General features: G+C 41.5%; 1 protein-coding gene across 1 annotated transcript; it reads right to left on the minus strand.

Annotated features, from left to right (window-relative positions):
* Positions 1 to 24,290: 24,290 nt before the first annotated feature.
* On the minus strand, positions 24,291 to 106,593 carry Arhgap20 (Rho GTPase activating protein 20). The gene is made up of 15 exons (XM_052188346.1): positions 106,346 to 106,593; positions 88,942 to 89,024; positions 56,786 to 56,950; positions 53,786 to 53,935; positions 50,403 to 50,444; positions 49,498 to 49,582; positions 48,561 to 48,638; positions 46,136 to 46,202; positions 43,059 to 43,247; positions 37,327 to 37,505; positions 36,123 to 36,284; positions 32,887 to 32,996; positions 30,434 to 30,623; positions 29,257 to 29,368; positions 24,291 to 27,978 (listed from the first exon to the last, which is right to left on the minus strand). The coding sequence occupies exons 1-15, from the start codon at positions 106,448 to 106,450 to the stop codon at positions 26,162 to 26,164; spliced, it is 3,534 nt and encodes a 1,177-aa protein (XP_052044306.1). The 5' UTR covers positions 106,451 to 106,593; the 3' UTR covers positions 24,291 to 26,161.
* Between the last annotated feature and the right edge of the window lie 37,586 nt (positions 106,594 to 144,179).

Consider the following 144,179-nt stretch of genomic DNA (forward strand, 5'->3'; position numbering starts at 1 on the left):
TTGATGAACATGGACTGCACCTCTGAACCTGTAAAACATCCCCAATTAAATATTTTCTTTATAAAAGTTGCCATGGTCATGGTAGTTGTTCACAGCAGTAAAATCCTAGGACAAGCAGCCTTAGGGGACTCTGCAAGGTATGAATTTATTCTTCAGTTTGGATGGAGAGCAGCTAGCCCTGGCCATGCCAGTGAAAGCCAGTTTCACACTGTCCTATCTAAATATGGTTCACGTTGACCTGTGCTTGTTCTTTTAGAAGGAAGGAAGTCACCATGAGTGTTGGCTTTTCACCCCAGCCATTCCGGAGCCTAATGAAAACAGTAGTACTTCTCATGCCCCTAGCCGTGTCTCTGTAGTTCAGCCTCTGCAAGCTTCTCATCCAACTTCTTCCTGGTCCCTGCTGCTTGGTTCTCTAGGTGCCTGTGGAGTCCATCCTGGCTCTGCAGCCTCCTGGCCACTCTGACCTCAGCATCCCAACACACTCCCTTTTGTGTTTCAGTCAGTAAGTTTCTGCTGCTCACAACCATAGAGCTCTGGCTAGTCGAAGCGAAGTTCTGTGTATCAAAAATAAACATAGGCCTCCTGTTCTCGGCTTGTCCGTTCCAACCCATCTCGCCTCATTCCACCTGACATCTTTATATTAAGACTATTTCTAAACATGCCTCTCTAGTTTGTGTGTATAAAAATCACATTTAACCTTTAATGTATCTCTAGTAAATTTGACTTTCTTTGGAATGGTACATTTCTGTTGAGGTTATTGTAATCTGGACATCCGTTTCCACAGATCTTGCCCCTTTCTAAGTATTAATTTAAGCCACTGACAATGGCAGGCAAAACATCATAACCCTTCAGCTCAAAATGATGTTTTGATTAAAAATATTTCAGAGGTGTAGAGAACCAATGCCACATCACACGCATGTGTCTCCATCCAGAGTAAACAGCTGCTAGTCCACCTCCCCATTTAGGAGGGAGAAATAGCAGGATCAGGAGTTTAAAGGCTGCCTCAGCTATGAAATAATTTTCAAAGCCAGCCATAAGATACTGTTTCAAAAAACCAAAACCGAACCAAATAATAATAAAAAAACCCCCCAGGAAACAAAACAACAATAATAAAACCCCAAACACTGAGAAGTTCCATTTTTAAGTCTGTATCTTCAAGTATTTTGCATGACACATATACCAAATACTAGAATATATATTGGAAGAACAAGGTGCTAGAAAAGACCAAGACATCCACCCATGCAATGTTTTCCTTAAAAAAGATTTCCAAAATAAGTTAATTATTAGATACATTTGTTATTATTACAGTAAGTGAATTTTAGAAACTGTAACTTTGTGTTGATAGAAGGTTAAGTAGAAGAGCACACACCAGTTTTGGGTAGAGATGGAGGGAAGCAGGGGTTTCTGCTGGTTCTCTAGCGATGGAAATGGAGCTAGTTTTAGTAAATGAACACCTTCGTATATCTTTAGGGTTATAAAAGCACTTGGGGAGAGAGAGTTAGTGGCTCTGTGACCGGGGCAGTACACAGCAACTGTTGGCAGGGAGTAAGACAGCTGAGCGTCTTCATGGAGCACTAGCCCGTGCTTGTGAGAGGATTGGACAACAAGGGCTCCCTTCCCCGGGGCCCGAATTAGAGCCCTTATAAAAGAGCTGAAGAGCTCGCCTCCTCATTTCTTTTGCCTTTGTGCGATTTGAGCATGCAGCGAGGACGCTCCCCAGGGCCAGTGCCCCACTTGGACTTCTAGACTCTGTAAATCACCAGTCTACTCAGCTGTCACGGCACACACGGAGCAGGTACAAGTCGTGGCAACTGGCTGTCGCTGTAAGCCCACAGATACATATCCTGTAATGGCGTGAATGCAGGCTTTCAGAAAGGCCAGGCGTTGCTCCGGGAAGAGCGGTGGCTGTTCCAGGTGACTCATCACCACCTTATCCTGAACTCCACACTTATTCTTGCCTTTCCTGGTTCTCATCCTTCCTTATTCCAGCGGCTTCATTTTAAGTTTCTTATAGGATTCATTTTTTCCCTCGTTTCTCTTCTGAAAAATAAAAAAAAGTAGTAACTCCTTTCTGTCCTTAGGTAAAAAAGCTTTTAAGAAACTGCCATAATCCCGCCCGAATCCAGCTTTCTAGTCTTTCCAATTTACCTTTTCTTATTACGCTCGGCCTCAGCGGGTCCCAGCATTGCTGTGCTCACTCCCACATACCTGTTTTTTTCCCCCTTTCAACACACTGTCCTCTCCACCCTCCCAAATCCCATGTGTCTAATTTCCCCATCCTTAGTGGTTTACCTCAAATGCCATTTACTTTCTAGAACCTTCCTCGATCTACATTCCTTTCTCCCCAAGCTGAACATGAGCAATTAATTTATGAGCTTGGTAGGCGTGAGGGAACCAAGAAGGAATAACACATCGTCCCTCTGCTCTGTCAGCGCCTGTCCAGTCAGGAAGGCAAGACATAAACCAGAAACCTTAATGGTGGGGGCGAGGGAGAACAAGGCCACGTGGAGACTCTTTAGAACCCCTGGCATCTCTGGACTCTAGCCCACACAACCCCCACTTGTGCTTAGCACTGCAGCAGTGTGTTTTTTTCTCTTAGTCGGCTCTCCTGATCAAACCCCGCCCCCCCCTGCAACCCTCCCCCCCCCCCCCCCCCCGTGGCTACATCCAAGCCTCATTGGATGAGGCTTCCGGATACCCAGAGCCCTTTGCAACTGTCTCCTGCCCACCTTTCTGATTTTCTGTCCTTTTATTAACTCTTCCTCCTCCTTTGACTCACGACACTAGCCTTTCTACTCCTTATCGAGGTCAAACATTTCCCTTCTTAAGACTTGAACCCACTTCCTCCTTTAAGTCTGGTGTTCTTTCTTGTCATCTAGGTATGAGTTTAGAGAACACCAGCTGAAGGGCTGCCTGCTTGGCCCACTAGCCTAATCCACTCACTTGGAACCACACCCTTAAATCTCCTCCTCCTCCGTGTTTTCCTGTTTGGATTCAGATCACCTCTCTCACTGATGTGAGACTCCTGGGGCAGAGCTCCTTGCTTTGAGGTCACAGCTGTAGCTCCAGTGCAGCTGCAGCAGGGCACAGGCAAGTGCTTGGGGGAAGTTTGTTTATGATTGAATGATGTGACAGCATGGGAGAGTGGTGGATCACAGTGCAGGGAAGTGCATATTGCTTAGCTGGCTCTTTCAAATTTCAGGTGGGGTGGGGTGGGTGGGTGGCAAGCACCTTACCTGTTTTGCTTAGCGCTGCATTTCTAGTGTTTTGATCCATTGTGGGTTCTCAATACCATCTAAAGCATGAATGTCAGGTCTAAGGATGATGAACTGGACACAGACTTCAAAGGCTCATCATGTAGGGCCTTGAGTGTGTATCAAATAAATCGGTATTTTTGTCTTTTGGAAAGTGGAGATTCATTGAAGGCTTTTCTTGCTATGTGTTTATTTTTCAAAAGCATATATATCTATTTTGGGTTTTCATTTTGATTTGAAGTATAGATCTCCTGGGAAGGAGTTGAGAGGAAAGGTTCAGTGACCCCCACCCCAGCACTATTTCCAGACTTGTAATGCTTGTGTTTTATGTGGGCACAATGTTAAGAGCAAGACATGGACAGTGACATAATTCACAGAACTGACCAGATCCCACCAATTTACATGCTCTGGTCTCTGTGTGCATGCTGTGTGCTCTGTGTGCAGCTTTGTCACATGCAAATAACATCTGCGTCATCAGCATCTCAAGACGTTTCATTCTCACCAGAAGATGAAGTCTCCAGAATACATGCTGTATTTAGATTTAAGAAGTAGTAACAGAGAGGCAAGCATAGAACTCAGGACGTATCTTAGGAATACCAATACTTAAGGCCATCAAGTACAAGAAAGCTATTTTATGGGCAAACAGGTAAATACTCAGCTGAAGCGTGGCATGTGGTGAGGAGGGTGGGGTGATGGGGGAAAGGGCATATAAGCAAGTACTTATTGGCTTTAAGCTGTCTGGGGACAAAATTAAGCACTTGCAGTGGGTGGCATGGGTTTGCCTTAAGACTTAAGAACCTCCAATGGTCCATTTTTACTTGTCAGTTTGATTGGGTTAAGAAGTACCTAAAGCATTTTTTGGTGAACGTCTGTGAGGTTGTTTTCAGAGATCATTGACCTGGGGGGTGGGGAGGACTTTTGAACGTGGTGGTTTGCCATTCCACAGGCTGGGCTCCTGAGCTAAGTGAATTTGGACAGTGGACACAGCTAGCTGAGTGCCTGAGTCCCTCTTCTCTACCTTTGGTCCATTGATATTTGAGTTCCAATCTGCTAAAAGCCATTCCTGCTGGCACGGTGGACTGTCCCTTCAAATCTGTCCTTATGTTGCTTCTTATCAGCATTTGTTACAAAGAAGTAATTGATGTAGTTCCATACTGTATGGTAGTTCTGTGGTCACGGGAACATGGTTATTCTATCATGCTGTTTCTGTGACTCCATACTTGGTAACTGGATGAATCCAGATGAGATCTTGCCTAATACCTGCTGGGGACTAGCCAAGGAGCTTTAGAACTGTGAGAAAGTAAAAAAAAAAATCTGTGAACAGAGTGAAAGTTACTGAGTGATGGGCACAATGGTGGGGAGAAGAGGGGCCTTCGTGACTGATGAAGCAAGGTCCCAGAGGGGCAGTGGGGAGTTCAACTAACTTGGGCCAGGATGGGGAGACATGGCAGTGGTAGGTAAGTATGGCTGCTGGCTGCTGAGGACTCAGTTTCCCAGTGAAGTGGGGACCGCTGCAGCTGAGGGGAATGGTCTACTGTGTTGTCCAAAGATGACTAAAGAATTCAGAGTCATCATCAGAGGTACCAGTCACCACCTGGCACCACACTTGCACCTTGTATTTTAAAATTAGGATATACTGATGTAGACAATTTATTGGGATGATATTTGTCCACTGTTACTCTTTATTTCTCTTCTCTGAATCTTCTGATTCCAACAAATGTAATTAAATTTACTTAAAGAGGACGGACGATCTACACCACTGAAGAAAATGTCTATCTCTTCTTCAGCAACCACTAATTGCCTATAGGTCATGCCTCATGACCCCTTTCCACTCTCCACCCCCAGCAGCAGTGCACTGCCTTTACATTCTTGGGAGCGTGTGGTGCGTGTGCATGTGGAGTGTCACGAGCCTCTCCCTTCTCCTTAAGGGAATGTTGGTGGGCCTGATCTTGTGCAGTTAATTGCAGCTGCTGAGAGTTCACGATTGTAGTGCCTATGTCATACCTATAAAACAGTGTTTCACAACAATGTACTTTTGTTTTTTCTCATCAGGATATGACAAATGATCTCATTCAGTTATATCACCAGCATTGATGACAGTGCCCAGCACATAATAGGGCTCAGTGAATTTTTTTTTTTTTTTGAGCATTAGACCACAAGAATGAGAAGATACAAAATGACTAGTGAGAGTTCTGTATAGCCCAGCTGCAGTTTGAAACCAATCCCTCTCTCCTCTGGCTTGGCCCTACCACCTATGCCTGCTGCTTGCTGTCTCTGTCTTAAATGACTTGCACTCACATCTATGGTCTCACACGGAGCACTTTTCAGGGCTAAGTCTGCAGGTGATTTGTCCTATCATGTAAACTACACAATAGGTGTTCAGGGATTATTAACTGGCTGAATGAGAATGGAGCACTCCAGAGACAGAAAGAATCATTTTACATTGCATTAAAATCCAGCATCTTGTGACTTGTCTTGGTCAGTGTTCTATTGCTGTGAAGACAAACCACAACCAAGGCAACTCTTATAAAGGAAAGCATTTAATTGGGACTGGCACACAGTTTCAGAGGTTTAGACCATTGTCATCATGGTGGGCATAACACCATATAGTCAGACATGGTGCTGGAGAGGCAGCTGAGACATCTACACCAGAATGGGCAGGCAACAGGAAGAGACAGTAAGACACTGGACCTGGATTAGGTATTTGAATCCCTAAAACCTAACCCCTAGTGATATACTTCCTCCAACAAGGCCATGCCTCCTAATGATAATCCACAAGTATTCAACTATGAGCCTGTAGCCTGTGGGGGCTATTCTTATTCAGATCACACCAGTTGTGTACAGCAGTTGGCATACAGCTGTTTGGAAGAATCAGATTCTGTTTCTTCAACCTTTAGGCAGCCTTTCAGCTCCTTGAATGGTGTGATATGGTATTTCTATCATACTTTCCACCTGGTAAAAATTTTATGAGACTATTCCACATACATTTGCTGTTCCTCCCCAAAGTCCTACCTGCTTTAGGATAAGAATTCCCTGCACCCCTGACCCCCAGGTTTAGACACTGTTATAGATTAGAATTTTCTGATCTTGAGCTTCACATAAATGGAATAACAGAGCACGGTGAGTTATAGCCCCTACAGGATCATATAGTTAAATGTGTGGTCCTCAGCTGCTGCAACTGTTTGGGAAGGATTAGGGGGTGTGGCCTTGTTAGAATAAGAATGGTCTTGTTGAACAAAGTGTGCCACTGGGGTTGGGCTTTGAAGTTTCAAAAGCCCATGACAAGGTAGTGCTCTCTCTCCTCATCTCTTCTTCCACCCCTGTCCCTGCCTCCTACCCCCTGCCTCGTTTCCCTTGGCCTGCCCCTTGGAGATCAGATACTCTCAGCTCCATTGCCATGCCTGTCTAACTGCCGCAGAGCTCTCTGCCATGGACTGTGAGCAAGCCCCAGTTAGATCTTTCTTCCTTTAAGTTGCCTGGTCATGGTACTTTGTCATAGCAATAGGCCACTAAGTCAGTACCAGGGACTGGGGTATTTTGTGACAGGCTTCACTGTGCTGCTTGTTGGTGGAGTGTGGACTTTTGACTTTGGATTAGGAAAGTGGTTAAATGTTGTAAGTGGGGCTTAATGGGCCATCCTAGTCAGAGCATGGAAAACAGTGGTGCCAAGAGTGAGCAATTTGGTTTGTGGAAGCCCAGGTCAAGGGCATTCAGAGGGGAACAATATTAACAGTTGGGCTACAGACCATTCCTGTGATGTTTTGGCAAAGAATGTGTTTTGCTCTTGTCTGTAGAAACGGCTCAAGGCTAAATTGAAGAGTTTTTGAAATAAAATCATTGTCAGAAGAATTTCAAGACAGCCTAGTATTGACTATGTCACATTATTAGTGAGCAAATAAATCTACAATGCTAGAGAGCAATCTGAGGCAAAGAGAAATATAAAAAGGACAGTTTGAGGAGAAAAGGAACGTCAGGAATTGTAATGTTGGAGCCAAATCTTGTGCTCTAGGAGATGAAAAATGTTAAAGCAATGCCTCATGGTCAATGGAGTAAAGGGAGTGGAAACCTCAGGGCAAGACCCCATCCAGCTAATCCTGCAACCACTCCAGCGAAGCCTCCCTACCCCAAGGGAAAGGTCTGAGGGTTTCCATAGGCCTGAAGAACCATGGAAAGTGTATGCAAATGTAATTCAGGAAGAGGCCAGGTTCCTGCCCTAGCAAGCAGAAGAACTTGGATAGGTCCAGTCATGTGGTTCTGGATAGGGTGTCAAGGATACAGGAAAGTAGTTCTGGAATCTTCCTCTGTAGTTAGGAAAAGGTGCTAAGGCTGGGCTTGTGGCAGGGGCGTCCCTGTATGGAGGCTGTGAAGGTGAAACCTGGGTTGTGTTGGAGACCCCAAGATGTTGGAGATGCCAGAGTCATGGGATTATTTGCTGAGGAAAGCTGCTAACGGAGTAGAACCAGCCCAAGAGAGAGATTCCTGTTGTGGCCAACAAACCTGGAAGGAGTTGGAGATCTGAAGAGCATTTGATAACAGACATGGAGATGTAGCATTTGGAGATTGTCCTGCTGGGTTTCCATCTTGTTTTGGTCCAATAATCTCCCACTGTGCTCCTCTTTCTTCCTTTTGGAATTGGAATGTACGTTCTGCTATTGTATGTTGAAATTATGTGATTTGCTTTCTGATTTTAATTTTATAGAGGATTACAGTTAAGAGATTGCCCCAAGTCTCAGAAGAGACTTGAAAACAGTGTTGAGACTATGGAAGACTTTGGAATTGGACTGAGTGCATTGTACATTATATTATGGCTACAGGTTCATATGGATTGGACAGTAGAATGTAGTGATTTGAAAGAAAATGGTCCCCATAGGTGCATATGTTTGAATTCTTGGTCCTCAGAAGAGCTGTTTGGAAGGATTAGAAGGCGTGGTTTGTTGGAGTAAATGTGTTACTAGTGGGTAGGCCTCAAGTTTTCAAAAACTCAGGCCCAGCAGTAGTGTCTGTCTCTCTGTCTCTGTCTCTGCCTTTCTCTGTCTCTGTCTCTTGGCCTGCATTCATAAGTTTTGGATTCTTATGAATGAGAGCAGCGATGAATCTTTCTGCACAAGTATTTGTATGGATAGATATTCATTCCTATGAGATAAGTCTATAACTATAGTTCCTTTATAAAAAATGGCCACTTTCCCAAAGTATCTGTTTCCTGATTTCATACACCAGTGTCTAAGTTCTAGTTGCTCCCTATCTATTAATGATGTCATTCATATTTTAGCCCTTTCAGTAGGATGGAGTGCTCTCATTGTGGATTTTCATTTGTGTTTTCTTTTATAAATTAGTAATTCTAGAAATTCTTGATAATTACATACATGTATACAATGTATCTCGATCATATCTACCCCCAACTCCTTCCTGCCTCTCCTTCTGGATCCTACTCCTCAATAAGTCCTCCCCTTATCCTCACGTTCTCTTCTTTGTAAAAATGAACCAGAGTCCAATTAGTGCTTCCTTGAATACTTGTGGGTATGAGGCCATGTGCACAAGTATGGAGAGTCGACCAAAAAGTTTTTCCACACACAAAACCACTCTCCTTCTCCCAGCAGCCAACATGCCAGTAGCTCCCCATCTAGAGGGAGTGCCTCATGAGTCCCCTTTCCTGTCTACACTGGAATGCTGACTGGCAAGATCTCTGGTCTTACACAAGTGCCCTCAGCTGCTCTGAGGTCAGGAGGCCAAAGGCCATGTCAAGCCCAGGTATCAGCATTTCCGCATTCTTTCCCCATCCCTTGGTTAGTCTACCCTCACCTCCAAGAACTGTTTCCTGAGCCTCGAGGGGCCTGATTTAGACATTCCATCCTGGGTTGAGCACCCAATAGCTACTCATTCTCAGAAATTTGACCTGCTATCAGTCCCTGCATTAGTCACTGTCCACTGTAAAAAGAAGCTTCTCTGCCTAAGGCCGAGAGCAGTATTAATCTATATTAAGCTATGAGTATAAACAAATACTTAGAAAGCAGTTTGACAACATATCCATTTAGCAAACCATAGTTGTATCCCCTTCTACCCCATCCCCAGACTGTGACCTGTCATTGGCTTTTGACCAGGCTTATAGTGCTAGACACGGCTTCTTCCTGTGGAGTAGGCCTCAAATGCAATCAGAAAGTGGTTGGTTGCCTCCACAACAGCCAGGCCAGTGTGACTGTGACTGTGCCAACAGGCATATCTTGAGTGGTATTAAATAGGGTAGCCTGCAGGATTCACTGCTGAGTATGATCATTGATGGCTCCCCTCCCCCCACCTCTGGGAGCTTATATCTTTTGGCACATTGAAAGCTGACCAGTGGGGAGGAAGTTTTCAGGTCAGTTCCAGGCATTTAACTTTGTGATGGCTTGTCTTACCATCAAGTTATGGTGAGCAACCAAAAGTAATGTTAATTGCCTATGTTGTTCAGGGGGTCTCTGGGGCCTTCTGACCAATAGCTTGTTGTAGGTGGATAGCCAATGCTCTGGCACTGAGATTTTCATTTAGAAACCCATGTCTTCTGGGAGAATCGTTGTTCACCCACATTTTCATTTTCTTATGGCTAATTATGTTGGACATCTCACAAGTGCTTTTTGGACATTCGGTTAATCCCTTTGGTGAAGTACCTTTTCAGATCTTTTGCCAACATTATAAGTTGGATTGTGTCTATGCTTGGTGTGTAGTATTTCTTTTCTTTAAATTTGTTAGATATGCTTTATGTAAAACTCACACCTCCAAGTCTGGCAGTCTGGTGCAGATCTGTCCATCAGCTTTTATTTTGGCAAGATATAGGGTATCATATATAGTTCAGGCTGGTTTCAGAATGATGAGATTTGTCTTGACTCTCCTGCTATAGGTTCCTGAGTACTGGGGTGACAGGATGTACCACCATCCCGCTCATATCATTATGCTATCATTTGATGAAGAAACATATTTAATTTTGATGACTGGTTCTTTTCCTTGGTGAGTTGTCTAATTTTCAACTGAGAGGCCCTTTTCAGCCCTCCAGTACAATAGAGCAGGATCTAACGGCATGGGATAGGATGGTGGAGCCTTCACTTCATAACAGCCCAGGAGTGTGGCCCTGACAAGGCACAAGCTTAGGCAGTGATCCTGAACCCCACAACAGCTCATTATCCTGCTCACACTTCCTGATCTTTCTCCATCCTATGCAATTGCTGTGCAACTCTTGCTCAAAAAAATCCTTTCTCTCTCTATCTCCCTGAAGGGCTGTGGAAAGGCAGAAGATAGGGAAACTAAAATCTGACTCTCAATATGTATTTGTATGTTTAGAAAAATATCCTGAGGCATGTTAGTCCACAGAACAGAATTCCCAGTGGAGCTCTGTGCAGGTAGGAGGGCTACATGAGAGCCAGAAGGTGACAACCAAGTGGACCCAACAGGAACTCCTAGGAAGCTACCAAAGGCTTCTCATCCTTTCACCTTTAATGGCTACTTTAAACGGTCCTGCCAATCTCATTTTAAAACACACACCTAGAAAATTCTGAAAGAACAAGTAAAAATATTACAAAAATACTAAGACATGTTTTCCACAAACCATCTTGCTTCTATGATTTGAGTGGTTTATTTTCTCAGAAGGAAACACAGATCAAAATCAAGGGCATCAACATTGCCAATAGACTGTACAGTTTTATAATTAATTTTTTTCTGAAAAATTTATGGGGGCCTATTTTTCCGACTTTGAGGGATCCCAGCAAGCTATAACCAGGTATATTGGCTGGTTTTGTGTGTCAACTTGACACTGGTTGAAGTTATCACAGAGAAAGATGCTTCAGTTGGGGAAGTGCCTCTATGAGATCCAGCTGGGGGACATTTTCTCAATTAGTGATCAAGTTGAGCGGGCCCATTGTGGGTTGTGCCATCCTTGGGCTGGTATTCTTGGGTTCTATAAGAGAGCAGGCTGAGCAAGCCAGGGGAAGCAAGCCAGTAAGGAACATCCCTCCATGGCCTCTGCATCAGCTCCTGCTTCCTGACCTGCTTGAGTTCCAGTCCTGACTTCCTTTGGTGATCAGTAGCAATGTTTCCACAGTATAAGCTGAATAAACCCTTTTCTCCCCGACTTGCTTCTTGGTCATGATGTTTGTACAGAATAGAAACCCTGACTAAGACACCTGGAGAGTTCTGCTCTTTGCAGAAATGCCTTTGAGAAAATACCTAGACTGGTAGAAATTGGGAAATTTTTCTTTCCCCTTGTTTCAAATTATCTACCTTCCCTCTCAGAGACAACAAAGGTAGCAGACAAGAGAACCCTGTGTGAAGTACAGTGCCATTTTTTGATGGGAGTAACCTGTTTCCCTGGGTTGGGATACTATACCATCCCACCCACCTGCCGAGCTTGAGACCTAGGGCTATCAAGCTGGGGCAGACTACCACCACTAGGACCCCCAGATGGGGGACTTTCTGTGTATGCTTCAGCATATATAGAAAATGCCATTTCTTCTGGATTGAGGTGGAAGAGCCCAGTGCTCCCCTGTGGAAGAGACTTAAAAAGAGACACTACAAGCTAAGAAAAGTCTTGTTTTTAATTTTGTCTGAGTTGATCTAACCACTGGAAAAATGTCTGTTCATATATTCAAATGTGAACTCTGTAGCACCCCAACTGGGCCTTCAGAGCCTATGAACCTGGAGGCCTGACTGCCTAGTCACCTCTTAGAGGAGGAAATAAAGGTAGGCTAAAGACATGGGAGGAGGGGTGGGCAGCTTAAAGGTATTTCTTTCTGACTAGTGAGTTCAGCAAACTGGGTGCTGAGGGAAAAGGGCCAATCCAGAGGGCTTCAAAGCAGGAGTTGCGAAGTTTACTCTGTGCATCTGTGGGAGAAGGAAAGATGGGAGGCAGATGAGGAAGACAGCAAAGATAAGAAGCTGTGGCCTGGTGTTTTGTTACAAAGCTGCCGGGAAGATGTGGAGACAGCTATCATTGTGCAATATGCCCACTGTAGACAGATAGGCGGCTTAGGGCCTTCATCTTCCTTAATCTCAGATTCTGAGAGAAAGCCTTTGTTGTAGACTGACCAGTCATTCACAGACTAGGACGGAGGCGAATGTCAGAGCCTAAGCTGATCACTCTGAAAGAGAAGGGGGAACCTGAGGAACGCGTAGAGCTTCCTGAGCCTCCGGACTGCCTCTCAACCACCCAGCATTACACCTTTTATTCTCCTTTGCCCTCGGTGCCAAGCACCTTGCCTCTGAGGGATACTGGGAAGGTCCCACTTCTTAGACATGCCTCACCCAGACTTGAGGCACCTTAAGCTAGATGCAGAGCAAAAGCCCAGCGCTCCAGCTCTGTTTACCAGGTACCAGGCCAGCAGTTTTGATTGGTGCCACATGACAGGGAGCTATTTGAACGTAGACCAGCCACCTGTCCGTTAGATGTAGCCTGCACTTGAGACCATGTGGAGGGAAGGCAAGCATTCCTCAGAGCCAGATGAATCAGACATTAGCTGGCTCAGGACTGAACATTGCTTTTGTGTCCTTAAAGAACCAAGGGCTTCTGTCTATTACTACAGCTCAGAGTCCATGTGTGACACCAGTGGTATGTGACACCTGGATAAAGGCCAGAGAAGTACCAGGGCATTTGAGAGGACTGGAAGCCAAAGCCGACAAGCTCAGATTCTCCGTGTGGAGAGGATTTGGCATTGAAGCAGGACCAAGGGAAGGCTGTCTCTGAGTCTCAACCTGGATACATCTCCCCCCGCTGGCTAGTCTTTAAATATTGGGTGACCTGCTTTCCGAGTCAGCAACTGTGAGGAACGAATGTAGGCCATGGAGAAACAACGCCCCACTACTTCCTGATTGTAGAACAACTGCCAGATGTGGCCTCTACGGGTCATCTGAGGTTGGCCAGTAGGCTTCTTAGGTCACTTCAGATGACTCTGGCTTTTGTTGATACTTTTAATCTTTTGACACAACCTGGAAGCAACAGAAGGAAAATTAGACCACAAAATACCTAAGCTGTCAGATCTACTCTCCTTCAGCCGCACATATGTCAAGTGCTCCAAACTTCTGGGCAATTTCCCATTCCCTGCATTGCCAGGAATGCATTTGCCCTAGATGCCCTCAGAACCCCTTCTTACCTCAGGGAGTCCCCCTGGACACCGGCCAAAAATTTCCTCCTCAGGCCGGGGCTCCTGTCAGTCCCATCTTCCTTTCTTACATCGCTGTTGGCTTCAGCCCTTTCTACCATCTAATATATTAAATAATTACTGTGCTCTGCAGACCTGCTTTCCACATCCCCGAGGCTCACTCCTCACTGTGTTACAGTAAGCAGCATGGTGTGTGTGTGTGTGTGTATGTCGGGGGCGGGGCGGGGGGGGGGAATTCAGAGAAAGCTGTTTCCTTCTGGTCAAAAGGATACAGAAATTAATCACAGACCAACCAACCACTCAATCAGTCTGGAGCATGGAAATGTGTCAGAGGGAAAGTGCTCATCCCACAAGTCTGAGAACCTGAGTTCAGATCCCCAACCCCTTGTGCAAGCTAGGTGTGGTCACCATCACCTATGATCTTATACAATTGCCATTTTTGTTTTTGCTCAGTAAGCCTATCTGTAGTTTTCCTGAGTTTTAAAATATTTTTCCTTTATTTATATCAATGTCTGCTCTGATCTTTATTTTCTTTATTGTTTTAGTAGCTTCATTTTTTTTTATCTTGAGTTTAAAAAAACTTTGTATGTATATGTACCTGTGGCATAAGTAAATGTATGCCACAAATGTGGTGCCTGCAGAGGCCAAAGGAGGACATTAAATCCCTTGGATCAGGAGCTACAGGCATTTGGAACCATCTGACATGGGTGCTGGGAACTACGCTCTGTTCTCTAGTGTCTTAACTATAATATGGTGTCTTAGGGTTTCTATTCCTGCACAAACATCATGACCAAGAAGCAAGTTGGGGAGGAAAGGGTTTGCTCAGCCTGCTCTCTTATAGAACCCAAGACTACAAGCCCAGATGTGGTACCACGCACAAGGGCCCCTACCCCCTTGATCACTAATTGAGAAAATGCCCCACAACTGGATCTCATGGAGGCACTTCCCCAACTGAAGCTCCTTTCTCTGTGATAACTCCAGCCTGTGTCAAGTTGCCACACAAAACCAGCCAGTACATATGGTGTGGGGAGGTTCTTTTCTGGCATGACCACCTGGTGTTCTAAACACTGCCTATACCTAAATGGACATTATTTCCATGGGTTTGGGAAAATTTCTGGTATGGCTTGAAAAATATCTTTTCATACAGTATGCTTCTATGTTAACTGGATGGCTGTTCATTTAAAAAAAATTCTTATATATACCAAGTATTAACCCCCCCTTTCAGAGAAACAACTGGCAAAGATCTTTTGTTCTGTCTTTACTCTGCTAATTTTTCTTTTGCAGTTCAGAAATTTTTAATTTCATTCAGTCACAGTTCTTATTCATGGCTATTTCCTGAGAACTTGAAATTCAGTCCAAGAAATCATTACCTCAGCATGGATATGAGGGTGTTTCTAGTAGTTTCCGAGTCAGCGACTGTGAGGAACGAATGTGGGCCATTTTCTTCTAGTAGTTTCAAAGGTCTTCATATAGTTTGATTTATCCAGAGTCGATTTTTGTACAGAGTGAGCTAGAGTCTGAATATTCATATGGAAACATCCAGTTGTTCTGGTACCATTTCTTAAAGGGGGTGTCTTTTTTGGCCAACATATATTTTTTTCACCTTCTTCAAGAATCTGATCACCTTAGGTAGCTATGCGAGTTTATGCCTGCATTCTTTATCCTATTCTTTGGGCATACGATTGGGATTTTGCTATTTCTTTGAATATATACTATATTTGAAAATTAGATAATACATCCAGAATTCATGCTCAAGAACTCTGGATATTTAAAGCCTCATGCTTCTATATAAATTTCATATATATATATGTGCGTATGTATGTATATGTGTGTATATAAGAGAAAAGATGCTCTTTTTCTGAACCTGACCAGTTTTACTTAATGATTTTCTATGGCATCCATTTTCCCACAAATGTCATGATTTCCTTCTTTTTTAATGTTAAATAAAATACAATGGTGTATATATACTACATTTTCTCTACCATTTGTATGTTCATGTACAACTAGAATGGTTTCATTTCTTAGCTATTACGAATATTGTATCAATAAACATGAGTGTACATGTGTTCCTGTGGGAACAATTAGTGCCTTTGGTGTACATGCAGGGATGGTGTAGCTGGGTCATAGGGTAGTTTTTGTGTTAGAAACTTACTGGAAATGGCTGAGCTATCAAAGTAGTTTTAATTGTATTTCTCTGATGGCTATGGATGTTGAACACCTTTGCAAATATTTATTGGATGTTTCTATTTCTTCTTTTGAGAACTGTCTATTATACCATTTATGGGCTAGAAGATCAATGTTTACTGTCTTCTGTTCTTTTCTCTGTAGTATATATTCATTCCCCGAGACACAGTTGCAAAGATTTCTTTTCATTCTGTAAGGTTTCTCTTCACTCTACTTTTATTCTTCTGTGAAGCAGCCTTTTAATTTGATGCAATCTCATTTGGAAATTATTTTCTATACTACTGGAATCATTTTCAGAGAGTTCACACTGCTGCTGCTATCTTAAACGACCATCCCTATATTTACTCTTAAAGTTTCAGCATTGCAGGGTTCATAAGGTTCTTTATGTACTTTGAATGGATTTTTTTTTAAAAAAGGAGGGCGAGGATCCTTTGCCACAGAACTCCATAGCCAAATACTGTCAGGAGAGAGCTGGTCTCCCAGGAGTGCAGCCACACCCGTGAGCACAGATAAGATCACCACTTCTGCTTAAATTCCTGGCCCAAGAGGGTTTATCTATCTTGTTGATTTTCTCAAAGAACCAGCTCCTGGTTTTGTTGATTCGTTGTATAGTTCTTTTTGTTTCTACTTGGTTGATTTTAGCCCTGAGTTTGATTATTTCCTGCCATCTATTCCTCTTGGGCGTCTTTGCTTCTTTTTATTCTAGAGCTTTCAGATGTGCTATCAAGCTGCTAGTGTATGCTCTCTCCAGTTTCTGTTTGGAGGCACTCAGAGCTATTAGTTTTCCTCTTAGCACTGCTTTCATTTGTGTCCCATAAGTTTGGCTATGCTGTACCTTCATTTTCATCAAATTCTAAAAAGTCTTTAATTTCTCTGATTTCTTCCTTGACCAAATTATCATTGAGTAGAGTGTTGTTCAGCTTCCACATGTATGTGGGACTTCTATTGTTTTTGTTGTTACTGAAGACCAGCCTTAGTCCATGGTGATCTGATAGGAGGCAGGGGATTATTTCAATTTTCTTATATCTGTTGAGGCCTGCTTTGTGACTATTATATGGTCAGTTTTGGAGAAGGTACCATGAGGTGTGGAGAAGAAGGTATATTCTTTTGTTTTAGGATGAAATGTTCTATAGATAATCTGTTAAATCCATTTGGTCCATAACTTCTGTTAGTTTCATTGTGTCTCTGTTTAGTTTCTGTTTCCATGATCGGTTCATTGCTGAGAGTGGGGTGTTGAAGTCTCCCACTATTATTGTGGAGCTTTGAGCTTTAGTAAAGTTTCTTTTATGAATGTGGGTGCCCTTGCATTTGGAGCACAGTTGTTCAGAATGGAGAGTTCTTGGTAGATTTTTTTCTTTGATGAGTATGAAATGTCCTTCCTCATCTTTTTTTGATTACTTGAAGTTGAAAGTCGATTTTATTCGATATTAGAATGGCTACTCCAGTTTGTTTCTTTGAACCATTTGCTTGGAGAATTGCTTTCCAGCCCTTTACTTTGTGGTAGTGTCTGTCTTTGTGCCTGTGGTGGGTTTCCTGTATGCAGCAAAATGTTGGGTCCTGTTTATGTATCCAGTACATTAGAATATGTCTTTTTATTGGGGAATTGAGTCCATTGATATTAAGAAATATTAAGGAGAAGTGATTTTTGCTTCCTGTTATTTTTGTTGTTAGAGGTGGAATTGTTTCTGTGGCTATCTTCTTTTTGATTTGTTAAAAGATTATTTTCTTTTTCTAGGGTGTAGTTTCCCTCCTTGTGTAGGAGTTTTCCATTTATTATCATTTGAAGGGCTGGAATTTTTGAATGGCAATTGTGTAAATTTGTTTTTTTATGGAATATCTTGGTTTCTCCATTTATGGTAATTGAGAGTTTTGCTGGGTATAGCTATCTGGGATGGCATTTGTGTTCTCTTAGAGTGTGTTTAATCTCTGCCTAGGATCTTCTGGCTTTTATAGTTTCTGGTGAGAAGTCTGGTGTAATTCTGATAGGTCTGCCTTTATATGTTACTTGACCTTTTTTCCTTACTGATTTTAATATTCTTTCTTTGTTTAGTGCATTTGGTGTTTTGACTATTATGTGACAGGAGAAATTTCTGTTCTGGTCCAATCTATTTGGAGTTCTGTAGGCTTCTCGTATGTTTATGGACATCTCTTTCTTTAGGTTAGGGAAGTTTTCTTCTATAATTTTGTTGAAGATATTTACTGGCCCTTTAAGTTGGGAATCTACACTGTCTTCTGTGCCTAGTATCCTTAGGTTTGGTCTTCTGATTGTGTCCTGGATTTCCTGGATGTTTTAGGTTAGAAGCTTTTTGCATTTTGCATTTTTTGACTCTTGTGTTAATGTTTCCTATGGTATCTTCTGCACCCGAGATTCTCTCTTGTGTTTCTTGTATTCTGTTGGTGATGCTTGCATCTGTGATTCTTGATTCTTTCCTAAGTTTTCTATGTCTAGGGTTGCCTCCCTTTGAGATTTCTTTATTGTTTCTACTTCCATTTTTAGATTCTGGATTTTTTTTTCCAATTCCTTCACCAGTTCAGTTGTGTTTTCCTGTACTTCTTTAAGGGATTTTAGTGTTTCCTCTTTAAGGGCTTCTACCTATTTACCTGTGTTCTCCTTTATTTCTTTAAGAGTTATTTATGTGTTTAAAGTCCTCTATCAGCATCATGAGATGTGATTTTACATCCAAATCTTGCTTTTCTGGCATGTTGGGTTATCCAGGAATTGCTGTGGTGGGAGAACTGGGGTCCGATGATGCCACATAGCCTTGGTTTCTATTGGTAGGGTTCTTATGTTTGCCTTTCACCATCTGCTTATCTCTGGTGTTAGTTGGTCTTGCTGCCTCTGGCTGGATCTTGTCTGTCCTGTGGGTCTGTAAGCCTGTGTCAGCACTCCTGGGAGACCAGATCTCTCTGGGAGGAATTTGGGTATGGAGATCAGTGGCATAGTGTCACCTCCGGAATGCAGACAGATACTGTAAGAATCGTGTCCCAGCTGCTCCACTTTTCCTGTGCCCTGTACACGCCTGGTAAGTCCTGCTTTGGATAGTTATTGGAGAGAAAGTGACTTTCTCACCTCTGAGTCCCAGGGTGAGAGCACTCCTGGGAGAACAGCTTTCTCCTGGTGGGACCTATGTACAGCAGGCTGTGAAACAGCCTTGTGTCTCAGGTGCAGATGCCGACTGGGTTATGTCACTTTCAACATCACCTGTGATATTTGATTTTGTTAGTTGTGTCTATTGAGATTCCACATGAAGTTCAGGATATTTGTTTTGGAAGAACATGATTAGATCTTAGAGGACTATGTTGAATCTAAAGACGTCTTTCAGTAATAGTTAAGATATAGATTCTGTCAAGCTACAAATATGGCAAGTCTCCCTATTGTCTAGTTTTGACTTCTGTGTCTTCAAGTTTTAATTTCTCTAGTCTTTCACCTTGATGGTTCATTTATCCCTGCAGTTTTTTTTAACTCCAATTTTTTCTTTCTTTCTCTTTTTTTAAATTTATTTTTTAATTTATTTTTATTTTTTAAATTTTCTATATTTTTTGTTTACATTACAAATGATTTTCCCTTTCCTGGTTCTCCCCTCTCCGTAAGTCCCATAAGCTCTCTTCTCTCCACCCGTTCTCCAGTCAACCCCTTCCTCTTTCTCTGTCCTGGTGCTCCCCTACAATGCTGCATCAAGCCTTTCCAGGACCATCCCTGGAGTTTTAAGCTATTATGTTTGGAGCATTTTCCAGCATGTCCATTACTGTTATATAGGAAAACGAATGGCTTTTATGTTGATTTTTCAGAGTTCTGGTGCAGTCCTTGGGTTATTTGATGTACAATTTGGCTTCTCTTTTTCTATTAGTATTTCCTTCATTTCCTCCTCTTGTCTTTCTGCAGTAGCTAAGTGTCTTAAGTATTTTATGGAATGAGTAGAGAGAGTGGGAACTCCTGTCTCTCCCCAGATTTAGAGGAAATATTTTGTCTCCTATGTTGGATCAAGCTTTCTTTTGAACACAATTTATGTTTCTTTTGTTACTAGTTTCTGCAGGTGTTTTATCATGAAGGAAAGTTGAACTTTTGTCAAATGTCTTTTTCTGCATCTGTTAAGACAGAAATCATGTGATTGTATCTTAAATCTTAAAATATCAAATTACATTTGAGTGCGTTGGGTGAGCTTTGTGTTTAGGGACTAAATGAACTTAGTTATGATGTATGTGACATTCTTAACATTCTTGACTTTGATTTGCAAGTATTTTATTGAAAAAATGTTATATTTATGTTCACAGAGATTTGCCTGTATTTTTCTTATCTAGTTTTGTTATTATAGTAATATTGCTGTTGAATGAATTTGGTTGCATTTCTCCCTTTCAACTTCAAAAAGTATTGGTTTTAGCTCCGCCTTAAGTCTGATAGAATATAGTATTGAATCTGTTCAGTCTTGTGCTTTTTTCTTTTCTTTGCAGGGTGATTGATGTCCCAATGTCATTACAGATGTTTAAACACACACAAATTTATTTAATTTTAGAGATATTTATGTGCTCTGCTGAGAAAATGTAATTCACAGCAGATCTGTTAAATTCAATTCAACTGGCATAGTGTAGCTCTGAAGGTTTTTTTTTTTTTTTTTTTTTTTAGTTTGGAAGACTTATCTAAAGAGAAGAGTATTTAAGCTACCCACTATCACTGCATTATGACCAACCTGGCCTTTATGCCTTGTGGTGTTTGCTCTATGAAAAAGGAAGGTGTAACACTGAGTGCAGAAATTCAGTCTTCTGAATGAATTCTTATCCTTAAGGGATATTAATCTTTCTTCTTAGCTTGGGTTTTATTGCTCTGAAGAAACACTATGACCAAGGCACCTCTTACAAAGGAAAACATTTAACTGGGTGGGGCTGGCTTACAGTTTTAGAAGTTTAGTCCATCATCATTATGGCAAGAAGCATGGCAGCGTGCAGGCAGAAATGATGCTGGAGGAGCTGTGAGGTCTACATCTTGATCCAAAGTAGGGAGACTGTATTCTCCAGGCAGTCAGGAGGAGAGACTCTTCTACACTGCATGGAGTCTGAGCGTAAGAGCCCTCAAGCCTGCCTACACAGCGACATACTTTCTCCAACAAGGCCACATCTCCTAATAGTGCCACTCTCCGTGGACTAAGTATATTCAAACCACCACAGAGTTGTTTCAGTTTGAAGTCTCAGATTTGAGAATAGTTATTCAAGTTTGTTTGGTTTCCCATTTGCTTGATCATTTGATTTCCATGTTTGGACTCCTCCCTTCCCCCCGACACATAAGGTCTTTAATTCTTTGAGAGGCAAGGTAGCTGGTGTGCTTCTGATTCCAGCCAATATACACCCTTTAAATGATGAATTGAGACTATTTGCATTTAATGCCATTATTGAGTTTGCTATTTCTATTTACTGTTTTTGTTTCATTTTTTGTAGGAGTAAGTATGGATTAGGGATTTTCTGGTCTACTCTGTTGGACTTGTATTATTTTATATCTCTTCTTTGCTCATTTCTCTCATGAAATATTACTTTTTTGTATTCTGGTGGATGAAACCTTTGTGTATGGTTTCTTGTAAGTCTTTTCTTTGGTGCTGGCTTGAACCAAGTTGCCTTACTTTGTATTTATCTAGAGATGTTCTTATTTCTCTAGAAATTTTAGATGTTTTTGCTGGGTATGCCAATGGATGTTGGGTAAACCAATACTTCTAGGGTTCAAAATAGATCCTCACATGCTTTTGATTTTATCATTGAAAACAGATATCAGTTTCATAGTAAACATGAGTAAGTTTTCTCCTTATGGCACTAAACATTCTTTTCGTGATAGTTTTGTCATGTTGACTACGGTTATGTCTAGATGGGATTCTAAATGCTTATGCTTGACTGTCCATTCTGTCCAGGTTTGAGGAATTTTCTGCTATAGTCTCTTTGAATAAATTGTTTTATCCTATTTCAAGGCAAGGTTACCAGGAAGGAGACTGCTCCCATCTCAGCACACTAGTGTAGTCTGAGGCATGGGTGAGAGTAGTGTTCCTCAAGTGACCTTAGGGTATCTGTGCAGAATCTCACTTCAGACTTACCACAATCGTCTCCATCTCTGCAGCTCATTCTATTGACTTCCTGCACACACTGCATTTACACAGCCTTACACTCATCTCTGCAGCCTGGATGATGCTCTTCTGGTTGCTGTTCTAACCTGTGTCTGGGAGCAGGTCTCTCTCTCTCTCTCTCTCTCTCTCTCTCTCTCTCTCTCTCTCTGGAGAAAAGCCCATTAAGACTGATCTTTTTTTTTTCTTAACTTTTTCTAATAGACAAGACTTAATTTTTTTCAGTCCTGACTCTTCTTGTACATTGATCTCCTGAAGATGGTTTCTACTTGATGATCTTACCTGAAGTCTTGATTATTGAAATTTTTGTGATCCTGTTTCTTGAGTTAACTCACCTAGGGCCTGCCTGTCCCAATTGATGTGTCATTCCAATATGAATGGCCTTAGCATTTGGATATTTTGATGTTGTAGGCTCAGTCATTTCATTTTGGGGGTAAACAGAAAATATTTCCTTTACACTTGAAAATTCTAGGCAGCAATAATCCAGTTCCCATAATCTGGCAGGAAGAATTAAGTCTTCATGGTACCCATTTTCTTTTCTCTTAGCAACAGACTATTTCAGAAGGATTTATCTAATTTATTCAGTTCTTATACAAAAGACTGCAAAGATAATTTCTAAATTGAAGTTAGTGCAATCTAAAGCCCAGATAAAGCAAGTAGTTTTAAAAATGTTAATGTCCACAAGCCTGCATTTTATATTGCTATGCTAGGTAAAAATCAAAACACTACTTTTACTTTGACGAATGAAAATACTGAAAGACACTTGAGAAGGCATCTAAAAAAATGTTTATGTGTCCTGATGTTATCTAATAGGCACACATAGAACAATATTCTAATCTAATAGTATTAACAATATGTGTGTGGGGGGGGGTGGGGTAGGGGAGGTAAACACATTTTAAAACCAAAGTTTGCAAATTATACCTTAGAGTCTTCTTCCAGTTCTGCCAGAACAATTCACACTGTACAAAGATGAAACTCAAGGTGTTTACTGTATTTAAAAAGGAAAGCAAGGAGTTATGCAACATGAAGATAGCTCAGAGATAGAGCAACTTTCAGGGCAGGCAGCTGAGACCTCAAGGAGATGTCTTTCTTTCATAGGAAACTTTGCTTTTGAGAAGACCTCATTAACCAAAATGAAAGAAACTGAAGCAAACGCTTTACCCAAATTTATTATTCACAGTATAAAATTTACTGGGAGTAATTAAACAAAAAAGAAGCTTGTTCTTGGGTTGACAAATTAAAACCTTCTGATTCAGTGTTATGACCTGCTAAGTAGACTATAAAGAAGATAGTTAACACATTATATCGAGTCCTCATTAAAAGTAAATTTGTTTCTCTAAAATTTGGATAGAATTTAGTGTGTGTGTGAGTGTGTATGTGTGTGTGTGTGTGTGTGTTTATACATTGTAGAAATACAACTAGTAACATTTGTGAAAGTGGCTTTGTCCTTTCCACCTAGCAAATCTAGTGTTTCTAGGTTCTGAATCCCTTTGAAACAGTGGGTAAATTTATATAGACACTGCTTGATAAACCTCAAGAAGTCGGCGATACAGTAGTCATGGGAAACTGTCATACATCACAGATTACCTCAGAGAACAGATATCCTGGTATGTGTATAAAGTCAACTTGGTTCTTTCTTCAGAATGGCCTAAATGAAAGAAAATCTTATACACACCATCAAAATGAGCTGTTTTTTTCTTTTGGCACATGGACAAACTAGTCTGCATCACTCCAGGAATACAATGGAAAAACACAATTTCTGACAAAAGGGGACCTGTTAGGTATAAAACATGACTTGTTTGATAAATGAGATTTAAAAATATAAAAAGGAAAAACAATTTCACTCCTTTTTCCCCTAGAAAAACTATGAGTAAAAACTTAAGGCCACAACTCATTATGTATGAAATGGTCAACTCAAAGGGGGGGCTCAGGCTTGCTGAGGAAAAGGACTCTCGGCAGTCAGTATTTCTCTGTGGGACTGTTAGCTGCAGGGTGGCATTTTATTTGACAGCATGGACTTTGTACATGTCCATTTTCAGTGCCTTGAAAACCAAACAATTTAAAAGTTAGCAGCAGTTTCTGCAAGGTACAAAAATACACATTTGTTACATAACACGGTAATAAAATTTGTCAAGATATATTATACAAACTCATTGCATTTGAGATAAAGAATCAGTGTAATATATTATAGATTGATGGAGTCTAATAAAATGACATGTCTGTCTTCATATAATACTTTACAGCAATATTAACAGACTATTCACATTAAGTATCCTGGGAGCATCTAAGGAAACAGAGTCAGAGTGGTTGGTGGAGAACTTTACCTGCTATTTTCTTCTATACTTCAAACTGGGTGGATGATTTTCTACTGGCCATTATGAAAGGGGGAGGGCATGGGGGAGTGGGGGAAGAAAAGCCAGGACACTTTAGTTTGTTTAGGAGACATTTCTTACACAGAGAGACTCTAAGCCATAAGATCTTCATTCACATCTTTCAGTTTTGACAGTAGTATGCCCTAAAGGGAAGGGTTGACCTGCCAACTTTATATACTAATACCACAAAAGACACATATGGATATGCAGGATATGTAGATATGTAGGAGTCTTCATATGGTAGTGCTTGGTTACGTCTGGTTGAGATTGCCAACTGTCATGAAGGAGCTCTTTGGACACAGAGGTTGAAAGTTAATTATGATTAGGGCAAACAGGGCCATGCCCGAGAGGTAGGTGGCACTTCAATATTTACTACTGAAGATAAGTCCTTATCCTATAACCGACAATGTCATGTTTAGGAAAAGGGGACATCTGTCACAGGTTTCCTTGCGAATGATAGGAATAATAATTTGGGATAAGCGAATTTTTGAGTGGAATTTAAAAAAAAAACAAAAAACCAGGGATTCAAGAGATCACATAGACTAGGACCTTCTAATAGGTGAGTATCTCAAATGAAGGAAGATGTGCATCTACCTTAGGGTGTATCCTTCCATTTCATTCTGGCCGGGGAAGGAGACATACTGATATAGCCTTGAAGGTAGAGAGAGTACAAAGGTCTATGATGAACTGAAGGGGTCTAAACTTTCATATTTATAAACTACAAATCATTTGGAAAAAGTGGAGAACTTCACCAAGAAAATCGAAAGGCAGTGGCCATCAGAGACAGCCCAACAGCAACTTCATCGGGTGTTCTACTCAATAATCTCTCACCGTCTGCCAATCTGTAATCAATAACAATCTGTAGAATGAAAGAATAATTAACTGCTGTCCCTTGTCTCCTCTTGGCTGACTGTAATCTAACAAGCAGGGCCGCAGTGAAACATTTCCACAGAGACACCATATTGATAATACTTCTGGTGGAAAACCAAGATGGGAATGCTGTTGCAGGAAACTGCCCTTTTTCAAAATGAGAAAAGTGTGACTTGCAGAGAGAAGTTTCACACAGTAAGTGGCCACTAAGTCTAAGCCAGCGGCCATTTTCTGTGATAACCTGGGTATTACAGGACCCAGCTTCCTGATCTGGATACATCTCTGCACACATTTGCTTACTAACAGCATCATAGCACAAGCACATGGATGGATGTTGGTACCAACTCCAGCATCCCTTGTTTCTCTGAAGTCTTGCCTCTGAGACTAGTCAGCCAGAGAAAATGGACCTTGAGATTAATCTAATTCTTGTGGCTATTCTTCTGCACTATGAGAGTGCATGCTGTCAGCAGGTTCCTTTATGTAGGCATACATTACACTACTGGAACACAGGTTTGCTGCATAGGGACTGTGGGTAGGACACTAAAATGGGCAAACCCTTCCTTCCTTGTGTCTCCATTTCAGAAAGGTGTATGTGAATGCACTCAACCCTAACAGGAAAACAACAACAAAACACCAACCGAGCTGTCCAATTACAGGCCGTGCTGTCCTGGCACCCATGGCTCTTTACCCACTAGTTTTCTCTACTCTGTATTTATCAACGAGCTGGTCCCTAAAATGACCCAGTGAAGACACGTGACTAAGAACAGCCACAGAAATGGCCACTGACTTGGCTTTAGGGACAGGTTTTCCATGATTTCCTTAGTGAACGCACATGCTTTTCTGAGCGGCTCCGTGGCCCCTCTTCTTGCCTCCTTACTTTTTCCATGACGCAAAGATGGCTTCTCTCTGCCACTTGCATCTATGTGTCACTGATGCTGCATTTAAGGTACTCTGGTCCTCTCAAGACACCTGAACTCTCAGACTGCTCCTATGAGCAGGCATCTTCTACAGAGGACACCTCCTCCACCCTTCTGTCAGTGTCTGAAAATCTCATCAAAGTTTTGCCACGTAATCTCAACAAAGAAACTGCTGTATTAGCAATGATTGTCCTTGTGCTACCTACCCCCAGGTAGAACATATAAATAGGGTTATCTAATCACTGTCTGTGTTTTTATTGGCCCAGTTCCTGTTCTTAAAGACATTGGATTATTTTGATGTCAGATGCTTATTGTAGGTAAGGGTCTTTGGTTAAATGTCTGCCCCCGTCATCACAAACAGTCGGTCGTAGCTTCTGCACCTGGGTTGGCCGTATCCTCCGCAGTCTCCAGACTTGAAGAGGCTCCTTCCCGAGGGTCCTCACAAGGGCACTGCCCTCCAGTCTCTTCTCCCTCCTGCAACTTCCTACAAGGCTTGAGCCTGCTTTCCACCAGGCGGAATGGAGAGCTGGCGTGTTGTCCTGAGTCCTGACAGGAACTGAACCCACAGACTGTCTGTCCAGGTCCTTCCTCTACCTGGAGGTGTATGTCAGCCTGACTCTCTGGTAGAGAGTCAGCCTCTGGGGTACCTGAAGCACACGGAGGTAACTCCAGAGGTTCTTTTAGGGAACAGACTTTCCTGTCTTCTGGTCTGACTGCTTTTGTTTTCTTTTTGAGGGACCAGTTTTTTAAAGTGACCAAACCACTTCTCAACCATGCACTGGGGTGAAGAGTTACAGAATGCATTTGTGCCGGCTGCTCTGTGCTACCCTTTCTTAAATAAGCTAGGTGGCTGCTGGACTGTCCCGAGGAGGGACCAGGCATTCCAGAAATGAGGCTGGGACTGTCAAAGTCTGAAGAAAGCTCTTCCTGTTTTCTCGGAGCCTGAAAAGTGCAATCTATTGGAGAGGAAGTTTCAGTGGGGGTAAACACGGAGTGTTCAGAGATCTGAGAGAAAGCGCTGTCCTGGGAGCTTACGGAGGAGCCCGACGGGGACGTGCCTGGTGAGGATAAGCTTGAATAGCTAGCCCTCGGGCAAAGGTTTAGTCTTGGGGGCAAAACCTTCTCAGTGCTTTGGTGTGTGCCGCTGCTCTTGCCAACCTCAATGCCCATGACCAAACTCTGATTAATGAGCTTTTGCCCCTCGATTTGCAAAGACTTATGCCTTTTGAGATAATCCTCTTCCCCATGCAAGAGGCCAGTCTCACAGCCAGTTTTAGTTTGTTTCTTTGAATAGATCCCCCTGAGATAGGATAGCTTGTAGTTCTGGTCATCTATGCTGGGTTCGGAACAGCGCCGATGATGTACCCTTGAGCTCTTCTGGGAGTCTGCTATGTGTGGTGGGGAGAACCTGCATGTGTCTGCGTCGAACGGTTGCTTCCTGGAACGATCCTGGGAGGACATGTGGCTGTAAGGTGCCACAGAAATGGCCACCGGCTTGGACTTAGTAAAAGGTGTCACTTGGTTTCCTTCATGACCAGACAAGCTTTTCTTCTTAATGTTTTCATTAGTTGTGTTTCCCTTGCTGACGTCAGTGCCTGTCACTGAACTCTGTTTAAAATACATCTTGTCACCTTTCTTCTGAGGCTGGGTCTGCTTCAGGTAATCTTCATCCTTTCTAGAGAGTACAGCATCACAGCTGGACTTGCGTAGCTTTTTCTGGTAAAACTCCCGGAGATAGGAAAGCTTTGTGTCTAGATAGTCAATGCTGGGTTCTGAGGAACGCCGGTGCCGCCGCAGGACTTTTGGGGCATCTGCTGTAGCTGCAGACAGGCAGCTGGGTGTCCCTGGGCCAGCTGGGGCCCTAGCACGCTCCCCCAGAGAAGCCTTCCTGTAGGCTACGAAAACATTCAGGGGTTTGGGCTCCAGAGGTTGTTTTATTTGAATATGTTCATCTTTAGACTGATCTAAGTCAAAGTTGCTCAGGGTTAAAAGGCCTTCTACCTCAGGCTGTTCAAGATCATAGTCACTGAGGGTTAAGACAGAGTCCATGCTCCTGCTACCCTGGCCCAGTTTTTTGACCAGGTCACTGCAGGGCGCATCAGCATCCTCATTGAGCTCGTTTTCCAAGCTGTCATAGGAGGAGTCGTTCATTTGGAAGCAAGACATATCTGTGGGCAGAAATTAAATCACGGTTAACATTTTTTTTTTTTTTTTTGTTTTTTGAGACAGGGTTTCTCTGTATAGTCCTGGATGTCCTGGAACTCACTCTTTAGACCAGGCTAGCCTTGAACTCAGAAATCCGTCTGCCTCTGCCTCCCAAGTGCTGGGATTACAGGTGTGCGCCACCACCGCCTGGCTCATGGTTAATATTCTTACAGATCCAGCCTGTGCAGCCTTTAAGGCAAGCCACGTTGCTTCTCTGCCATCTTAATGACTAAAGTTCTTACCCCAGAGAAGGAGAGAAGCTTTAAAAGAGTTTTAAAAGTTTGCATGTGGAGGGAGATGGCAACACACGTAGGCCAATGCATGCAGGAGGAAGTCAGAGGACCATTTGCTAAAATTGGCTCTTTCCTTCTACCATGTCGGTTCTTAGCAACAAGGAACTAAACTCAGGTTGTCTGTTATATCTGATTGTAGGCAGGGTTAGCACCTTCCCCTAGTGAGCCACCTCATCCGCCTGAGTCTTTTCACCCTCCTAAATGTTAGAGCCCCAGACAGAAATCTTCTAGATTCATCTTGATTTCTAGTGGATTATTTTTAGGGTTTCTCAAAGCAATGGATATGTTGTAAAATGAAGAAAGAATGGAAAATAAGTGAACTAGCACCAAGCCAACCTGGGTTCTGAGTAAGAGTCTGTCTTCTAGCATGGGCGTGCTGCATACAGTTATACAAGATACATGCCAGTCTCCTTAAAACCTTCCATAAAGCTCTTTAAAGTTAGGTTATTGCTTTGCTTGGCTCTTATGATTAGTGTAAAGATTAAACATTATTTATATTTCATATATGAAATACTGATGCATGCTGGCACAGAATTATGAACTGAAGGCAGCATAGTAGTAAGCAGAAGTAAGGAAGTTAGATTATGCAGGTAGTATGTCTATGAATTCAGAATCCTCCCCCACCCCGACCTCAAAGATGCTAGATGTTTCAAACTGGGTCACAGCCCACTACAATTCTGAGGTCAGAGTCCACTAGGAGTTGGGGGGATAAGAAGTCTCCCAAAGCAAGACTTCCCTATTTCAGTTTGATTTCAGTTTCAGTAAAAGTTCTAATGAAGAGTTTCTGGTTATTTAAAACAAGGGTTCAAATCTTTCATGTACAACTTGTAGGCTGAGGCCTAATTGCATGTACATCTTAGGCCTTCTGAGGAAGGAAGGAAAGTTCACAGGCTCTGGGACAACCAGCCTCATTGTCTTCACAGACAAATACCCAGTTCTTCACAGTACCTGGGGTGTGTTCTCTGTTGCTTCTCTCAGAAAGCTCCCCCAAGAGAGAAGTGATTTCTTCTCCAAATACCTTACAGCAGTTTTCAATCAGAAATTGTATAAGAAGAGAAACCTGTGCCGGATGGAGAGAATTCGAGCGTTATTATCCACAGAACCCATTTATTACGTCACACTTCATATATACATCCTCATCCTAACCACAAAATAGAATAGGGAAAAGTATACAAAGAGATACAAAAGCCCCACTGCCAACTGCTAATACTATAGACAGGAGTCTGGGGACAGAATTGTATCTGGGTCAGCAGATGACACTTGTCTCTGGCACTGGGGTAACACTAATGATTTCTATCACTAGCACTGCCTTTTAGACCAGGGCAATTCCAAGCATTCTCCATGGGGTGTTTTGGGTGCAGAAACATACTCTGTTATTCAGGTTTATCAAGTATCAGCAATAAGGTCCCACACAGGACTTATTGTGTAAAGGGCAGGTTGCTGTAATTTTGGAATAAGTCTCCTCTGGGGGTCCAGAAGGAAGGGAGAGATAGGAATAGAGCAAGGAAACCCGGGCAATCGCTCACTGTTCCTACTTCACGCTCTATGGGGCTTATGAGGAGAGGTTAGTTTATGTCGGCTGTGTGACGCCACTGAGGTGGATGAGAACTAGCCAATGGTTTCTCTCCCTCAGTGGCTTGAGAAATGGTGAGAATGAAGTGAACTGGTGCCTCAGATCAACAGCCAGGAACATGAGTGGGACCTCACTCTTCTACTGTATCACTGGAAAAGGAATCACTGTAAGGAACTTGTATCTGGCAGGACTGTGTATCTGGCAGATGTTGGCACTGAGAATTGAACTCAGGCTTGTCTGAACTCAAAGGCCTTCTTTTTTTTTTTTTTTTTTTTTTTTTTTTAAAAAATGCTTTCTTAGCACTTGTTCAGCCTCCTGAGAAAGAAAATCTAAGTAACAACTGATCTTTTCTTTTTTTTTTTTTTTTCTTCTCCCTCTGTTTGATATCAACTCGCCATAGTCTACCAGGACAGAATGGTCAATACACCCACAGAAGAAGAAGTAGTCTACTTTAGCCACTTGAGAAACTGTGTTTAAGAACACCGTGAATTTCAAATGTATCAAGATGGGGAGTTGAGGGCTTGGGACATAAAAATGAAGAGACGTCATTACCTTTTTTGTAAACTCATTTTCTAGCTCTGGACTGGAGGAAGCAGGAGGCCAAAGAACGCTTGGAGCGATACACACTGCTAAGTTAAACGCAGTCATCTGGTTAGACAAGGAATGCTGTTCAATGTTGTGTAACACCCCAAACAGATACCTTAGGAAAACAACATTGGCTCTGGGAAGCTGACCTAATAGCCTGAAGACAGAAAAATGCAGGACGTTTTATTAAGAAACTTGTAAAGACAGGCAGCTTTCACTTCACCTGCATGGGAAACCATGCAAACCAAACAGGCAAATCAGGAGCACAAGGGTTACAGCTGGTGGGCAGCGTGCAGAGTAAGGGGCATGACACAGAAGCACCGGCAGGTATTTTTCCACATCTCTGGTTGTCTTTGTAACTCAACGACAATGTAGGAAAAATGCATAGAGCCTGTTATTACTTCCAAGGAAAGAAGTCTGATGTGTGTGTGTGTGTGTGTGTGTGTGTGCGCGCGCGTGTGTGTGTGTGTGTGTGTGTGTGTGTGTGTGTGTGTGTGTTTTAAACTCAGGCAACTCCTGTGGCATTTTGTAATATTCCCAAGCATACCCACAAAAGGCATCCTTGCAAGATTAAAGTACGCCTTTACTCTGAGCGGCCAGGCAGGAGTGCTCTTTCTTGATGAGAACCCAGGCCTCAGCCATGAAGGACTTCCAGGTTTGGTCTGAGAGCTGGGCTCTCTTCCCATCCAGGTTCCAAAGGCAATTGTGCCCCAGCTCTGTCTTCTCTGGCACCCATTCTCATGTCAGTCAAGCTTGTATTCTATTTCCCTTGTGTTTTCCCACTGTTCTCATTTATGGAAGTGATAGAATCTTAAATGATCGCTCACTAAAAATCATGTTTACTATCACCCAGAACACACACACACACACACACACACACCCTCCCCTCTTTCTCTCTGTGTCAATTTTTCTACAAGAACCTACAATTTTAGGAAAGAAGGTACTCTGACACCTGTTGCACAAATAGCAGAATCCCTTCTTTCAGTACAGTAGGCTGCTGAGAGGGACTCAGATCAAAGACCCTGAAAACAACCAAAAGAAGATTTTGGTGTTTTTGCTAAAAATAAAACTAGCATGTGCTCTCGGGTCTTCTGTAAGGGTGTGAGGCTGCGTCTATACTGAGCAACTGACGGCAGCACACCCAGTACTTGCTATAGGAATACATTCTGTCTGAGAAGACAGCTGACTGGTCAGCGTCCTCAGCCTACGAGAAGAGCCAATTCTGTATCTATCTGTGAATTCCCATCAGCACGTCTGACCCAGTTACTGAAAGCTGGGGTTTCTGCAACCTGTTGTTGAGTGGATTGTATGGAACATCTTACTAGTACTGTTATAAATTAACATATGCAAATTAAATAAACAAAAGCTTTTGCTTAAGTGTCATGATTTCACATTAAAACTAAACAAGTGGTATTTGAGATCCATTTTTATACTGTGCACTAATGCACACTACATATTCTCTTACAAATGTAAGAAATACTCAGGAACATGAAGTGATGAGCTCTATGAGGAATCTCACTGGACGGCTTTAAATACTGCAGGTTCTTTACTGTTTTTTGCCTTACACTGTAGGCAAGGCTGACATTACACTTGGTAGTAATGCTCCTGCATCAGTCTCCTGAGTGCTGGGATGACAGGTACAGGCCCACACTTGGGCCGGGCACTGCATTCTTTACTATGAGCCTGAGACTCTGCAAACCTCCTTGACTCTCAGGGGCTTAGCTGCCTTCCTCGGGCATCCTCATCAAGCTCAACCAATACTGTTTATAGCAATGTTTGTCTACTGTAATCCACATCTACTTGACATTTCTGCTCTACCAGGCTTCCTGGAGAGAGACTGTATGGCTCCAGTCACCAAATGAATACACACACACACACACACACACACACACACATACACACACACACACAGAGAGAGAGAGAGAGAGAGAGAGAGAGAGAGAGAGAGAGAGAGAGAGAGTGAGTTATCTAGTGGGGTAGATCCTTCCCCTACAGGAAGACCCAGCATCCAATGGGCCAATGAATTTTAGCTCTTATCAGATACAGATAAGTAGAGGTAAAGGGTATACAATGTAATTCATGTTAAAATAAGATTGGAGAGCAAAGGCTTGGGGTGTGGCTCAGTGGCAAAGTGCTTGCCTGACACACACAAGGTCCCTGGTTTGATCCCCAGTATGGAGAAAGAGGATAAGGAAATGAAAAACTACTTTAGGTGCCATTGCTGGCAAGGCTGGTCGCCTGAGTTCAATCCCTAGAACCTGCTACATGGTGGAAGGAGAGAAGTGACTTCTGTAAGTTGTGAACACACACACACACACACACACACACACACACTGTAATTTTTAAAATCAGAAACACAACTAATATTTTAAGAGAAAAGCTTAAGCATTTTAACATATATTTCATACTTAAATCATTACCTTTGAATTGTATTTATTTTTTCTTCATCATTTCCTTGATCCATTACACAAACCCAGTGATCGTACAGATCTGATGAAAAGATACTTTCTGGGATATTTCTCAGAAAATCCTAAATGAAGGAAAAAATAAGCCCCAAATATATGAACCATTCTTATGCAAATTATGTGTTTAAAAACAAAAACGCCCTGTCAACTCTCCACTGAGTTGTGTGAATTGAAGCCCATGAGTTGACATTTTTCTGAGGACTGATGGGGATAATCAATTCTGGACTGCTGTTGAAAAAATTTAAAAAAGGCCCCCTATTCTGCTGAAGCTTCTGGCCTGTAGACATTTTGGCAAGCTAACATGGCCTGGCTGTCTGCCACCTCAAATCCTTCCTCCTCCTTTCTTTGAAATAGCAAATTCAAGGCAATGTACCAAGTTATCTATGAAGCTTGTGAGGTGGCCGTCATTCATCCCGCCCCTCCATGTGCTCTGATTCACAAGTGCTATGTGCTGTCGGATGCATTTGGGAGCTAGAAATGAGTCAAGCAAGTGGCTGTGCCCTTGCATTATTTTCTAGTGTTGGTGCACAATGAGATGAAGGTACTTGGCTTATTCTTGTATTCCCCATGAAAAGAAGGTGCATATGTATCCAAGGGAAGAAAACCTGTACCATCTGGGTTCTGGAAACAAGGTGGGGCTAGCACCATGTGCCTCACATATAGTAACTGTGCATATCCATGCTATCTTTTCTGCTGAGACCACTAGTAGAGATGGCTGTAGGAAACCCAGGCTATGACATAACCGGGACCTAATCACAGTTGATTGCTGTTTTGGAGTCTTTGCTTACAAAAAAAGCTTTTAAAAATTGAACTGAAGTTGGTCCTCATTTTAGAGCAGTGGGCACTGGTTCTTGGCCACCTGTCTGTGTCACTTTTGGAACAGCACTAACCAAGGCCAAGTTCGCAGTCTGATCCCAACCCAGTCAGTATTAGACAGGGAGAACTCTATTAGGGACGTGGCTGGCTACCTTCTCTCGTGCCTGTTTATGCCACAGAGACGGGTAAAAGGCTGAAATTAGGCATTTTAAAGTTGTGATCACTCTCCCTGCAGCTAATAAAAGCCACCAGGCTTCTCTGTCACAGAAAGCTGTGACAATGTATTAAGGTTGGAAAACTAGCTAATTCTGCAGAATTCTTACTTCTTATGGGTTTCATTGGGGCAGGGACCAGCCCTTGCCCCCTTGGCATATATGGCAATATAAAGTGTAGGTGGGCACAGGAGAGGCAATTACTGAACTGTTACGAAGTATCACATGGACAGCTGATAGAGGAACAGGGAGACCTGCCAACCATAACCAGATGTTAAAATAATTAAAAGCCTCTGCAGCTGTGCTGCCTACCTTTTTCTCCTCTTCTTCATTTTTTTTTTGTGGGGGGAGGGGAGGTTAAGAAAGGTTGGCTGCTTCTACCTTCCTCTGACTTTGTTATTCAATCAGAAATGCACCTAGATATTTTGTGGCTTGGATAAACCCTCACAGAAGCTGCCTCTGGTGTTCGTCATTCCGGATCAGGTGCCACCGCAGTGCACCACTTTACCAGGCAGAGTTGCCAGGGGTGATGTCTGTTATTTCAAAAGCAGGTTAGTGATAACTTGTCCTGTCAGTGCACTCTCCCACAGCTGGGACCATGGGTTATGAAATGTAACCACCCCAGCTGAGGAGGTGGGAGCCCACTCTGAATCACAATTGACTCTCAGTGCTCAATGTAATTCTTCCTTCCACATCAGAGCCCAAGCGGACAGGACTTTCTGGGTCATGTGAGATGAGTCTCTGGACTGATGAGCTTCCCCAGAGGGAGGGAGGAAGGGCCAGAGTCAGACTGTCCTAAGCAATTTCTGTCAAGTCACAGTTTGGAGAGCTAAAGTTGTACTGAAGCAAAACTAGGTAAGTTAAAAATGAAAGATGTATCTAAATGACATCAGGCCATTTTCTAAAGAAAGCTATGTGCAGAGAAAAGGAAATGAAGGCTCCGGCTTTGTCTTTCTCCCTAAAAGCAAATGAAATAGATGGGAATAAAAAAAAAATACAATTACACAGTGATCAGACTTCAGTTATATGGAAACCATTTAGCCAGAGTCTTCAATCATTTGGGTACTTTTTTCCCCCTTTGCTTGCTTGGACACAGTGAATGCTTCTTTGGAACAGCCTCCATAATTTAGCAGAGTTTTAAGAAGTGGGACTGTGAAGTAGAAAGCAAGGGGATGTTTCTACAACCCAGACTGTGCTTGCCTAAATTAAGGAGAGTGAGAACCTCTGAGACGCCTCTATGAGATGAAGCAGAGTGTTTGTATTTGACATAGCTACCTGGTAGCTTACCGTGTATCTGTATGGAATATCCTACAATGAAGAGTAATTAAAACCTGCACAAGAGATTGGAGGGCCCTGGTTCATTCTCTGGAGTGATATTTGTCTCTGTCAAAGCCGCAGCAGAGCTTAGACACAGCCCATCAAGAAACGCATGGGTTCTTACACGTCATGGTGTCAATTCTATCTGCAGCTGGCCAACCCCTGGGGCAGGAGAAGACAAGCCCTGTCCACCATATTTTCTTTAGCTTCATGTCCTCAGATGAGACTGGGGCCTTGTCTACCCCTGGTTCTGTGCAACACAAACCTTTTGGGAAATGGCAATCTGGGGCAAGTCTGCAGAGAAAAGTCAAAAGCTCTGCTCACTTCTTGTTTCTTTTCCAAAATCATAGTACATTTCTAAGAACGTGATGAAGAGATGATGTTCGAACTCTCTAACTGTGGCAGAAGGCCCAGCCATCTCCGCTCTCCCACTTAGAACAGAGCGCATGAGTAGTTACAGGTAACACAGGAGTTTAGGTGGCAGCTGCGACTTATCATCGTATTATGGCAAACACAAAACTCACATTCGGGTTTGAAAACTTTGCGAGGAACTCGGGATAGTAGGACGTTTGTTGCAGTAAAATGCCCCCTGTGTGTTCTGATGGTGATACCGAGTTTAACTCAAGTTTGCTTTTGTGTCTGAGGTGGTAAGAGTGGCGCTGAGCTATTGTCACATTAGTGGCGTGGCCTTCCAAGTCCAAGGTTGCTCTGTGAAATGTTTGTTTGTTTGTTTGAAAAAAATATTGATTCTAAATCTATGATGGTTCTTTGCACACAGAAATAACTGGAATGGATTTTGCATCTGGAGCTAAAGGCTGGGGCCCACAGTGGGTAAGCTTTCCGTACCTTCAACACAGATGCTATCACAAAGACGGATTCACAGTCAAGGTGGACTTCAATTCCAGAATTCAGTTTCTCCTTTAGCTCTCTGCAGGATTTCATGTTGGCCGACTGCCTGAAGATGCCTTTTGTGAGGGGGCCTTTTTGGTTAAGAAAGGAAAGCATATCCTGTGAGGAAGCAAAGGAAATAAACTAAAGTGGTGCTTTACACGCGCCAGCACGGGGGCAGGTCAGAAGGCCAGGGTACGTGCATTGGAGGACTGGAGCTGGACTCACGGCTAGAAAGATTCAAATGACATTTTCAGAACATGGAATAGTTACCGTCAGAGGCCATGGAGGTGTAGGACCTGGTCCAAGAAAAGGTACGATCACTAAATTTATCGCATAACCTGATGAATATAGTTAATAGGAGTGTATGCTTCAAATGTTCAGAGCATAGAGTTTAAGTGTCCTCCAATTTTGCTTTCTATCTGCATGCCCTCTGCATCCAGGATAGAAGACAGTGGTGTACGGAAGACAGGCAATCCATAAGATCTGGAACCCTGATTTCCTGTGCAATCTGATTTAGGGTCTGCATTTTACTTTTAAATTCATAAAGCAAGGGTGATGATGGTAAGTACCCTTGAACTTTACTGTGGAGGATAAACAAGATAATAAAGCATCTGCCACAGTGCCTGGCATTTATGGATGTATGTGAGAGTGAGGTCCCAGACAGCAGTTGGGATAAACTGCTTGGGGGATACTGGACAAGGGACAAATCTGGCTTAGCAGTGGCTATTTTATCTATCAGAGACAGTATGAACTCACCAGTTATTTTATGTCCTATTCTGTGTACATCTAAACACCATAGAATATATCATGATGCTTAAATATGTGAGGTAGAAATAAACCAGTTTTTAAAGGCTTAAAATGCAATCTGACGAGGCTTTCAGAACAGCTGAACTGAAGACTGGATCTGGGGACTGTCTGATGATATAGCACACTAGTTTCTTTGAATGGGTCGACTGGATTGTCCCTTCTCACTCTATTTCCCAGAAAATTCTGTTTATAATGAAATTTGACTTTTTAGGTTTTGAAGTAAGGATAGAGCTTCTTAGCCAAGGCCAGGGGTTGTTTATAATATTTCCATTTTGGGGACAGATTTACCCTAAAGCATGTCCCCTTCACTAACTGCCTTTCCTGGTGGCTTATAGACCCAAATGACACTCACCAAGATAGGCTTTGGCAGATTGTCGTTCTCACAAATATCTGGCAAAGAAACTCCAAAGAGCTGTCCTGGCATAGGGGATGTTGGCGACATGGGCAGGTTGTCCAGGTGTGTGCTAGAACCCCGCCAAAAAGCCCAGTTGATGATAGAGCGCCTCCTTTTAAATGTCTTCTGGCCGGAATCTAAGAAGTGAGAGCAGGAGGGAGACTTGTGATTCATTTGGACAGGAAACAATCTGAGGTAGTTGGCTGTACCAAATGCTAATTTCAAAGAATCCCTTGTGTCAATCACCTTGTTATAAATTAACTCAACAAAGCTCTTCCTTCAGAATAATCTACTCGAGCCAAATTGTGGGATGTTAAATGAATGAGCATCATTTTACTAAACAGCACCTTGGCTGTGACCCACCGCCCATACTCCCTGCGGTCCTGTAAGCAGGGACATACAGGAAGTGTGACGTTCTCTTCATGGTGGAGTCACAAGCCTGTTTAAACTCCAAGTTCCCACATCTTCCCGTTTCCTTAACTTTAAATAGAACAAGACGCTGTCTGTCTGTCAAAAGGCCTAGTTGGAAGGATTCCTAGGCTAATTTTGTAAAGTATTTGCCCAGGGGCACGGCTGTGGGGTCTCTGTTAAAGCCACCATGATACCAGGCTCTCCTGGCAGAGGACATTTCTTCGTACCCGCTTTCCATGGGTGTGACAGCTGTCGGTAAGTGTGCGGCCAGGAAAGATCCAAATACAGCGCTTCCTTCCTGCTGGGACCTAACTTTCAATCCAAACAGAATGAAGCAGGAAAGGGAGCCAATCCTGCCTTAAACCCAGGAAAGAATCTGCCCACCAAGTCATGCAAATATCTGTAGAGAATGAATGTGAATGCCAACTTATCTGTCTGGTTTGTACATCTTAACCTATTTTTACAAAACTGTCATATTTGGTCTTAGCTTTCACACATGTAAGAAGGTTCTATCACTGAGTTACCTACCCAGCCATCCTATGAGCATAGAGGGAGGATAAAGTCAAAATTGAGTCATGTACCAAAATATTTTTAGTGACAGTCATGCTGTTTGTTGTGCATAAAATTAGTGTGAGATGTCAGGTTCCCTGGGGTTGAGGAAAAACTGATTGATGATGATAATGATGATGATGATGATGACGATTGCAGCATTTCAGTGCATACTTCTTTCTTTTTATTTTATGTGTATAACTATACTGTAGCTGTCTTCATACACACCAGAAGAGGGCATCACATCCCATTATAGAAGGTTATGAGCCACCATGTGGTTGCTGGGAATTGAACTCAGGACCTCTGAAAGAGTACTCAATGCTCTAACCACGGAGCCATCTCACCAGCCCTACTTCTTTCTAAATGCCAAAGGCTGATGCCAAAAGATGCAATCGCCAATACTACTACTACTACTACTACTACTACTTAATAATCATAATAACCAAAGCCACGAAGTAAATACACAGTAAACTAAGGGTAAATTTAGCCTTCCTAGATTCTTTCCATGTTTACATGACAAAACTTAGTACTGAAACTTCATGGTTAAAGAATAACAGTTGTTAACCAAGAAGCTTTAACTTGAAGTTTTCTTCTGGGCACACAACTAAGTATTTTCCCCTAGAGTAGCACATCCGTGTGGGGAACAGTATATTGACAGGGTGCGAAGGGATATCTGTGTCCTACTAACTTCTGTGAAGTTTAGTTCACTTTCAGTCTAGCCCTGGGCCTGCATCTGTGCAGGTGTGGGAAAGCGGTGTGCAGATGTGGTTCAGACCACACCCAGACTGCACTTCCCACAGAACTGCTCACCCAGGGTCTCCCTGGAGATGCAAGGAAGCCATTTGTTCTTTGTTTACTCGTGCTGTGTCTCACACTGAGCAAACGCTTTGGGATGTGTGTTCTCACGGTCTAGGTGAGCAGTTCTGGTTAGAACACACAGGTAAGAGCCACAGTAGGGGTAATGATCTGCTTGAAGGGACAAATGTCTGCTAGGAGTGACTTTTAGGTACTGAGTGTGAATAATTTTAAATTTTATATCTGGAAATTTCCAGTACAGTGGATAGGGCTCATTGGAGATGACTCGCCCTGAGGGCAAAATTCTGCAATCTTTTTTTCTAGATCTAGAGGAACGTTTATTTAATCTTTAATATCTTCAACTGTGTTTTAACTTTAGTGTTTGGTTCATTATTCCTTTAAGACTAAAATTTAAAGGTTCTTTCATAATATTAACTTAATCCAAAAAGCTTAAAATTCATGAGTTTTCATAATTTACGTGTTTAAAGCCAGTTTTAACCAACCCCTAGTCCTTTTGGGTGGCAGGGACAACATAATTTCATGAATATAGTCGAGGCTAGACCTCAATTCTTTCCTTATATTTTTTTTTAAAAAGATTTATTTTTATGTGCATTGGTGTTTTGCCTGCATGTATGTCTGTGTGTGGGTGTCAGATCTCCTGGAACTGGCATACAGTTGTGAGCTGTCATGTGGGTACGGGGAATTGAACTTGGGTCCTCTGGAAGAGCAGCCAGTGCTTTTAACACCTGAGCCATTTCCCCAGCCCCTAGACTTCAATTCTTATCATTTTTACCTCAGTTTCCTGAGGAGATATTTTTCTTAACTAGAGGAGGCCTCTCTCAAAGATGTAGATAAAGAGTTTTTGTGACTAATTATGGCTTATTTTAGCCGGGTAGCATAAAATATTTCTTCCTTGACAAATCAGATATTATTTTCTATATGACAGACCATGGTAAACTGGGACTAGGCAATTCATAAAGTTGAGTTTGGTGGATCTAAGAGATATATCATGTGCACTTGGCAAATTCAGGCAAATTCTCTACACTTACAATATATGCTGAAACTTTCTAGGTCAGGCTGCTAAGCTGATACAGATGTGATAGAAGGTGGCGAGAGAGAACGAAGATGGAGTAGTACTTTATTTGCTTGACACGGTGTCTTACTCTATAGTCCAGGCTTGCCTCAGACCTGTAGCAATCCTGCCTTACCCTCTAGAGTTTCTTTTTAAATTCTGATTTATACCAGTGATGAACTGAACCCCATGGAAACAGAGCAGCAGGGGCAGGCAGAGCACCGACCGTGCTCCCACCAAGTGTGTGTGTGTGTGTGGGGGGGGTCTGTTTCACAAGGAGAATTCAGCTTATCAGGCACACACAGTAGGGCAGCAGGCAAGAAGTTTAATTTCCACTGTTCTGTGCTTCACAATACCACAGGTAGTACGAGGAAGCTCACCTATCAGTTGAGTTAAAGATTCAATAAAATGCTAAGTTCTAGGTAAAAATTGCTTGATAACGGGAACATCATCACACAGAGACCAATAATTTTATTTGTCCAATAGACCTCTAGATTGCTTTACTGTAACATTCTTTTGTTTGCTTTGTTTTTCAAGACAGGTTGCTGTGTATAGTCCTAGCTATCCTAGAACTTGCTCTGTAGACCAGGCTAGCCTCAAGCTCAGAGATACACTTGCCTCTGCCTCCTGAGTGCTGAATTAGAGGCATGTGCCACCACTACCCAGCTTTACTGTAACATTGTTAACTTGTAATTCTCCTGCCTCAGAATCCAGAGTGCTGGGATTACAGATGTGTACCACCACACCTGGCTCTAATCTAAAATTGTGAGAGATAAGATATAAAACTATTACAGTAAAGCCATTCTGAAAACAATTTGGAACAATTAAAGAATTCTAAGTGCACCCTAATTCCAGCAGAATAGTATTCTTTCTTTTCTCTTCTCTCTCTTCTCTCTCTCTCTTTCTCTCCCTCCCTTCCCTTACTCCCTTTCTTCCCTCAAAATAACCCAAAGATGTGCCCCAGCAGCCTTGGAACCCCAAACTCAGTGTACCATTATGGGAGAGAAAATGAGTTCTGGTACAAATTGAAGTACATCTGCACAGCTGATGTCTTCTCTGCTTGCAGTGAGGTGTAGCATCTAGGGCCAGGTCATCAGCAGTGGCAGGGTTGACTTGTGTGGAGGTATGCATAAAACAAATCAAGTCCAGCCAGTATGAATGTCTATTTGGCATTGGTCATTAGTGACAACGCCAAGCTGCCTTTCTGCTGTGGGGTTTCTTTAAAGGTCTCAGCAGTCATCTAGAGATGGGACTGTCCTAGCAGTCATCTAGAGATGGGATTGTCCTAGCAGTCAGCTAGAGATGGGACTGTCCTAGCAGTCATCTAGAGATGGGATTGTCCTAGCAGTCATCTAGAGATGGGACTGTCCTAGCAGTCATCTAGAGATGGGATTGTCCTAGCAGTCATCTAGAGATGGGACTGTCCTAGCAGTCATCTAGAGATGGGATTGTCCTAGCAGTCATCTAGAGATGGGACTGTCCTAGCACATAGTGAAGTGGATAGGAGGAAAGAGAGCTCAAGTCATCTGCAAGAGAGATTGTGGAAACTGAACGATTCGGGTCATGTATGGCTACAGAGGCAGGCAAACACAAGCCGGGGATGTAGTGAGAACACGGTAGACTTGGTAGGTGACAGAAAGGAATACAGAGCAGAACCGGGAGGCGAGATGAGGAAATACGGGCTTACGCATAGGAGAAGCGAAAGGAGCAAAAGCTGTTGCAACAACAGAACAGCTACACACTTTTTTCATTTAGCCCAATCAAACATCAGAACTCAATGGGATGAAAACTGAATTTTTTAATCACTTAAAGCAGGAAAACCTTTTTATATAACGAGTATTCATTATTATGTCCCTCTAAGTGTGGATAACTGGACACACATTTTTCTTAAAGCAGGGTCATCCAGCAATGTGGTTAGCAATGGAGAAAATGAAAAGGCGCACTTTCTCAAATTCTATGGTAATGGTAGCCCAGATGAAGTGCCTCATCAGGTGTCCAGCTAATGCCAGTAATCTGTTTCATGGAGGGAGGGATGGAGGGAGGGAGGGGGGAGAGGTGGCCTCTGCTCTCTAAGGCCCACACACTCCCTTTGAATCTTACGCCTGGAGTTTGTCTGTCTGCAGAAGGCAATGTCAGTACTCGCTGGATCAGCTGACCAAGGCAGACTTACAAGGACAGTATCAACTTCTTATCACCCTTAGACTTTTTGGTATCAATTTTCTCTTGTTTCTTTATACAGTCTTGCTTCAGACTGAGCTCTTTAGTGCAAGCTTGGGTCAGGGCAAACTATAATGCCCTTCTGTTGAACATCACAGCTGCCATAATACAGCCTTTATTGTGGGGTAGCAGTGAGGCAGCTTCGCTCACAGGGACTTCATGGTGGATTAGTAGGCGAAGGAGAGACCTCAGCAGAAATCATATTAGTCTTCACACAGTTATCAGGACCAGGATCCCTCCCGGTCAGGGCATGGCGGTCTTCAGACATCCACCATGGACAGGCTCCCTTTATAACATGATCATTTAGGGGAACACACAGTGGAGTGTATTACAGTACAAAGAGGGCATTGAAGCACCTGCAGCATCGCCCAAGTCTTCGACTCCGCAGCGGGCATAAGGTTAAAGGGGGAAGGCTGGCGAGGGAAGAAGGGACAGATTATGGCCTCTTGTTCTGAGTGTAAGTCAGTAATGCCTGCGGCTAGTTTACAGAACCATCTTCCAAGATTCCATTTTCTTCTCTTGAAAATTCCTATTTGCAAGTTCATCTGGGTGGAAGCTGGGTCTTTGCCTTTGTATTAAACTTGTGTTTGGGAATGCAAGCTTTTGCTGAAAGAGGGGGTTCTGTGAAGGAGGGGAAGGAACTCACCGCTCAGTTGCTGGGCGGTGGCCAGGCGGGTAGGCTTCAGGATGAACTGGCACTGCATCTCCCGGGGCAGCTGCTCCATGAGGAAAGGCTCCTGGAGCTGAGACGGGCTGGCGGAGTCTTTTGATCCCTGTGTCAGAAGGGCAGTGTCTCGGAGATGGCTCATTTTAATTCCATAAGGATACTCATGTCCTACAACAAGAAAATCCAAATGCAGACTACTTCAGGCTGAATGAGTACCACTGGCAGGTGCTGCAAACTGGAGCACACTGTGATTTACACCTGGGGCATCTGGGATAAAGCATCCTTTTGTTCAGTGAGCGATTCATCTGCTCAGTAGGCAGCCCAGGCCTCTGCATATCGCAGGTGGCTCTACCAAATCAGAGAGGTTGTCTCACAGCAGATGAAGGGTGAGAGGAGGAAAAAAAAATCTTCAAAAGAATCCTTAGAATGACTGTAGACACCAGTTTGTGGGTTGCATAATTGACCTTTTCTAGGTTTGCATCAAGAATATTTAAGAGGGTCTAAAAATAAGGACAAAGAAGCCTGCTTGGTAAAGATTACTACTATCTAGCAACTGAGCAGTGAGCCCTCATGCCCCGTAGAGCCTTCTTCAACCAAAGTTTGCATTCCCGAATATAAACTTAGAACATAGGTGTGGTGGCTCATGCCTGCAATCTCAACCCTTGGGAAACTGAAACAGAAGTATCGCTGTGAGTTTGAGATCAGCCTGGGGGCCGGCCGTACTGAAAGTGAGATGGACCTAAGCTACAGAGTCCACGCCTCACCCCCTAACCCCTCCCCCAAATTCCCCAAAGATTCACCCTGCTATCTAGCACATCTGTGTGAAAAACATTTACTCATGGCAGAATTAGTTGTTCAGCAGCCCTGGGACTGGCCTGTCTGATCTGCTTCTCTCTGAGACTGGTATTCATAGGAAAAAATCTAAAGGAAATCTAAAAAAATCTAGTGGATTCAGAATACAGATAGAGATGCAACACCAAATTGACAAACCAAAGCCTGGACATCTGGCCATAACCCAGTTTCTGTTGGTTAGTACTCCAGGTAAATCATGGGTGTGGTATAGTCCTTCTGTCCTGCCATGCTGCAGGTTTTTTTTTAAGCTAAGACCATATATTTTCACTTACACTCACTGAATGTATCTCAGCAAATCCTTCCTTTGCACTTGACCCAGACACACAAAGTAAATGGGTTATCTACATTCAAACATTACAGAAACCACTAAAGATTAAGGCAAGAAGAGGATGTGGAGAAAGTGGAACACTCCTTCACTGCTGGTGGGATTGTAAGATGGTACAACTACTATAGAAATCAGTCTGGCGGTTCCTAAGAAAACTGGATATGACACTTCTGGAGGACCCTGCTATACCTCTCCTGGGCATATACCCAGAGGATTCCCCAGCATTCAATAAGGACACATGCTCCACTATGTTCATAGCAGTCTTATTTATAATAGCCAGAAGCTGGAAAGAACCCAGATATCCCTCGATGGAGGAATGGATACAGAAAATGTGGTATATATACACAATGGAGTACTATTCAGCAATTAAAAACAATGAATTCATGAATTTTTTTAGGCAAATGGTTTGAACTGGAAAATATCATCCTAAGCGAGGTAACACAATCACAAAAGAATACACATGGAATGCAATCATTGATAAGTGGATATTAATTAGCCCTGAAGCTCTGAATACTGAAGATACAATTAGCATATCAAATGATTCCCATGAAGAAGGAAGAAGAGGGCCCTAATCCTGGAAAGGCTTGATCCAGCATTATAGGGGAGTACCAGGACAGAGAAAAGGGAGGGGGAAAGATAGGAGAATGGATGGAGAGAAGAGGACTTATGGGACATATGGTAGGGACTGGGAAAGGGGAAAGCTTTTAGAATGTAAACAAAGAATATAGAAAAAAAAAAAGATTGAGGCATGAAGGCTCCCATAATTCAAAAGTAACCTCTAAAAACAATGGCCAGCTAACACACACTGCTCTGTAAGCCAGGTTTTTCATTGCAGTTTAGAGTTGTGGTTTTCAGTGAAGCTGAAAGTGGCTCTGTGCCTAAGAGTTACTGTCTTAGTTCTAACTTAATAACATTTTGTCATTTTTAAATGACATTTAAAACCAAACCTGTCTGAGGGAACTGGCTTTGCCCTCAGCATGGCATGACAGCTTCCTATTTTCCGCATTACTAAGATCACTTGAAATACTCATCATCACAGAGTGACCTCGCTGGTAAAGGAGTGCATGGAATGTTGCACGGACACATGCTGCACAGTGGCCAACAGGCAGGCTGTGCCCTAATATTGCTAACTGTTGTTTTAGTTATCATTTGGGGATCTATGAAAAACAGATACCAGAATTTATTTTCATTGCCCCATTTCTGTTACTTACAGAGTGGAATTACTAACCAGTAAATATTTTCAAATAAATAGTTGAGATGAGGTAAGTTGAAATGTACTTCTCAATAATTCCTCAGAACAGCAGGAGTTTGGATTTCAGGCCAGCCTGGACATTGTTTCACAGGCAAAAAGGAAAAAAAAATACTAAAAACAGATGGAAATTTGGCCTGGAGAAATAGTAAAGGGGAATATACTAGTTGGTAGGCTAGTCACTGAAGACTCTCAGGAGTTGAAATGCATTAGTGTCACTTTCTTTGTGATGCTTAGGGAATTCTGGGAGAAAGCAGGTGTTACATACTCAGATGTGGGTACAGTAGACCACTGCACCGTACACAGTACTCTGTGTATAGAGGCAGCCTTGTCATTAGGGTAGGAAAGACAACAGGTGACTCAAGAAGCTGAAATACAAATGTGTGAATGTAGCAAGAGGAATTACAACTCGTACTGCACTCTCATGAAGAAAACACTCCTCATAAAAGGCTTGGCGAGATCTGCCTATAAAGTAAAAACTCCCAGAGGAGAATGTATATTTCCCACCTGTAATCATAAGCAGCCTAAGAGAAAAGATTCCACAGTGAACCCTTGCTACAGTAACATTTAGGCTTAAGACGGTAGGGCCAAAGTAACACGCTGTTATCTTAGACTTTGACAGACACTCACCAATGAGTGGGTATGGTGCCGCTTCTTTTCCAGAATTTACCCACAGTTGGTAATCTCTCTCAGAGCCCTTGAGATAAAAGGATTAAAAATCAAAATAAATCTTTCACATTAGGTACTTGAGTGGGGAAGGTAGTTTGGGGATTTTATGCTATTCAGATTCATGAGTGCATCTGGTTTGGGGGGTAGTAGTACTTATTCCTACAACCATATCCTGTTCAAAAACAGGATCCATCATTGTTGGTCCTCCCATTCCCACAGTCCTGAGCAGACTGCAATGGGATCAGACCTTCCTATCAGTGGCCCACAGCATGTGAAAGTCTAAGAAAACCCTTCAACAAAGGAAGAATATACTTCCTGGTTCTAAATGGCTGAGCTCAACCTCTGAGATTCTCTGGTCTTCTCAGAGAATACTGGACTTAGCATCCAATGTGCCCTGCAAGACAACCTTTCTGTTTATGAGACTATAAAATCAAGTCTCAGAGGCAGGTTTTTAGTTAGCTCAGTGGGCTCTGAGCAGAACGACCAGTAGACTTTCTGGAAATGGATCGCTGGTTGAATTGACTTCAATTTGAACAACTCCATCCAGTCCTGGGGACACAAGGGTTAAGAATTCTCTTATAGAACAGGCCCAGTCATAGAAAACAACAAAATTATTTATTAGTAGAATTATAATCTAACAAAACTATAAATTCCACTTGAAAGAATACTAATGTGTGGACTTTGCTGAATCCTCAAGGAGGGACAAGGCAGAATTCTTATATACAGCCAGAATAGGAATATTTGAGTCTGTTAGAAGAAGAATTTCACTGTCCTGCCTTTAACTTGCAATTAAAAGTCAGGGTCCTGGCTACTGTACAGATTGTGCCTGGCCACAGGAACATGCACATAAGGATCACTTAGTCCCTACTTTGTCATTTAGAAAGGAGCAATCTAATAAAAACACATCTTAGACAGCACTGTCATATCTCTTAGCATGGGTGTCATCAAATAGTCTCAACTCCTATTTCTTTTCAACCTGAGCAGATTGGATTTTGAGGAAACCTAAGAAAATGCATCATGAAGTAGTTAATCTCCCTTCCTATCGTAAAACTATGCACTATATTTGTGCAGGTTAGAAATCAATGCAGAAAAACCCACTTTACTGAGTGTATATAAAATTTGATTATATTCCAACAATATTTACTAACTTTTACTAATCATCAGATTATTTTACCCAGATTTTGGTTGCCTTGAGTCATTAATAGGCTTAGCAGCACTGGATGAGAGCAAATCTAAATACATACAGTAATGTGTGTTATACTACAGCCTCCTTTTAACATACCTCAGTCTGTTACACCACAGACCTAGTTTTAAATATTTATCACATTTATTGTCTCTCTTTGTGTGTGTGCACACATATGTGCAAGGATGACAGAATACATATGGAGGTCAAAGGAAAACTTTCGGGAGTCAGTTCTCTCTTCATACCAAGTGGGTCTTGGGGACGGAACTGGGGTCATCAGATTTGGCGGCATGCACCTGGACAGCAGAACCATCTTGATGGTTCATACCAAGTGTGTTTGGAAATAACCTCACAAATGGCTTTTTCTTAGTTTCCATTCTTCTGAAGTCTCCCAGTTAATAGAAGTACTCTTTGTGGGGTGCTAGCAGCGAGGCCAAGAGAGGATCTGTACCGTTCTCTTCCCTCTGACCTCAATCCCAATATCCCAATCATTTCCATTAACAGCATTTCACAAACTCACCCCAGAAAACAAAGGGTCAGGTTAAAAGTGAGACAGATTGACATAGCACGCACAGTAAGGCTCTTCAAATCTATGGCAGAATTCAAAGCTGTGCTTTTATTTACTAATCCTGAAGAGGAACTGCTGTCTTCTTCAGGACTTGAGGCCAGTCAATATTAATGAAAAAGTATACCACAAAGCAATGCTTTGAATACTGGTAATAATCCTTACATTGAGTCTTAGAATAAAAACAGTATCAGAAGGTCAAGGTTTAGCAGAAGACAGGAGTGGTGGAAGCTACAATTCTGTCCTGCAACTTTCCCCAGACTTTTTATGTATGTGTATAGGACATATAATTAAAATGCATATTATTACCCTAAAGTTCTACTTTAACCATCACGGTCTTTGTGTCACAGAGGTGTTAGAACAGAACAGCACCTGTATGTCATGCTAACATAAAAGCTTTCCTGTTTTCTACATTTGGGGGTGGGGGCAAACGTAACTTTGTTAGTGGTTGTGTTGTGACACAAGGGACTATACCTCTATACATCATCTAAATTATGAGAAATTATTTTGAAATCAAAGTATCAAAGTTAAAGGAGTATTTAGGTGGCAGAGGCAAAGAAATCACATTCAAGGTTCAAGGCCAACCTGGATTACACAAGCAGGGCCATGCTTCAGAAAGAAGAGCAGAGGTAACTTACAGTTATCCCCAACATCTGTAGTGACATGTTGATAACTTCATTTGCTGTGTCTGAATTCATTACAGTTATAGTTTTAAACTGTAGGGAAAGAAACAGAAAAGCGTAATCGTGAATGAAGAGTTCACCGTTTTTAAGCAAGCAGAAATACAGTAGCTTTCTGTCTGTTTCATCTTGGTTTCTTCTATTTAACTGAAGGAGAGAGATAGTTTCTTAGCCCAAAATTTTGAGTATTTTCTTCAAGTAGTAAGATCTGACTTTAGGGGTTGAACTCTCATGAACTATATTTGCCCTCACACGGTGACTGTTAAGGAGAGCTGCTGTGTAGATTGCAGCCCACCGCTTCGTATGAAGGCACATCCCCATCTTGTTCATGGTTGATAACAAGCTCAGCTCGTGGGCTACAATTTCAGCCAACAAAGACCCTATGACGGAGGCAAGCTAAAGGCTTAATGTTTACCATAGAAACACGGCAATTCCTAGATAACGTCTTGTCTTTCAGATCTGTTCCTTGATCTCAGGGATTTCATTCATAAGAACTCAAAGAATGAAAACATTTTCAAAACCGCCCAACCGAAGAACTGACAAGTTGGGAAAAGCTGATCAATACTAACAGTAAATTCCCCCTTGTGGCTTCACTGTGAGAGTCACAGTTGTTCCTGAAAGAACCCAGGCAAATATTCATGCCAGCAATTTTCTATCCAGGGCTACACGTTAAATACTACATGAATTTCCCTTATCCCATTCTCTCCAGAATTTGGTTTGCATCCATTTAAAGATACATATAGATGCACACCCCCACCATGGTACCTCTAAATGCCTGGCTTCTGCAGGACACACACAGTCTGTCTGTCAGCCTGCCTGCCTCCTTTTTCACCCACAATGCTTTCTCTCTCATGCAAGGACCTGGGATTTAGTTTTCTGGCTTAGAAACACTTACATAGGCACAATTCCCAATGTCCTTGGCGAAGATTTTGAGGGGGATGCTCTTTGGGTAGTCCTTCTCCTTTTCTAGAGCGATGTATCTAATCAAATGTAATAATCCGAAACAAAATTGAGTCAAATGGGATTCACTAATAGCTCATTAAAAATAAATCTTAATAACATTGTCAATATACTAATATTGTCTTTTTTTTTTTTGACACAGGTAAGGAAAGAGAAAAAGATTTTCCCCAGAATATTAGGCATGGGACCCTAAAAGAATGGGATATCCACCTCCACTGAGTTTGTTCTCACAGCCTTCCTGTCTTCTCTGAACAGGTATTTCACCTTGCTGGTGAGTACCCAACCACATACATATACTGTACAATGAACTCACTCCTGTTTAGTGCCCAGCATGGTGTAAATCTTGATTATCCATGGAGTGGGAAGAGGAGAGGAAAGAAAAGAAGGAAGAACTCTGCCTTTAAGTGGTAAACCTATGTTGACCACTTTATTCAGTACAGTCAATGGTAGGGATAAAGTCAATGGTAGGGATAATAACCAATTTTTGCAGTGCTCTGAATCAAACCTTGCAATTTTAGGGACTTGAGATGCTCTATGAAGAAAGGACTAGCTCATAGCTTAGAGACATCATACAGAGAAGACACTGGTGATTTCTTTCTAATGCGATCTAATCAGACCCCAGTGTTCTCCTTCCTAGAAAAAAAGTACTTGTAATGAGAGAGTATTACCTACACTATGTTCTAGCTGGTGTACATTCTGAACAGTAGGTTACTTTTAGCAGACAAATGTCAGTTTCCGTTCAAGAGAAGAAGGTGCAACCCTGGGGCACATTTTGCAGTAACATGTTTAGTTTAAGCACAGGTTAACAACAACATCAAAAGTACGTAAACTGAAAAATACCTCTGAAGGAGAGAGAGCCATTTGTCCTTTTGTTCCGGAGAACTGCAGAGAAAATGGAAGAGGAAAAAAAGCCACGTGAAATATTAATGCCAACATTATAAAGCCTGACACTTCGGGTGACTATACCAACAGCCTGCTGTTGTGAACGTAGAGGTGCATGCACTTCCCGGGGTTCAGACCACTGCTTAGAAGATGCTGCAGGCCCTGGGAATGGTCGCACAGTCCAGGATCACTTTATCAGCCCCCCCCCACCTCCCCCACCCTCTCCCTCCCGTGGATCCAAGGCACATCTTTTCAACCTGTTACTGCTCTTTCACCATGACTAGGTCATGGGGAGGCAGGTCCCTTAGTGGAAAGAATATCTGATTTGGAAATGAAACAACTGCACACAAGCAAGTGAGAGCATCACGAGCAAGCCACCTATCCGAGGCCACAGTTTTTATACCTGAAAAGCTGGGTTAATTATTCTCTCCAAGTGCTGTTTTTCAGCTTAAATTGTCATTCATGAAAACACAAAGTATGCTTTAATATTGAGATCAAAGTGAGTTTTTGCAGATGGGTAGAAATGCCTTGGCCCAAAACCCAGTCTATTGTCAGGAAAGGAAACATGTTTTTTTTCATCTCATATACATAGGGCAAAACAATAATTTAGCAGATTTGCTCAAAGCAAACTTATTTTAATTGCTAAAACATTTTGATTAATATGGATGTATGTACAGTTAAATATGTTTCTACTGCCACTGCTGAATTAAAGTTAAACATTCATCTAATTTCTTCTTATATGATCTTGCCTATCACAAATTTTATATAGAAGTTGGAAAAACGTTTCTTGTTCAAGAAAATGTTCAATACATATTTGTAATTTCGTTACGACTAAACTGTCTTCAAACAGTCTTTCAAGCGTTGGTAATATGCATTATTAGAGCATAGAAATTTTCATAGTACTTCCTTGCCATCTTTCTTATAGATTTTTGTTTAAAAACTTTATGTGTGTATGTTTGTGTGACTATATGGCACACGCATGTGGGAGACCACAGAGGCCGGCAGAGGGCACTGGGTCGTCTGGAACAAGTTAGAGGCAGTTGTGAGCCATCTGATGTGGGTGCTGGGAACTGAACTGGGACCCTCTGAAAGAGCACGTATTCCTAACCACTGAGCCACCTCTCCAGCCCCTTCCTTTGTGTGCAACTCCCCCAAGAGATGATCTAGATCCAGTTACAAAAAAAGTTCTAGCTCCCATATTATGAAATTAAAAGTCCCTTTGTACCCTGTTTCTGGCTTTGATTCTCAGGATCCTGCTTCTCAGAGGCACAGGACGGGTGTTGCCTCTTTGGGGGCAATGTGTATAAATGTTACACTAAAGTGTGAACTACTTTGTGTGTCATCTTTCACACTGACAGCCGTGGCTGCCTGTATCCTGCTTAATTCCACAGAGATGGTGAGGTTTTGTGAGTTTGAGTTTCTTGGCCCCACAACAAGCAAGAGCCTTAAAAAAACAGGAACCCCTGAGTGCTGGGGCCTTCCCTCAAGAGTTAACATCTCTCCCTAGTCTTCCAATTCTCCTGGCTCCCCAGAACCCCCAGGTTCTGGAGCTGTTCCTGTTCTGCTCTGAATTTTAAGCAGTTATCTATAGGGCAGCCCCTCTCTTAAGACTGCATTTTTTTTTAATACTACAGGGAGACCTCAATAATTTAATTATTTTTTGAAAGATACTTAACTTGGAAAAAATTTGTTTCCCAAAAAATTATCCAGAGAATAGTAAATTCCTGAGATTTGCCAGCCGTGCGTGCTTCTGTACCGTTGTTATTGCAGTCACAAGGCCCAGCCCAGCTGTTAAAGCCAGGAAACGCTGCCTTTGACTAATAACCAAATTTACTAATAACCACAATCTTGACTTTTTTTCTCCTCAGATTTTTATCAATTCTTTTGGAAATACTTTTTTTTTTCTTGTTCTAGAAGCCAACTCTGGGCCGCACATGGCCTTTAGGGACCGTGTCTCTCTAGGGAAGGTCTGTAGTAATTTCTTAGTCTGTTTTCCTTTGGCAGATTTGAGGAGGAGGGGCTAGGGAGTCTGGGCTTTTCCAGGATTTGACAGATGTTTATTATTAGAGTTATTTTGTTGTTGTTGTTGTTGTTGGGAGGGATGTGAATAAATACTATAGAAGTAAACTGCTCTTATCAATCTGTATTGAGACCTATGTAGCATCTGCATGACATTGCTGGGGATATTAACCTTCCCAAGCAAAATGGTCCCGTATTTCATCCCTTTAAAAAGAGTGGAGATTCCTGGTAACACAGGGTCACCCCCATGTGTGAAATGACTTCCTTTTACCAAGCTGACTAAATACTGGGGATGGACATTATCTTCAGAGACCTGTCACGGAAAGGAAGAGATACCGAGAATGAGACAAATGCGCTTCTTCTGAACAGGTCCTGCGTCAGGTCCTCAGTGCACGTCAGTGCACGTCAGTGCACGGCAAGGCATGGCCTGACATGCCTGCTCCTGAGTTACAGAAAACAGCTTGGAAAGGTTTAGCAGTCTAGCTTCAAAATGATGCCTGGAATCGATTGGTGCTCAATGTGCATGTGATGAACACTAAGATCTTCAAAAGGAAAGTCAACCCTGGAGTTGGCTATACTTGCTCGAAATCACTGAGGTAGGCCGGCCAAGAACCACGGCAGGCTGAAAGGCACACTCTGTAGTCACACATTTTCTAAACACACACAGCCTCACAATTAGTCTTAGGAAACTAAACACTCTTTAAAACAATACACATGCTTCTGGTATCATATCTCTGTAGATATCAAATCAGAACGTAGCATACAGAGTACTTTGACAAATCTGTGTAACAAAAAGCTGGTCTTTTTTTTTTTTTAAAATTGAGAGTAATCAAGCTATTCTAATGTTATTCAAAATGACCCCATGTTTAAACTTAACTGTGCTAGTTTATTAACAGTGAAAGTGCCTTTTTCATGGTTCAAAAAGACTAATCAGCTTAAAGTCTCAATATTTCAAACTAACCCCCTCGCCATTAAAAATGGAGGGTCCCTGATGGACCACCCAATTCTACTTCCACAGTCTCATAAGTTATTTTCCTACTTGTTGTTTCCATAAAATTTTCTTTAAAATCACCAAGCTAGCCCAAGGTGAATTGCCCTTCTGAATCCCCAATATTTACCACTAACTTTCATGTATTTTAATCAAATCGTCTTCAGGCAAGAAGTCAACCATTTGAAGGTTTTTAAGGGCAAAGGAAGGATTTCTCAATGCCTAATTACAGCAGAATATTTTCCTTAAACGTTAGGCATGAACCTGCAAAACCACATCTCCTTGTCCTAGACATTGCTAAGAGCAGCTGACCCCATAACCCCGCGGCTCTTACCTGAAGGTGGCCACAAAGTTCACAGTGGGCCAGCCCAGGACAAAGGACCTGAGAGCGTTTGTGTTGCCTTCCCCTACTTCGTCCACACAGCTGGCTGTCCACATGTCCGTCAGCTTTATTTTATTCTTTATCTTAAAATTGTTGTTATATCTGGTGAGACAGAAACCAAAACAGGTGCTCTTGTTATTTTGTTTCTGGAGTTTTACAGGAGGTTCTGTGTTTGCTCTGGGAGGACAAGTTCTACTCATTGTGGGCAAAGAAAGTCTTATTGTTCCCATCTCCAGTTCCTGAGTCACCAGACTGTACCAAGGACGGTCATCCAGGCCTTGGAAACATTTGGGAAGGCCTGGTTCTCATGCCCCCATCAGCAGCAGAAAATGTCTATAAACTGACCATTTCCACAGGTTGAGTACTACACTGCGATCAAACCCCACTTAAATGTATTTTTGTGATAAAATATTGGTAACCTGCTTACTTTCAAAATTTCTTCAATGTATATACATATGCAGTCCATCGTAGGAGCTAGAGAAATTTATAATAAGCTTTCAATAGAATGGTTGTTAAGACTTTGTGGCTTCAGAAGCACAGATGATCTTAAATTTCACTTCTTGTTTTCTCCCCAATCATTTTCTAGTATTTTCTTGCAAACACTGAAAAACTGTAACCTGAAAACAGAACCTAAGCTAGAGAACAGCAGCAACAAAACAAACAAAAACAGAGGAGAGGGCTAACACAGCTACTAGTCAGCTCTGGGGACTGAGATATTAAGTTCTTTAGTGGGTTGTGACTGCATTTGGCCATTTCTTCCTAATCGTCCTTAGAGCCTTGACATGGAGGTACAATCTAATTTAACCTCAATGATACATTTAATTCTCATGGCAGTTCGAAGTCATAGGTAGTTAGAGGGCAGTGGGAACTATGAAGGGAATGCCCAGGGAAACAGATCTCCTAGCCCAGGGAAATGGATCTCCTAGCATTCAGAACCATTTGGGGAACATAAAAGCTGTAATGAAATCAGAGACACAGCATGTGGAGGTTATAAAGCTCAATTGATATTTATACTGGTTCTTCAAGGACTTGGAAGGAGTAATGTGAAAGGGGGCTAAACACTAAGGGCTACACTGAGTTGTTTCAGCGAATGACATCATCTGGCTACCACCCTGCCCTTCCCCCAAGGGCGAAGACTGACAAGTAGCCATAGGTTTCACACAGCATGGACTTCATATAGAGGCTCAGCCAGTTACTAACTTCACTATACTGAAGCATCGCTTCAATTTCTATTTTTACAACAAGGGACATAATCTTCAACTCAAAATGGTTCTGAAAGGTAAAGTCTTTGGATTGATTGCTAACAGGCCCTATCAGGTGTTTCCGCTCTTACTGCCACGAGTACACCTCTCAGATTAAACTTAGTTTTGCCAAATTAATATCTAGCTTGGCCTGAGTCTTATTTTTATGACACACCATGACTTAGTGTAGATTTAACAAACGTTTACTTTTCTCTAATGACTGAAAAATCACTGTGCAGAGAGTGAATCTGTTCAAGTAGTCTGATCCTTGATGGTGTTTTACAAATACCAAGGAAGCAAAACGGAGCAAGCGCTACAGCCACAGCCTTTATGTTAGCTGTCCTGACAGCTAGTGTTGAACAAGAAGGAAATCTTGGGTAGCCTTAACAGGTATAATCCAACATCCCCCATGTCTATAACCTTAACTGTCATTTCCCCAGGTGAAGCCCTTATTGTCTCCTCCCAGGGCCACTACAGCAGCCTCCTGTCACCTTGCTTCTATTCATGATTTTCCCACAACCCACTCTTTATGATGAGTAAATACTTCAAAGATATGTATCACATGGTGGCACTCCTTGAATCTGAAGATTAAGTTCAAAACTCTCTAGCTTAGCGATTTCAACCTTCCAGAGGCTCCCTCAATGCTCTCTGCTTCCTGATGCACTTCTGTGAAGTTCCCTTTTAATACCATGCCCAGGTTGGCCTGTGTAGCCAGTAACATAGGTCAGAAACGACGGTGTTAAGAGATCTGAAAGACTTTTCAGTGTGAAGGAGGCAGGTACCGTGTTGTGAGAAGTACTGGAGAACAGCAAATGAGGGGAAACGGACATCTCTGGCCTATAGCCAGGGAGACACTCATGCTGCTAGCTTGCAAGTGGATTCTCCTTGAAGTCCTTGAAAGTGCAGTCAAGTCTCAGGGTCAGGAGGGCGGCTGGGCCAGAGCTACCCACTTAAATACTCACGAGTCCTGATTCAAACAGAACGAAATGCTGGTAGTCTTAAACTGCTGTGTTTCAGAGGAATTTGTTATTTATTTAGCTCATCCTCTCAAGGTCTTTAATGGTTGCTTTTCATCCTTTAATAAATCTTTACCCCAACTATGTACACAACACACGCCCTTATCCTCTGCTTCCTATTCTAGCACCTAAGTTTTGCTCTGAGTGTTGGGCACTATCAGCAACTCTTCACACACACATAAGGATGCAAGTTCTCACATCCCTTCCCATAAGGGTGGAGGCTTCTGGGGATCAGGGATTAGACCCATCACATTCTTCACAGTCCCTCCTGTGGAACAAACAGGAGCCTAAATTAATGCTCTAATAAACAACTTTAAAAACCCAAGCTCCCCATTTAAGATATTAGCTCTAGGTGCTGGAGATTTGGCTCAGTAGCTAAGAATGCTGGCTGCTCTTCCTGAGGGAGGACCCAACTTCAACTCCCAGCACCAACATGTAGGCTCACAACCATCTATAACTCCCGTTATGGGTTAAGAGTGTGGGGTGGTGGTGTCTGACACCATCTTCTGGCTTTCTTGAGCATTGCATACATGTGGCAAAAAAAAAAAAAAAAATTCCATGCATGTACAAACATAAATCAAGCTTCTAAAAAGATACCAGCCACTTAGTGGAGGTCCAACCAAGTGGAGAATGTGGTCTCCATGTGAAGAAATTCACTTTATAACAATCACTCAGAACACATGCAGTTTGCTTACTTGATTTTGGCCGAGACAAACAGATCGTTGAATAGGAAAAGATGCCTCTCCTGCCTCTGCAGGCCTCTTTTAAGTTCCACTGGACCGTCAATCAGCAGAGTCCTACTGGAGCACATGAACGATGACAAGAATGCACACGTGTCAATGCTGGCAGAATGGCTGTCTCTGGAAGAGACCACATGCGGCAAAGCCATCAGTCAAGAACGCATCCTCAAGACAGGTTTCTGCCTCATCTGGGCTGACAGTTGTTTATGAATGTGGAACCCAAGGGATGTTATTTTTTACTTTTTCCTTAAAGCAGTGGCTCGGTGTCTTTTCTGGTCTCACTGCTGATTCTGCACACAGTAGTCTCTTAGAACTTTATTATGAAAAAAAAAATCTTTAAAGGACAGTTGAAAATAGCTTCATAATAAATACCCATACAATTGAGGTAGACATTGGCATTAATGTTGTTTCATCTGATGGTTCCTCCCGTTCCCCAATCCAATTGTCTTTCTCAGGATTCATTAGCTCATTTCCTTGCTGCCATTTCAGGATTCACTGCCGTGGACCATGTGTGTCATTAACCAGAGCCCAATGTTTACTTAACAGTTGTCTCATAATTAAAACGTATGCATCAATGAAATGTACAAGGCAAAAATCTTCGGTGCACATACCCTAAGTTTTGACAAACGCATTCACCTATGAAATCTGAACTCTTAAACCAAGATACAGACAATCGTTCCAAAAAAGGCCATTCTTCTGGGTCACCATGTAGGGGCATGTGCGGGTCCCTGGGTGGTTTCACCCTCACAGGGTGAGAATGATGCTTAGTTCAGCATATTTTTTTTACAGACCAATGATGTAAACATTATCCCCTCCCCACTGACAAGCACACTTTAGCCACTGTTAGCCGGCTTGCTCTGTATACCCAGCGTCTGCTGGCCAATGAAGTCTTTGGAATGAGAGCCCACGTGGCAGAACTCTTTCCCTCTTCCATGTTCTCTGCAACAGCCGCTGTCCCTGCAGACCCCAGATGTGCCTTCTCCCACACCCTCCTCTTTAGGAGTCTCCTCTGGATGGCTTCTCCTCGCCATAAGCCAGTCTCAGGTGGTGAGGATGCCTCCACAGTCCTCAGACTGCACAACCAACCAAGATAATGCTTGAACGGACAGGGGAGGTTGTGGCCTAGTGATGCTATACAAAATAGAGCATCCTGTCTGGGCTATAGTTTGTTCTATGCTTTGGTTTAAACATTTACTTCTAAAACTTAGAAGTTCAGGACAAGAGCCACTAACCTGAAGCAACTCAGGAGCTATCATTATTCGCTTGAGGTTAGATTAGGCCAAGGGGGTTAATGTAGGCGATTAAAAAAAAAAAAAGGTTTACCTTTGAAAGCAAAGGATTTCCACACATAATAAAACCTCTACCTCAAAGTTAATATACCTTCAAATAGTACTTGGTGGTACTGTTGGGAAGAACCCTCAAAAAAAATTGAAAGATTTATTTCTGTTTTGAATTTAGCATCGTGCAAGTCTATTGTCTGTTAATTTTAAACTTATTTATGTATGACAAGAAATGCTTCAAGACCTTAACAAGCTGAGCCTTGACTTAAAAAGAATACATGTTATAGTACATCTGAAGAAAATCAAAATCACTCAGCACTCACATAATTAAAAACTTTCATCTAAGGGGACAAACACATAACTTTGTTTTATAAAACAAACACCATCTTGGTGTTTTTTACTTAAAATGCATTGTCAGACAATGATGAAGTATTTATTTTTATTCCAAGTGCAATTATTAATTTTGTCTCTTATAGGAATGGGAGGAGGGTAAGCCTTCTATTTAACTCTTCATATGGCCTGAGTAAGATCTATGGGTTATAATTAACTGAGCTCTAAACTGATTTAACAAGTACTGCAAACTATAAAAATTAACCTGCTGCGACTTCTGCATGACCATACCATTTTAAAGACTCTATGAGGCTGTTTCTGAATGGCAAAGAGAATTTCAAGCCATAATTGTTACTAAAATCAGGTAACTTCCCTGCATCCTGGGACATAATATTCCCTAATAGTTTCTAATTGGGCTTATGCTAAAACTCAGGTTAAGTTTTAGATAAAGCTTGAGAGAGATAGTTGCTTCATATTAAATCACAAAGCAGTGGTTGGGGAGGTGACTCAGTAGGGAAAGGGGCTTGGGGTGCAACTGTGAGCATCTGAGTTTGAGATCTCCAGAAACCAAGGAAAGCTGGGTGTGGCAGAACACATCTGTGCTACCAGGACTGGTACAGTGAGATGGGAACCGAGACAGGGGACCCCAGATGCTGGCTAGCCCAATAGGGGACCCCAGATGCTAGCTAGCCCAATAGCCTGTGAATGCACTGCTGAGGCTAGCAACAAAGACCCTGCCTCAGGGTAGAAAGGACTGACACCCGGGGTTCCCCTCTGACCACCACACAATGCTGTATCATCTGTTCACTGCTGACCCCTCTCCCCCCATGCAAAACACCTCAAAGCAAAATAGGCAAAATTGCTCAACTCTTCTTGGGAAACACCTATGTTCATAAGTGATAATCAATATATTAAGTAGGATCCACACAACCCTAAGTCCTGGTACATTACCTAGTACACAGTTACCTTTCAATAATTATTGGTTTTTTGGATTTGGTTTTTTTTTTGAGACAGGGTTTCTCTGTATAGCCCTGGTTGGCCTGGAACTCACTCAATAGACCAGGCTGGCCTCAAACTCAGAAATCTGCCTGCCTCTGCCTCCCATAGTGCTGGGATTACAGGTGTGCGCCACCACTGCCTGGTGCAATAATTATTGAAAACAATGTACTTCCTAAAAATATCGCTTAACTTAAAACCCATTGCAAATGTCCTATCTTCTATGATAGCATTCTCAATTTTAAATGAGTCTTTGCTTGTCATCTCCTATGTGATGTATGCTCAGTTCTTTGCTTCCTTAATGTTCTAATTCAAATTTACTGTGAATAGCATGCAATGCATGTAATAGTGTTAAATTTTGCTTTGCTAGGTACCTGATGGATTCATTCATGGAAGACAGATCTGGTTGTGAGGAATCGGACAAAGAAAACAATGAGAACCCAGTGCCTTGCCAGACACCCAGGGTACTGAGGCCCAGCACAGCTACAAGACTGGCTGGGTTAGGACAGTTTCTTATAGGACCCCAAGTCTTAAAGGATGGGCAGACAGATGAGTAAACACAGAAGAGCACTCTAAGAAAAGGAAGTGTGTTCTGGTAATAGGGATGTACAGGAGGGATTGGATTACAGGACTTGTGAAGAGTATTTCTTTGTGTCATAAGAATCACATTTAGACTTTACCCCAAAGCATTGGAGGCTTTTAGGCAGTATGCTGTGTTTGTAACATATTGAAGGGAACAGAGTAGGGTAACTTTGGGAGAGGAAAACCACTAGGAAGCGGTCACAATAAACTTAGGTAAGAATGTAGGACATTCAACAGTGAGGAAGAAAAGGACGGAGGAAAACACATTTTAGAATTATTAATGTGCGCTCTACTACAACTGTAATTAGCTGTGGGGCTAAAATGAAAATAACATGGGCAAGAATATGAGCCGTATTGTTCAGTCTGGACTCAAGTTTTTTTTTTTTTTTCTTGTATGCCTTGCTGGGTATTGGACCGAGGGCCTTGGGCACCTGCTTTCTCTTTATTTTAAGGCAGTCTCACCTAATTCCCCACAATGCCCCTGAATTTGTCCCGTCATCCAGACAGGCCTTGAACGTGCCATGACTCACAATCACACTTTGTTGGGGCCACACAGAGGTAGCAACAATTTTGCACATACAGTTTGTCACTTTCCTTCTATGTCTACTATACTTCTGCCCCCCCCCCCAAAGTACTTAAACCAATGATTTTTGCTTAACTATTGCTGTTTTTAAAGGCTCATCTAATTTTGAATTCTGTCAAAAATTATAGCAAATACCCATAGATTTTTTTCATATTTATTTGTGTGTGTGTGTGTGTGTGTGTGTGTGCATGCTTGTGTGTGCAATGTATGTGAAGTATGTATGTGGAAACTTGAAGTCAAACTCAGCATTTCTTGGGAGATGTCCCACTTGTGGGACTTTGTTTTGTTGTTGTTGTTGTTGAGACAGGATCTCACACTAGGAACTGGGCTCACCATGACCTGGTAGCTCACCCATCAGTCTGTGTGGCCAGCAAGCTCTAGAATCCTCCTATGTATACAACATCTCCAGTGCTGGGATTCCCGGCATGCAACACCATGCCCAGCCTTTTACAGTGGTGCCTAGGATCAGACCAAGGTCCTCACCGCTGTGTGTCGAGCTCTCTACTGACTGAGCTCTTTCTACAGCCCTTGTGTTTTGAAGATTCATTAGCAGTTACAATATGCACAATGTGCAACCATAATCACTATTCTAGTTATTTTCACTTAAAAATGTAAAATTCATTAGCATTTACAGTATGCACAATGAGCAACCATGATCACTATCTATATCACTCTGGAAGGAAAGCCTGTAGGTCTTCAGCGTTGGCTCCTCATCAGGCCTGTCCCGTGCCCCTCATGGATCTGCCTACTTTGCATACATCATACCAGACTGTATGTGCTCTTGTCTGTCTCCCTGCTTTAGGCTAGTGTAAGAGTCTCAAGGTTCATTCTGTCACTTCTCTCAATGTTTTTGACTGCTACATGTTTCCATGTATGGATACACTTCTGACATCACTAGCTGAGGGGTAATTTGGGTGTTTGAACCTTGTGGCTACTGTGACTGATGCTGCTGTGGAAATGTCTGTTCTCAGTGCTGAGTAGACTGACGAAGAGAAGTGCTGGATTACATGGTAATACCTGACTTCCTAAAGAACCACTGGACTTCTCCATGGTCACCTTCCCACTCTGTACCCCACCAGGGATGGGTAAAAGCCCTCTTCTGCTTATGTCTTAAGGGTATTTTTAACACACACGCACACACACACACACCGAGAGAGAGAGAGAGAGAGAGAGAGAGAGAGAGAGAGAGAGAGAGAGAGAGAGAGAGAGAGAATGAGAGAGAGAGAGACCACACACCAGGGCTCCATAACTGCTTCTGTAGTTTGTAACAGATGCCTTAACTGAACTCTACTTTCTTGCTGACTCCATTCTTCAATTTGCATTTAATATTTCCATCAAACTGAAGCTTCTAAATGCGTGGTGCCAGTGATATTAGAATATAAACTGTCTAATAAGTAAGCTCAACTTGGTTAGGCTATGCCAGTTTACAACTCTCTATATCGTCTGTCCTTGAGTGGTATCCCTGCTGAGCTGTTCCGAATAAATTAGGCAAGAAATAATTTGAAACAAAAGAACACAGCCATTGAAATGAGGCTACAGAATCACTATTGATACCCATTCATGTCATTCAGCAATAAAACTGAGTTTATGGCATATTCGTGACCATCTTGAACATTTCAGCAATAAAACCTGGAAAGTTTTTAAGTCTAAAGCAATTATTTCTTACTGATGGGTAAACAAGCAGGTGCTAAGGCCTCTCAATATTTATCATTGTAATAAAAATCACACTCAAATTACTAAAAAATACAACTAATTACACTATAAAATAGTATGACAGATACATACATATATACATACGTATATATATATGTATGTATATATGTATGTATCTTCAAATTAACTAGACAACAGAAGCCCTGGATTGTGAGAACAGAGCCTAGTGATAGTGCTAATATCATGATAAAAATGAACTCAGTTATGACAAGGGCTTGGAAGGACAGATGGAACAACGTTTGAATGCGCAGAATGAGCAGAGCCTTTAAGAGCAAGAAATATATAAAGGTGCACTATAATCAGCAAAACATTGATTAGAGTAGGTAGTATCTATATTACAGTCATCAACATATCATATATTGAGTATGTTAATAATTAGATGATATGAATAGTCAAAAATGAAGGAACATAGACAAGTAAAACAGAGTAGTAAGATGGGAGAAGGACATGAGGGGCAGACGGACAACAAACAGTTACATTAACAGAGTCAGACCCACTCACACAAGAGAGAGTATTTTCCAAGAATAAAGCATGTAACATCTCCACAGCCTTGACAGAGAAGTGAATCAACAACAGTGACTTAGAGTTTAAGGCACTCATGAGATGTTAGTGACAAAAGAAGCTTTTGTGATTGGCCTCTTTAATGCAACAAGTCTCAACTTTCCTAATGCTGCCACATTTTAAAACAGTTCCTCAGTCATGGCAACCCCCATGAATAACATTATTTTCACGGCTTCTATGTAACTGTAATTTGGAGACTGTTACGAATTGTAATGTAAACATCTGTTTTCCTGGCGCGCTTAGTGAAAGGGCAGTTCTACCCCCACAGGGGTCATGGTGCACCAATTGAGAACTGCTGCTTAGCCAAAGACTTAAACCACAGAATACACTCAAAGACACAGCAGCTCGATTAACAGAAAGAAACATGGGTCTCAGAACATCAAATGAGACAGTAACTTTGCAAGAACAGCTCTATTGCAAAATGAAAGGATGATGAGAAGCAGGCAAGCCTCGGGAGAGGGCCCGAGGAAACGCCAAACTGATTCTGTTACTTTTACGTGGCCTGTTGACTTCAAAATACCATCTATCCCCATTATGAACTAAGAGTAATTTCAGTCATACTGAATAAGAGAATACCAAACACATTCCAACTACTTAAGCAATTTATATATTATTGATTAGTGTGATGGGGCCACATGTTAGAATGTTAACTGATTAAAAAATAAGACAGGTCCCTCACATGTTGACTAGTCTCTGTGGACAGACTGGTTCAGGTAACAACTATATAATGAATGGCATGTAGGAAGGAAGAAAACAATTATAATTCATTCAGTCATTCTGTCTGTAACTTACGGATAATCCTAAAGATAAAAATGCCACCGATAACTTCTTTAAGTTTTCTTTTGAGGCAAGCTTGCTATGCCGTGTTGCCCAGGCCGATCTTGAACTCCTGGACTCCAGTAACCCTCTTGCCTCAGTCTTCCCAAGTTGGCTAGGATGATAAGCTTTTGTGTCCAGCTAACAACTTCTAATTAGAATATTAAGGAATAAAAATTACAAAGTCTTTAAGGTGTTATGCTACTGGCAGTGACTGAGGCTGTTTATGGTCTCCAGCTCATTTACAGCAAAATGTCAATATTTAGTTAATATGCAAGTCGATTCAATTAGCCGGATGCTGTGGAAAGAATGGGGCTAGTGAGAAAGAGGCTTTACCCTCTTCCCTGCCCAAGCCTTACACAGGACCTCTCAGGGTAAGGAGGAACTTCATCCTGGGCACCGTTGTCCTCATGGTTTTGCTCTACAGTTTTAGTTCCCTGACCCCATATAGTTATACGGAAAATTCCAGAAATAAATAGTTCTTGAGTTTAAACCACAGGCCATCTTAAGCAGCATCATAAAACTTGACTCTGTCCCACCTGGTATCTGTACTATGTATCTTTTAGCCACTGCCTTTGTTTACAGACTAGTGTCAGAAAAATTCAGTGCAGTGTTCAAGGAACCTTTGTGTTACAGACTGATGCTGTGTCACAATGCCCATGTCATGCATTGTACCACACAGATACAGTATCATCTCACAATGTCACAAGCTCTGTAAGGACAGCACAAAGGCCATTCTGAGAGACTGCATTCACATAGCTCTTACTACAATGTACCACTGTAATTATCTTGTAATTACTTTATCAGTTGTTGCTAACATCTTGCTATTCCTAATTTATGGATTAAAGTTTATCATAAATATAACTAAGTGTATTATATAGTAGCTTTCAGGAAAAGAAAAAGGAAATCTTGCAAAGGTAGGAAGAAATTGTTTTTCTATGGAAATATCCCATATCTAGAGCTTGAGAAGGTTTGATGAGAAATTCAGATTTGGCATCAGCAGCTCTGTGAAGGTAGAGATAAGATATCTGGCTCTTGACATGCTAAGTTAGTTATCAAAACATGCGCTTTAATGCTACCAAAGGATATTGGTTCCTATAGGAATAATTATAGATGGGGAGAAGCTTCGTGTAATGAGTGTTAGTGTGCACTAACTTAAAATTCAGGAAAGGAAGGCAACACTAACAAAGCAAGTAGAAGTCAAGTCAAGAGTGGAGGGGAATGGAATGCCGATTCTGATGGGCACCGAGAAGGTAACCTCACTGCTAGACCAAGCACTATGGCTGTCTCCAGTAACCTTGAACAGAATAATTAGGTGGGCCTATAGGAACCAACTACTTCAATCTGTGTTAACATCAATCTTTCATTTGCTGATGATTTTAGAAGGCCACTGCATATCAATTTTGGGAAAATATTAAAAGTTATCAAATAAAATTAGAAATATACAAGGTCAGTTTCTAACTCTAGAAGTGTCCTAATAGAATCTGTTAAGTTATCATTTAGTATCAATGCAATGTTAGCATCCTAGCTAATGTTCAAATGGCAATACTAACTGTACTACATGCATTTCTACAAAAGGAAGGGGCTGAAGACGGCTCAGTGGTTGACAGCTGGAACTCCTCTGCTGAAAATCAAAGATTGGTTCCGAGTCCCCATGCTCACGAGTGCCTATAATTCCAGCTCTGGGGGATCCAACACCTAGGACCTCAGTGGGCATTTTCCTCATGTGCACATCCCCCCCACACACTTTAAAAGAATAAAATTAATTTTTTAAAGAATGAAGACATGAAGCTGGGAAAGGTATGTCGATAGAGCGATCTGGTAGTAGCTGGAGAAAGGAATTGGGGATAGATGTGATCCAGAGACATTGGATTCAGGTATTAAATCATCTGAGGATAATGAAAAGTTTTTTAAAAATCATATAGCATAGTCAGGTTGGTTTCATTCTATGAGTGCACAGTTGGTTCAACATCATCAAATCAATAAACATACTATACAATACTAATAAAGACATAAATCACATGATCATCCTGATAGATGCATAAAAGATTCTGAAAAATTCAACAATCCTTCATGATAAGAGTTATGAAGAAATCAGGAATAGATAGGATATATCTTATCACAATAAAAGCTAAATATGATTTAAAAAAACAGCATCCATCATTTTACTAAATGGCAGAAAATGGAGTTCATTTTCTCACAAATCTAGAATTAAGTAAAGGACATCTCCGCAATTGATTCTTATATATATATATTGCTTGATGTCTTACATGGAATGACGAGACAACAGAAGGATATAAAAATGACAAAAATTGCACAGGACATGGTTCTATTCTCAAAAGAGTCACGGCTTTCCTAAAAGCTTCCTAAAAGCTGAAGTAATAAATACTTTAGTTAAGGTGCAGGACACCAAGATTCACGTACAAAAGTCAACCTGGTAAGACCAAATCACTGAAATGAGCCCATTCACAATAAGCCTCACTGAGGAGACGAACAGCATCTACAAGGAAGACTGCAGTGGGCTCAAAAGAAGAAACAAATGGTACTAGCTGAGGGGAAAGCCTTCTAGTATCAGAATTACCACTGTGAACATGGGCTACGCTAACAAAGGCAATCTACAGGATCAGTACAACGTACACTAAAAGTCCAGTGACATTCTTAGCGGAAGGAGGGAAAATAAACAATCTTAACATTTATATGGAAACCTGAAAGACTGTAGAAATAGTAGCAGAAAGAACCCAGGGGTGGGTGCTGGGAACCAAACTCGGATCTTCTGCAACGGCCATAAGTGCTCTTAACCACAAAGCCCCTTCTCCAGCCTCCAGACCTCACTCTTCTTGAGAATTATTTTTGGCTATCAGTCATGAGGAACCATCATAATGAAAACCACCATTCTCAAAATGATCTTCCTCGTGCTGAAAGTGTGAAGAGCTTAGTCACAGTGACCTCACAATGTTAACTATTGGGTGATTTAGCTCCTATTTTACTCAACTTTGCACAAATATTAATAGGATGAGAATAACAGATTACATTAATGATTGCTGCTGCATATTAAAAGTGTGAAATCCACTGGTTAAAGGCTAGATAAAATAACAATCCACAGTAGTTCATCACAGAGATGATGCTTGCTCTTAAGGCAGAAAGGTACACATTGCACCTGTGTTGGCAAGACTGAGCAAACACATGTGTGGGTCTTATTTATGTCCAGGCCCTGAAAATGTTAGTGCAATGTCATCAGACGTTTTCCCTGGCCATATCGCTCAAATCCTACAGCATAAAGCAGGGCCACCTCCACACAAACACAGATACACATACATAGAACGGGATGGGTATTAAAACCTAGGATCATGTAGAAAAGCAAATGTGGCCTTTGAGTTAGGCATATTTTGCTTAATTAATGATTCCCAGCTGTCCCCATTTCCCTGCTAAGGACATGCGCTCACTTTTCTTTAGAGTGGAGTAAACTCCACTGCACATGTATAGCACATTTTTCTAACCCATGCCTCTACCGAGTGGAAACCCAGCCTGGTTCCGTCTCTTCGCTATTGCAAAAGCATAGCAACAAAGATGGACACGCATGTATCTTTGTGGTAGGACTTCACGTCCTTTGAGTCCATATGCAAGAGTGAGCACATATGGTGTGGCGGTGTGAGAATAGCTCCAACGGGCTCATATGTTTGACCCAATCTCTCTCTCTCCTCCCTCCCTCTCTCTTCCCCATCTCTTTCCTGGTTATGTTAAAATATGAGCTCTCAGCTCCTGCTCCAGCACCATGCCTGCCTGTGGCCATGTTCCATACACTCTAAAACTGTAAGCCCCAAATACATTTCTTCTTCAATAAGTTGCCTTGGTCATAGTGTCTTAGTTCAGCGACAGAAAAGTAACTAAGATACACAGTAATTAGGTTTTAGGTTTGTAATGTTTTAGGTTGTTTGTTTGTTTTTGTTTTTGGTTTTTTTTTTTTTTTTAAAGAAACTCCAAGCTTAGTTAGTGGCTTAAATTCCCACCAGCAGTGAATCAGGAGTTGACTAGAAATAAGATTTATTACTTTTATCAATTAGTGATTAGCTGTGAAATCTGGACTGGGTAAGTTTGGGAGAACTATAATGTGCAGTATAACTGGATGCGTTATTTTTGGACTAGAATGGTAATGTAAGCACCATGAAGCAGGTGGAGTATTTTTTGTTTGTTTCTTTGTTTTTGTCTCTGTTTTACCCAGAAGTAACAGATGATAGAAAACACACACACTAAGTGTTTGCTAAATCAATTTTAATGATGAATGTTTATGTTCTTATAGTTTTATAAAACCCTGTGTGTGTGTGTGGAGAGAGAGAGAGAGAGAGAGAGAGAGAGAGAGAGAGAGAGAGAGAGAGATCACTGGAAGCAGATTTCTGAGAATAGGTAATGTCTATTCTGTCTGGTGCCTTGTACGAGTGGAAGTCTGGGTTGCCCATCAGATGACTGAAGGAGGAGATCTTCCCCAACCATCCTAGGGTCTTCAGGATGATCCGGAAGTGCCAGCAGGTTCACCTCTTTCTTCCTACCGCTCCTGTTAGAGCTCAGTGGCAGGGAGCCCATGCATCAAGCTCACCCTCTAAGAGACCCATTTTAACTTTCTAATATCCTAATTTATTTGTAATCCTCGTTATCTATACCTTCCCTGCTAGAATTTAACATTCATGAAAGCAGAAACCTTACAGTGATATACCCCAAAACCTGGAAAAGTGACCAATATAATGGTCGCTACAATCTTTGTTAAATAAATGAACAATCTCTAGGCATTGTACTTTAGAGGATGAATGATTCAGATAAAACCGTTCTTCTGGGGCTCACAGTATAGGAAGACACAGCATACAATATAGATTGGGCAGACCTGATCCAAAAGTCTGAAATCCAAAAGTACTCTCAAGTCTAAAAGTTTCTGAGTGTTGCCAAACTGATGTCAAAATGAGAAATTTCACACTTGACCTCTCATGACAGACAGCTGCAGAGTTCAGAAGGGCAAAAGCCATCATACAATTGTCTTCTAGCTGATAGATACAAGGTGTTCATGAAATACAAGTGAGTTTTGTGTTTAGAGTTGTGGTCCAGCCTCAAACATCTGATTATTTCAAAGTTTCAAATCTACAATTTTCCACCTCTGAAAATCTAAAATAATTTTTTTCCCTCTCAAGAATTTCAGACAGATAAAACTCAACCTGCATTAGAAAAAAAGGAATTTGAGGACCATGCATACAGAAAGTTTCCTTATGTCCCTATTTTCTTCCTGAAGATTTTAGTTTGCCTGTGTAACTATACATCTCATTTCCTGTGCCAACCACCTGGCCAAGGCTTAGTCTCTCCCAAGGAAGGCTTCACCTACACACCACCTTAGGATAGTAGCTGTCAAATTTTCATCTACCTGAGAACCACAGACAGAGCTTCTTAAAATACCAAGTGTGTTTATGTTCTTGGCAGTTTTCATTCAGAATGGGGCAGGGCGCTACCATGGTTACTAGGCCGCCAAGTGATGCTGCTGTTGCTCCTGGCAATGAGATCTCTCTCTGGACAATCTCTACTCCACACTGTTGTTCCCCGTGACTGACAAGTCAGAGCAGAGAACTGTCGTTCTTCCCAGATACAGTCACTGTGGCAGCAGAAGTGAGAAAAACACATCAAGTCAAGGGTAAAGAGCAAGGATGAAGTGCCCTCTGGTTAGCTTTTCAAAGGGCTTGGGTCTCCAGGCCTGACCTAGGGATGAACTGGAAGTGCCAGCAGGGCAGCCTTCTTTATACCACTCCTGTTGGCAGAGAGCCCATGCACCAAACTCACCTGCAGCAGCCTTCCCTAGGCTCCTACACAAAGATGGAGCTGTTGATTCAAAGAGTGCAATCTTTCAGGACAAATACCTTACCTCTCCCCAGTTCTTGGGCCTGGGAGAGTTTACCCACATTTTCTTTTCTTTTCTTTTTTCTTTTCTCTTTTTTCTTTTGTCCTTTTGACAGTGTCCTTTGCCTTACAGAAACTTTGTAATTTTATGAGGTCCCATTTGTCAATTCTTTTTTTTTTTTTTTTTTTTGGCATTCAAACATTTTATTGTTTTTTAAACACAGAACAGGAAGACCTTAGGACAGCTCCAGCAGCCAAATGGTATTGCTGTGCTAAGACTCAAGAGATCCCTAATATGTCAGAGTTCTGAGTTTAGCAGGGCCTGAAACCCTCCCCGCAAAAACGCATCCCCTTGAAAAACAAAGCAACAGGCAAACAAACAGAAAAGATCTCCTTTAAAATGTGGCCCCTCCTGAGATCCATCTTCTACATCCAATTTCTTTGTCGGTTCCTAGAATGTTAAAATGAACAGGAGGCTGAGTGAGTCTCAGGTTCAGCCTGTTATTTCAGAGATTCTGAGGCTGAGGATACAGGAGTGTCTAGATCAAAGTCTCATAGCTAGTTAGTTAGTAGTGAGTTGGGCTCAGTACCCTGTGTCTCCAGTAAGCTGTGTCTGATGGCATCCTGAGGAGACAACTTTCTTTCAAACGTGTTAACCTGTAATAAATTCCATGCCTAAAAACCTTCCATGTCCCTCTATCTGATTAGAGCTTCTCTAGAGTGATGTAATTCTGGAGATGGCAGCATTGCGGGGGTAATTATATATAAAATTTCCTCTTGGGTTTAAGTCACTTGCAAGAGCACATTTTCAATGGCCTAGAAGGCAAACAAAACCTACTGCTGTTTACTATATGACTGCTTTGTTGCTTGAGCACAATGGCCTCTTGGCCATTTACATTTATGTCCATGTATAACATAAATAAGCACTCAGTATCTCACCCTTAAATCATCCCTTCAGGAAATCAAAGGGCTGTGAAGAGATCTTCAATACCTGAGAAAAATCTTTGTAGTTACAAAGGATGGATAATGTGCCCTTGCATTCATGGGCTCATCTCAGTAGTTTCTTTTTTGTTTGTTTGTTTTTGTTTTTAGTAGAGCTTAAAATCTTGGCTCTTACTGTGATACAAACCCAAAATAAGAACAATTTTTAGACATTGGAGTTCATTGTAATACGGCTGTACTTCAATGTCCCTCACATCATCTTAGTAGCTAAGCTAAGAGTTGACAGTTCTGCTGTACCAAGGAATGAACTGTAGGCACAATTATTTGGATACAGATTTCTTGCTATGGTCAAAGCTATTTGACTTGAGTGATTGTCATCATTCTCAGCTGACAGGGAACAGGTTACATTCATTCAAGAAATTGTGGTGTATATTAAGATGGTAATTGTTCTAGGCATCACTGGACTTGATTGAGATTGAATTGAACATAGCTTAAAACTTATTTGTTGTTTGGATAATAAAAGATTTCCATTTTTATCTTGTAAGAACTAGTGGTTAAAGTATATACACACACACTCTCTCATTGGGCTTTTGATCAAGAACAAGTGAGGTGTGGCGGCTCTACCTTCCCATGATGAAACACACTAATAAACTCCATGTATTTGGATATTGTGCCAGCCATATAATCAAGCTTATTTAATGGGGGGGGAAAAAAAAAAAAAGATGGTCTATCCATGAAGTCGTTCATCAACTGTTCCAATGAACAATGGTTCTGCTTGGAGGATGGCACAGGCATTAGGTGAGGGTAAGATTCTGGTTCATTGGCTGTGATGATTTTGAAAAACATTCATCTCATCAAAAGAGTAACTTATAAGGTCATCTTTTTCAAAATTGATAGAATAATTATAAGTATCAAGCAAAACACTCAGTCTTACTCTTTGTTGTTCTCTTACAAGCCACCTCCCAATTAACTGTCTACATTTCTTTTGGCTATATAAACCATTTTGAAATATGTAAGCTGTTCTGAAAACCACAGTATAGTGTAAAAACATCAAATAAACAATCCTACTTATAAAGAGGCTGAGATAAGAGAAGCATGATTTCAAGACCATTATGTGGTACACAGCAAGACACTGTCACATACAAACAAGCAGAAACTGTGTATGGATTGTACAATATTGGACATATCTCTCCAATTATCATATTAGAGAGGCCACTTGGTGACAGTCAAATAATTTCTAATTCCTCATATTTCTGAATTTCAATCGATTGGGATATGTTGGAAATATTAATTTTCATATTAAGAGATGTTAAGGAAAAGCAATTGTTACTTCCTGTTATTTTTGTTGTTAGAAGTAGAATTGTTTGTATGGGTTTGTAGAAAGATTACTTTCTTGCCTTTTCCAAGGTGTAGTTTCCTTCGTTGTGTTGGATTTGTGGAAAGATACTTTGTAAATTTTGTTTTGTCATGGAATATCTTGGCTTCTCCATCTATGATGATTGAGAGTTTTGCTGGGTATAGTAGTCTGGGCTGACATTTATGTTATCTTAGGGTCTGTGTGAGATCTGCCCAGGATCTTCTAGCTTTCAGTCTCTGGTGAGAAGTCTGGTGTGATTCTGATAGGTCTGCCTTTATATGTTACTTGACCTTTTTTCATTACTGCTTTTAATATTCTTTCTTTGCATTTGGTGTTTTGTTTATTATGTGATGGGAGGAATTTCTTTTCTGGTCCAGTCTACTTGGAGTTCTGTAGGATTCTTGTATGTTCATGGACATCTCTTTCTTTAGGTTAGGGAAGTTTTCTTCTATAATTTTGTTGAGGATATTTACTTCTTTATTTCTTCTATAATTTATAATTTATAATTCATAATTTATAATTTATAATTTACTTCTTTATTTCTTCTATAATTTTGTTGAGGCCCTTTAGATTGGGAATCTTCACTCTTGTCTATACTTTTATCCTTAGGTTTGGACTTCTCATTGTGTCCTGGATTTCCTGGGTGCTTTGGGTTAGGAGCTTTTTGCTTTTTGCATTTTCTTTGGCTGTTTTGTCAATGTTTTTTATGTTATCTTCTGCACCTGAAAGTCTCTCTTCCATCTCCTGTATTCTGTTGCTGATGCTTGCATCTATGACTCATGATCTCTTTACTAGGTTTTCTAGCTCCAGGGTTGTCCCACTTTGTGATTTCTTTATTGTTTCTAATTCCATTTTTAGATCCTGGATGGTTTTGTTCATTTCCTTTGCCTGTTTGTGTTTTCCTATAATTCTTTAAGGGATTTTTTTTGTTTCCTCTTTAAGGGCTTCTAGCTGTTTACCTGTGTTCTCCTGTATTCCTTTAAGGAAGTTACTTATGTCCATCTTAAAGTCCTCTATCATCATCATAAGTGATTTTTAGATCTGAACCTTGCTTTTCCAGTGTGAATGTGTAACCAGGACTTGCTATGGTAGAGAAATTGGGTTCTGATGATGCCAAGTAACCTTGGTTTCTGTTGCTTATGTTCTTATGCTTGCCTCCTGTCATCTGGTTATCTCTAGTGCTGCCTGCCTTCACTATATCTGACTGGAGCCTGTCCTTCCTGTTACCCTGGTTGTTCAGAACTCCTCAGAGTCAAGCTGTCTCTGTGGTCCTGTGATCCATAGTGCGTCTGAGCTTCTGAAAGTCAAGCTGCCTCTGGGACCCTGAGATCCTGGTGTGACCAAGCTCCTGGAATCTTGTGATGCTGGGTGTGTTAGAATGCCTGAGAGTGGATCTTCCTCTGAGTGTTGTAGAACTGGCTGTGGAGTTTGTGCCCAAGGTCTGCTCAGGACACCAGCTCAGACAGACTGGAAGGCTCATCAGTATTTTCAAGGGCCTCTTTGTGTACTAGGCAGAAAGTGTGAAGTCTATTCTTTTCTATGACCACAACAGGTTACTATTGCTGTGATGAAACACCATGACTAAAAGCAAACTAGGAGGAAAGTGTTTATTTGGCTTACGTTTCAACATCACAGTCAAGTCAGGACAGGGAAAAACAGGGCAGGAACCTAAAGGCAAGGTCTGATGCAGAGGCCTTGGAGGGATGCTGCTTATTGGTTTGCTCCTCATGGCTTATTCTTCCTGATTTCTTATAGAACCCAAGGCCACCAGCCCAGGGATGACACTACCCACAATGAGCTGAACCTTCCCCCCCTCAATCCCTATGATAATGATCTACAGGCTTGCCTGCCGCCTGATCTTACAGAAGTACTTTCTCAATTGAGGTTTCCTCCTCTCAGATGACTCTAGCTTGTGTTGTGCTGACATAAAATTATCCAGCACAACTGCCAATAATGTGTAGTCAGAATTTAAATCCTGACCCTGTTACTTACTAGTTGTGCCTTTGACCTTTAAACTCTATGAGCTGAATGCTTTCTTATATACAGATGAGAATCAAAGAATAGTTATTGTTTATTGAGTTTAAAATAAAGAAAGGTGTTTACAGAAGGTGGCACATAACAAAAGTGCAAGAAGTTATTGACACTGAAAGTCATCTGAAATTCAAAATCTTGCCCCATCAACAGGAATCTGGTATGTGCTGTAATATCAACTTATAGATTGATAATTGCAAAGGAGGGAAACCACCTTAATTAAGCATCTGAGGTCCCCTTGGCCTGGCCAGACAACCTGACATTCATGTGAACCCTGAAGTGACATGGCATAAACCTATTCCACACTGTCTATAAAACGGTTTTTAGACTGGAGGTTATGCTGGCGATCTGCCTCAGATCTGTGATGCTCAGAAGCACATGCTGCTCCAACACAGATAAGCCAGGGCGCACTGTTATGGCTCGGCCTTCCCGCTACAAAGTTGGCCCATCCTCCCAGTGTTTGCTGGAGGTCAAGACACAGACTTGACTTCTTCTCATTCTCTCATCTTCATCTCTTTTTCTTTTAATAAAAACCAGACAATTCCCAAGTTCAAAAAGAATTAGTCCATTTCAGTGCCCAGGTGCACAAATATAACCCTAAACTCAGTTTCATACAGTAAACGAAAAACACATGTTGATCCAAAATGTAAGGGGGATAAAATCATCAGTGTGACAAGAAATTCATACTCAGAAATTAACTGAAAAAGACCTGTAAAAGACCATGAGGGGAGTTTGCAAATTTAGCGACTTTGACTTCTTACTGCCATTTTCATATGCTAATGTTACCTAGAGACAGGGTACAGTTTAAGAAAAATTCAGGTAGCACTTTCATAATCAATGTATATTAAATAAAATAATGAAATTAACAGCATTAACTTTTTATAAATGTATGACTATAGATTTCAAAGATAAATGATTAGACAATATTATGAGGAAATACAGGGCTACGTAACTGACAACTCAGAGGAAATGGAAAAAAATCCTTAATATAACACACTACAGCTAATTGAAAAAAGCATGATACAAATGTCCTTGATACAGAAACTTAACATCATCCCAGACTTCCATGCCACAGACTTCCATGCCACAGACTTCCAGGCCCAACAGCTTCCAAGGTGAAGTCAAACCTTTGAGAGAGATACCACCCCCTACAAAAACTCTTCCAGAAAATGAAAGAGGAAAGAATATTTCCCAAGTTATTTATAAAACTTAGCATTACCTTGGTATCAAAGCCAAGACACGACAGGTTATGAAACAAAGCAAGAAAACAAAACAAGCAAAATACAAGATCAATTATCTTTTAGAAATATAGACTTAAAGACAGTAAAAATACCTTTCAAACTGAATACAACAAGAAGTCATAAAATGGCATTACATCATATAGAGAGTAGGCTTTGCTCAAGAATATAGGGCTGCTTTCACATGAGATCAGTGTAACCTGCATAGGAATGAAAGGAAAAACAATATGACCATTCTTATGGTGAGACTTAAAATGTGTTTGATAGAATTGAACATTCACAACAAGGCCTTTTAGGAAGGGTAAGTATGCTCCATCCTCTTACTTCCGGGGAGATGGCTGCTGAGACCAGTTTCTCTGCTGTACTGCAGACTCTGACTACAGAAATCAGAATCTGAGAAGGAGACAGAGAACATTCAGACCAGAGGGAAGCAGCACAGGGTCCCATGGAAGCCACAAAAACTAATGGCTGATGAATGAATGTAGAAATACTTTAGATCAAGACCAATATAAAAAGTCAAGTACACTTCTGCATATAGACAATAAACATTCAAAAATGAAATAAAAATGTTACTTTTTGCCTATAGTACTGTCAGGGAAAAGCTGTCACTATTGTCTCAACCCCAGTCTTACTGGAATTGCCAATCATCAGATTAACACATTTACATGGATGATCACAGGGTCTGAAATAACCAGAAATATGGGGGGGGGGGGGGAAACCCATGACAGTGAAGTTGAGAGACTCACACTCCTGGAGTTGAAAATGTTTCAGAGCTCTTATTACTGGGATAATGTGATTTGGGCATGAATGGTATTAAGTATAGAAGATCTGTCCGAGACACAGCAAAATGACTGAGTGACCAAGAAGGAAGGAAACTGAATAGGGAGAAGGTTCTTTAAAAACTTGGTGGAATTTGGTATCTGTCAAGGAAATTGTCCATTTCCTCCAGATTCTCCAGTTGTGTTGAGTACAGGCTCTTGTAGTAGGATCTGATGATTTTTTGGATTTCCTCAGTTTCCGTTGTTATATCTCCCTTTTCATTTCTAAGTTTGTTAATTTGGGTACTTTCTCTGTGCCCTTTGGTCAGTCTGGCTAAGGGTTTATCTATCTTGTTGATTTTCTCAAAGAACCAGCTCCTGGTTTTGTTGATTTTTTGTATGGTTCTCTTTGTTTCTACTTGATTGATTTCGGCCCTGAGTTTGATGATTTCCTGCCTTCTACTCCTCCTGGGTGAAATAGCTTCTTTTTGTTCTAGGGCTTTCAGGTGTGTCATTAAGCTGGTAATGTATGCTCTCTCCATTTTCTTTTTGGAGGCACTCAGGGCTATGAGTTTTCCTCTTAGCGCTGCTTTCATTGTGTCCCATAGATTTGGGTATGTTGTGTTTTCATTTTCATTGTGTTCTAAAAGGTCTTTAATTTCTTTCTTTATTTCTTCCTTGACCAAGGTATCATTGAGTAGAGTATTGTTCAGTTTCCACGTGTATGTGGGTTTTCTGTTGTTTCTGTTGCTATTGAAGACCACTTTTACTCCATAGTGATCAGATAGGAGGCATGGGATTAGTTCGATCTTCTTATATTTGTTGAGGTCTGTCTTATGACCAATTATATGGTCGATTTTGGAGAAGGTACCATGAGGTGCTGAGAAAAAGGTATATTCTTTTGTTTTAGGATAGAATGTTCTATATATATATGTTAAATCTAATTGGTCCAAAGCTTCAATTAGTTTCATTGTGTCCCTGTTTAGTTTCTGTTTTCCTGATCGGTCCATTGAGGAAAGTGCAGTGTTGAAGTCACCCACAATTATTGTGTTAGGTGCAATGTGTGCTTTGAGCTTTAATAAAGTTTCTTTTACAAAAGAGGGTGCCCATGCATTTGGAGCATAGATGTTCAGGATTGAGAGTTCTTCTTGTTGTATTTTTCCTTTGACCAGCAAGAAGTGTCCCTAGATCCTGCTATACCACTCCTGGGCATATACCCAGAGGATTCCCCACCATGTAATAAGGATACATGCTCTACTATGTTCATAGCAGCCCTATTTATAATTGCCAGATGCTGGAAAGAACCCAGGTATCCCTCAACAGAAGAGTGGATGCAGAAAATGTGGTATATCTACACAATGGAGTACTATTCAGCCATTAGAAACAATGAATTCATGAAATTCTTAGGCAAATGGATGAAGCTAGAGAACATCATACTAAGTGAGGTAACCCAGACTCAAAAGGTGAATCATGGTATGCACTCACTAATAAGTGGTTATTAACCTAGAAAACTGGAATACCCAAAACATAATCCACACATCAAATGAGGTACAAGAAGAAAGGAGGAGTGGCCCCTGGTTCTGGAAAGACTCAGTGAAACAGTATTTGGCAAAACCAGAACGGGGAAGTGGGAAGGGGTGGGTGGGAGGACAGGGGAAGAGAAGGGGACTTACGGGACTTTCGGGAAGTCGGGGGCTAGAAAAGGGGAAATCATTTGAAATGTAAATAAATTATATCGAATAAAAACAAAACAAAACAAAACAAAACAAAAAAAAACTTGGTGGAAGTCAGTGGATAACCATATGCAATAAACTTGAATACTGACTCTCTTTGTATATGATACATAGCAATGACCCAAAGTGGACCACATTCCTAAATATAAGCATTTCTAAAATAAGGCACAAGAGGATTATCTTGACCTTAGGTCTAAAAAAAAAAAAAAAAAAAGACAGTACAGCACATAGTGTAAAAAGACACTAAGCTGGACTTCATTACAATTTAAAATCTGGCTCTTTAAGGACAGTGTTATTGGCAGGGTGGGGGTGGGCGGGAGGGGAATCACCAGCTCTATGTTTGGAGGCAGGAAAAGCCACAAAGCATATGCTGGGGCAAAGATTAGCATACAGGGAACTGCATGGAGATCTGAAACAGTCTATCAGCATTGAATTGTGGGTAATAACAGTTCACATTTCCACGAGGTCTTAAACTGGTATGAATGGGGAGTGGAATCTATAGTATTTCAGTGGCCATCATAGTGGATAGTACAAACTAGACCATTTAACACTTATAACTCAACAATAATCCAAACAATTCAATGGAAATCAAAAATCAAGATATGCAAACTAGCATTCTACCAGAGAAAAGGCAGACAGTAGATAAGCTGATGAGCAGATGCTCAACACCAGATAGATCACAACTAAACCAACAGGAGACAAAATGTCACAACACAGAGAATACTCAACATTGAAAAGCCAGCGCTGATAGGGATATGTGTGCATGTAGCTCCTGGGAATAAAAAATGGTACAACCACGGTGGTGGTAGTGGTGGTGGTGGTGGTGGTGTGTATGGAGTGGGTATATCTGTGTATGTGTGTGTGTGGAGTGGATATATATGTGGGATATGTTCTTTCCAGGGGAAGCAAGTGGACTTCAGAGCACAATTTTCTGGAGTTCTCTCCTCCTACCGTGTGGGTGCCAGGGATCAAACCAGGTCATCAGCATTGGTGGCAAGTGCCTTTAATCACTAAACTGTTTTGCAGGCCCAAGGTCAATTTCTTTGGAAAATAACTTTACAGTTTAACTTACATCTAACTTACAATCCAGATATTACACTTGTTGCACTTACTTAAAAGTGAAAGCACTGGAATGCCAGAGCGTGTAAATACTGACAGATGGATGTCCCAGGCAACATTAATTGGCTGTGTGGGAGAAAAGCCTCTCCTATCTACCAGCAGTGAAAAGGGTGTGGAAAGGCGAGCCCAGACTCCAACATTACTCAGCAGTAAAGAGCAGTACAGTACTTTTACTAACATCTCAAAATAAAAACAAGCCTCTGTGACGTCACACCAATCACTGATTGTCCACATGTGGGTGGAGGGACCACGAGAGGACAGGTACAAAGGCACACACCCAACCTTTGGAGGTCACATGTCTGTTCATTATCTGCCTGGGGGGTGGCTTCATGCTTGTACAGGAAATTAAAATTCATCATGTTGCAGCTATGTGTGCTTTGTTATATATAGCTATTCAACAGATATTAACAAAACAACAACAACAACAATAAACCAGTAATAAACCAGCAATAAATCCCAAAGAACACAGCAGAGAAGAAGAGAAGAGAGAGCAGCAAAGCTAAAGCTTGCTTCTTAGAAAATACAAACAAGACAATATCTAAGGCTAAACAAAGAGGTCAGGAAATTGTCAATATCAGGAACAGTATTGGCATACTTTAAAAACATGAAGGCATTTTTTTTTTGCTTCAAAAAGAAAATATTATGAATTAAAACGAGGTCAAGGACAAAATGGACACATCCCTCCAAAGGCAAAAACCGATTCAGAGAAACAACCAAATGCTTAAAGAATTCTGCATAGTAATTATTCAAGAAATTAATGAAATAATTTAAGACATTTCCAGACAAGAGAACACAACATTTAAATAATGTCACTGATAAATAGTAGCATTTTCCTACACACCCTCAGAAAGAGGAGGTGGCTTCTTTCCTTGGGGGGACCGACAACACAGGGAAAATACTGCATGGCTTTTTCTCAGCTGCCCTGGCCCCAAAATCAAGTGGTCAGAGAAACTGATAGAGCAAGTGAGAGGGGTCGTCCATCTTTAGACTCTCTGCAGTGACACCAGCCACGACACTCTGCTAAAGCCACTGGTGATACAGTGCAGTTCTGATGCAATGACAATGACAAAATCAGAGGAGAGCCAGTGATTGCCAAGAGGCAGAAGTCACCAAGGGAGGGGCACTGCAGGAGCCGGGTGACAAAAACAGACCAGAGATCCCACAGGAACCAATGTCAGCCTTATCACTGAAAGATTCCCATGTACTTCTCAGTAGTACAGCACACACTCAGTTATTTTAAGAGGTGCCCAAATGTATTAAAGGGCATGAGTTAAAAAGAAATGATTTTATATATACAGATGATTTTTTCATAAAATTTAAAATGTTAAAAAATGTTTATATATAAAATGAGAGAGATGCAAGAACCAGCCATACCATTTCTATTCTGTATGATATGAGTTACTGGTTATGTGTGTGTGTGTGTGTGTGTGTGTGTGTGTGTGTGTGTATGAGAGAGAGAGAGAGAGAGAGAGAGAGAGCGCGCAAGAGAGTGAGAGAGATTGACTGATTGATTGATTTTCTTTGAAGCAGGGTCTCACTATACTGGCCTAGAGCATGCACACAAAGCAGACCAAGCTGGCCTTAAACTCAGAGATGTTCTTCCTGCTTCTACATCTTGAGAGCTGAGATCTAAAGTGTGTGTGTTGCTACTGGCAACAGAGAAAATTTAAAACTAGAACTCATAGAACTGGAGGTGTATTAGAAAGAACATGAAAGTCAGCTTCCTCTAAGTCCCGGTTCTCCTATATAATTGATGATAAGGAAAAGCTCCCAGGTATAGAAAGAATATGGAATTCTACGAAGGTGAAGTGGGGCAGGGCACTGGAGTCTATTAGCTGTGTCTTCTTACAGTAGGAACAATGTCCAGGAGAAGCGACCGCACTGGCCCCTAACACAGAGAACTATTGGGAGCCAGGCCAACCCGAGACTTTCTCAGAGGCGGGGATGCTAGTTCTGAGTCCTTGCCCAGGATCAGACTTGGGGCTAGTCTGGGGCTAAGGCCAGGGCTCTCAAGGAGTTAAGATTTTTAGCTCTAAAACTTCTGCTTTCTTCCCTGAAGGGTCGTGGTTATCAGCAATGTCTGAGGTGTCCTGTGTTCTCTTTGCCAATGTGATTTGACTTAGTTTTCTGTTGACTGTGGCCACATTCTCCCTAGACACGTATATAAGATGCTATATTTCTTAATAAACTTACTCGGCATAAGCAGATGGCTTATGTAAGACCTCCTGGTCTCAGCTTTCTGTCTTGTTTTCTCATCTTTGATCCTCCCCTTTGACACCTTGCTGTTTGGGATCTTTATTCATAGGGGTTCAGGTCAGAGGACAAAGTAAAATAGCCAAGCAATCAACATTCATCCAATTATTCAAGAATTCTTCCTTCTTTCCTGGGGTTCTCCACAGGACTGCTCTTTCTATTCTTTCTCAGGTATTCAGGCTCTTACTTAGCTAGGCAAGAAAGGCATTATGTATTTAATCCAACTAATGTCTATGCACTGAATACATAGATGTTTTTCTGATGGCCTTTGGTCTATATGCAGCACAAGGAAAATTAAGTAGGATCTACCTGAATACATAGATTTTTAAGAGTAGAAAATAGGGTCTTGTCACTTGGTCAAATTAGAAAGACAAGATCTACACCTATATCACTGAGATGCTAAGGTAACCATGTGACTGGGGACCAAATGGGTTTATATATATTTTATATATATTTATATGTTGATAAATATGTCTAAGAAAAGCTTACATTGTGTCTGTAATATGTAAATTATATTATAATTTCTAGTTTAATAGATTAGCTCCCTTTTACAGATGAGGAAAATAAGGCCCAAAGAGGAAAAAGAGCTTGCTGAAGTTCTCACAGCTTGTGAGAAGACACAGCTCAAGCACAGAAAAGTAGCCCAGCCTTCATTTACTTTCAACCTCTACTCTAAAGCCTCTCAACTGTGGCAAGTAATGTTTTGGGCTTCCTTTTGTTCACTGTTCTAAAGGAGAATCAGTCATAAAATGCCAAAAGTACCCTGGGAAACTGTAGCTTTCAGCTTTACAAGGTAAAGAAGCATCCAGCCCAGTACAGCAATGACGCCCCAGGCTAGCCGGCTATCCCTGTGGACAAGACAAGAAAGAGTAACTCAACGTCCACTAGTCAGGCAGTGCCCCACATGAGGCAGGGCTCCACATAAGGGCTGGAGAGATGGCTCAGGGTGAAGAGCACAGACTACTCTTCCAGAGGTCCTGAATTCAAATCCCAGCACCCACATGGTGGCTGGCAACCATCTGTAATGATCCCTCTTCTGATGTGTTTGAAGACAGTGAGAGTGTACTCACATAAAATAAGTAAATAATAATAAATAAATAAAGGTTAAAAAAGGAGGAAAGATAAGACGGGAGTTGAAACTGCAATGAACAAATCAAGTCAAGCAGGAATGAAGAAATCAAGTGGGTATGCCAATTTGTCAAGAACAAAATTAGACTAGATCAACCCTGTCAACATCTGCTAGAACAAATAAATCCTTCTAGGGATCCCCCAGATTATGTCACAAGACACAGCACACTGAACTGGGAACAGACATGGCTGATCGGTTCTGAGGAACAGCAAAGTGTCGGCTGTGGATATTCACTCCAAGACTGAAAAGGAGGAGGTGAGCCCACAGCCCTCTTGTTCCCAACTGTAGACACATTCTCACCCGCCAGTTTCTCTTTCTAAAGACTCTGCTCTGCCTTAGCCTTGATTATTTCTTTCCATTTACCACATTTGTGTTGGCTTCTTGCTTCCATAGCTCCTGACATTCCTCTTCTTCGTGAGCACCTGTGGCTATTCACAGTCCTTCTGGAAGTTTCCTGGCTGGTCCCAGAAGTTCTGGTAGGTTTGTGATCATCTTGATTTGCTTTCAGAAATTTTAACATTTCGTCCTAGATTTCTTCAATGACTCATTCTTGGCTCACAGTGTACTGTTTAGTCTCCAAGCTGTGTAGCTTGTGTGTGTGTGTGTGTGTGTGTGTGTGTGTTTGTGTGTTTTTTCTTTTTTGCTTACTGTAGATTTCTAGTTTTATTCTGTGATGGTCTGATAAGATACAAGGCATTTCTTTGTTTGTACTAGTTGAAGATTGCTCTTGTGGTCTTTAATGTAACTATTTTAGAGAAGGTTTCATGGGCCACTGGCAAGAATGTGTATCCCCTCACTGCTAACAGAACAGTCTCTAGCCGTGTGAGCAATCCAGTCCTTCTATGGCCTGTTAGCTCTGGAGGGCTCAGTTTTAGTTTGGAAGACTGATATAAATATGCGAGTTGGGGACAGTTCTTCATGGCTACTACCCTGGGGCCTAGTTGACCTCTCCTGCTTTTCAGTGTTTCTTTTAGAAAATTAGGAGTGAGGACACATGATGTGAAAAATGTTAAAAATTGCTTATATGCACTCTTGCTGAATTGTTTTCATGTGGGGCGTGGTGGTGCATACCTTTAATCCCAGCACTTGGGAGGCAGAGGCTGGTGGATCTCTGAGTTCAAAGCTAGCCTAGTCTACAGATGGAGTTCCAGAACAGCCAAGGTGACACAGAGAAACCCTGACTTGAAAAGCAAGCAAGCAAACAAACAAACAAACAAACAAACATTAGAGTAGCTTTCAAACAAACAGTGCTGTTGCTTTGCTTGCCACCCCCGATCCATGATTTAGGAGCCCACCTACCAACCACGACAGCTGTCACAGAAGCTTGTTCATGGCTTTAATTCACTTGCTAGATTGATTCCTATCCAGAAAGATGTGATTCTTGGAGACGAGAAACAGTAAGGTCTTGCTTTTTAGTCTTAATTAGTTACTGTGTGCTTTTTGACCGACGGGTTAGAACTATCTGCACTCGATTATTGAGAAGGCCCTGCTCTTTCCTACAGTTTCTGTGCCTCACATTCTGGTTGGATTAGCGACAATTCTCTTCTTCCCTACCTGTTAGTACCAAGGGCTTTCTGGATCACCACCCTAAAAGGATGAATCCTTCCTGCCTCTTCTCTGCCATTCCTCTTGTGGAATGTTTGTCTTCCTGTGCTGTCATAGATAACACTGTCTTTGCTCTGTTGTATGTAGTATTGCTTTAAGTATTTTCTGCAATATTGTTTTGGCTGTGATAAATGGCCTTAATTTGATTTAACCTCTGATCCATTTCCTCTCAATTTTAAGGGAAAACCTTGCTGGATACAGAGATCTTAGCTGAGGGTCACTTACTTCCAGGGCAAGAACTAATGCTTTTCTCGTGAGGGATAATGCTGACGAGATTTTTTTTTTTTAATCTGCCATTTCTGCCTTTGAATGTGACTTGGCAGTTTTTCTTTATAGATTTTAATGGCTGTTTCTCTGCTTTGTGTTTTTGAGATTTTGATCATGGTACATGGTAATGTAGTGGCTCTAAGCCTTCCTCAGGCTATGACCCTTTAATACAGTTCCTTCTGTTGTGGTGACTCCCACCATAAAACTGTTTCGTTGCTACTTCATAACTATAATTTTGCTGTTATGAATTGTAAATATCTGACATCTGTCATGTGACCCCATGATTTTGACCCCTCAAAGGGTCACGACCCACAGATTGTGCTTATTTGGGTTCAAAATGCCTCTTGTGTTTGGATATCCATTTTTTTCTTTATGTTTGGGAAATTTTCTGCTAAAATTTCATTGAATAAACTGTCCCTGTCTCCAGAAGTTATTTCTTCTGCTCCATGAGTTGTTAGGTCTGCACTTTTGAACCTATTCCAAGGGTTCTGGAAATCCACTAGTGCACATCAGTTCACTCTTTATATACCTTAGAGTGGGCTATTGTCTGGACCGCACTCTACACCTCTAAAGTCTGTTCTCCTTGGTTTCTGGGAGATCCTTCCCCACTGGGTTTATTGGATGATTCTTTCATTTTTAGAATTTGTTTACACAGATTCTTTGGTGACTCTCAATTTCCTTTTTGAATTTTCCTCCATGATTTTGAATTTATCCTCACAGAGCAGCTCTTCCTCTGTGGAAACTTTCCTGTCCGGGTCCTGGATTGGTTTCACACATCTACCTGAGTTCTCTAGACAGTCATCAGTCCTTCTTAAAAGTAGCATTCTGACTCTTTTTCTGAGATTTCAGTTATCTAATTATCCTTGGTATTCTGTGTTTAGCAGTTGTGAGCTTGTGGAGGTGTGTCATCTCTCTGTGTGTTTGTTGTACTTTGTGTATCTTTTGGGAGGATGTGTCCCCCAGGTTTCTTACCCTTCTGTCTCCCTTCTTTTAGTTTCCTTTATTTTACGTGGGTCTGACTGGTGAGCTGTCTTCCCTTGGAGTTTTTAACCTACTGCTATTTAGGAGGAAGACCACTGCAATGCCACACATAATGACCTGACAGTAGGTGCAGTGTTGACATATAGTAGGAGACACTTGTGTCACCAACAGTATTCAGAGACAGTGGGGTACTGGTACTGATGTGGGAAGATACAATTTATATTATTTATTTTAGAGCCAAGGCTATTAATAGTGAATTAGTGAAGTGAACTGGCAATGGAAAAAATGGGGAAGAATAAATAATGAGACAAAAACTGTGGTATAATATATAGGTATAATATATAATGTGTCATAAAATATATGAGGAAATATTTTAAGTAGGTATAGAGATAGGACAATCACAAGCACTTTCTGGTGAATACAAGTTTAAAAACACAAAAGAACAGTTGAAGTAGGAAAGTAATAACAACTAAATGACAGGAATAAGCAGTACCACGAAAGAGAAGGCATGACCCCAGGTGGAGGGAGAAGGCTTCACCCTCTCTGGGCTTGTCTTCCCTATCAGTATTTTCAGGTTGGAAGGTGGGGAGGCTAGCTACTGGTCTTAGTACTTCAGACACGTTACATGTACTTGACTTCCCAATGAGAAGGGCTTCTGTGATGACCCCTGTTGTTCAGCTAGATGCCCTGATGAGGCCTTTTACAACCGTACTTCTGTGGCTTTGGGGACAGTTCTTTCTAAGCACAGAGCTTTCCGTGAGGCTCTGAGTGGATAGAGAAGGCTTGTATGCTTGGGTTGACTTTTGTCTAGCTCATCAATTGCATCGCCATCCACAGCACACTTCAAGTGATCCGGGAGGCCAGTGGTCCAGGGGTGAAGACCTCTTTGCCTGAGAGTCAGGCTCCTCTACCACTTTCTGTTTTTGGCTCCACTCCCCATTTTGCTTCTCTCTTCCTGCGTGCTATCTCCCTGCATGCTATCTTCCTGCATGCTATCTTCCTGCATGCTATCTGCAGTACCTGGCTGCATTTCAGCCTCTCTTGGCTCTTGGGCCTTCTGCCCATGAGAGCACCTCCTTGGTAGCCACAGCTGACTTTAGCTAAGATCAAGTAGTATGAGGGAACTGGGCACTGGTGGCTTGCCTCCTGATTTGTGGGCAACAAAACAAAAACAAAACAAAACAAAAACCATCCAATTAGACCAGTGGTTCTCAACCAGTGAGCTGGAACCCATTGGGAGGGGGGCTCACATATCAGATACTCTGCAAATGAGATATTTATAGTATGATTTATAACTGTAGAAAAATTACTGCTACAAAATACAAATGAAATAATGTTATGGTTGTGGGTCACCACAACATGAAGGACTGTCTTAAAGGGTTGCAGCATTAGAAAGGTTGAAAACCATTGAATTAGACTGTATCTCTTTTCTTAAAGAAACAGGATCTTTTTTCAAACAAACAAACAAACAAACAATAACAACAAAACTATAGCTTCTGTCCCTCAGATTGCCTAGATGTGACTTCTGATTTGTCGCTCACCTCCATCTTTCTATTTATGGTTTTTGAGCTGTTAAACTGGATGTCTTTGTATGACATGAATCATCTATTTTACATAAACACGCCCATCTATTCTAACTTCTCCTTTTGTACTGTAAAATGACATGTAAGCATAACTATAAAATGTTAATCAGAACCCTAATAACAACAAAAAGGAAGACCACAGTGCAATTAATAAATTATGTGCTTTAGTATGTTCTGTCAGGACAAGAGTCCAAATGTTTAACATCTACTTGTAACGTATACATTGACATTTAAGAACAGGAGGATAAGCAACCCTCTATTGAAACAAGCACCTCCAAATGTGGTACTACCAAGTAATTATTTTCTTCTCCAAATGGTTCAAAAGAATACCAAGTATAATTCCCTCCCGCTGCACAACACAGCTGCATTTCTGGAAAATGTAGTATCAGTTAAAATGAATAAAAACACCATGTTTCTATGTAAGACAGTCAGATCTTAGGTATACACAACACACAGATTTTTTTTTCTTCTTCACAAATATGCTGTGTGGGGGACATTTGAAAGGGATGCCGGCACAGCACTTGACTGTCCTTTGCTTCGCTGGCTGCATTCTGCCTTACAGCAGCTGTACTTGCTGATCTCTGCATTCTCTGAGGAAATCAGACCCTCCACACAATTCCAAAGCGCCCCCTAGAGGTTAGTACCACCAGGAAAGGCTATTTTCTTTTAAGTTTCGGTGCCTTACATCAATGCTACTGTCAATGCCTGCCTGAAGAAGATGTGTATCTGCCCACCCTGCGCTCAGGGCTTCTTTTAGCTGAGAACTGTGATACACTTGGAACCCACGATTGTCCAGTAATAGATCTCATTTGAAATCCTGTAAAAATTATCTTTGTGTGCAGAAAACTAGAGACAGCTATACTGATAACCACATTCCTCTCTGTATCCACTGCCCCTAAAAAGACCTCCTCCTGTACCTCCTAGCTAACCAGGACCAAACTGGGAAGATATGACCACTTTCTTTTACCCACACTAACACAGAAGTATGCTAAAGCAAGTATATAAAGTCATTTACATATGACACTGAAGTACTTGGCTGTGTGCTTATTTGGAAGAGCATCTTCCTAATTAAATTTTGATCAGGAACCTAGTGAATAAAAGCAGTTTCTCTTTCTTGATCAACCCCATGTCTAAATTGTATGTATTTAGGGCACAGGTCAGAAAGAACTTAGTTTGAGAACTGATTTTTTTTTAAAGTGATCTAAGTATTTTAAATATTTCATCAAATAGGATTGGAAATTTATCTTTTTCACCAAACTCTTGTGTTATGACCATATAGATTCTCTGTTAAATGAGCACCCGCTTGTAAAAGCAGCATGGTTATAGATAGACTCCTACTTTAGATAAAGGCTACAGAGATTCTCTTTACACAGGATTTAGAGGTTAGCCGAGTTAAAATACCATTTAAAACAATAAATAAAGAGGATCATTCAAGAAGAAGGGTCACTGGATAAAATGCTTCCCAGGCAAGCGTGAAGACCTGAGTCCAGGTCTCTGGCATTTACAGGAGAAACTGGGGGCAGTGGTGGCCAGCATGGAATGCCAGTGGTGGGAGGCAGAGACAGGCCACCTGCAGAATGAACTGTGAGACTCTGGGCTCAGGGACTCCAGTGCAGTGAACAGAGAGTGACTGGGGCAAACATCTAATGTAAACCTCTGACCTTCACACACATTCACACAGATGCATCTATGCCTACCTACATGGGACACACACACACTCACGCACACGCACACACACACGCGCGCGCGCGAGCACAAAAAATAAACAACAAGAACAGCAAAACAAAAACCAACCCAAACCTTAAATTAGTACTTAAATATCAATTACATTTATATGCATTATAAAAGACTTTTTAAAAAATCCTCCTAGAAAATTATTTAGACCTAATAAATGAAATGGCCATTTTAATAGTTAGCCAGCCTTATTATTAATTGACAACAAAGTCTGTAACACCAACCTTTTAAAGAAAATAATCTTAATGTGGTTTGGTTATTTACTCATAAATGCAATTGGGAAAAGATTGCTACATCCATGGACAGGTACGACATCATGAGTGAAAGCAAGCACATTTGTGGGTATGATGCAGACTTTCAGTTTTCAACATTGGGATTCCTAATTTATCCAGATAAACACTGACCCTTTGTACTTGTACACTTTAGCTATATTGTATTGGACGTCACTCAGTTTGGTTTTAAAGCAACTGGGTCCACGCTTTGCCTCTAAAACTGCCTGTCTCATGAAATAATGTCACAGGTCACAATTCCTATCACCAAGAAGAAAATGCTAAAACAACCTTCACACTTATTAAAAGATGATCTGAAAGCAGCATCAGATGACAGCCTCCACGCCACACAGGGCAGCCGTTGACGTGACGCCGGCACTCACCTGGTGCTTGGCCGCTTCTGTAAGGCTTTGTCTAGGATGAGGGACGGGGCGCTTCTCCTCCTTTCTGCCAGTGTTTTCATTTTCTGTTGAAGAAAAAGAAAATTAAAATAACGACCTTGTGAAGGTCATTATTTATAATGGCTTGTGAAGGAATTATATGCTGGTTTTTTATCTGATTCAGCAAAATTTCATGTTGACCATCAAAGAGTCTACAACTCCATTATGAATCTAAAGCTGCCATCTTTAAAACAGGGGATCACAGGTATCAATGTGCAGGTACAGGCAGTTTATACTGCTAGGGAATTTAAAAAGGAAGGAAGGAAGGAAGGAAGGAAGGAAGGAAGGAAGGAAGGAAGGAAGGAAGGAAGGAAGGAACAAGGAAAGAAAGAGAGAGAAACCCCATCATAGCCTTATGCGAGGTCAGTGGTTCTCAGCCTTGCTGAGGCCATGACCTTTACAGTCCCTCACACTGTGGTGACCCCAAACCATAATGTTATTTTCACTGCTACTTCTCAGTTGTAACTTTGCTGCTGCTGTAATGAACTATAATGTAAATTATCTGATATATAGAATACTTGATATACAAATCCTGTGAAATGTGAAAGGTTGTTATATCCCCCAAGGGGTCAGAACCCACAGGTTAGGACTGCTGCACTAGACAGACAGGAATCCTTTTATTTATATTCCAAGGTATCATGGGGGGGGCGGGAGGTGGATATAACTTTTGACTACATTTCACGGTGATTGTGTGTTCTCAACTAAGCTTCAGTGGAAGAGAGGATTTGGAGAGGTCAAATAAAGGGAAGGAGTATCAGTTTAACTCCAAAATCATAGTGAATAGGCCCTTTTTTGTTTTTACAAGGTTTATTTTTTTAAGCACATACCTATTGTACAGCATATGCATGTAGTACTGGCGGAGGACAGAAGGGGACCTCAGATCCCCTGGAACTGGAGTTACAGGTAGTTGCGAGCCACTGTGAGTCCTGAGGATTGAATCCCAGTCCTCTGCAAGAGCATCAAGAACCCTTAACCTCTGAGCCATCTCTCCACCACAACAGACTCTTAATAGACATGTAGTCTATATTTTATATTCAAATATTCATACACAAGGGTACTTTAACTCTTAGGAAAACCCCATTCTCTGTTTAGATAATTTATAAGGAGTAAGACAGACTTGAATAAGGATCTATTCCCCCTGAGTTATCTGGATAATTCTCTAATTAAGGAACATATATGTTAATAGCTGTGGATACTCTCGGAGAGCTTGCTTCTAGAGATTGGTGAGTAAGGTTACCAGGAGTCACAAACAGTCATCATTAAGCTTCAGGCTACACGACAAAAGCCACTCTTCCTGCTACAATCTCTTCCCAGCCTGGCCCAAGATGGGACTTACCCAAGAGTTTGGAGCACCCATGTTCAGGAACTGGACAAAACTAACTAGCTGGCTCAGGGGCCACATCTCATTGTGTGCCACGAAAGAATTCACACTTTCTTAAAACTTTTAAAATACTAACATGGGGCAGAAGAATCATTTAGTTGGATGATGGATTCCTTTATTACAATTCTTACTCCCAAAATTCATCATGCTCACCGGGATCTCTCAAATTACTGCTGTCACTGCTATAGCAGTGCCCGGTGTCTGGCCTCATCACTGGGGCTACTTCATTAATCCTGTGTCTCCCATGTGGATGCTCTCCCCTCATATCTCTCAAACACATCTGACACCACAGCTGAAGCAATTACACAGAACAACAAAGACCCGGAAACCAACTGGGTTAAGAAATGGAGACTGCCAGACTCATAGGTCAGGCCTTATTGACAATGAACCAGTAAAAGGCTCCAGGTTACAAAGTGAAATGAAGTCTGCATGGTGTGTACCTTCCTCACAGAAGAGCACATAGATCCTCAAACATAGCAACTTCAACACCTTAGTTCATACATCACAGCATGCAGTTTCCACGAGTCACATCAATCTGACGTCTCAACGCTGCAGTGACTATCTTCCTTCTTGAGCACCCTCAGTCCCAGAAGACGGAGTCCATTTTTCTAAGAAAGGTGCAGGCTATTAATATCATCCAAGCTGTTTCAGACTTTTTTTTTTCAGGACTCCATTTCTTCTGGCTTTGTCTTGACCCCCCTTCCCTCCATCTGCCCCCCCACCACCTTTGCTCATTTTTGCTATTGTGAAGTCTGAAATGTGAGCAATCCTGCTGGCCCTACTGGAAGGAGCCCTTTGCCACCTGTGTGACCTCGAGGACTTGCTGACCTTCTCCGTGGGGTGGCCTCTGGGGCCTCTCCTATCGCTCTCAGCAGAATTAAGTCCTAGAGTAGTTCCTCATTTGTACGTGATTTCTAATTCTGAACTCTGCATTCCAGATTGATCAAGAATTTGTGAAGAAAGGAACACACACACACACACACACACACAAAACCAAAAACCAACCAAACAACAATCAGCAAACAAAAATCCCCACCCCCATGACGACGAGCTTCTTTATTTGGAAACAGTCGTCTCCATGCTAGCACAGCCCTGTTACACATAGGAAACAAGCACCCATGTCAAGGACAAGGCTGGGTGGAGAGGGAAAGACTCGTGGAACAAGATTCAAGGGTAACCTGGGCTAAGGTATATTTTTAAATTCACAGAAGATGCTAGCTAATTTTTTTTCACGGAATTTCAAAGATTGTGAAACGAATTCCTTAAAAAGCCAATGTTCAAGAGACCAGCTGATTTAAGAACATCTTCCTGAGAGTTATTAAAACGTGAACATGAGTAATTAAAAAAAAAAGGTGACATGTGTTCCTTTGTAAAGGTATTTTTAAATATTTTTTTCACAGAAACCACATAAAAGAACATTCTTAGATATAGTGATTAGATTATATTCTATGCACCTCACCCAGCTAGATTCATACTGAAGAAGATGCCAACAAAATCACAGAGAGAATACCACTATTGACTGAAGTCTTGAGTCAGACATTATACCAACAGTCATTCAAGCCAAGACAATTCGGTCCCTTCTATGGCTTTCTACTGTCTAGGAAACAAGAACATTTGTACTACACAATTCCTTAGGCCATTAGACGATAGTATTTCTGATATTCTCCCAGGATGATCCCAGGTATTAAGATGCCCAGGATTCACTTTGCCCAAAATTATGTATCAAAGCCCAGGGAGTGGCCAATTGAACTGAAACTATACTGGAGTAGGTGTTATTCATTCAGATCCCCAGATCTCTGCTGCTTATGTGGGAAAGTCAAAATCCTATGGGGGCTCTGAAACAAAGCCAGTGGTCTTTATTCAGGCAATAAGAACTTGGACTATCTACTTGTGTATAAGGACATGGAATTGGGCATGTAGGGAGAAGAGGAGACCGGATTCTTTTGTAAACGTGTAGTAGTGCAAGCTTGTCAGGTGAGGCTACACTGGGCCAGTGACTTTGCAGCTGCTCTAAGGTTCATTGGGACTCTCGGTTTTATGAGTAAGCCGCAAACAGTGTATGTTTTATTAACGTACAAATTACTATCAAGTTTCTTACTATTTTTTTCTTCTTCTTTTTCTGAATTTAAGTGTTTGATGTTTAGAGCAAGGTGATATCATAGGGAATGCAAGTTGGAGAGGAAATATTTCATCTTTCATCTTAAAAAATACATTTAGATGTTCAAAGAGAAAAGAGGTAGTAATCTTTTTGAAAATGCACAAACAATATACATTAAAAGGCAATTGTTTGCATCTATTGGAAATGAGTTTCATATGGTACCATTTATCCAGTGTGAAGCAGCTCCAAAATTAACAAGAATTTTGGGTGTGCTAAAAAATCAAACACGAAACTATTCTCTGTCTACACCATCATCCTGGAATGGGATCTTAAAAGAAACTGATAGAAAACAGTGACAACATTTTCAAACCTGTTCCTCTTTGCAAACAGCCACTTATTCAATGAGCATGGGGTGACATTAGGGAGAAACGAAAGCTTTGATTTTTATGCTGTCTCCTCTGAAGCTATATTTAGCTTGGCAGGTCAAAGGAACTATTCAACCCAAGAGCAAAGGACAGAGGTCAGAACTGCCGATGAGAATGAAAAGCATGTAATTCATGTTTTGGTTTGTATCTCCAAAATAACTCAAAGTTACAGCAATGTTTCTCACCCTAAGTCATTGCCATCAGCTGAATCCACTGGACAATCCAACTCTCGGTATTCCCACCTCAATTAATGTGCTCTGCAAACGTCAAACAGCCTTCTTGTGGCATCTGTCCACACCTCTCCAGACAACAGACAGGGCCTCCCTCCTCTTTCAAATGTGCCTGCTTCCTTCAGCAATTATTTATTGAAACTCAACTTTGCATTCCCAAGCTTAGTGTAACACTGGCATAAACAGCAGTCAATAAACAGCAGAGGGGGTAATGTGATTTTTAAAACCTGGTCATTTACCACATCGAGACCAGTGCAAACACACACACACACACACACACACAAGAGGGGGGGGAGAAAGAAAGAGAGGGGAGGAGGGGGCAGGTCAAGGCATAGTGTTCATACCTGTAATCCCTCCACTTGAAAGCCACAATAGGAAGATAGTTATGAATTAGAGGGTAGCCAAGGCCACACAATTAGGTCCCAATAAAAGAAGGAAAGAAAGAGGGAGGGAGGGAGGAAAGAAGGAAGGATCTTTAACAGATTCTGTGAAATGGGGGCATTTGTGAAGGAACTGGACAGCAAACCTGGAAGCTCTCCTAAACACCCTGTTATCATCACTTCGTGCTCCTTGGTAAATATCCGTCTAATGATTTAGCAAGGATTTATTAGCAGTCAACAAACTGTGTCAGGATAACTGGATAACTACATGCAAAAAAATGAAGTTGTGTTTATAGCTTATGCTACACAACAATTGACTCAGAGTGACAAAAGGCAGAAGTGACTATAAAACCCTACAGGAGACAAGCACTCTTGGTCACATTCAATGAGACAGCCAGTTGCTTCTTTATGTAACTCTGCAAAGACAAGCAACAAAAGAACGAAACCGGCAGACTGTGCACTAGTAACACTGAATACTTGCACAGGATGGAGGACATTTGTGAATTATACCTATGTTAAATGAATCATATCTAGAATATATAAATAGCTATTAGAACTCAGTCATAGAGGCCAATTACCCAAGTGGAAATAAGGTGAAAGATATGATTTCTGAAAAGACATGAACACACATGAAAAAGTGTCCAACATGATTAGCTACCAGGAAATAAAAGCCACAATGAACCAGCACTTTATCCACGCGAGGAAGACAGTTCTAAGAAAGACAGTTTTCTGTTTATGGAGACACCAGACTCTTACACGCTGCTGTCTCATTCCAAGTTGGGTCAGTTACTCTAGAAGACAGTGCAAACTCCCACAAACAGTTATCCATGTGTCGGATCCTGCAATTCACACCAAGGTATAGCCCCCGAGAGAAATGAGGACATATGATTGTGTAAAGGCCTGTATGCCATCATCCACAGCAGCATTAGGGAAACAACCGCACTGAAGAATCAATAAGCACAACATCACATGCTACATATGAAATATTTCTTGGTAATAAAAGAAGTACTAATAGGCACTATGACATGACCTGCCCGAAGCTTGAAAACATTATGCCAATTTAGGGAAAAAATAGTATGGATTCCACTTATAGAAGCTGTTCAGAACAAAAGATTGGACAGAAACAAACTTTAGATTAGTGTTTGTCCCGAGCTTGGGAAAGTGGGGCATCTGGAGATGACTCAGAGTTGTGGTGGTTCTTGATGAGGTAATCAATGTGCTGTAGCTGCCTTAGCTGCTTGTATTATCAATGTTAATCATGCTTCCCAGAAACTGTTTCTCCAAGAGTGCTTCTGGGAACCCGCCCACACTTGGTTCTGATTGGTAAATAATGATGCTGGCAGCCAATGGCTGGGCAGGGCAGACAGAGGCGGGACTTTTAGGATTTCCAGGCTTGGAACCAAAAAGGAGAAGGAGAGCTACCTTGTTGGGAGCGATGGAGGAGAGGAGCCTCCGCGTCTGAGAAGAGCAGAGGAGAGGAGGTGATAGCAACCCTATGAAGGTGCTGGAAGGGTACGCCCCAGAGCGCTGCCCAGGGAAGCCAAGGTAGAATACAGAATTTAGTAAATGATAACCTGGGATTAACTGTGGTAGGTGGATTAACCCTGTGGAGAGTAGGAAGTGACCCAGCTATTGCGCTGTTTAAGGTATATCAAAATATAAAGGCTGAGAGTATATCTTTCATTCAGGAACATAAATCATTGAGGCAGGTAATGAACACTCGCCAATGGGATTTATAAATAAAATATATTGCTACAGTGCACTAAGACCAATGCATAATTAAAGAACCAATGTAGAAATCAATGATTGTGCACTTGAGGCAGGTAAACTGTGCAGTATTTCAATTGTGCATTTAATAAAGAACAAAATGAAAAAAAAATCTAACTACCTGTCTACTAAACCACTAGGCTCTGTCTCAGCAAACTCAGCAAAGTCATCAGAACTGCTTTGTAATAGTTACCATTACTTACACGTAAGGCAGTAAGTGCACCTATGTAGGGAAATAGATTTATAAACAGGAAGCTGAAGGAACAAGCTGGCTTTTTCATCAACTCAGAAAACATTTTATTAACGTTTTTGGCTCAGAATTTGTGTGTGTGTGTGTGTGTGTTTTATTGCTTTATGTGTATATATGTGTGTATATATATATATAAATAAATATATGTATATATATAAATAAATAAATGTGTATGTGTATATATATATATATATATATATAAATAAAATAAAGGGAGGAATAAAATACACTTCCCTCTAGTGCTTTCCAGAAAATACTGTTGGGTCATTAAAAAGTGTTTTTCTTCTCTTAAAAAGTTATTTCATTTCAATATTTTAAAAATTATCAAATCTGCCTCCATTTCCTTTCCTGTAACTCTTCCTCTGCCCCAACACTCCTCCCTCCCACCTTCACATGCAAAAATAAACAGACAAAACCCCACTGAATCTACTAGTGCTTTCTGTGGTGAATGCAGGGCCACCTGCTGGAGATGGGCAGCAACTCAAGGAAAGGGACCCAACCTTTCTAGCAGCCACGGTTGGCATTCAGTTAGGAGGGCACAAAGGACCCCATTCATAGTCAGATTTTGTCCAGTTTGCTCTTGTGCATACAGTCACAGCTGCTCTGAGTTCGTGTAGCATGTCCAGAAAACACGGTTTTGTTGTTGTTTTGTTGTTGTTTTGTTGTTGTTTTGGTTTGTTTTCTGCAGTCATCTACCATCTCTGGCTTTTACAATTTTCTCCCTCTTCCAAGATGATCCCCAAGGCTTGGGAGGAAGGGGTATTGTACAGATGCCCCTCTCTGGGCTTGCTACTCCAGTCTTCCATTCTCTCCATGTTGGCCATCTGGAGGCCTCTGTACTAATTGTCATTAAGGCAGAAAGAAGGTTCTCTGCTGACGGCTGAGTCATGCACTAACTTATTGACGTAGGGTGAGTATTTAGAAGACACTCTGATACTATGTCCACTTAGCAGGATACTACTAGTAGAGTTTCTACTCAGGCCTATGACTTACCCATTCACAAGTTCATGGGACAGTTCAAGGAACCAGACGTGAGTCTCATTTTGTGGGGGCAGGCCTTAAATTCAATCAGAAAATGGTTGGTTACCCCCCAAAACACTCATGCTGCAGTTTCACTAGTGGGCATGTGCGGTCAGGCCAGTCGTCACTGTAGTTCACAAGGTTCACAGCTGGGCGTGGCTGATGATGGCTTCTGAAGTACCCAGAGCCAGCACTGTGAAAGCTAGCCAGGGGGAGCAGTATTTCCTGCCCAGTAGCCGCTTTACTCCTCACTCTCCCATCTCCAGTATGTAGTATCTTTGGCAATAAGACCTTTCCGCCGAATTCTGGAGGGTAACCAGGAGCCGCAGCAATAGTCATTATGTTTTGTTTGTTTTGGGAGGTTGGTGGTAGTGATGGTGTCTGTAGGACCTTCCTGATCAACAACTCATAAAAGGGAATTAACCTATCTGGCACTGGACTTTTAATTTGCTAGCTGACACTGTCTGGGAGAGGCATTGCTGTCCCTCTCCCTAGTCTAGGGTAACTCCACTTAAACTCTTTGAAACTCTGTTTATGTTTATATGGAAAGAAACTCCTAGAGTAGCAAGTCTCCACAGGGCCTTTTCAACCATCTACAGAGGGAACCCTGCCTATGTGACAGCTCACCTGACATATAGGCTCTCATTAGAATTTTAGTAGAATGTCCAGCAAATGCTACACCCCTGATTTATTCACCTCACACATGAGTCCAAATCTGGCATTCTTAGCTTTCTCCATAAGTAAACGTAAATAAATTCTATCAAAAGAATAGAGGGATAGGATAGAAGATCTAAGTCAGAGGTGAACTGTAAGCTTTACATGGTTTGGTTAGAGATAAAAAAAAATCCAAACATTTCAAACTTCAGAGAAATGGTGCTAACATCACCCTTGAGCTTTTAAAGCAGACAAGAACAACGTTAAAATGAGAGATTTGAGGGAATCGTTTGAAGAACTACAGACTTGCACAGCTACAGAAATACCAGATCAAGTTGACAAACTAGCTGTCTCAAATTTGACTACTAATCCCTTTGTGAGGAGTCAGTGAGATTCAGCAAGCAGTGAACTCTCCCTCGTTCCCTGTGTGCCTGCAGTATTTATTTGTGGAGACTTACTCAAGCTGCTGCACAATTATAGTTCAAAAACATTGGCTCTGCAGTGGGAAAAGAATTATTTTTAACCTTGCACCTTGCTTCTGGATCCTACTATCACAACAAGATTTTGAGCGCTGGGTGAGCTGATTCGTCCAGCTATTGTCCGTTCAGCCTACACTAAGTATAATGCTCTATCTATTCATAAACAGTCCCATCCAGAATCAGTCTGAACACTCAGCTCCACAGAACCTCAAGTGAAGACTACTGTGAGAAGATTAACATTCCTTCTGACAGTAGAATGGAAACACTTTTACTCTGGGCTCTTTGCTATTTCCTCAATATCATTACTTTGAACAACAATAACAACAACAACAACAACAATAACAAATCAAGAGTCTATATAATGTAGCAGATACTAGGCCCTACTTCCATGATATAATTTCTCAGATTCTCTCTAAATTAGACCTAATTCCTGCCCTATCTCTTTGTGTGTATGTATAAGAAATTCCTGAACTTAAAAGTACTGTGATATTGGGGCACACATTCAAGACTTACAGTAGTGTTTATAAATAAGAGAACATCACACTGTCCCTCACACATTCTTGGTTCCTCTGCCTCCATCTCTACCCACAATGCATTTTGTCCTATCATCATGATGGGCTGTTGAACTGACTGGATTGTGGTCTCTATTAACACCACCAGCTTCAACCTTTGGCCATGCTTCCCTTTCAAAGGACACAGGTCAACCATAGACTCTCGTTGCCTTTGAGCAAGGTTCTGCTGCTGTTTTTCACATCATGGCCAACACAAAATGGTGTCATTCATACAGTCATGACACAGGTACAGTGAGCTATCCCAATACCCATCTATCTGAGGGCCAAGGGCTTTAAGGAATGTAATATACTGCACTGACTGAGACGCTCTGCCATCTAATATAGTCTTTCATTTCTCAAACACTGAGGAAAAGGGTATTATGATCAACAGAAACACATCAGGGTATGTCTGGACTTAAATATGGTGTCATCTAGTAGTGTTCTTATTCACTGTCAGGTGTAAAATGGCCACCAGAGAGGGGGAAGACGGAATACTAGGCTCCCCTTGCTGTAAATGAGGTCCCAGGTAAATTAGGAAATCACAGGCTGTGGAGAAGTTGGGTGTTCCAGACCTTGGTACGTGAGCTGATGTGGTGACACATACCTTCCATTCCCAGAGTCCTCTTGAGTGACCAGACATCTAAAAACAGCTTTTTATGTCCAGTTATGCCATGTGACAGGTGTCTGTCAAAATTAGGTCAGGACTGCTCAGCTCACTATTGACACACAGTGCTGACAGGGCTGCCTCTGCTGGTGGCTGGATGTTTCTAAGCTAAACTTGTCCTGAAGAAAATAAGGCTGAGACGAAATTTAAAAATAAAATGGGCTGTGCTGCCTACAAGCGCCATGGGGATGAAGGCAGAAGTCACTGAGGGATTCCTTCTGCTTTCCCTGCCTCCTTAATTGTGGCAGAGCCTTCCATACAAGAACAAGAACTAAAGATTACCCTACCCTAGTTTCAGACAACCATTAGAGTTGTGACTACCACAGAGAGTCTGCTCTCTGTAAGTGTCTTAAACATGCAGGGACTCCTAGAATAGAGACCCAACAGAAACAGCCAGACAGCAAACTTTTCCTACAGTACAAGTTTATTTTAGATGTATTTTAGACATGAGGGGTGTATTTCAAGACACTTCACTGAGTAACAAAATTATGTATGTGCATGTACACACACACACACACACACACACACACACGTGTCTTCAAAGTACTGTATAAATGGCATGGTATATGTTCATATGTATGTTTATACACCTGACTTTATACAGCTATTTTTGGTAGTACTTAATAGTAATAAATGTTAGCGTCCACAAAGGCTGAAAAACAATGTGAGTTGTATAATTACAGTTTCCAGTAAGTAGTGTGTAGGACAGAATGTGATGCATTTACTATCAATCAATCAATCAATCAATCAATCAATCCAACACATCCTGACAAGGTCAAGAGCCAAGAAAGAATGGAGACTCCTCACTTATTAATAGGAAGGGATTCCTTTCCAGCCTTCTTGCTTCTCTTTAGTCACCAAATGTGTTGCAGTTTGTCTCACAGACTCTGATAGTCCATAATCCAAGAGAGTGCTGTAGTTTCTGGGAGCAAGCCTTGCCTTGATGCAATCTTCATTTCAAAATGGATGACAGCCACTGCACAAATGCTTTAGGTATCTATAGGCTGTGCATTGTAACTGCCCATTTTCATCCCCGAGACTCACTCTTCAAGTTTAATTGGGACTGGGGAGATTGCTCAATGGCCAAGTACTTATACTGCAGAATGAAGGCCTGTGTCTGGGCTCCCAGCAATCACCTATAAAGATAAGCACAGCTGTGTGTGCAGCCCTAGTATTGGGACCAGAATATCCTGTGAGCCCCCTGCTTGGCCAGTCTGTCTACTCAATAGAAAGGCAAGTATTGGGATCAGTGAGAGACTTTGTCTCAAGGTAGTAGAAAGCAGAAAGCCATCATGGAAGACTTTGAATATCTTGTTCTAACCTTTGCATGTGAACACACACACACAACACACACACACACACACACACACACAGAGTGAAATAAATACCTGAAGATATAAAAGATGCCTTGTTTTATTTTTTTTAAAATAACAATTTATTACTTTATTATTTTATTACTTTATTATTCTGAGGCAACACCAACCTTAGTCTACTGTCTTCAAATTTCAATGCCCACCCCCAGAGAAAACAAAGACTAAGAACATTCTAATAGACCATCACTGAAATCATCTCTAAGATCTCAAATCATCCAAAAGAAAAGACCTTTGGACATGATGCCTTGTTTTATATCTGGCTGATTTTATCATAACATGGAATTTTAAAGCCACAAAAAATTAAGTTTTTTGCTATGTTCGAGTGCAATCTTGGGCTATATTTGAAGAATCACCCCTGGTTGGTTAAAAAACAAAACAAAACCCTTGGACTCAAGATTTCTAAGTTTACTGATGTAACTTTCAGTGACATTTTCCACATATCGCTTTCCACAGTGGGGTACCAGAGGCACAGGAGTTGGTGCATCTACACAGAACTTCAAACTATGGTCTACATGCAGGATATCCCAAGCTTTCCAACAGTAGGCACGGACATTCAGCTTGGCTGAGCAGCTCCTGAAATCAATCTGTCTTCCTTTTAAGGAACACCAGAAAGGGGCAGACGTCAAGGCACAAAACTTAGTGAGATACCCAAATAATAATAAGCTTAATTACCAAATAAGCTCGTGATAGCTGCATCAGGGGTCACTATTAGTCCATGTTCACCTAACATTACCTAGGGGTCATCATGACTGCAGCGAAGAATCTTTCCTAGTTGGTTTTATGCAATTCACTTTGTGAGTAACACCAGAGAAGGGCTCAGTAGGACACAGTTTTAAGCATGGGCTTGCTTTTCTCAGTACTGAAGAATAAAACTAAAGCCTATTATTAAGGCATTTCATTCAAGGCTGAGTGCCACACATACTCTTGGCTTGGCTAAAATAGTCAGTTCTTGGTGTGTGGTGGTGCGTAGTGGTGCTGGTGGTGCTAATGGTTTTCTACCACCAAATGCTATAAACAGATTCGGACCCAAACAAATGCAGAACGAGGAGAGAGTAGAGCTCATAACAGCAGCTGTGACATTTGAGCTGCTACAACTATTTTCCAATTATTTTCCTTTGACTGTTTTTCTATGCCTATAAATCTCTTTCCTATCCCAATACCCGCTGTCCCCATTAAAAAGTTGTTAATTATCAAGCGAAGGCCAAGGGTCAGTGTGCTAGAGTCTGACATTCCTAACACTGACATGGCTCTAATATGGGCTTCCACTGTACCAGAGATGTGAAGGACAAATATGGACATCCCCCAAGAACACACTATTCCAGAAGAATTTAAATTGTCATCTGCATGCTGCAAGTGCATTGGAGAGCCTAGTCTAGGAACCACTACACAAATTTCCTGTATGTTCTTCTGGAGACCCCCTGGTGACAGGAACTCTATTGTCTAGGGTGGACTATGTTCTCTCTGAAAAGTCATTGTATCTTGTGTGCAGCAAATAAAGGCAAGCTATTAAGCTAGGTAATTTCTGAAGTTAAAACAACAAATAAAGCTATAAAACAAAGAGACTGACTTCTGTAGGGCACCTATATGTTACCTGCTCAAACAGACTCACCCTGGGACTTCTGGATTTAATTTTACCCTTACTTTCTGAAATCCTCTTTTAATGTATGAGTCTTGTCCTTTACAGAGTTAAAGGACAATTTAAACAGGCCTTCCCTTCAGCAGCTCAGTGCAGAATGGTCCACCTGAACACTTGCATTTGTTCAAATGAGGATTGATCCATTTAATAACACAATTTAATAATTGTTTCTTTACTGTTTTTGAGCTCTCCCTCTATACCTGCTGCTCAATATTGTAACCACTAAATAAACACCACTATATAAATTTAAATTCAAGTTAATTACGATGAAATCAAATTAAAGAAAAAAAAGCAAGTTATATTTCACCCAATGAAAAACTTTTGTTCTTAGAAAAACAATGCCAAAGAAATAAAAATACAGGTCATAGACAGAGAGGAAATATTTTGAAAGTCACACACCCAATAGAGGATTTGTAAAACGTATAAACAATGTATAAATTACTCTCAAACCTCAGTAAGAAAAAAGTTCACAACTCAATGAAAGCTGGCAAGATATTTAAATAGACAATTAATCAGAGATAGTGTGGATGGTAAACACAAGATCACTGAGGATGTGCAAATCCAGATGAAGAGGAACTACTACATCTCACCCTCTAGGATGATTAACCCACAGAGAAATGTTAAGAGGTGGTGGTGAGCATGTGTGGAACTGGATTATTCCACTATTGAATTGCTATTGAAACTATAAAATCACTTCAGAATAAAGCAACCCCCCTCCCCCCCCCCCTTTTCAAGGCAACTCACTCCATAGACCAGGCTGGCCTCAAATTCAAAAATTTGCCCGCCTCTGCCTCCCAAGTGCTGGGATTAAAGGCATGTGCCACCATTGCCTGGAAAGCAACCAGTTTGTCAAAGAGTAAAGTATATGGCTAAATATGACCCAGTCATTCCATGCCCAAATATTTACTGCCCCCCAAAGCATAGGTCCATGCAGAGTTGAGAATGAAGGGTCTCAACATCTTCACTTGTAATAGCCAAGGAAGCAGAAGCAATGTAAACGCTAGATGAATGCATAAGTGGACTACAGCCTGAACACCCCTAGTTCCCAACCCTGGCATCCAAAACTGACTCACATGCTGAAACTTTCTGCTTGCTGATATAAGATATAAGAAGAACATTCTATGCCACATCTCCTGTGATGGGTTGAGGTCAAAATACAGGCGTGATAAAAACAATGAACAAACTGATCTTTAGATTATGCATGTAAGAGACAGAACTAATCTTACAGTAAGACCTGAATGCCACCCATGAGGTATCTCATTTTATATAACCAAAAACCTCAAAATCTAAAGCATATGAAATCTGAAACTCCCATGCTAAGATATTCAATCTTTACAGCTCATCAATGAACGGCACAGACACACACAAACAACCATAGGTGGATATGAAAATTGTTTCTAGTGAAAGGAAGGCAAAAGTAAAAGATTTCACTTATATAAGCTGAAAATGCATACTTAATCTATAATGACGCAAAGCAGATGGTTTCTTGGGAAGATCCACATTTTCTAAGTGCATACACACATCAGACCCTAGATTTATAAATTCTAAATATGTGAGGTTATTGTCTACCAATTAAACTTCAAGAGGGATGTTAAAATTTTCAGGGTGCCAACCACATTTCAGGAGCTGAACAGGCACATGTGGTTCCCGACTACCAGACACCGAGGATGACCAGGCTTCGTCACCTGACCAGGTCCCACTTAAAATGCTCCAGACCAGAGGGCAGGAAGCTACAGGGCATGTTTATTGTGTTGTTACTGTATATTTGTATGATGTATGTGGTATGTGTATGTACACATACACCTGTGTGTTATGTGTGTGGAGGCCAGAGGACAACTTGGTGGAATCTGCTCTGCCTTTCCATGTTAGCGTGGGTTCTGGGTATCGAACTAAATCTCCCAGGCTTGCTCAGCAAGTACATTTACCTGATGAGCCATTCCGCTGGCCTCCACTACATGTTCTTACACATGAAGTTCTGTGCGGGCACAGTCAAGCCCACTGACTTACGGAGTGTCCATTCCACTTCAGAGCTGTAGCTGAAGAATTAAGCAGAGACCATGAGGCTGCAAACCTTAAGGCTTGGTGATCCTTCTCTTAAAGATAAATGCTAAGGCCGGGGTGTGTGTGTGTGTGTGTGTGTGTGTGTGTGTGTGTGTGCACCACTCCTGTTCTTTGCTTGTCATGACCCAAGGAATGCTTATGAAACAAGTGCAATGAATGCTGAGACTATCAATAAAGTGGAAGGACCAGGGCATGACAGGAGGTGGCTTCCACTGACACAGGAAGGAGAGAGAGAGAGAGAGAGAGAGAGAGAGAGAGAGAGAGAGCTCTAGAAGACCCAAGATTTGCACAGCATGAAAAAAAGAAAAAAACAACCAACAACTCTTTGGGCAGACATAAAGGGAATAACACCAATGCCTCAGAATAGGAATGCTTGTGGCTTACTGTATGAAAATGATGGCCCATGAGGCTGAAGAACATACAAAAGCGGGGAGGGTAAAGGAATGGAAGAAGTAAAAGGGACCAAGAAAAAGTATCCTCGTTTTACCAGGCATGCAAAATGAATCTCCTTCAGAAATGTAAGCAAAATGAAAATCATCATCAATTCAAATGAAAGCATACCAGCCCACCCACTCTGGCACTGCTAAATGCAGAATGGTCACAGAAAGTCACCAAGGCGGCAGAGGTTGTTTCTGCAAAGGCACAGGTTAGAGATGGCACCAGGCAGTTTGGGTGCAGTCTGGAGTGGAGAAGTCTGGACACTTTGGAAGCTATTGCGGTGGATTGACTGTTGCAGACTGAGGAAAGGTGTTGACACGGAACACGTGTGTTGTGAATTACAAACATGGGAAACACACGAAGGGCTAACAGGATCTTGCCTATGTGCCATCATCCATTCAATTTTTTCAACAATCTTGGGGAGTAGAGCTGGATGTGGAAGTGTACTAGCTCTTTATGTTTTGTAACGAAGGACACCATCCTAGAGATAGTGGCTGTGCTGAGAGAACTGGGCATAGTAAAAAGGACACAGCCTCCCTTCCGTTATGGGACAAGCTCAGCTTGAAAATGATAAAGCTACTCTTGAAGGCTCCCTCCCCTCCCCTCCCCTCCCCTCCCCTCCTCCCCTTGCTAGCGTACTTAATCAGCCTCGGGGGCGGGGCCACAGTCTTTAAGAAAACAAATGCTTGATTCTTTCTAATTCCTTAGGTTTACGAAACCCAAACGCTTTAAATCTATGCCAGTTGCCTGATGTTCGTTTACCATCCTAAATTAAGAATGACATCCTGACAATTTCACGTTTTATTTGGAAAAACTGGATCATACACATATACCACATACACCACATACACCACATACACCACACACACACACACACACAGTCTCTGAAGGGTTAAAAGACCCACAAGGGCAAACATCAGCTTCTATACATCAAAGGCTGAGCCGCCACTACTGCCCATACATCAAGTTCACAGACACCCATAGAGGGCTCTGCTACAGGTCCAAGGTTCTTGGGAGCTCACACACGTTTCTATACAGCAATCACCTCTCTCTTTGACCTCCAGCCAAGCCACCATCCTAGTGGGAAGATTAATGAAAGGCCATAAAATCCGGACATGCAGGGAGCTAGTGTATCCTTTTGAGTCTCTAATTATAGTAATGCAACGTTTTCACATTTTTTTGTTAGGGAAGAGCTAGAATGATCTCTCATCCCAACTTGTTTCCAGAGAAGCTGGAGAAGGCGACACCACTGTAAGGAACAAATATGGCCAAATATCGGAAGGTTTAGCGCTGGAGGAAGGGAGGGGGGCAGACATGGCTACAGGAACACCCAACTCAGTTCCCAGGAGCCCAGGAGCTCGAGGCTCACGTGCACTTGCCCAGGGACCTATTGCAGACACCTGACCTCCATCAAAATCCTCCCGCTGCACCGTGGACCAGTCAATCACCAGCAAAAGCTACAAGTAGTTGTCCGCACTGGTCCTTTGGGTGTCAGGGAACAAGGGCGCCACCCCCACAGGCTCATGCAGGATCCCCTCTCAGGGGGTGACTCTGAGCCAAGCCCCCCACGCCCCGCTGGGACCTCCGGAAGCACCAGCCAGCCTAGATCTAGGCCGAGTCAAATCTCCGGATCCCGCAGTGTGGCCCACTGCACCCATCTCCGACAACCCTGAAAGCCTTGGGTGGGCGCATCATCCCTCCCCTCCCGGACCGCCTACCTTCCTCGGGTCAAGGCCACCTCGGGAGGCTCGCAGGGAGGCACAACCAGGGTCAGAGGTGGAGAGGCAAGGGGCTTCTCCGAGACCCGATCCCACTAGAGAACATAGCGGGAGATCCCGGGAGGTGACCCCACACCCCACGCGGGGCCGTTAACCCCTCGCAGCACCAGGCACCGGTGGAAGGCGCGAGCCCATGGGAGCCTACCGCTCGGGCGTCCTCACCTTCTTGGTACCAGGGCCTCCCGCGATGCGAGACATGCCTGTCAGCGAGGAGGAGCGCCCCGGCTGCGCCCCTAGAGCATCCTGCTGCGGAGACATCGCTTCCATGAAGAAGATCTGCAAGCCAAGCCCAAGCTGAGGACCGGGTGGCCGCGCGGCGCGGTTCGCTCAGGCCGGACGCCGAGCTGCGGGTGCGGGCGGCGCGCCTCCCGTCGGGGCCATGGACCGCCGCCCGCGCCGCGCTTGTCGCGCTCGCCACACTCTGCTCCCGCTGCAGCAAGCACTCGGGCGGCCTGTCCACACAGCCCCTCCCCTCCGCGCCCGCCCCGGCCCGCCCCTCCCCTCCGCGCCCGCCCCGCCCCCGCCGCCGCCGCCCTCCCCGCGCTGCCCGTGCGCGCCGCCGGGAGCGAGCTCTCCACGCTTGGCGCTGCAGGAGTCGCTAACCTTCCGAGGTGCCTCCGAGGGTCTGAAGCTTTCGCTGCCGCGCGCCACGCGCCGTGCACCACGCACCACTGCCTCCGGTGCAGCTCCGCGCGCTTGTCCGCTCGCTCCCGCCAGCGTCCCTTCCCGCGCAGCTGCAGCGCGGGAGCCGCAGCGACCGCGGCTCGCTTTAAGGTGGTGCAGGGGCCGCCTGCCTAGCCTCGCTTTCGCGGAAGGACCCCACCCCCAACCCCCATCCCCATTCCGCTGAAGAAGGAGTTCGACAAATTTGGAAGCCCAGGTGGCATCGCCCGACCTCGGGTGCAAAGTCGAACGCTTGCTGGCTAAGCCTGTCTGGGTAGCCCACAGCCTTGGCTTTGCAGTAGCTGGGCAGCAAGCATGGAGAAGCAACGTTACACGTTTGCACCACCGGCTTTAACAGGCAGCAAGCTGCAGGGACCCTGCATTTTGAAGGAGAAAGCGCAATTAAAAGAAAATGCAGGCAGAGAGGAGGTTGAAACTTGGCATAGTATCTATGTGAAGGCGACAATAAGTGGAAGCGTTTATCAGATACCCCGGAGCTCAGAGCCTAGCTTCCTGTTAGCCCAAATAGTGACTACCCCCCCACCCCCACCCCCCACCCCCGTTTTGGACTAAATAATAATGAAAGGGCATTTGGAACAGACCAGGGTTAAGTAGTGCTCGCACTTTGCAGGGCTGGTTGCTGGTGTAAATGATTCAGTAGGTGGCATTCTTCCCTTGGAATCAGAACTAGGGTGAAAAAAAAAAAATCACCGCGGACATCACTCCGTGGTGCTAGGTGGTTATGGATTTGAATTATTTTGTGACAAGGAAAAAAAAAAGAAAAAAGAAAAGAAAAGAAAGAGGTTCCTGGCAGTGTGGGTGACTACTGGGGCAGGTTATAAGGTACAGAACTCTGGTAGGCAGTGTTCCAAGCTAGGGGATGCTGTCCAACACACACCCACAAACACACCAACAAAATCATCAAAATCTAAGACTGTTTGATGTGGAAATATAAGGCTAATTTTAGTCATGGTCACACCACATTGTTAAAAGGAAGCTTAATAAATCATATATATATATATATATATATATATATATATATGTATGTATGTATATATTCACATCTGTGAATTGGGTGGTTCTACAGCTGTGGCCCTTGTGCAGAGAAGAAACTTCACCCACTAATTTATAGATTGTGCTTAAAGAGGGCTTTGTAGTTCTGTTCATTCACTTAAAACCATCCTCAGGGTCCTTAATCTCTTAATTCTTTGGTGAATGGGAACCCTGGCTTTTCTTAATCTGCTTCATTTATTTTTTGTTTCAATTCTTTTGTCTCCAAATAGTTCACTTAGCTCAAAGAGCCTCAGCCATCCAGACATTTTTACTCTTTGTTGACGCCTGATACTTAAGGCAGTGTCTAACATAATAAATGTTTGTTCGTTACAGGAACTGAGAAGACACACAAATGATATGAGAGAGATCTAGAAGGGCCAAGCCAGAGCTGGCTGTCATTCAAAGAGCCCCATGGACTATAAAATATCTCTTTGTGATGAAATAGTCAGTGCCCCAAATCAAGGTGCCCCCCTTTTCCCTCTGAAAATGTGGAAAACTTTCACTGTTCATTTTGTGTTCTTATTCCCAAGATGAATAGCTTGGGTTAGCACAGAAAATTACCCTCTCCGTGTTAAGTTTTGAGGCAAGGCTACTCAGGAAATTTGGGTTGGTACAACTGACACTAAGAGACACGTGTCTGATCACTTCACTGCCCTGCTAAAGCATTATTTGGTCCCTTCTATGGAATAAACCCAAAATGCCACAGTACAGAATGAAAGACAGGTTCCCCCTCGCCCACTTCACTCTCTTGCTGTCTCTTGTGTGCCTTGCGTCTCATCCTGTTTTCTGTCTCCTTGAGATCTTCAGACTTCCAGAAGCCCACTTGGACTTTGAACCTGTCCTTCATGTCTGGGAAATTTTCAGACTACATCTCAACCCTCTGATACTTTACACCGAAATGTCTAGTATCTAGGGCATAAAAGGTGCCTGGTGAGTCATTCTGGAAATCTATCAGGAACTGAGGAGTCTTGCTAGGTTTCTCTCTTACGCGTCTCCAGACACCCAGCTTGAGGGTAGCTCCTGCAATTCCACCAGGAAGTCTTTGCTGAGTGTTTGCTTCATGGGAGAGTATGAGCATTTTACAGCTACAACTAACTCCCATCTAGATCAGAGGGGGTGGGTTCGTTTATTCCCCCATTTCACATGTAAGACAACAGCAGACAGAGAGGACATAGAACAATGGTAACTTAGAAACTAACGACGGTTCAGCTTCAGAATGTGGGTTCTCCTTAACCACATGGTCTACTTTCTGTGCTGTGAAAAGGTTTGCTTCTCTGAGTTATTCACACCACACTATACCAGTGTCATTTGCTTTACTTGCTTTAAGAGGAAATGTTGCATTTTTCTCTTCTCTCTACCGTGTACCCAGGTGTGCTGCAGTAATTTTTACAACTGTTAATATTTGAATGGATAAATGTACTATTATATACAACTATCGGTCACTTCCATCATTCTCTCTAGTGTGAAGTAGATGATATGAGGAAGACAGAACCCTGGACTAGTCCTTGTGTTGTTTAGACGATGAAACCATTTTCTATTCACCAGGATCTCTATGCTGTAGGCAAGTGATACCAGAACATAAAACTGATGATAAAGCAATTGAAGAGTGGGAAACCCAATGCCAGACACAAGCAGGATGCACCTAAAATACTGTGATACAAGCCTTGAAGCCAAATGCTAAAGCCAGTCAACACCTAGCATCTGGGAAGCTCCAGGAGCAGGCCTGCAAAGGAAACTAAGAAAGAAACTAGCATTCTGCTAATCATCAGAAGGAATAATAATGAATAAACAAATACTAAAAAAACCAACCAACCAAACAAACAAAAAACCAAAAACCCTGCATGCAATGTTTCTTCATCTGCAGGATGATTACACCAGGTGCTCCATGAACTCATTCGATAGTCATTATAAATACAAGAGGCACACAGCAGTCATTTTCACTTTGTATCCAAATGCCCTTGACCCATGGGGCACACTGATGGCCTGAAGAGGGAGTTCAGATAGACATACCCTAAAAAATCATGTTGCCAAACTAAAAAGTCTGAATATTCCCATTTAATTCCAAGTTCTTTAAAAAAAATAAGTTCTCTGAGAAAGCAACTGAGTCTATTATTTTATGAAATCCAAAACCTGATAGCCACCAATGAGAACTAACTGGTAAAGCAATGGAGGTGAAAAACTGTGAAGGGGAAGCAGATAAAGAATTCAGAGAAAATGAACAGTGCTAAGTGGGTTCATTTTCAAAGTCAATATAACAGTGATGGAGAAATAGTGGCTGGCATCTTAGGCTGCAAGACACTAAGGTGCACCTGGAAGAGGGAGGGAGAAGATTGAGACTTCTCTTTATAGATTAGCTGTGGATAGAAAAGAAAACAAGACAGCCCTCACCAGAGGGAGAAGGAATCTTATTTATCACCAAAACAGAAGGAAGATCTGCTACATGGCCTGAAGAAGGGGAGATATGCTAATAATCATTTAGCAAACAAGGTCAGAGGAAAAAAGCTTATGGAAAGATAAAGTGACCAAGAAAGATAAGACTGGAAACTATTATTTTTCAAATAGGAGCAGTGTGTGTGTGTGTGTGTGTGTGTGTGTGAAGGAATCATACAATGAATGTGCATGACTCTTTCTGGGGGTGTGTCTGGGTTGAAAGAGAAAGCAGAAACTAGAGAAGAGATGGTGCTCTAAAGGGAATCGAGGAGGGCCACGTGAGCTCATATAAATACCAAAGGGGAAGGGGACTCAGCTGAAGACACTGGGGCCAATGGTGCGGGGCAAACAACACTGATTCTCTTATAAAAGAGAAGTAGGAAAGAATTGTGGGTAAGGCAGATAGTTTGCCTAACTCAAGGGCACTACTTAAGGATTGAGGCTAGGGATCCAGTAAGCATTTCTCCATCTTTGGGGATCAGCGAGTTCTGCAGAGTTGAGGGAAGCATGAGGACTGGAGAATAGATGGTAAATAGAATGCTTTAAACAGGCTCTGAAGAACAAGGAAGGCGGAGACTGTGCTGCCTGAATATTCAGGGTGCACAGCCCTGAATGAATTTATAATCGACTTACCTTCACAAGGCAGGGTTTCTCGTTGGGGATTCTGGAAAGTGGACTGAATTCATTCAAAGGTTAGTTTGTCAAATGAGTGGGCAAACAATAGAACAGAAGAATTGAGAATACTTGTTACAGAGTCAGCAACAGACCTGGGCTTTCTCCTTGAAGGTCACTGACTTGTCTTTCTCCTGGTGTCCACATCAAAGAGCTTTATGGCCTTATTTCTTTCCCCCCTCCAAACCCTGGAAACAATCAAGGATGTACTCTCATTCATTCTAGTATTCTTAGAACTGTGTATGCCCGTGGTCATACCGCATGCTTGCCCGTAGTACTTCCTTATTTGTATCTCGGCTTCACAGCTGAGTATACAATGGACTCACCCATTTGTGAACACTTGTACTTCATAGGGTGTAAGGCTGAAGTCATTAACTTCTATCTCCTCCATCCCTCACCTATTCTTGGTCATGCCTGCCTTCCTGTGCTTCATAGTTCAGGCTCAACAGCCTACTTTTATTTTAATTTTTATTCGATATTTTCCCCATGCAAGGAAGTTTCCCCATGCAACGGGATAACTCGATGATACATAGGCTGCTTCCAGCAGTCTGAGTGACAGCAGAGAGTCTTGTGACTGAGATACTTAGAGGACAGATCAAGATCAGGCATGAGGCTCCATCCATCTTCTTTGGGTTGTAATCTCACAAGAGGCTTTTACACAATGAACATAATACCAGGCTAAGAGGTTTCAGGCCATAGAGGAAAAAGGATTTGGAGAAAGGAGAAAGAAAGAAATTTTCTAAGAGGGGTGATGCTTGGAACCAAAGCTAGAGAAATAATTTGGGGCAAGAATGTGAAGAACTGTGGATTCTTATAAAAATGTAGACACTGATTTTCTAGAAAATGTGGAGTCCCTATGGTTTGTTAGGTGGACTGCATATACATCTCACATAATAATCTTCAGTGATGCCAAGGAGGTAGTATTACGATTCTTTTAAAAGAATTTCATTATGTATGTGTGTGGGGGTCTATGTGGGTATGTGAATATGACTGCCAGGGTTCATGGATGCCAGAGGCATTGGATTCCCCTGGAGCTAGACTTATTGATTATAAGTTATAGTGGGCAAATTAGAATTTGAACCCAAATATGATGGATTCCCAAGCCTGATCAGATTTTAAATATGGAATATCAGAAGTACCACAGTAATGCTCATATCTAATTACTTAGTGGGATACAACTTTGCAGGATGGAGCTAGAGCATTGGGCATTAAATATTAAACATTAGTTGTTCTGTCACAGACTTCAAGGCACTTCCAATGACTTGAATTTTTATGCTTGCTACATAAATGAACAGCTTGGTGGTGAGGGGTATTAAAGTACTTAGCAAAGTCCATATAGCTTGGAAATGCAAGAGCCAGCATCAAGCATAGGAGACAAAGCCCATAATTTTTGTCACAAAATCTGATGGTACTGTTTCTTTTTGATTATCATGACCAGAAACTGTGATGCATCCATTTTCATGGAACATGTGACTTTAGGTATCATTTCTTGCAGGCCAAAAGCTTATCATAATTATTAAATATATCTCTAACCTATATCTGTATCTATATATATCTATACACCATCTTATAAAAGCAACTTGACTGTTTAACAAGAAATAGAAGAAGGCAGAAGAAATGTGTTTTCCATCACATTTTAGATCACTTCATTAGCTAGACAAAATTAATTTGCCAATCATTCATCCTCCACTGTGACTCTTTCTTGTTCATTTTTTCAGGGGAAAGCCCTATCTGGGGCTTTCTCTCTCCTACACATCTCTCTCCTACAAATCACTTCGGATTCCTCTGGTTTTTCCTTTGGTTTTCCCTAGTTGTTTCAACTGACTGCATGCTTGTTAGTTTGCTTTACATAAACAGTTCTCTGTAGAGGTTTATGGAAATGAATCCTTCCAACATTATTCCTCTAATTCAGGGCTGTGTGATATCCTCTTTCTCTGAAATTACAAATGAAGGGCTAAGGGGAGGATCAGAGGGTGAGAACACTTGCTTGACAAACATGAGGATGTGATTTCAGACAGACAGAGCTCTTGAGAAAAGCCAAGCATGGTTGGCCCTGATAGCCCAGCACTGGGGACAGGGTGTGGAGACAAGAAGCTCCCTAGAGCTCACCAGGCACAGTGTCCCCAAAATTGTTCCTTGTCCAGTGAAAGACTCTGTCTTAAGGCAATACGGCAAAGATGGAGAGAAGAGGACTTATGGGACATATAGGGAGGGGGGAACTGGGAAAGGGGAAAGCTTTTGGATTGTAAACAAAGAATATAGAAAATTATATATATATATATAAGAGAATCTTAGAAGAAATCCATCAATGTCTTGCTTTGGCCTCTGCATGCATGGAACACCTATTTCTCTCTCTCTCTCTCTCTCTCTCTCTCTCTCTCTCTCTCTCTCTCTCTCTCTCTCTCTCTGTCATATAAATCCACACACATACCACACATATCCCCCCACATACTCCATAAGATAAATAACCACTAAAAAACCCAACCTTTGCATATTTGCTATAGAAAATGAAAGAAAATAATTTGCAAAAGTGCTTATTACTTTAAAAATAGTAACAAAATAAAGGAAATTTGACGAAAAGTTAGATGAAGACATCCCGAAAAAGTGTTTCACTTTGTAGCATATTTTAGAAAGCACGTCATATGCAACATTATTCCCTTAAGATCCTCTAGGAGAATATAGAGTTTCCTAGTCAAGTATGTTTTGGAAAGTCTGCTTAAGTGACATTGTACATTATTAAACATGGATACGAGAAGCTTTGATAAACTCTGCAGTTTAAAGAAAATCTATTTAATCTCTGCTTAATCTTTTTCTGTCTTACCATAATTAATGTGTTAATTCCACCCTATCAGGGATGGCGGATGGGGTAATGGGGATTTCCCTCTCTTAATTACTTCTTTCGTTAATTTTGTTTTTTAATTTTAATTTTGTTTTTTCGTTAATTTCATTGTTTTGTCCCCTTGGTTCACAGTACATTCAAATCTTTCATGGTTTTTTATTTAAACCTTTTTCAAAAGTATTTTTTAAGAGTAACTTTAGGTTTACAGAAGACAAAAGGAAGGGTATGAAGCTATCCCCATCCCCACATTTACAGCATCCCCCACTATCTGTATCCTTCACCACAGGTGCAATGGCTATTACAAATGAGCAGACAACAGCCTGTAGTTGACACTAGGGTTCACTCTTTGGTTAAGCATTGATTTTTTTGTTAATCTATTATAGTGTTTCTCAACCTATGGGTCACGACCCCCTCGGGGGTCAAACAACCCTTTCACAAGGTCACATATCAGATATTTACACTACAATTCATAACAGTAAAATTAAAGCTATGAAGTAGCAACAAAAATAATTTTATGGTTAGGGGGTCACCACAACACCAGGAACTGTATTAAATGTTTGTAACATTAGGATGGTAGAGATCAACTACTCTATTGGTTTTCTTTTCAACTCTATTGATTTTTGTATAAACTCTTATTATTTCTTCTCTCTGATTAATTTGGGTTTAATGTGTCCTACCTATAGTTTCATTAGGCAAAAGCATACTACTAATTTTAGATCCCCCTCCTTCTATTATCAGCATGAAATACAATAAGTTGAATTTACTGCACCCTACAAATTTTCATAATTGTTTCGCACTTTTAATTAATTAAAGATATCTTAAAATTTCTATTGAGATTTACTCCTTGACTCACATGTTATTTAGAACTGTGCAGTTTAATTGGACTTTGGTACTTTTCTACTGTTGTTAGTTTAAGAAGACACTTTGCGTGTCTTCTAGACGTACACATTTGTGAAGGTGCCTTTTATGGCTCTGAATGCAGCCTGTCTTGGTTAGTGTTCCATGTGACTGCGAGAGGAATGTCTTCAGTTGCTGGATGGTGCAGTCTAAGGATGTTCATTGTTTCTTGTGGACTGATGGTGCTGCTGGACTCAACCATGCACTGGCTGATTTTCTGATTGCATCCCCACTTCAGACACATAAGTGTTGAAATCTCCAGCTCTGATATATTGATTTGATTTTTTTTGCAGCTGTATTTATCACTATAGTCTTCATCATCATCGCCATCGTCGTCGTCATCATCATCATTATTGACACATATAATTTGGTGTCCTGCTTTTAGGCACATACCTATTAAATATTGTTTCATCTTCTGGAAAAGTGACTCCTTTATTGTAACACAATATCCTTCTGATTAATCTTTAATATCCATGATAGTTTTCTTTGCTTTACAATTGGCTTCGTCTGAAATCAGCACAGTTACTCCTGCTTCCTCTGATTGGCATTCACTTGATCATTGTTTTCTTCATTTACTAATTTTTAATCTGTATGGTTTTTTGTTCTTGCTATGCAGCTGAGGCTGACACAGAACTCTCAGCCCACCTGCCTCAGTCTCCCAAAGATCAGTGTCTTCACTTACAGCTTGGCTTTTTATAGACTATGTAGAGTATGTCTTATCTTTTAGATAGACTGATGATGTCATTCAACCACTCGTCTACATTTTCTCTTGTAGCCTATCAGTTGTGCCTTTAAAAATGTCTTAAGTGCTTTCTATTCTTACAATTATTTTTCAGATCAACTTACAAATAAAGCCATATTTATTGCTTTATAGTAATGAAAGTACTTCCAGTGAAATAACCCTAATGCCTCTTCCTGCCTGCTTCTGTCCACTTTACATATGTATGTACATATCTGGCAACTGCATAAATGTAGAATGTAGTATTTTGAATGAGCTGGTTTTGATAATTAAATATAAAAAGTGTCTTATTTATTTCTTCTTCAATGGCTGATTAGAAATTAGTAATTTCTGGGAAAGGGATTAAAAAAACCTTCATCTGTATGAATTGTTTTACCTAATACAAATTAGCTTATACAATCAGCTTTTACAAGACTAACTTTTCTGAAATGAAGAAAAATAGAAGTTAACTTGTTAAATCTCCATAGTAATTCTATAAGTAAATCTTATTTCTTCTTATACTTAGTTTTCTATTTCTAAAAAACTGTTAATAAAAGATTTAAAAATAACTTTAGAAATTCAATAAAACAAATATCTTTGTGAATAGGAATATATTACTCCTCTTCAGAATGAAATTTAAATTTTAAAATAAAATTTGTCCTAAATTCTAAACTGTAATAGTTGAACATTTGATAGATAGTAAATGTGTAGACAATGTTCAGTGGCAACAATGTTCAGAGAGATGCATCTGGACCTGAAGGGGAAGCCAGACAAATGGGCGCTCACAGATGCTTACCATGCCCTTGCCCTGGACCAAGCCTTTTCGTCTCACTCAGTCTTCCACACTATCTGTACAGGATGGGCAGTAGGAGTATCCTATCTTCAGAAGTTGGGATGCTAAGATTTTGTGGTTCTGAGTCTCTTGCCATGACTCTAACGTAGGCTGCCTGACTTTGAAGCTCTTTATATGACCCCTCTCATGCAGTCTCACAATAATTCTGTGGTGGAGTTCTCCTTTGGAGATCTGAAAACAGATGAAATAATAAAGATAAAATTGTTTTTCCAAATTACAAGACAGGAATGGATTCAAGCCAGGCTGCCCGATTCTACTGCTCAAGGTTTTCATGCCATTTTCCAGTACGTGAGTGTACAATCACACACTATCACAGAGACAACCTTTTATAATGATTTAATAATTCATTTAATTTTGGCTTATTCTTCTATAGTCATCTTTTCCTTGGAAAACATGCTGTATAGGGATAGAGAAAAAAAAAACAAAACCAAAAATCCCAAACACTGATTCTTATGACTTTCACTGCCCAATTCAATTTATGATCTAGTAAAACACACCTGGGGCAATTTCACTCCAGATCAGAATTGAACTTTGTAGCTACAGAGTTTATGGTTCTGCATGCTTTCCAGAAAAAAAAAAAAAAAGAAATTGGAGAAGGGCAGGGAATACTAGGTTTTCACACCACCACCGAACATTATTTTTCTACTTGATTCTGCAGCAGGAGACAGCTTTTCCTGAGGAAAACAAAATAAAACAAATGTAATGCATTCTAGCTTGTAGATCTCCTCAAAGCCTTCCATTCACTCCCCCTTCTCCCCAGGTCTTCTCCCCCCAAGCTTACTTTAAACTGTACAAAGAAAGCAGCTCTGGAGATGTTTTCCATTATGGGTCAGTGGAACAATAGTCAAGTGCTTGTGATTACTAATGAGGAAAGAGAGCACAGTGACAGCACCAGTTGATATGTAGATGTGGACAGGGAAATTCCACAAAGCCCCAACCCTCTATGAAGAACTATAGGCAATTAATGACTACAACCGAAAGAGAATCCAAACAACCCTGAGATTTCACCTCACACCAGTCAGAATGGCTAAGGTTAAAAACTCAGGAGAAAGCAGGTGTTGGCAAGGATGTGGAGAAAAAGGAACACTCCTTCACTGCTGGTGGGATTGTAAGATGGTACAACCACTATGGAAATCAGTCCAGTAGATCCTAAGAAAACTGGACAAGACACTTCCGGAGGACCCTGCTATTCCTCTCCTGGGCATATACCCAGAGGATTCCCCAGCATTCAATAAGGACACATGCTCCACTATGTTCATAGATGCCTTATTTATAATAGCCAGAAGCTGGAAAGAACCCAGATATCCCTCAATGGAGGAATGGATACAGAAAATGTGGTATACATACACAATGGAGTACTATTCAGTAATTAAAAACAATGAATTCATGAATTTTCTTAGGCAAATGTTTGGAACTGGAAAATATCATCCTAAGCGAGGTAATGCAATCACAAAAGAATATACATGGAATGCAATCATTGATAAGTGGATATTAATTAGCCCTTAAGCTCTGAATACGGAAGATACAATTAGCATATCAAATGATTCCCATGAAGAAGGAAGAAGAGGGCCCTAATCCTGGAAAGGCTTGATCCAGCATAGTAGGGGAGTACCAGGACAGAGAAAAGGGAGGGGGAAAGATAGGAGAATGGATGGAGAGAAGAGGACTTATGGGACATATGGGGAGGGGGGAGCTGGGGAAGGGGAAAACTTTTGGAATGTAAACAAAGAATATAGAAAAAAAAAAGAAAATAAAAAAGAGAATCCATCTTAGTGACCCTGAGAGCTTATCAAGTGATCAGCCCCAAACACTAAATGGACTCTTCGGCAGACTGTATTTATAGATACACATGTTTTTATACACTCTATATGTATGTGTAAAAATAATAATTAAAGAAGTCATGAATATGAGAGAATGTGGGGCACAGAGTCATGAATATGGAGGGAGGTGGGGAGGGTGAGAGGGAGATGATGTAAATACAATTCTCACTTATGAAAGTCTCAAAAAATGTAAAAAGTAGAGAGTGGCTTTGGAAAGGCAGCAAAATACTTTTGGATAGACTCTGTGAAATTAAAAGATTTTTCCATGTTTACAGAATTATATAGGACATATAGTCAGGGTGCTTCTGAGATGATCAAATCTGTGGATATAGGTTTTATTTTTATAAAAGAGACCAAAACAGCACTTAGAAATGAATACTTTGACTTTATTCCACCTGCTACTAACTACCACTCTAAAGTAACAGGCCAGAGAGAAAACTGACCACCACTATCGTTGGGATTTATTCTGTGGTTTTCTAGAGGGAGGCAATCTCAAAAACTCCTAAAGCTACAGACAGCAAAAACACAGAAGTGAATTTCTGGAATTTTAAAATCGCAAGATTTTCTTTGTTTCAGAGAAATGGCTAAATGTGGATTGTCCAGTGTGGATCCAGAATGTCACTAACACCAAACTTCTAATGATTCTAAAAGCAACTTATTGTTTGATTTAATGATATGGCACTTTTGTTTGATAATATTGTTAGAGTTTCCTTGCTAATTTATTACTTTCGAGTTAACTTAAATACTTATCCAATATCCTGGTGAACACTGATGGCTGGCTTCAGGAGGGTAACTACTCTGGGTTTATAGCTTTGAAAACAGGCCCTTCTCTGGGTGGCAATTAACCTTGAGCCTGTCTACCTCATTACTTTTGATACCTACAAGAAGGCTGGACTAACATAAACATTGCAGAAACTGGCCTCTGAATGGAGATTTTTATAGTTGACTTAAAATATGAATCCTCAAAACTGTTTTATTCAAACTGACCATGGCCTGCAGGATGGCTCAGTGGATCAAAATGCTTTGCTGTACACTAGTGACTTGAGTTCTATCCCTTGGATCTAACATGTTAGAAAGAGTGAAATGAGTTCTAAAGGTTGTTGTTCTATCATGGGGGATGTGTTTACACACACAGACACACACACAGAATTTTAAAAAGAACCAAGAAGATAAAAAAAAAATCACTGTGTATATGAGGGAGAACATTTTGTAGTCACTATATATTTATGACATTTTTAATCTACTATATTGGATCTAATAGATTGAGTGCCTAGAATTTAAAATTACGAATCTTTAAGATTAAAAATGTTTAAAGAGTATCTTTAAAAATCGAGGTTTATGAATATGTAAAGAAAATATTTCTTTTTTGGAGAAATTTTTTATTAGCTATATTCTTTATTTACATTTCAGAAAGGCAGAGAAATGGCATTTGGGTCAAAGAATGAACTGACCTGCTTCCTGGAGCCTGAATTCTGTTCAAATATATTTAGTACTTAACCTCAAGGCCTATTGAGCTGCTACACGTGGGATGATTGTGGGTAAATGCATGCTATACAATGAACAACATTCACACAAGTGACCTCTATCATTATTGCCTAGAGTTTAATATAGAGAAGGGTGTCCCTGTCACTTGAGACCTATGTTGGAGCTGCAAGTAAATTCTGAAGTGTTTGATGCTCTGAGCCTTGTTAGCCCTGTCTATACCCCTGAAGGGAGAAGACAAGGGTAGGAGAGAAAGGAGGGTGTCTTAGTCAGGGTTTCTATTCCTGCACAAACATCATGACCAAGAAGCAAGTTGGGTAGGAAAGGGTTTATTGAGCTTACACTTCCATATTGCAGTTCATCACTAAAGGAAGTCAAGACTGGAACTCAAGCAGGTCAGGAAGCAGGCAGGAGCTGATGCAGAGGCCATGGAGGGATGTTTCTTACTGGCTTGCTTTCCCTGGCTTGCTCAGCCTGCTCTCTTATAGAATCCAAGAATACCAGCCCAGGGATGGCACCACCCACAAGGGGCCCTCCCCACTTGATCACTAATTGAGAAAATGCCCCACAGCTGGATCTCATGGAGGCACTTCCCCAGCTGAAGCTCCTTTCTCTGTGATAGCTCCTGCCTGTGTCAAGTTGACACACAAAACCAGCCAGTACAGAGGGTCATCTTCTAGGCATCTTTCCCATATCATAGAAAAAGTCCTTCCACAAACCAGAGACTATGAACATAAGGGTGAAATGATAGGAATTCATTCCCCTGCGAATTAAACCTGAGAATGCTTGGCTTTCCTTTGTGAGCTGATGGTTTAAACATGAGAGGTTGCCTTCAGTGACAAAATGCCGTGATGTTACATTACTGGCAGGTGTTACTCCTCAGGAAGTGGAGGCTGGCGAGAGAAGGAAACGCCTGTGTTGACACAGAAATGTTTGAGTAACCATCAAGAAATAGAGAGAAATAAAATATACGTGAACACTTAAAGGGGTCTTTAGCATATTAAATCTCACAGACATGTGCCTAAGCATGCAGTATTGCTTAAGGGATGGGCTCACCAGGTCAGGCCATCGGGCAGAGCTTTATATTTGCATACTGCATGTGGCAAAGAAGGAGAGAAATATATACATTCATTTCTGGACAAAGACATCGTAGCTCTACTAAAACAGTTATACATGCTCTTTTAAATCTTTGTGTGGAAAGAAATATTAGGTACAATATACATCAAATCCAAGGGTAAGGTGAGAAAAGGTTTTGTAGAAAGGAAATATCACGTGAAGAAACATATTCAACATATCACAGGCTATTGCTGTAAGCACACTGTAGCATTGTGGAGGGGGGGTGCTGAGAAGAGACAAAATAAAATTACAGCTGACACTGCAGTTTTGTGTTATCTTGACAAGAGCATCAGCAGGACTTAGCTTAACCAAACACTGGCACTCTTCCCAAATGCTAATGAAATATAAGTAGAGAAACTGGAGAATTCTGGACTTAAGTATTTCATTGGCTGAAGCTTTGCATGTGTAGCTTGTTCTGTACTGGAGCGCATACAGACACCGAATTATCTCCCTGTGTGACCACATTCCATGACCTGTCAGAGTTAACGTGTGAGTCTTTAAGTCTTTAGATCAGGGTTAGGGCTGGAAAGGAGGTGAGGGAAGGGAAAGCAGAGAGGGAGAGGGCTGCAGAAGGAGAGAAAAGAGAAAGGTGGAGAGAGAATAGAAGGAACGAAGGGAGGAAGAGAGGACAAACAAGTCATGCACAAACAAATCTAGTTCACCAAATCTTCAAGTAGTACATGAAGAACTGACCCAAGATTGCAAGGCAATAAAGACTGGGCCTTTAAATCAAATTTATTCAGAAATAACATATAATGGAAAAGAAACATGCCTAAATGCATTAAGCCCTCGTTTGCAGTTCATTGTGCAAACTGATGGTAATTCCCTTTAATGGCTACTGCAGAGGAAGAGCCTGAAGACTAAGAGACGATATAAGTGAAGAACTCAGCATAACTAAATTTCAAAAACATAGTTTAGATTGTCCTCATTAATAAAGACAATGTACACATTGGTCACATGACAGAGGAATCAATCTGGAGCTGAGCCTTAGGGTTCTTCCCCACTGTTTAGCCTGGTATCAGAAGGTGTTATGTAGACTTTTTTGGTAAAAAAAAAAAAAAGGCATCAACAGCTTTATCTGGTTATGAATATTGCAAGCTACAATAATGTTCTTCAGGCAAGATGTGCTTTCTAGTAAAATAGTGGCATGGATATTATGGGGAAACCGGCCACTTTCTGATTGGATTTGAAGCCTGCTGGGCAGGAAGGAATGCATATCTTGTTTTGCAAAGCTGGTCAAGAGCTCATGGCTTGGGATTCATAGTCCCTAAGGGGAAATCTATTGTTGTTTTATAGAACAGTCGTGTTGTCAAACTGCCTTCCAAATATTCTCATTTACATGCATAGATCAGTACTGCCCCAGCCTTTATCGAAGAAACTTACTTCAGCAGGCAGTGGCTCAGAATCCACTAAGTGACCGAAGGGCTGAGATAAGAGATGGTTGACTGAAGGCTCTGTGAACATCTGGGAAAACAGGTGGGAAGAGTGTACGATCAAGAATATGGGGAGATATTTAGTAGCATGATGAGTTCTGCTGACCATAGTGCCACATATTCATGAATTTTATTGGATATATAATAAAATTGTGATGTTTTGTTAAAGATTTTCCTGTTTATAAGGCTATATGTTAAATAGCCATATTGTAGCTCATTTTGAAAAAATGTTATAAAGATACATGATCTTTTAGAGCATTCCTGCTAAAATACTTCAGGTCTGGGAGCAGGGGAAAGAAAAAAGCTTATTATCATGTTCTCTTCCAGCTGTGGGCCAGCGAAACCAACCCTGGGTGACTTGGTGCGTCGAGAAATCACGTCACAAGGATGGCTGACATTGATTTCTCAAGTTAGGTGTTTGAATGGAACATATTTAAAGTATATAATATAGTTTGATCATCTGTAACCCTTCTCACTTTCCTCTTTTACCCCTTCCTGGGCTCGCAGCCTCTCAGCCTGGAGTCCTAAGGCCTCTAGCACTTCTCACACTCATGGTCAGCACGCCATGGCATTCTGAGAAGCTGTTTGCAACGGCATCATCACTCTGACAACCTCTCAAAGTCTAACCACGTGTGGCTCAAACCTTAATGTGAGGGCATGGAGGCAGAAGGTTGTGTTACTGCTTCTTTTAAAGTGTCTGTCCAGTATGTGTCCCCTCTTCCCATTTACTCCACTCTTACACCCCTCACTGTCCTAGATTAGCTTTTATTATTATTATTTTAACAATTTATTTATCCTGTGAAATTTCACACATTATACATTATAATATATAATATATCATAATTATATATAATTATATATTATGTAATATACCATTATATACAATATATTATAATTCATATTTTATAATATATTGTTATATATTCTATTATAATGTATATAATATGCAATAATGTATATATCATAATATTATATATATACACATATATGTAATATTTAGACTTACATTCTTCTCTCTTGTCTCCCTCCCTAGGCTTTTAACCTCTATAGTGTAGAGTCCTAAAATTTCTGGCTGGTTCTCATTTTCTTCTTTGCATGTTATAACTACCCAAGAATCCACTTGCAATAGCCTTATATTGCAAGGAATAAATTAGGAGGTACTAGATTTGCATACAGCAGGTTGGTTAATCAGAAGGTGCTCACAGGAGTACATTGATACAGTGAAGGAGGCAGAATAGCAGATAATGTTGTAGACCTGCGCTATAGCTGCAATGGAGGCTTCCAGACTCAATAAGAAATTCTGAAGCCTTGGTCTTCAGTGGTGTCCACAGTTAAGACAATAGCACTGGGCCCATGTAGCTGCACCCAGACTGAAACTCTATGTGGATGTCCCTGGGGCCTGAAGAAAGGGGAATAACTTTGTGCAAGTATCTCCCTTCATCAGAGCATGAGCTTGAGAACAGAGCCATGGTTGTGCTTCTTTATTGGAAACACTTGTGGCTATTGAAGCGCATGCGCGCATGTGTGTGTGTGTGTGTGTGTGTGTGTGTGTTATGAAGAAGGTTTAAGAATTCAACTCTTAGAATCCTCAGATCCTGTTGTTTCATGCAAAGTGTTTCTACCTTTTTTGGTTTTTCTACCTATTTGGAAAGGTCATAGGATTTTTGGTCATCTTTTCCTTTCTGGAAAATTACAGGAGGAAGGTATGAAGTATCTTGTATAGTCTTTGCCCCTACAGCTGGTATGAAGGTATTGTATAAGAAAAAAATTTTCTGGGGATACACAATACACATACATCTACTCATCACAGATGACAGAGAAATGTATGGGTGCCGCAAAAGTTTGACTTGGTGAACCAATGAGTTATGTTGAGGTTAATTACAGGAGTTGTGGATGAGGGGTAGTTTACATGTGCAGGAACAACTCAGCGACAGCTGCATCATCAAAGCCCATGCCAGTTGGAAGCCTGGAGCGCACTGCAGGACTTGCTCGCCTCTCTCAGCAGGCTGGAGAGTGTCCATTCTAAGTGACTCAGTTGTCCAAACCTGAGGTAGCAGCTCTGCTTCTTCTTCTTTTACTCAAATCTAGTACATGGGACATCACTGAAATATACTATCACAGGCTTTTGACTTTTTTGTATTAATAAGATTACTGTGTCAATTACGTGATTTCTATATAATGCATTTTGCTTGTAGGTAATGATGGAAAAGAAAATACTGGAAAAACGTGCAATAGCTTAGCAGGGTTTTGTAAAGATGAATCAGTCTGTTTGAGACACTATTTCCTCCACAGAATAGCTGGGTTGGCTTTGGTCAGCTGAGATGTTATTTTTAGAAAACAAAATTAGCCTAACAGCTGTGGCCTACTCTGCTGGGGCACCCCCTTTCCCAGTGTGCCAGTTATCTCAGGATCCCATATGCTTCCATGGCTAGTGCCTCCTCCAATACATAATCCCCTGGTGTCAAGGGGCTTAACTGTAATACTTTGAGGGATATTAAAGCAAAAGGAGAGATTTAAAGGATTGAGATCAGGGGAAATTGGGCAAAGAGGAATATAAGATGGAAGTGAGGGTTGACTATAGTCAAGGTATATGCTATATACTCATCCCAAATCCATTTTTGTATGAGTAACATATACTAATAAAGTGGAGAATGAACATTAAATTGACCTGAATAACACAACACTACTCATGGAACATACTGTGGACCAGTGACTTTATTTACATCATCTCAACTGATTCTCATATCAAGTATGCAGAATATATATTAATGCCACAATTTACTGAAGGTCTTATATCATTATAGCAGTTCTAAAAGCTACTCAGCTAGTAAACATTGGGAGTCTGCAGTGGAAACCAAGTCAACCCAAATAACCCTAAATATTTATGTGCTATTATCATCTTTTCATTTTGTCACAGAAGAACATAATAGCAGACTCAGAATAGTTTATCAAGAAAGAATGCATGACACACCTGCTTCTTCCCTAGCCACACTCTCAGACATGGGACCTGTGGCTGTAAGGCTGTAATCCCACCATGCAGCTAATTCTATAAGATCCCATCCAATATGAAGAATGAATATGCCAAAGTATTTAAAGAGAAAACACTTTTTCTAGAAATACTCTTGAAGAACTGCATTAGTTCTTTCTGTGACCAGATCACATTGATTATTAAGATTATATTCAAACATTATTAAATTTGAAGACATAAAGACACAAGAGAGTTCCACATTTGGGAGTTTATCAGCTAGTGAGAGGAGAACTTAAACAAGCAATCGAAATTCATATGATAAAAGAAATGATAGAATCCAGCACATTCCAGTGTCCTAGAGGTTGGAATTAATGTGTTTAAGTCCTTAAGGTTTTCTGGAAGTAGCTCTTTAGCTTGGCTAAGTGTGGAGAGATAAGAGAAGCACATGTTAAGAACAGTACCCACAGATGATGGTCAATACCACTCATGGAACATACTATGTGTCAGTGATTTTATATACATGACCTCCACTGATCCTTACATCAGGTACACAGAGTATATATCAATTCCGTAACTTACTGAAGGTCATATGCCTTCATAGATATTCTAAAAGCTACTCAGCTAAAAAACATTCAGAGTCTGCATTGGAAACTGAGTCAACTTAAGTCATCCTAAACATTCTAAATGTATGCTTGTTGCCATACTACAGATTTAAAGTTCACCGTTAAGGTTTTACACAGTTCATGAAAACCCCCCAATATTGATAAATGTAACTTTCATTTTATACTGTATTTGGTGCTTAGTATGGAAAGCAAGATCTACATTAGATATTGCTGTACACATTTTGCTAATTAATGTCCATGTAACCAGTATGATAGATGACTTTGATAGAGCAAGGACAAAAATGAAATTTCAATGAAATGATATATTTATCTTGTCTTAGAAATTTTTATTACTTTTTCAATTTTTTATTATAAAATTCACCTTAATCATTTACCATTTTTAGGTGAAGAGCTCAGGAGAGTATGTGTATTTATAGCATCATGTTTAACTATGGTACCATTTGACTTTGTACTCACTGAACCGTAAATCTCCATCCTTTTTATTAAGGCAGGGCCTCATGCTGTAGCTCATCCCAGTTTCAAATTTGTAGTATTCTTCCTGGCTCAGACTACAGATATTACTGGTTTGAGTCATCATACCCATCCCCTTGGAATCATTTTGAATAAAAAGCTATTTCAATAAGCACTCATACAAATGTTATAGTCTAAAGATGATGTAATCAAATGATATAAAAATATCACAGACTTAGAACTCTGCCCAATGGATATTCTAGCTATTATATTTAAATTTGTGGAATGGATCCAAACTCTTTCCTTTCTGTATGTTCTTTTCAATATTCAAGTCAAATACAAATTGCTGTAGTTGGTATGTGTACGTGTGTGTGTGTGTGTGTGTGTGTGTGTGTGTGTGTTGGCCATCAATACACTGCTAAATAGAGCTGAAGAAATGACCCAGGGGACTGTTCCCTCACTTTGCTGAGGTCCTTTGACAAGAGACTCAGATAAGTATGAGACCCTCAGGAAAGCCAATAACCACAAGCGTTGCTTTGGGGAAAAAAAGTCTGAAGGACTGGTGGCCTCCCTACAGGCACCACCAGCTCTAATCAAAGATTCATCTGCTTGCTTGAAGGCAGGTGAATGTTTCATCCTGTTGGTGTCTCTGGAGTCATCTTGCTCATAGGCAGACTTATTAAATCAAAATAAATTAAACACAGACTAGGAACCATAAATATTGCTGCATTAGAGAAGCATGCTTAACTCTCCCCTACTTATCTTGCCATTACTTCCTCATAGTAACAAGAATCATAACCCAAATTGTTTACTAGTTCATAGGAACACAAAGAGGAAAACATCATATTTACCTCCATGTCTTCAGTGCAGAGGGGCCATCAAGGAGAAAGTGATTGTGATGGATTTAAATAGGTAGACCAAGAAGCAGAAAGAAGGAAGAGGGGCAATAAGAGACACTTGAGTCTATTTCTTCATTGTTCCCATAATATCTTGGTACACATGATGAAGAGCCCAGGCTAAGGGCGGAGTCTCACAGCCAGATTTTGGAGCCTTCTCTAAGTATATTTATATGTGCTTGTTTAACTTGTTAATTGTGTTTTTTAATCTGGTATAAGGCAGGGGTGTTTTGAATCTGTGTTTGCATCCAATATGCTTGGAAGGACATTAAAATGAAGTGAATGAAAACCATGTATGAGACTCTTCCAGAGACTAGAGTCATTGAGGGGCATAGCAACTGTGATTAAAACAACAAAGGACTGACTCCTCGGCTGATCAGCCTAACTTCCATAGGATGTTAGTTGTTCTTACCAGGGTTCTCTAAATTATATCTGAAGACTATGAGTAATTAAGAGTTGATGGTGTTATTCTAGGGTGGCTGGATAAGGATACAAATGAATATGGGCAGCAGGTACAGAGGACAGGAAGTTACTACAGATGTGATGGGCCTATAGCCTCCATGTTCATGAATTGACTATCTATCTATCTATCTATCTATCTATCTATCTATCTACCTTTTATCTATAATTTTAAATGTTTCTATTCTTCATTTTTAACATCTCTATATCTACATACATATAATCTCTCTGTTATCTATCTATCTATCTATCTATCTATCTATCTATCTATCTATCTATGAAACTGATATTGCAGACTCTGGTTCTACAGGTTCCATGTCATCCTTGGTCTTCCACATACCACAGGCCCTGACTAAGCTCTCTGTGGAAGTTTCCTTGGCTATGCTTTGGGTGGAACCTCTCAAACCATTAGGAATTTTGGTACAACCTCTGAGGCTTGATCGGAGACAACAGGATGCGGAACTTGGGCAGGCATCTGAGGGTCAGCCAGTTCTTCTTGAAAGTCCACCTCTTTGAAAACACAGACTTCAATCCTCATCAGAGAGGCTTGTCCTCCCAGTAGATGGGAACCAGCACAGACACTCATATCAGGACAGTGTGTAGAGATTCTTTGGCATACTCTGTCCTCAGTGGGATATCTTCATCAAAGCCCTCCCTTCAAGCCTCAGGGATCTACGCAGAAGAGGAGACAGAAAGAGTGTAAGAGCCAGAGGTTATGGATGGTTCCAAGAAAACTGTCTTCCACATAAAAAAGGCCAATGCACATATGAATTTGCAGATACTGTGGCAGACCCCATAAGACCTGCACAAGCTCCAGACAGATGGGGTCCCATGACTGTGAGGGAGAAGTGGATACAGGGTCCCACTCCTAACCAATAATACATTTGCAATTGATACCCACAGATAAACAGAAAATCAGTTTTCTCCAATGGAATGTATCAACCACACTCCAGGGTAGGCCTCATGCCCAGGAATAGTTGGATAATATAAAATAGACTCCATTTTTTTTTTCTTGGAGAGGGATGAGAGCTTTTTCTTTCATTATCCTTTTAACTCAAAATGATTTAGAAATCTATATTGTAGATAGTGTCAACTATTAAAATGGTTTTTAAAAACATTATATTGGTCAGTTTTTTGCTTGGTATGTATGGTTTATGTGCGTGTACAAGGCTGTTCAGTTTGAGTGAGAAGGGACATATTTGGCCCACTTATCATATCCATAGGAGTTAGCACAGTATCTAATATGAACAGGGCTGAGCAATTAAAGAGAAAAATAGGAAGTGAACTCAGTCTTGAAGACATCATCAGTGTCTTGCCTATGTTCACAAACCATAAAACCACTGGGATTATATTCAGTGACAGTACCACATTCCTTTCGGGATGACAGAATGCTGCTTTCTGTTGCCTATCTAGCCTTGTAAGAGCCCTAGAAGTATCTTAGACATCACTGGTGTGGCTACAATGTTTTTCTTTTTAGTAGTTTTGGACTGGCAGACTTGAATTCTCTGGGAAAAGACAGATGAATTTTTTTTAACAGATGCTACAACTTACTTATTTTTTTTTTCAGCGTAGAGATATTTTTCCTTGAAGAGGCAGAAATAAAACAGAAATTAAGCTCTAATTTTCTGTTATCCACTGGTAGTACTTAAAATGATTCGTATTAATAACCCATAACTAACTTAATAAATTCTAAAAGTGATCACATAGTGGCCTTATAATTGTTACTGTACTTTGGCAAAGCAACGTTTTGGGTAAAGGTTGAACCTAAACTGAAAAGGACAGATGGTTTCAGTCATTTATTCAACAATATATCGATCATCTGTTACACATCAAGAAGCATAGGAGGTATTGCAGACACAGAATTACATTTCTGACCTGGAGAAGCTCAAGACTAGCTGGTGGGGAGGGAGTGGAAGGGGGTGTCGGACAAGTGAGGTGATTCACTAGGTAGCTAAGGAACAGACAAGAAGACGGTAGTCATTAGGAGCCAAAATTCAATATGTATTATGTATGTATGTATTCTTTGAAGGTATTGCTTACTAGATCAAGGAGTACTATAGGGAACATATCTTGATTTTAGCAGAACTCTATGGTTTCTTATCACCTAATGAGGTCTGCCGGTAACATATTCCACTCAGAAAACAAGCACCAAAGAAATAAAGCATTGGCAGGAAGTGGTGTGTGTCATGTGCTGTAGGGCCTTGGCCTTGACACTGTCCACCTCTATAGAGCTGCCATCGAGGTAGAGGGTGCACTCAGGATGTCAGGTGCGCCGTGTCTATGGTTGTAGTGTTGGCTGTGCCATTTGCTGAAGATGAGGCTGGGGGGGGGGGGGCGCCGACCATGCTGAGAACTGTAGCCGCCCCCAGCCCCAGGTCAGAAAACAGTCTGTGGGATGATGAATAGTGGAGTGTAGACTGCAGAGTACAGAGATGGTAGCCTGAATATGGAAAGGTCTAGAAACACAAGAAGAAAGAGAAAGTGCTGAGAATATGTAGCAAAGTTCACACTGTGGACCGGCAGGCTTCGAGCAGATGGAAGACCGGACAGCTCCACTATTGCTTACGGGAAATGCTTGAGACAGGAATTATTTCACGTCATTTCTTTATTTTTTGAATGTTTGCATATACCTACCCATTTATGAGCGATGGGACCTAAGTCCAAACATGAAATTCACTCATGTCTCCTGAATACTCTATACATAGACTTTGAGGTAAATTTATATATTATTTTTAGTGTGCTTTTGTTCTGACTGCAACTTAAATGATTTTTCAGTGTGGCAGTTTCTATTTGTAATGCTTCAAAACCTAGAAATATTTAACTTAAAAGACATTGCATTAGAAATGTTTGGGATTGCACAGTGTGGAATGGAGAAGGCTGTGCAAATCCAGAAGTTATAGCTGACCATCAGCTTAATGGGACGCACAGTCTTTAGCTGTAATAAAAGATGCAATACGAATGTAAGCATGTCTGTGCTTATCACGAACAAGAATGATGTGAAGATTGTTTCCTTAGTGTATCTCCCACCATATGTGAAATTCTTGAATGTGGATATTATTTTATGTTTGTTCTGTTTTGCTTGTGTATATTCTCAGGATTAACTCAGTTCTTAGAATAAAGGACCCAGTTACTATGGAAAGAAGGTAAAAGGGAAAGGTGAGACGGGGTGTAAGTCTTCCTCCTAATGACTGTGTGATTAATGGTTATTATTAAAGAGATCGTAGAAGAAAAATTGAGGTGACAAAATTTGCATCATGAAAGAGTCTTAATGAGAAGGAAATGGGAAAAAATTACTTAGTATAATGAGATCCTGGACCATGAGCCATTTTCCTTTTCTAAGCCCCTTTCCAAAAATAGCCGGTAATTAAGAGTATGGAATCCTACAACTTGGGCTCAGAGTCTGGCAGAAGTGTTCCATAGTTGCCTGACTTAATCTTTCCCTCTCCCTCTCTGTCTCCCCCTCCCCCCCCTCCCCCTCCCTTTCCTTCCTTCCTTTCTCCCTGAATAACTATCTACAAGGCAGCGTAACAAAAGAACCTGCACCATTGGTCCATGGAGCAGATCAGCTAAAGATGTATGGCTTTGAAACAGTCTTCATTGGTACCATTCAGAGGAAGAACTACTGAAGTATTTGCTCTTGTTTTGATTCCTGTTACTGATAGATTGGATTCCTCAGCCTGCAGTGCAAATTCCATAACAATATAGACTTCTAATAAAGAACCAAGTGCAGTTTTTGTTGTTGTTGTTGCTGTTGTTATTTTTCCTCCCTCTTAAAACAATTAGAAATTCATCCCTGATTACTTTACTGAGAGCACACCATCATTTTTGGTGCAATTCTGGCCATAGAAGCAATGACTACAGCAGTTAAAGAAGTAACACAGAGTTGCCCTGTCAGGAACATCTAAGCCCAGAAACTCCCAGAAGAACTTAGTTTAGACCGTCCCTGTATGTATGTCCTGGGGCAGGCAAGCATCTAACTGATGAATGGTTAAGGAACCCTGGGGGTAGAAGGATGGCCCTACAGAATGCCTTGACTCAGCTATGACATTCTGGGCAGAGTTGGTGCCTCTAGGACCAAGGGTCAAGTTTACAAATTTCTTAAATTAAAAAAGATGAAAAGGTGCCCAGTTTTCAGAGGAACCTGCCAGACTGATTTCCAGAGTGGTTGTATCAATTTGCAACCCCACCAGCAGTGGAGGAGTGTTCCTCTTTCTCCACATCCTCTCCAACACCTGCTGTCTCCTGAATTTTTAATCTTAGCCATTCTGACTGGTGTAAGGTGAAATCTCAGGGTTGTTTTGATTTGCATTTCCCTAATGACTAATGAAGTTGAGCATTTTTTAAGATGCTTCTCCGATCCGAAGTTCTTCAGGTGAGAATTCCCTGTTTAACTCTGTACCCCATTTTTTAATAGGGTTGTTTGGTTTTCTGGGCACCTCACTTCCAGAAGATCCTGATATACCACTCCTGGGCATATACCCAGAGGATTCCCCACCATGTAATAAGGATACATGCTCTACTATGTTCATAGCAGCCCTATTTATAATTGCCAGATGCTGGAAAGAACCCAGCTATCCCTCAACAGAAGAGTGGATGCAAAAAATGTGGTATATTTACACAATGAAGTACTATTCAGCCATTAGAAACAATGAATTCATGAAATTCTTAGGCAAATGGATGGAGCTAGAAAACATCATACTAAGTGAGGTAACCTAGACTCAAAAGGTGACTCATGGTATGCACTCACTAATAAGTGGATATTAACCTAGAAAACTGGAATACCCCAAACATAATCCATACATCAAATGAGGTACAAGAAGAAAGGAGGAGTGGCCCCTTGTTCTAGAAAGACTCAGTGAAGAAGTATAGGGCAAAACCAGAACGGGGAAGTGGGAAGGGGTGGGTGGGAGGACAGGGGGAGAAAAGGGGGCTTATGGGACTTTCGGGGAGTGGGGGGCTAGAAAAGGGGAAATCATTTGAAATGTAAATAAAAAATATATCGAATAAAAAAAATAATGAAGAAAAAAAAAAGATGAAAAGGAAGCCACGAAGGCCACTGTCCGGTTTTATTCTTACAATCACTTACCTCAGGGTGATTTTTTTTTTTTAAATTTGTAGTAGCTGAATCCATCATTTCACCTATAAAAACAAAGAGCCAATGTTCTTATTTAAATTTCACAGTGTAAACACAAGTATTGAATGGAAGACACCAATTCAATGCCAGTGTTAATCTTTCTTCTCCAATGAGAAGAGGCAAGGGAACATAATTTGGGAGGGTTCATAAGTAGAGAGATAGACAGACTTACTTAAAGCATCCTCTCAGCTAATCATAACAGTGGCATCAGAAACAAAAGGATTGGGCTACTTGGTCTCACTCAGAGCAGACAGTATTCTTCTAGATCCATGGTGTTGCTTCAGCACCATAAAGAACTCTGGAATTCACTCTAGATCCCATTTACCTAAGCTGCCCAGTCATGACTATTGTGCAATACAGATATACCCAGCAGGATGGAGTATTTGAGGAAATTAGAAGGGAGTAAATGCAATTTCATTCACCTATACCAATTCAACCTAATGGAACTGAATTCAGTTAAGCAAACACTAAACTTCTTATTATTGTACAAACATACATACATACATATTGTACAAACATGTGGTTCTGGGTTCTGCCTTTCCCTCTTGGAGTGTCTGGGTGCTGCCAGTACACCGGTGTGGAGAGGACGTGGTGAAGTCTCAAAAGGGTGGGTTCTACAGTCTGCCTCTTCCCTCTAAGTCATCAGACTCGTTGTACACCAGGCTGGGAGGGGTGAAGCGGGGTCCGGGATGAATGATTGTGTTTTGGATCTTCTAATTTCTTCCTCTCAGGGTGTTCAGATGCTGCTACACACCTGACTGGAAGGATGGAGCAGAGTCTGGAATGGGCAGGATCCTGGTCAGGCTGGGAGCAAGTGTGTGTGTGTGTAGGGGAAGCTTCCTCTGAGAATCTAAATGTTATAACTCTTTTAGGTGAAGGCCTTTTTCTGATGTTCTTCAATGAAACCACTCTCTGAGACAAGAGAGTGTATACTTAGCTTTTGCATATTTCTTTATTTGGGGGTCTGTTTGAACACATCTATTTTATTTGAGGTGAACCAAAGCAGTAAGTATATCCAGGGTGGGCAAATGTCATTGGCTGAAGGCTAAGGCTGCTAAGATGCCTCCTTTGCATGGGAAAGAATTCCAGGTGCTGGGCCAAGCGACTGATTACCTGTGAGCACTTGGTTGGGGGTCACCAGGTTAGGACCTTCAAGGCAGGCATGGCAACAGGGAAGGAGGTTAGCCCCACTCCTGCCAGTTTCAGGATGAGATGCTAATCTCATATTTTTAGATTCCTTGGTTTGGATGTAGTCCACCTCCCCAGCTCCGTGCTAGTTTTCTCTTGTGGCACGGTCTGCATGTCCCACATTAATCTATTATAAACGAGAAATGTTCAGGGTGTGTGTGTGGGGTGGGGGGGAGGTTACAAATTAAAGTAACACTCCTGACTTCAAAGAACTCACAATCTTAATGAGATAGACTTACATTAAATTAACAATAACAGTCTGATTGCCAGGCTCTCAAATGTGGCAAAAATAAATGGGTGAAGAGGGCAAAGAGGGTGTAGAAGGAAAAGCAGTTGTTTTCTGGTAGAGACAACCAGTCTTTGACATGAGCTATCTCATTTAATCCCTGGAAGTCAGGGTGGAAACTGACCTTGGTTAGCAAGCTTGGTTCTCAAGCTAGGTCTTCAGAAGCTGGAACACCTGTGCACCACATCTAACTGATAGTCCCAATCCTAGATTACAGATCTGAAAACCACCATTAGAGAGTCCCTAACACCTTGCATGAACTATGAAAAGGCAAATATCTGTGTTCAGACCGGCCTGGGCATGCTCAATTGCTTCCATGGCAGCAACTGGTTCACACCAGGGGCACCATATAGCTAGATCACAATAAAAGCCATGCTGAGGAAACACAAAATAAACCCAAGTAGTGGATCTAGTCCCTGCTTTCATATGACCCCTCTGTGTGTGAGCGTCCCCAGAGACATCTGTGAGGGGGCAGAGCTCCTTCAGGCAGAACAAGTGAAGACTGCAGAACTCAATTCTGCACTCTTATTTACAACACTCACCTTAGGCAGCCAGTGCTTCTGAGTGATGCCCAGGCAAACTGCCAACTGCTTTTGCCTCCCATTAATATGTGCTTCTGATTTGGTTGCCATAGTTACAGGAATCGCCAATGCTGACTTCCATCCTAAATCAAGGTCCAGTATTTTATTTGTGGTGAATGCTGCAGTCAGACCCAACATTTCAAACTTGGTCCATGCAAGCAAGTCTCTGTATTCCTATGCCTTAGAGTCTTTGAGGGGAGCAGGCTGAGCAAGGCGGACCCATTTAAAAAATGATGGTGTATATATATATATTTTTTTTAATTAATTAAACAAAATGTTACCTCTTAATATTAAAACAGGATAAACAGGATATTTTTACCTAATGGGGGCTTGGGACCTGCTTTGAGAGGAGTCATTCTCCAGTGGTGAGAAGCATCATAATTCCTCAGAGGTAAAGTTTGTTTTCTTTTCATTTTTCCTTCAAAGCAATCAGAACTTAGGACTACAGAGAAGGAGGATCCTAAACACTGTGATCAGTCTCAACTTTATCATTTCTCTCCGCAGAATCACCAGCAGTCCGAGAAATACCCTTTCATTTTAGCAGCAGGACCTTTACAACTAGGATATTCAGAAAACTGCCCGGGGAACCCTCAGCCCATTCCGAGGCTAGGATTTTCTGCTGCCTCCACTCTTACAAGTTTTGCCTTTACAAAGGGTACCAGGTTAGGTCCCGTGAGTTTTCAAGCAGGCAAGTGGTTCACAGATCTATAACCTCCTCCCTAGAGAGGTGCATGGTTCTACATGCTGTTCATGTGGGCTGTTGGCAACTTGAGTGCACACCTCATTCTTCCAAACCTGCCCTGGCCATTGAATTTTTGCCAATTCATCTGCAGATATAAGTTGAGAAACGGAGGTGAGGAATTTGCTCCAAATGATTGGTCCTGGAATCACAATTCTGTGATCATACAATAGTGTCTCTCATAATATGTGTTGTGACTCAACTATGTTTATTCTGGGGGGGGCGGGGTGTCTTCATTTGAATCTTTCTGAAGGCAACTGCATTGAATGACTTTGAGTGTTTCAAATAGGAGCCCCTATTCAGTCCCACTAAAGCCCAGGCAGCAGGCAGCTCTGGCAGTCCCCCAGAGCAAATAATGACTGGGTATTTCAATATTCATTCGGAGGATTGCCTATTCCCTTGGGCAATTGAGTACATGTTCTTCTGGAAATCAAACAGCAATAGAATCCAGTTAGAGTTGCTCTAAGTTAAAACATTTCAGGAAATATCGGCTTTCTTCCTCCCTATAAGCATAAATCTGACCACACCACTGTCTATACCCTCTCCACCAAGGACAAAGAGATTGCCACATGCCCCAATGGATCTGCTTGAAGAAAAAAAGGCGGGGAGGGGGGAGGGGAAGGGGCTCACATTAACTGTTTCCCTTCTGGACAGAATGTACATAGGGCTGAGCTCTAAACCAGGAGGGCACCGAATGAAGAGAGGACAGGTTAACAGCTCTTATTTGGCTGCATGCAGCCTGCTTTTTAGTTGGCATGAGTTTAATTTAGTGCTTGTGTGGGTGGCCATGTGCAAATTTGCAGAGTAACTTGCCTTAACTGTTTATTTACTCGTCCTTTGGAATTTGGCAGAAAGCCTGACAGCCAGTCCCTGGCTAACTTATGAAAGTGGAGAATAAGGCAAGTTTATTTTAAACAACCTGCTGCCTCTCTTTGCTCTTTCTTTCCACATCTGTAGCATCCCCTCCCCCAGTGCCCCAAGCTACTTTGCCCCCACCCCTCCAATATGCTCAAAAAAGATTTTGAATAAATCATTCGTTGTAAGTTTCAGGATACTATCCCAGTGGAGTGATAATGTCTTTTTTTTTATTCAATCATATTAGAAAAATGAGGCATTACACATGAATACAATTTCTAGAGAAATGAAAACCATGACTCCAAGTGCCAATTAAAGCATTGATTGGTTTTGAGAGAAGCATTTAGAAATCTGTCCTCTTGTCATACACAGAGGTAACAACTGTTGTGGTCATAGCAACTGACCAACAACGGGAGGTTCTACACATTACAAAAATGCTTCCCTGTGAATCTTCTCTTTGGCTTTTATGACTTTAGAAGGAAGGCATTAGGTTTCTCTTTGTGGGCTGGGAATGATGGTTTCAAGCATATTGTGATACTGTAGCCTGAGGCTTGGAATTGCCAGTCATTATATTTCCAGAAATTCTGTGAGCTCGTGAACTGCAACCATTAATAAAAACTAAACAATATTGGGTTGGCAGGTAGAGATCTGGCTGTAGAAGTATGAGGAGTTTGGATCATCAGCACTGACACAAATGCCAGGTGGGGGAGTGTCCCATCTGCAAGTCCAGATATCTGAGGGCAGAGATGGGCACTGCCCTCACTAGAGGAAACTGGCTAACTAGACTAGGAATATTTGAGATCTCTGAATTTGAGAGACCCTATCTCCATGAAAAAAGTACAAAGTAGAAAGCAACCAGAGTAGACCCCAACACTAGCCTGGGGTTTACACACATCCACTCCCCACCCCCGGGTATACCTGTGACATGTACATACGCATATACACAGACACATAGGAAGAAAAGCAAATTAAGCAAACTTATAACTCATTGCACAACTCTTAGAAGTAGAGGCCATGCAATATCAAAGTTTGCAATCATTTTATTTTCTAATGAACAATGTTTTTGAGGTTCTCCTCCCTCTCTATTGCCCTATGGTGGGGAATATTTTACACCAAGAATCTCCTTGTGGCCTTACGAGTGTGTTAGTAACTGGAGGTAATTCCTAATATCAATCACCTCTCCTCCTTTGACACAACTCTTTAGTTATCCATGATGTTTGTCTCACTGCCTGTTTATCTGACCATTTTTCTTTCTTCTATTAGACTCACTTTTGTCTTAGAATTTCCTTCAAGGTCCTTGCTCTAGTTCCATTTCTGTTGCTGTAATTAAAAACACACAAACAAACTAAACAACAACAACAAATAAAAAAAACCGTCCTTACAAAATGCAAATTAAGGGAGAAGCAGGTTCATTTCCATTTATAATCACACATTACAGTCTATCACAGTGGGGAATTCAAGACAGGAGCTCCAGATGTGTAGTCACTTCACATCTGCACTCAGGAGCAATGAGGAAGAAATGCACGCACGCACATTTGCTTGCCTGTGCTCAGCTCCGTCTCTCCGCTCTTATGTGGCTCCAGAATCCCGCCTTGGGGAATGGTACTGCCCGCGGTGTACTGGTTCTCCCCACATCAATGAACTGAAACAATCAAACTCCCCACAGGCACGCTCACAGGCTGACTGAGTGAAGACATGCCCTGGTCGCTTCCCACGTGATTCTAGATTGTGTGAGAATGTCTAAGTTAACTATCAGAGTTCTCTAAAATCATTTTATTTTTTTGGCGATTTTTACCCACATCAGATGTGCCAGGTTCTATGTTCATACAAACAGCTTTCATGGGTGCTGGGAAGGGGGCATAGGTAAGATCACTTGATTTGAGAGCATGAGGAGCCGAGTTGAACTATGCAATGCCAATGTAAAGTGTCAAGTGTGGGCAGGCACGCTTGCAGTCTCAGAGCACTGCAGGAGTGGGGATAAGGGGGATCTGGGGGCTTTTCAGCTGCCAGCCCTGTTCCAGGTCCAGCGAAAGACCCAGTGTCAAGAATATAGCAGAGAGTGTAAAATAAGACACCTGATGTCTTCTGTACTCTACAAGAGCACACACACACACACACACAGACACACAATACATACACACACACATATATACACACAGATGTACACACACATATACAGACAGACAATATATTATTTTAAAGGCAGATGGCAAGAATTATTATATTACATGGCAAAAAGGGTTTTGTGTATTGTGGTTAAGGCCTTTGAAGAGACTGTGTTGGATTAGCATGGATCAGAGAGAAAGAGAGAGAGAGAGAGAAGAGTAGGGCCAGAGGTATAAAAGAAATTATGACAACCAAAGCATAACTTCACCATTACTGTGGGGTCACAAGCTAAGGAATCTGGAAAAGGCAGGGAAATAGATCCTGTACTAGATTTCAGATGGTAAGAGGCTTTGCTGACATCAGGGTGTTAAAACACAAATTGATTTTGAACTTCTGCTCTATTGAAATAAAGATAAGAAAATTGTCTTAAGTTTAGTATTTACCTTTGTGCTATTAATTCCAAGCTAACTAGGCCTATGTGGTGAGACCCTTTCTCAGGATAACAAAAAAAATTTTTTTTTTATTGAGTATCTTCTTCATTTACATTGCCAATGGTAAGACCTTTCCCAATTTCCCCCCTCCCAAAAGGCCCCCTTCCCAACGATTCCCTATCCCCTCCTCCCACCCCCTGCCCCCATGTATATGCCCCTCTACCCAACACAGTCCACCTTCTCCCCAACTCCTCCTTCCCCACCCCCCAACCCTCGTCCGTTTCCCTTTGTTGTGGCCTTTATTGCGCCTTTACCTGACCAAAGACCACTCTGCCCACTGATGCCCAACAAGGCATTCCTCTGCTACATTTTTGCCTGGAACCATGTATACATCTTGGTTGATGGTTCAGTCCCTGGGAGTCTTGGGGTGTCTGGGTGTCTGAAGTCATTGTTCTTCCCATGGGGCTATATACCCCTTCAGCTCCTCCGGACCACCCTCCAGATCCTCCGTTGGGGACCCCAAGCTCAATCTAATAGTTGGTTGCTAGTTTCTGCCTCTGTATTTGTAGGGCTCTGGCAGGGCCCCTCTGGAGACAGCCATGGCATGCTTTTTTTGGTACACACTTCTCATCGTAGTGTCGGGGTTTGGTGACTGTTTATAGGATGAATCCCCAGGTAGGGCATTCACGGGGTGTCCTTAAACAAGCTACAATTCACCCAGCACAGGAAGCTCAAGAAGAAGGAGGACTTAAGTGAGGGTGATTTGGTTCCTCTGAGAAAGGGAACAAAATACTCACAAGAGCAGCAAGGGAGGCAATGTGTGGAGCAGAGTCTGAAACAAAAAATTTCAAGTGTCTCTTCTCACATACCCTCTTATTTGAACATCATGAAAACATCACAACATATGAATTTATTATTGTTGCTGTTACAATCATTTATAGTGGAAGAAAGTGAAATCTGGTGACCTTAAGAAATCAGCCAAATCCTTTCCCAGTGGCTACAATGTAGAGCTCTGCTTGGCCTCTCTCAGCGCTTTTTGTTTCACTGAGTTTCCTTCCCCCAAAGTGCAGACAGATGTCCTTGCTGTTTCAAGTCCCTGTTTCCTGCCTGCACTTAAAGTCAGTAATTCCACTGCAGATAAGGAAAAGCAGTGTTGACTGGTCATCTGATATAGCCCAGGTCCTTCGTGTGCTGGGGACTTCTCTGAGATGGACGCTCATTCATCTTTATGTTCCCCGCCTCCCCAACCCCGCCAATACTGAGGAGAAACATTTTTTGTGTTTCTCATCCCTTGTTGTGCTAGCTCATCATGGTTTCTAATGTACTCTACGTCCTCATGGCTCACACATTCTATCATTAGCTCTGAACGCTCTCTGGGACTCCATTGTCACATAGGTGCCCAGCAGGTATGTCCACTGGCATCTGAAAGACAGCCCAGAAACAACTGAATTATTGGCTTCCTTTTTCCACAAACCTTCTTCTGGAACACTATAAACAATGCCAGTGCTCACCAGGATTATTTTTGACTTCTGTCTTCTACACTTCACTATCAGAAAGTTCTATCGATTTTATCTTCAAAACAGACCTGCTACCTACTACCTCGAGGCACCTCTATGACTGTCCTCTAACCTTCCTGGTCACTCTCTCATCCAACTGTCCTAATTCTTCCTGGACTTGCATCTGACCTCTGCTGCATCCAGTTCCTTGTCTATGCAACAGTCAGTCAGGGTGATATTTTGCAAAGAGAAATCTCTGGTCTAAATCTACTGCAGAATAAAATCATTTCCTGCCATACCCGTCTTTCTTGACATCCTTTAACCCCAGAGGTAGCCTAGCTTCCCCTGGATAGACCAAACACACTCCAAACCCAAGGTTCACATTTCCTATCCCCTCTGCTGGGTTGCTCCTCCCTTTGGTCTGCCCCTTCATTTCTCTCCAGCATGTGCTTTAAGATCACCTCGTCGGAGAGACCTCTGAACATTCAAATTAGAAAGGGACTACTCTTCCACTTCCTGCTCTCTGCCACTTAAGCAACCTTATTTTTTCTCTGTAGCAATAATGATGCCTGCTGTTATATATATTTACTGGGGTAGGCTTGCTTTTGCTTGTCTCCTTCAGAAAAAAACATGTGCTATAGCTTTTGTTTTTTCATTAAATGGGTAATAAGTACTTAGGAAAGATTTTCTGAATGTATGAATTCCTTATAGCAATATCCAGCTCTACTCGGACAATTCAAACTCCACACAGGAACTTTTCAATAACACTATTGGAACATTGATTAAATTTGTTCTTTGATAATTCATTCATGTATATAATGCACTCTGATTGATTAGTTTCACACACACACACACACACACACACACACACTTCACTCTCAATTCCTTCCCATTCTCCCTACAAGTCCCTTTCCTGCCATTTTTGTGACCTGCTGAATAACTGAATTGGCATGATTGTTTAATTTGAGATGTACATATTCTTATTTCAAAGAGAGATTGTGTACTCAGCTGAGCAGAGACTTGATTTCTGATGTCTGCAACACAAGAGTCTTTGTTACTTCCACTTTCCCCTAGAGTGTCTACTTCCCTCTGTTCTGTCTGGGCTCTTAGAATAGCTCAGACAACAGTGAAAAGGTCTCATTACATGTGTGTTCATACATGTAAATCTCAGGTGGCTTGGATTTGGATATTCCAAGTACCAAGTCCTGTCAAAGGCACAGGCAACAGAAGTCCAGCCCTGGCCCCAAACAGCTGCCCTAGCAAAGCACAGTGAGGATGCTGGTCAATCTACAAACACCGATGAGGAAGTCCCCAGAGGTGAACCCTCACTGTTCTTACTTAACCTGGCACCAGTATTAGCTGGGGCAGTGAGGTAAGAGAGCTACATGGGCATACAGCCGGGAAGAGAAGCAGCAAAATCACTGATGATATATAGAGACAAAAGACTGTGCAACTGATGAAAAATGCAATAGGCTTGCTGAATTCAAAGTCAGCACTGAAAAGTAAGTATCATTTTTTTCATAAAGTAATAATGAGATTTCTGAAAAAGGAAAAGAAACCAATGCCATTCACTATTATTACAAAATACCCAGGGATGAGATGAGCTTATGTTTTCAAGGTCTTCTGTATTGAAAAGCAGAAAACAACAATGCAAGTACTTGAAGGATACACCTTGCTCTGCTCCACACACAATAGAAGGCCCTCCCACACACATAGACTCAAAGGGTTACTATTGATAAAGTATTCATACTGCCTAAGTTATCCATAGGTTTGGCACAATTCCATCCCATTGCCAATGACATTCTCTACTCTTCTCTATTCATTTGTAATACTGGAACTATGGAATATGTTTGCGAGAGATCTGCCTCATTCTATGTGTGCTTTGGTAAAGGTACATGATCCCAATATTGACTTTACATGTAAGCATTATACTATAAAATGTTAATAAAATGTTGAAGCTTCTCAAAAATACATTAATCACCTCATTCATTGAGGAAGTTTGAATTACTGACAATTGAAATCCCCTCTGTGGGTGACTACTGTTGTAGGGACAACACATTCTGGGCTTTATTTCATCAAATGATTAGATTAGCATTGCCAGTTAGGGATTTCAGGGGACAGTGATGACATACATACATTAAGTAGGTTGTTTCTAAATTCTTTTTAGGGTTGATTTATAGGTGAGGTGTTATTATGTAGCCCACCAAAGTCATGTTCCTCCCACCTCAGTGTGAGTACTGGAGTTGCTAACATGTGCCATCATATCCAGCTTGGATCCGTGTTTTCATGGATGTAGTTAGTAAGCATGGAGCAGCTGTATCTATGCAATCTCATCAGCATACATCTTTACATTTGCAAAAATGCATGTTATTTTAAAGTTGATGACATGTTCTGTCATGCTTTTATGTCTCTCAGACAAATCCACTTTCAAAATATAAGTATGTATGGGTCATTTTTCTAGACTTAAATTGATTTTGATATTCTGGCATCTCAGCATTTAGAATCTGGCATTAGCACCTGTGTCTTTCAGAATTATGAACCTAATTGCTCATTGTTCTCACTTACAAATGGTTTAATTTTCCTTAGATGTTCAACTTCTCCCATCTTAGTTTTCTCTATCTGTTCAGAATGCTTGTGAAGATTAATTAATGCTGGGTATGTATATGATGTATATGTTGTATATGTTGTATGATGCATATGATGTATATGCATATATGTATATATTCTTAGGGTTACTATTGTTGTGATAAAGCACCATGACCTAAAGAACTTGGTGAGGGAAGGGTTTGTTTGGCTTACACTTCCACATCACTGTTCATCGAGGAAAGTCAGGACAGGAACTCAAGCATGGTGGGAACCTAGAGGCAGGAGCTGATACAGAAGCCATGGAGTCGTGATACTTACTGGCTTGCTCCTCATGGCTAGTTTTCTTATAAAACCCAGGACCACCAGTCTAGGAATGGCATCACCTACCGTGGGCTGGGCCCTCCTCCATCAATCACTAAGAAAATGCCCTACAGGCTTGCTTGCAGCCTGGTCTTATGGAGACATTTTCTCAATTGAGGACTCTTCCTTTCTGATGACTAGCTTATGTTAAGCTGACATAAAACTAGCCAGCACATATACATTTATTGTTAATCTATTTTTAGATATTCATAAGATAACATGGTCCTACTTAAGTGTGAAGATCCATGGGTTAGATCAAAGTGAAACGGAGTTTTGATTGTATACAATGCTAACTTGATCTTTTGGGCGGTAAGAACATAACACTGTAAGAAAGAAAAGAAAAAAAAATGTGTTTTCACAGGAATCTGACCCCCAAATCAAGGGTTCAGCTGCAAGTATTTTACTGAAATGATTCCATGAAGCAACAACAGGCAGATATGCAGCCAAAGAAAGCTGTGATTGTAGCCTAATCCTGTAGGAAGATTCTACAGCACTGTACAATGTATGCCTTGGAGGTACCTAATGTGTGGCCACCAGAGCTGGGGACACTTGACTACTCAGTCTCACTGTTCTAATGCTTCTACAGGTGAGACATTCATTATTGGTACTCCATCTCTCTCTCTCTCTCTCTCTCTCTCTCTCTCTCTCTCTCTCTCTCTCTGTGTGTGTGTGTGTGTGTGTGTGAGAGAGAGAGAGAGAGAGAGAGAGAGAGAGAGAGAGAGAGGTTATGTAAGAATGCTGGCTATCATGCAGCCTCCTAGGAAAACTCTTAGACACAGAACTAGACCTCTATAACAAACATAGAATTAAGAATTTTCTTCTAGTGATAAAGAACCAAGGATCCAGATAGCATAGCTATTTT

This window comes from Apodemus sylvaticus, chromosome 7 (genome assembly GCF_947179515.1).
Source record: "Apodemus sylvaticus chromosome 7, mApoSyl1.1, whole genome shotgun sequence".
Taxonomy (NCBI): domain Eukaryota; kingdom Metazoa; phylum Chordata; class Mammalia; order Rodentia; family Muridae; genus Apodemus; species Apodemus sylvaticus.

Coding starts and splice junctions, on each gene's coding strand:
- Arhgap20 (XM_052188346.1), bottom strand. CDS start 106,450: ATGGAAGCGATGTCTCCGCAGCAGGATGCTCTAGGGGCGCAGCCGGGG. Junction 50,445..53,785: donor AACTTTGTGGCCACCTTCAG/GTAAGAGCCGCG, acceptor TTTTCTCTGCAG/TTCTCCGGAACAAAAGGACA. Junction 46,203..48,560: donor TACAGATGTTGGGGATAACT/GTAAGTTACCTC, acceptor TTTTATCTCAAG/GGCTCTGAGAGAGATTACCA.